Source organism: Catharus ustulatus, chromosome Z (assembly GCF_009819885.2).
Source record: "Catharus ustulatus isolate bCatUst1 chromosome Z, bCatUst1.pri.v2, whole genome shotgun sequence".
Classification (NCBI taxonomy): Eukaryota; Metazoa; Chordata; class Aves; order Passeriformes; family Turdidae; genus Catharus; species Catharus ustulatus.
The window spans coordinates 54,069,655-54,213,833 of record NC_046262.2 but is presented as its reverse complement, the minus strand read 5'-3'; the positions used below and the strand labels follow the sequence as shown (position 1 = coordinate 54,213,833).

General features: G+C 39.2%; 1 protein-coding gene across 4 annotated transcripts; it reads left to right on the top strand.

Annotated features, from left to right (window-relative positions):
- The first annotated feature begins 54,421 nt into the window (after nucleotides 1–54,421).
- ZNF608 (zinc finger protein 608) lies at nucleotides 54,422–136,908 on the top strand. Of its 4 annotated transcripts, none has more exons than XM_033084827.2 (10): nucleotides 54,422–54,800; nucleotides 57,879–58,925; nucleotides 91,278–91,533; nucleotides 127,265–127,352; nucleotides 127,819–130,270; nucleotides 131,980–132,397; nucleotides 132,941–133,113; nucleotides 134,024–134,177; nucleotides 135,416–135,497; nucleotides 136,471–136,908. In XM_033084827.2, exons 2-10 carry the CDS (start codon nucleotides 58,041–58,043, stop codon nucleotides 136,475–136,477), a joined length of 4,515 nt encoding a protein of 1,504 aa, XP_032940718.1. In that variant the 5' UTR covers nucleotides 54,422–54,800; nucleotides 57,879–58,040; the 3' UTR covers nucleotides 136,478–136,908. The 4 variants fall into 4 exon arrangements, with proteins under 4 accessions (XP_032940718.1, XP_032940719.1, XP_032940717.1 ...); XM_033084828.2 differs by lacking the exon at nucleotides 54,422–54,800 and adding an exon at nucleotides 55,168–55,352; XM_033084826.2 differs by lacking the exon at nucleotides 54,422–54,800 and adding an exon at nucleotides 56,195–56,924.
- Nucleotides 136,909–144,179: the final 7,271 nt, after the last annotated feature.

The window sequence follows — 144,179 nt, the reverse complement described above, 5'->3', positions numbered from 1 at the left end:
AGTGTTGGAAAAGGGGGATTTGGTATGTGATTTTCAGGGATGCAAAATCACTCTATTTGAGCTGTGTGGGTAAGTTACAGCTGAGAATTTGATTTTTGTTGTATGTTGGTGTTAAGGAAGGAAATCAGCTATGTCATCAGTCATGCATACCCTCAACGAGTCTTCCTATCAGAAAAACAAAACAAAACAAAAACCAAAATGAAACAACTTTCAAGTCTGCCATCCTTATTGAGGAAAAATACTTTAATCGTATACCAGTATTATCTTGTTCTGCTTAGTTATTCCAATACTTAACTGTAGGGAAAATGAAAAAGAATTGTGCTGGGTTTGGCTGGGAAGTAGCTAGTTTCCTTCACAGTGGCTGGTATGGGGCTGTGTTTTGGATTTGTGCTGAACACAGGGTTGATAATACAGAGATGTTTTTGTTATTGCTGAGCAGGGCTTGCACAGAGCCAAGGCCTTTGCTGCTGTTTGCACTTCCACACTGGTGACTAAGTTGGAGGTGAATGAGAGGTTGGGAAGAGACACAATCAGGGTAGGTAACTCCAACCTAAAAGGATATTCCAGACCTTAACACATCATGCTCAGAGCATAAAGCTGAGGGGAAGAAAGAGAAAAGGGAAAATATTTGGAGTAATGGTTTTTGTCTTCTCAAGTAGGCACTACACATGATGGAGCTCTGTTCTCCTGGAGCTGGCTGAACACCTGCCTGCCATGGAAAGTGGTGAATTAATTCCTTGTTTTATTTTGTTTGTGTGCATGGATTTTGTTTTCCCTATTAAGCCATCTCTATTTCAGCTCATGAGTTTTCTGGCTTTTACCCTTCCTATTCTCTCCCCTGCTGGTGGGGGATGAACAAGATGTTGACTAGGGCTTGGTGTTAGCTGGGGTTAAGCCATAACAGAAACCCAAACAAGTAGTTTTGAAATCCCTGCTTTCAAGGTGAGGTAGAAGAAACAATGTTGTGACTTTGGTCAAGCTGAAATGTTAAGCTGCTGTCAGGTGGAGCTGTAAAATGTAGTGTTCCCATTTACCTCTCAACTTCAGAGAAAGAAGCATGCTGTGACATAGTGAACATTTTGATCTCTGGGAACTTTCTTCAAATTTCAGAAAATAACCGTGACCTCTTTGGATCTTTAAACTACAGTCTGGATAAAATGAAATGAACATGGAGTTGAATTTAATTTCTGATCTTTGTCCAGCCAATCTCAACATTTTAACCTTATCTCTGTAGTTGAGACATCTGAAGAAAAGTGTCTAGGGAAAGCTCCCAGGTGGTGACTCTGTGCTAGCACTTTGTGTGCCCTTTCAGTCATTTAGGTCTCACAGCTCAGCTTATAGCAGAATATTATCTAGACTAGAGCTTCAATGCAGTTTTTTGCTTCCTCCATTTCCTTCATCAGAAACCCTGGCATGTATTTTGTATGAAGTGTCCTTTGCACTGTCTGCTCTGCTCTGCGGAAAAAAAAATTTTAAAAAGCATCATTACAATTAGTTTCCATTTTTCACAATATATTTATGTGGTCATTCCTCAGTACACTGCTTTTAGCAAACACTTCCCCAGTAGTAAGTGGCAGAGAAGATTATTTGTAGATTGTTCAGCATTAATTTCCTTCCCTGATTGCTTTCCTGACTTTTCTGGCCGTAACTAATCAATAATGAGAAATGCCAAAAATAGTTTGGATACTTGGCTTTTGACAAAGAAACTTCTTTGTCTGGGTGGAGGGAGACTCTTTAGTGTGAAGCCAGAAAAGAAAAAAAAAGTTAATTCATCCCCTACCTTTGCAGGGTAGCCCTTTGTTTGCTGTGAGCTCAAATGTGTTTCAAAACAGCATTCACTTAGACCCATCTTCTGCCAGCACAGTTTTTCCTTCCGACAGTGAGCTCCTCTTGTCATTCTGCTGTTGCCACCCCTCTTCTGACTTTGCCTGTCTTCCTATCAATGTCTTCTGCTAGAACATAAGAGTTACATTTGTATTTATAGCTTGCATTTGACTGAAAGTTTTGGATGTTTGCAAGGAGAAACTAAAAATTAAACAGCTGTGTCATGACAGCTTTGGAAATGCTGCTCATTGAGCTCCCTGAGCAGCTCAGAAAACATCCAGGCTGAAGAACAAAACATGGCTCATGTGGCTGTGTTACTGCAGTAGCAGGAAAGTTCTAATGCTATGAAAGCTCCATATTACTTTGCATAACTGGCATCACAACCTTTGTTTAATATTCAAGCAAGATTATACAGATAAAGAAGGAAGGCAAGAGGGAGGAAAACTTAAGCAAGCTATGGTTAAGACAGTCTAAAGGTCAAAATTGTAATATTAAATAAATCTTACATGCTTTTATAAACCTTAATTTATTGCCTACGTGCAACTGACATTTTAGCTTTGGGTTTAATACCAAGTACTTCAAAGTATTCTTGTAGAAGAATAGTCGATAACCCTCTTACACAGTATAATTGGAATTCTGCATGTTGGAACATTTGGTTTCTGAAAGATTTTTGTAAATGTTAATAGCTATCTTTTAAAATGGTGTAAGTGTGAAATGCTATGAAAAGCAAAGGTTTAAATGTCACCATGTCTATAATTTTCATATTGTAAAAACTAAATAAGCTTTTACAATATGAAAAACCTAAAGGCCTGCTGCAAGTTTGAAGATATAAGCTAGCTCATTATCAGTTTTTTGAAACTGATATAACAGACACATTTTTTAAGACTGTGCATTTTAGTCTAAAATGTAAAGTTTAACATTTAATTGTCTGGAAGTGTTACTACTGCCAAGTCTTCCTATTTAAAATCCATTATCTGAGTCTGGCAATAAAAAGGACTCACCTGGGAAGCTCCTAGCATGCTACCAGAAGTATTCTCCTCATATGGACCCACTGGAACTCAGACTGAAAATCTTCTCATACTTGTCTTGGTTGAATGTTATGATTTGTACCTACTAACAGGTTGCCCTGGCACATCAGTAGGATGCGAATGGAAAACACGGATGTTTTAAAGGTAAAGTGTGCAAGCTTTGTCATTCCCTTGGGTGAAGCATGGTGCCATGAATTTTGGAGTAGTAAAACTTGAAAATAAATGGTTTTCATAGCCTAACCCTCTGCATTTTTTGTTAATAAAGTCAATAATGCAGCAATGAACATGTTACCAAAAAAAACCGAGACAACTATTTATGACTTATTTATCTTGCTGTATTTCAATATATGTTAACAATAAAGAGGTGGCTCAAGACAGTCACAGCCTCATCACTTTTTGAGTGTTACCAAAGATATCAATTTATCTTGCCTAAATCAAAAGGACAATAGCATTTAGGAAAGAAAAAACCCAGCACACTATAAAGAGCAGATAACGTGAACAAAAATCACATGAAGAACACGTTGTCCTCTCATGTAGGATTTAGGAAGCCAAAACAGTTTTTTCCAGATGTACTGTAATAATAAGGATTTACTCTAAGCAAAACAAGATATGATAATCTTCGTGAGTTAAAAGAAAGAACCATTTAAAGTCTCAAAGCAAAATATGTGATTCCTAACTCCCTAAGCTTATTTCTTTAAGTAAACTTATTTAAAAGACTTTTATCAAAAGAATACATGATGAATTTCCACAGCTTTGGCCCTCACATCCAGGAATAAAAGATGAAATGGACACAGACCACATCCTACCACAAACAGCTACAGCGTAGGGGACAGGAGCACCTATCAGGAGAGACTGTCACAACTGGTAGTAGATTTATCATAGCAGAAAAATTTCTGTGACTTGAGTTACTGAAGGTTGTTAAGTACCTCCAGATCAGAAGAGGTATGTGATGTATTGCAATGGTTTTTATCATACTGTGTGTATCTCATATCTGAAAATTCTGGCAATGGAAGGGGAGGCAGGGAGAAATCTGGGAATGGGTAGCAGGGAAAAGAAGAAGAAGAGAGCATGTCAACCTTCACAGAGGTAAGTCACCATGAAGGGTTGGACAAAAAAGGATGTTCTACAAGTCTGGAATTAGTATAGCATCATAAGGTCTAAGTTTGGAAGAATAGGTTTTCTGATATTTCTTATTACTGACTGCCATGTTACTTCTACGGAACACAAGAGTCTGGATCTATTTTTGTGCTCTTCTCATTATTCTAAAAATTAGCAAAAAATAATCCAAGGAAAACAGGTTATAATTTTGCAAGGTATCTTGTGCCCAGCTGCTCTACAAAAGTGAAACCCTGTCAGACAGAGACTAAAGCGTTTAAGTTTTATTACAGAGGCTGACTAGAAAATAAGCAAAAATCTGAGAGTTTAATTTTTCCACCAAAGAATGTTTAGGGCACCAGAATTCTCAGCTATTACCTCTATATTTATAAATATATATATAAATATAGATAAATATATATATATATATATATATATATATAAATATATAAATATATAAATATATATTATTGTTTAAAGGGATTTATGGTATATTCATTTATAATTTGCAGAGTTTTAGTTCTCCTATTCTGTACTCATATTATCGTTCTAGGAATTTACAGCATTTGGAAAATATATTACACATCCTGACAACCACTGACCTTGTATAATGGCCCATTTTCTCCTGTAAGAAAATATTTTTAAAAATTATAGGGGCAACATAAAAGACAGCTGCTAGTGCCAAATTTCTTATTTACAGTAACACGGGAAATCTTCATCACAGGTAGAATCCAGTAGGCTGATATGAACATGCAGTAAATGTTAGCTAAAGTATATTATGTTAGAAAAGGACATTTGTTCTTTCACATCCTGAATGATGCATGATTTTATGATGCCATCTCTCAGTCTTTTCATTTTCCTTTTTTTGGTCCAACTTCCATCTTTTCAGTCAAAGGAAATCATCAAGTGACCTTGAAATCTGCACTGGTATTTTCCTGACAGAGAAAGAAGCTCACTTTTCTCATTTGCAAAAATGAATAACAATTTGATCATTCTTAAAACTTCTAAAAGGTTAATTATGCTCTCTCCATGAGCACTGAATAAAAACCTGCTTTATCTCTGCCCAAATGAAACCCACAGGGCTCTCATTCTCTCTAACTCTGCCTGGAGACGAAATCCTGCAAGCTGTCAATTAACTCCTATCAGCTCATAGATCTGTGCAAGCTGCAGATGATTTTTTCATCCAAAAAACTATGACAGTTCTCATTTGCCAGAGCTGTTGGGTGACTTTAAAAAATTCACAGCAGGAAAGTGTTATCTGGCTTTGGGCTTGCTGGAGAGAAAAAGAGTGAGAAAACGAGAGGCAGAAAGGTCCTGGGTTATGGAGAGTTCATTTGTAGCTGTAAGATTTCTGTCTGGTTGCAAAACCCCACTTGAACTTGAATTGCATGTTTTAAACAATAATAGAAACTGAATATGTACCATAGAGATGTTTCCTTGAGTGTTTGGGTTTGGTTTTAGATTTGGATTTTTTTTTTGTATTGCTGCAAAATAACAGGAGAGCCACAGAGGAGATGATAATGGCAAAGTACAGAATTAGTAGAACAAGCACCATAATGTGAAGTATTTAGTCTACTGAAATTATTTCCTGGTTGAAAAATGGCTTTTTAATTTGGAATCTGAAAGGGAAAGAGTGTGAGACCATAAGAGTATTGTTTCACTTACCAGGCAAGATGGATGATGCTTCCAAATTAATAGAAAAATTAAAAATTGCACTGAACAATCAGTCATCACTATATTCCTGCCCATCTACTTTATTTTTGTATTGTGGGATAAATTCTTGAAGAGTCAGCTACAATAACTTGCAACAAAGCCATAGGGACGGGGGCTGATGGCTCTGTTTGTATTAGAAGCTGGCGTTAAAGTAATTAATTTTAGATCTATTATAAAGTGATAGTGTTACAACACATGCATGGGACTTGGAAATCTGGGGTTTGCTCCTGGCCCTGCTTTGACATGTGGAAAGCTGTTCACTCTCCCACTGTGATATTACTGGGTTAGCCATAAGTATCAATGCCTACCCTTGTGGATGGACAAAATACCAGCCCAGGTGTACCTCAGCATTCACTGCTAGACACGTGGATCATTCAATTAGCTTCAACTAATCTTCAACTTCAAAGAGTAATGGAAATATAACAAATTTTTGCTGGAAAGAAAAATAATTGATCCATCTCTTTTGTTTCATCTCTGTAAATTACACTGGAAGGTCTTAGGGACAGACGCATTGAGACCTTCTTCTGGAAATTTTTATCCAAAAACTAAGAGAAGGTAGGAGTAAATTAATTACTCTTTATTTGTGGAAACAATTTGAGAGATAATTTTAAAAATAGAATTAGTCCTGATGTAGCTCCACCTTTATAAGACCTTCCTTTTCTGTTTCTGTCTTTCTCAAACTTTCCTGATATGATGAAGCTGTCACTGGGTAAATTGTTTTCAAGATTAGTTGGTTGACTGATCTCAGCACAGATCAGGAGGCATTTTCCACCAGAAGAATCTGAGTTGTAATAAAATTTTACTCTGAGTGTACTAGGAGAGTCCCACTGTTGTTAAATATACCAGAATTTCATATGAGTTCTAATAACATTAATGAATGAGAGATTCCTGGATAGTTCAACAAGCCTAAAATCAGCCTCAATAGATTAACACAGAGGTGGAACCAATAGTAAAACAAAATGAGCTAAAGGATAACTATATTGAGAATACCTTTTGAAGGAACGAATGTACCTACAGAGCTATCTGCTAATATGGTACCTTATTTTGGGGACAGTATGGGATTCTTCTACAGCCTTGTAGTTCATCTTAAAAAATTATTAGTATAAGTACTCTGGTGGTTTTGGCTGTAATATAATTAGCAATGTGGAATGAAGTGATGGATCTTTCATATTTGATAAATTTCTGAAACAGACTTCAATGTGATGTATTAAAACATCTCCATGAGGCTTTATCTTCTTCTCATAAGGCAGCAGAACAAACCAACGGTCACGGAATACATGTTGTTTGTAGGGCAATATTCTTCCACTTCTTTGAAAAGAACTAAGGAAGGCTGCAAATTCACAATGATTTAATTACATTTTAAATGCACTAAGAAGCTGTAATGAAAAGATTTAAGCATCTTAATTATGCTATCAGTATTACCTAATGTAGAGAGAAAAGGAAAACCTAGCAGGCAGTAAGTAACTTAAATGCCTGAATGTGAAATATTCAAGCATTATCTGATTTCACTTTCAGGTTCTAAAAAGTAACCATAGAAATTTTCACCTTAATATTCCCTATAGCAACACATATTTTAAATTTTCAGAAAAAGTCCTGGATAACACAGCTAAGAGCACACTATCATTTCACGATGTTACAGTGGTAGAATAAATATGAGAAATTGGCATCCAATGTGTAAAACCTCTGAACACCTAGTAAACTATTAGGTATTATTATTTTTTGACCTGTTAATCTGTGTATGAAGCAATACCTATTATTGGTTTTTGTCTGTTACTTTCCTGAAGGTGTTCCCTTCCTTTCTGTTTGTTTCTAGCACAGTTTCTCCAGTTGCAATGTACTTGTCCCTGGCTACTTTCTTTGAAGTAAGCATAGCTTAGTTTCTACCTAAAGTAATCAAAATTCAAGAAAGATCAGTAGTTTTTTTGGGGGTTTTTTTAGTTAATGAACTAAAAAGAAAGGTGACAGGAATAAAATAAAGTTGTATGGGAAAAACAACAAACACTTCAATGAGATAAGTGCTTAAAAGTTTCCTCTGCCAGAGGTACTTGTGGCTCATCACTATGGTTTATGCAGTGTTCATTAATGGTGTGATTTTAGGATCTATGAAGTAAACAAAATCACAGGTAGCATGATCAGGACAGTTCATTCAACTGAAATAGGTGTTTTTAACCAGTCTGGGAGCAAATGGACAGGCTGAGGGTTCAAACAGTTCATGGGAGACTCAATAGGACACTTCATGCCATAGCTGTGCCACCCAAGAGAGAGCCTGACCTCTGCCTGATGTTTTAAATGTCAAAAGGAAAGAATGTGTACAGGAAACAAGCGAGATGCTTTTGTGTGGAGACTAATACTCCTTTCTGTGTCACAAATCTAAAAATTCTCCTCATTACAGATGAACCAGTGCCAGTCTGGAATTCTCAGTGTGCTGTGTGTGGACAGAAGGACGTCAACAGCCCATGTGTGGGAATGCTAGCTCCCCTTCCTTTGTCACCAGTGTGCCACCTTTCTCCATTTAATCACTGGACTTGCAGGAAGGTTCAGCTGTCATTTCCAAGCACTCACAAGACATTTCTCCAATATTAAGTGTAGTTGGAGCTTTTAGGGAAAAAATTTTGAAAAGTTGTTGGGAGCCAAAAGTAGTGTCAACCTACTACATATCGTATGGAATTAGTATTTTCATGTGCTTTTATCTTGAAAGATGGGGCAGAATTTGGGAACAAGGGCTTATATTCAAAGTTTGCTGTAACAGGAGATGCAGTGCATCTGCAAAGCTCTGCACTTGTGTATGCCTGCCAGGTGCAAATATGGACTCATGTTAGAAGGTTTCAAATGTTTCCTATTATTTGCCACTTTAATGTTTTTAGCTATATACCAGTGTAAAACCACCTTTCATTCAGAGCTCAAAAATGCTAGTGCATATTCATGTGTTTATTATGAATTTGCATGCCATTTTTTTTAAATGCAAAGTAGGAACATATGTACCCCTAGAACATTTCTGCAAGTGCTTATAAACAGAACTAGTGATTACACTCAACTCTTCTGCCAATGACAAACTGGTTTTCCTAATTTTCTATTTTTCTTGTTCTTGTGGTTTTGGGTTTTTTTGGTTTTTTTTGTCTAAAGGCACTCTGAATTCCAGATAATGATTTATCCATATAATGATTTATGTAGTATTCCATGTTTCTAATAAATAGGTAGATTTGTACAATGTATTAAGGCTGTAATCATGTTGGTATTACATTTCTTTCCAGTTTCCATTATAATCAGGAAAAAATTCCCTCTGATTTCAAGGTCAGTTCTATCAGACCAGGAGCACTTAATTTTTTAAAGCAATGTTAAGTGCTGCTGTTGGATGACATTGTTTCCCAAACACCAGCGATTGTTCACTGACCCAGATGTGAACTTGGTTTTTTTTCTGCCTCTGTTTATAGACACCCTTTCTCTGTTGTGCTTATCTACCCTACTCAGAGACCTATTTGACTTGCTGGGATGTTGTGATGGACCAAATTAGAAAGCCTGTGAAAATTGTTTATAATCGAGTATGTGAAAATCAGTATTAAAAAAGGCAAAGAATTAATATTTACATAAATCAGGGACCTCTACTTTACATTCCTGCCATTATTCAGCTGTTGGAAAGAAGCATGGTGCTTGAAAGGGGGGAAAAAAGCAACCCACTTTGTAATGTCTAGACTCGGGAATGATGCCGTTCCCAGCAGCTCAGTACTTCAACCTGACAAGGCAAGGCACTAATTTTCAGGAAATTCATGGTATTTTCCAAATGCTTGTCCGTAATCGGGACCAAAGTTCCCTCTTGCAGGACACAGAGACCCTCCTGCCTAGCAAACAAATCCCCTTCCCCGCCTTTTTCTTTTTTTCTTTGTTTTGTTGGGGTTTTTGTTTGTCTGTTTGTTTTTTCAAGCTGACAAACCTGTGAAAGCTGGAAAGGAAACAGAAACAAAACAGAAAGAGAGGTATTCCTATCTACAGTCTTCTTCAGATGTAATGATTATGGTTATAATCAACATTGACTTTTCACAGTACAGTATTTTTTACCACAGTTGGGTTCTACATTAACTTGCTCTTATACACATAAACACTATTAATGTGTCACAGGAAAGCCGTGTGGTGTTTCAAACTTTCCATCCCAGATGTGTTTGCAACACAGTCCCAACACTAAAAAAGTTAGATATACAATGATACTGAAGACCTTTCTACTTCAGAGGAGTTATTTTCCCGTGTAAATGAGCACAGGTTTTTTCTTCTCTGTTATTCATTTAATGAATGTTCAGAATAACTACAGGCAAATAACACTCTCAGGAAATAATCAGTGCAGAAACTAAAGAAGTTCCCATTTCTTTAGTTCACACTGTAACTCTTTTTAAATGATCTCTTAGCTTTCTTACTAAGTGAACACTTCAGAAAATTCAGAGCTCACTACCAGATAAGTACTTCTCAGTCCAAACTCAGCATAAAAGGTACATTTTATCAGGAATGAGATAACAGACAAAAAATAAAGTATATGCTCCCTAGTGACAGATTATATGATATCACCTTTGAGGTCTGTCCTATTTTCAGAATACTATAAAACTTATTATCATTGTGGTCAAAGCTCAACAGTTGTCTTGAATTTTTGGGGGGTTATCTTCAATTATGAGTGTTCTCCTGTGACACAAGGGACACAGCCTGCAGGGAAGCATCTAAATCCTTCACTACTGCATGTGGGGTAACAGTGTAAATCAAATCAGTGAAGAGTTTAATGGTAAATGTACGGACAAACATTTAGGGTTTCTTTTTTCCCCTGTGAATCTTTAGCCCAGATCAGTGCACACCTGGTCCTGTATGTTCACCAAAATGTATTGAGGAACAGATCTGGTGACTGTGCCGTAAGGTGGTACTGTGAAATTACCACACTTGCCCAAAATATATTTACTGGGTGGATATATTTTAAAACATATTGAGCAAACAATTGAGTTGGTATATTTGAGTAATAATCTCCAGCAGGAGAAAGGAGCAGAGTAGAGGTGAACACTGAGATAAGACAGTCTCTTGAATTTGATCCTTACATCACTGCTATTTTTGCAAATAACAAATCACATCGGTACAGGTAACTGATGTATGTGACTGGCTTGGAAGTATAAAAACTACAAAATATAAAAATGAACCTGGTCATTGTCCTGGTGCTTTCACTGACATAGAAATCTGTGCATTTAGAAACTGCATGCTTGAAGGTACGTCACAGCTCGTGAACTTCATAGATTTATGTCCCACACTCACTCTGTTTTCTGTAGACTGGTATTTATAACTTCAAATATCAAGAAAAAATATTTCAAGAAAGGATTTGAGGGATAAATGTCTAAATCAATTGGAGAAATTTTAGTCCTGAAGTACTAAACTGAACTATTTTCAACTCAAATATCAGTAAATTCTTTGCTGAAGTGTTCAATGCCTGATCATTGGTTTCCTCTGTAGTTAGCTTACTGATAACAGCAGATTAATATTTAACTTGGTAATTAATTGATTATAGTTATTGCCTGCTTCTTCCATCTTTTTGAGATGGTTTCAGGCAGATCTGCCTGAAAAACACAGGCTCATACCACTGTCCAGACTGTGGGGATAGGGACAACTCAGAAAGCTATAGTACTCTATCTTCATGCTCAGTAAAGTCAGCTGCAGAGAGAACCCTTACTGTTTCATGCTATTACCATTAAAGCTGTAGTGGATGGCCCTTCTTTTTTCTGTGTGGCATAAAGCATTTGAATACCACAGGAGTTGCATCTCCCCAGTCTGTCTTGCACTCCAGCTAAGAATTCTGTTTCTCTCACTGGTCACAGAGAGTACCCTCCCCCTCTGCTGAGAAGTACAGAGATGATTTTATGGCACAGCATCCCCATTGCCCATCAGATATGTATTAACACACTTGTAGGTGGTCACTGCATGACATACAAGGTTTGATGTTATACAGAGCTATCTGGAAGGGGTTTTTATCCAGAAAAAAATGTTATAATGGATTTCCATAGCAACTTTCAAACACAGAGGCTATTCCATGTGTAAAAGTATTGTCTTTAAAGAATAAGAAGGCTTACATTATATTTAGTTTAGGACAAAGACAAATGCATCAGAAAGGCAGCATGGTCTCTTGGAAATTGTTTCTGTGCAGGCAAGAGGAGAATGTCATGCAATGTTGTGCAACTGGACATGGGCTGTGTTTTGTGCTGTGCAGAAAATTGATTGAAAGTCTTCTGAGTACATTTACAACAACATTTGCAGGTAAAATCATTGATCTGACTGTACTGACTATTGTGCAACATCTACCTCTTCAACATCTGTGAACCACACATATTATTAAATTACTGTGCTGTAAGAAACACTGTTAAAAGCAAATTTTAATGGTTATTTCTTAGTAGCTCTGAGGGAGCACTGGCAACCATATTGCTTCTTCACGGAGGCTAGATGGCTTGAATCACTCAGAGAGGCTTTGCAGCATTGGAAGATAGGTTACTGAATTTAAATGATCCAGTACAATCGTTAGAATTCCTGAAAATGTGTACAAGTCATTGCACACAGGTGTTTTCAGATTACCCCTTGAATACAGGAAGATTGGCAAAGAAAAAAAAGAGATGTATACGAAAAGACTGCTAGGCAGCCTTTCACTGTTGCAATAATAGACCCAGTTCTGAAGTTGCTAACTACTTTTTGCTGCTATTTAGCAGTTACAGCTTCAAGAGAAATAAACAGCACATACCAAGAAAAGCAAACCATTGTTGCATTCATGACCTTATACCAAACATCCTTCATACTGAGCTCGACTGACGGGCATGCAGATTTGTTTCATAAACAAAAACTAGTGTTTTCTCTCTAAACAATTCATTGTGAGCAATTTGTCATTGCAAACAGCTTCTGGCAGTTGACCAACTCCTTTCAGATAATCCTTCTTTAAACCAACTGGCCATTAAAATCTTGCCTCCCAACAATGGCACCAATTAGTTCCTAATGAATAATTTGTCTGGATTACTGCATTTGCTGGATGAGATGGAATGAAGCTTGTATGTCATAAGCAAAATTGTTACCACTAATTTATCATTTAATTGCCTTTCTCCTAATCTAAATAATCCTGGGTCATTTTTAATTCTCTCTTTTTTCACGGGCAGCAACTGAACCTGTAGCAGTTATAAGGCCAGAGGAATGTGCTTGATGAAAGCAATTGGTTAGGTCCTACATACACATACGTCAGATTTTAGGTCACTACTTTCCTTTTTTTTGTTTTATGGAAAAAACACAGTCTATAAAAATATGTTCACAGAAGCAGTAAATAATTATGATTTAAATTTAGTACAAAAATATGGAAAAAACATGCAAGCATCACAACAAATGTAACATAATGAATATTTGAAAGCAGGTATACATTATGAGTTTAATAAATTCTTATTTCTGGAATGTGGAAATACTAATTATAGCTTGACCAGAAGAATATGAATATTCACATTTACACTACATTCTTAAAAATCTTAAAATGTGGCTTATATTTCTTTCTTTTACCCTTTTTTCCCTCTCAATCAGCAGATTTTTATTTTTCTTTTAATGGCTGGTAGGTGTGTTGAGTGAAATCAATTTATATTAGCTCTATGTGTCAACTATCTCTGAAAAAAAGAATGCTAGAAAGAAGGGGTTGGATTGAAAAGTAGAACAACTGAAATTCAACTCATTGTCATGGTGATCAATTTTTGTTCAGCTTCCTGTGCTCTCTGAGATGTGAAAGAAGCCATGTCTGCAAGGTGTGACTCCATTTTCTCATCTGGAAAATGAAGACACTAATCTTTCTGATCTCCCAGGTGACGTCTGATGCTAACCTGATTGGTTTCTACGAAAGCCACAAGTAATTTGGAGATGAGAGCAACAGAAAGGTCTATAAATAAGACAAAATAAAATTCATGAAGGAAGCATTGATTTTAGTCAGTACTGATAATATTTCTTGTCAATACTGACATATTAGTTTCATTTTCCATTACTTCTAGATGTTTTAGTTAAACTAAAAAAGTATAGCCTCTCAAACAGAGTTTGAGAGGTCTTATTTATTGGACTATAACCAAGTTCCAGTGACTATGTAACTCTAGGGTATGTCACAAATGTTATAAATATACACAAGAGATGTCTTTTTCTGTTTCAGCCTTCTAGACTACAGAATCAAGAACACAAATATCATAACTAGTAGATGATGTGAACCAGAGACCTCCCATTGTAAAGAAACATTCACCTCTCATTGGTTTTCCATTCCCTTCTCTGTGCTCTATGACACTCCAGCTTTGTTACGTACTTTTAAAGAAACAAAAATTGCATGAAAGGTATATTGCCTGAGATAATTAAGGCTGTTGTATTTTCAGGCTTCTCTTGCATTGAAAGTTAACAAGTCAATAAGATTTTTGAAGGCTAAAGGACTGGAGATGAGGTCAAGCCCAATGGTAACATAATGTTTCCTTGTCCTTCTGGTCTCATAATTTGTTAATAATTCCTATGGAATGGATCAAAATAGCTGAAAAGAATTGCATTCTCACTGCCAAGTACTACAGCAGTGACAGGAAAAAAAAATAGAGTATGGAAATGGAAAATGTTGGTGTAACAATTTGTCTTTCATATTACAAGCTTGTTCCTTAATGCATTAGTGTGCCTGTACCACAAGGGTTATATTTTTATCCATATCCATAATCCTTTCTAGCAATTCCACAAGGTTTCTATAGTAGAACAGTCAATCAAAAAAAATCCAGAGAAAAACAGTGACTTAAAGTGCAAGACAGCCTTAATGCACTGTCAACAAGTGCTAATTCTCAGACCAAAAGGCAACCACAAATCTGCAGGAACTGGCAGCAGGGCTCACCAGGAAGCCAGCTGGCACAGCTAAAAATACTTTAGCCACAGTCTCATTGCTAGGTCCTGAGGAAAACAGGAGTTACAACTTCTTGGATTGAGTGGCACTAATGTATCTTCATGCATAAGTAGTCTTAAAATCTTTTTCACTAAAGCCAGTAAAATCTACTTTGTGACAAAACCAGTTGAGAGTATTTGATCCCAGAGGAATTGCACAGGATTCTCACCGGAATTAATATGTGCAAAGAAACATACAGTCTTGGTGCATTTGTTCTACTTTTCAATTTTCTTTTATATTCCTGAAATTAAAGGCCTTGTGATTAAGTAGAGGTAATGTGTGTGGGTATGGATGCACAAATGCATATATATTATATGTATGTATGTATACATATATTTATGCACATTAGCCCATGCATACCCATACACATATACATAATTTATGCTTCATTACATATGTGGCTTCTTTCTCTTCTCCAGATACCAATCTTGTATGCAACAAGACTGCCAGAAAGATACTACAAGAATAATTCTCTAAGAAAAAATATCTGAAAGGCATATCCAGGACTAATTTCTTTCCTTTTTTTCTGGAGAGTGGGATTCCTATGATTTTGTAAATAATGTAGAGAGTTTTCCCTTATTTACCTATGTAGTTTAGGCTTATTCAAGGATAAAAAGGTATGTACTTTTATTCATATTTATGCAACATCATTGAAGATGATGGTTCACTCAAATGTTAAGGACAATTGAAAGCTTTTTATGAGCACAATCCCTTTTAAAATAGAATGCATTTATAATTATAACTTTTATATCCAAACACAGCCAACTGACAATTCAGAAGCAATTAGTAATAAAAGCTGATTATCATATGGTTTGCAGCATGTCTCTGTGTGTTTTAAATCTCCTACTTCCTTCAGTGAGATCAGTCTTTGGGGCTAATCTCTCCCACGTGAGTAATGCTATAAAATTGCCTTCACTGCAGAGCAAAAGAGAAATTGTTTAAGTAAAGGTAGAGACTGTGTAAATCATAAACCACTCTCTCAGATAAAGGCCATTAGGTAGCCCGTGTACAAATTTGACACTTTGTTTCCCTGCCTTTGACAGCCATTTAGAAAGGCTTAAATATACAAGATCTGACTAAAGCTTTCAAAAATTCATCACGGAATATTTGTAAACCTTGTTCTCCATGATAGCTGTAGAACAAAGATAATACTCTTCAAATGGAGATAAATTACAGTCTTTCAAAAGATTATCACCAGTCTTAATCGAGTTTACTCCTACAGCTGAACGGTCAGTGACCTTGTTACTAGCACAATAAACATACCTGCTGCTTTACGCTCACAGGGAGCGGGTGTATCCCAACCAGAACAGCTCCACAGGTTTGCTGTGGTCCTACCTCCTGCAGATAAGTCAGGAAAATCAGATGGCTGAAGGACAATCGTTCAATTACGTAAGCACCGCAATGGGTGAGACCCAGTTAAATTTCTAATGGAGGTTGTGTACACAGACCGACTGCTCTGAAGACATGCAGATGTGATCAGCATGGCCCTGGAGATTTCCACACCACACCTACTCCCACTTCAGCTGAGAGCCTGCCCAGGTAGCCAGCTGCCCTATCCTCCAGCAACAAAGGAGCTCTGAACAGACAGTGAGGGATTTTTAATGTAGCTATGTGCCTTTCAGCACCCATTTTTCATATTATAACACATTGGCTTGACAGGGCTGCACTGCAGGGAGCTGGCACTTGAGCCAGTTATGCCCCAGCTCTCTTTCTTTGCAGGGATGTTGGGGTGGAGATTAGATTTTCATTATCTCCTAATGGCATTAGACCCAGTACGGTATCAGTTTGGGACTGTCCATACCAGCCCATATTCAGCAGAATCAAATTGAACATCACAGATTTAATATGCAGTTTTTTGCAGAGAGAGCACTTTTCTTTCCCCCCTATTAGCAACGTGACCTTTATAGGAATCAGCACCTCTTGATGTTGCACAATGGCACAGCGTGGTAAAGGATGAAGTTGGGGTGAAGGAACAGCTCTGTCTTCCCTGAAGCAGCCTCTGCACTAGCAGGCAGAGCTGTCTGAGCACAGTTCAGTCAGTCCTGACATGAAAGTTAAGCCAAGGCCACCGTAAGATAAAGCGTTTGGCATTACAGCCACTACATATATTGGAGCTGTGAGACTCTCTGCTTTCTTCTCTTCTTTTTAGTTTAATAGCTATTGGGTTTACTGAGTATTTTTTTCATGCTTTTAGGGGGGAAAAAAGGCCCATTGTGAATGCTGCTGAGTGCTTCGATGTCTAAGTGACAGTGGAGGTCACCCAGCACCACACAGAATCAGGCCATTAACAACGACATCCTGAAGAACTGACGAAAAACTTTAAAATCCCACCACCCCAAAAAATTTTAGAAAAAAAAAATTTACATTTTTTCAAATTGCAACCAAGGAAATAATAATACTTTGCTCTCACCCTAGAATTTCAACGTTATTTCAAGGACAATAAAAACAATAGTAAAAATTAAAATTTACTATTGCCACATAGCCTGATGATGAACCTGCATAAAAAACTGAAATAATGTTTTTGCTGTTTGACATTCTTCTGCCCTCTTTCATACTAATTGGTCTCCCTTTTCTCATGCTTCTGTGATTATTAAACCATCCCCACAACTTTTCCCTATACACTTCTGCAGAAGGCTTTGGATAAAAGAAATAAGAAATTCTTTGAGGCCTTTCACTCATTTACTCATCCTGCTGCTTCATGAGTTGATTATCCCAAGAAATGGTTAATAGTGCTAAGTGTTATTATACACTACAGCAAACTCCAGTATTTGACTGTTGCTTTTGTAAGTGAGCTCATGTGATTTTATTTTTTTAGGGGAGAGGAAAGAGTCTGTTTTAATCATACAGCTATGAACTGAGCTTCATTTTCTAAGAAAACAGCACATGAGACTTCCTTCACAAAAACAACAGCAAAACCTTAGATCCACAGGGTGGGTTTTTTTGTGGGTCTGACACAAAATTATTTTGCATAACCTCAAAATTATGCTTACAAGGCATAAATAAGACAAAGCTAAGCAGATTCCAGTATTTATCTTTTTTTAGTTGTGCCTTTGGGTCAGCTAGGTTCTGCTTTATGAAGCACCCTCCTTGCCTTTCTTGCTCTGTGAAACAGCCTAGGGCCTTGGTAGGACTGCTGTACTTACAGAGGTCACCATTACTTGACTTGTTTTGGTTTGTAATTACCAGCAAATCCCAGTAAGCTCTCTGGGTCTGAGGATTAGACTGGATTGCATGGCACCCATGCAGGTACAATAACTTCATGCCATCAGGGTACATGGAGCCATGGCACCAGCCAGTGAAAATCACTCACCTGCAGCACTCTGGTTTGGGCGCTGCAGTGGAGTCGAGCAGTCCATCCACAGCCAGCCTTTGCTGACCCTTCCAGGCCAGTGGCAAATCTCTGATGTGCTACTTGAGGACTACAAAGCTGTCTTAACACAGGGCTTCTGAGGGCATCTTGGTTGTAGATTTTGGCTGGCAGATTTAGCCTGGTGAGGCACGTTAACACTCACATTAATCTGTGGAAACTGGAACTTGCAGACCCTAGCTAGGCTTGCTACTCCAATTCTGCAGGTATCTGGAGGCACACAGAGTATGCATCCAAATCAGTTATGCTTACTGCTCTTTCATATTTACTACAAAATTCTTGTGAAATTAGATCATATAATCTCACAGAGTAAAGTTTTTTTCAGAAGTTTCTTCCGCTGGAGAAGAAAGCTTTGTTTTCTTTGCAGGCATAATCTGAGGACTTCATCAGAGTACATCCAGCCACTGTGATGGCACACTAACAGAGGGAGCCCAAAGAAATTGTGAAATCTTGTGTAGTGGTGAGGCTTTTATTACACTGCACGTCTATTGCTTGTGACACCTGAGTTTCTGCAGGTCTCCAACCAATACGTTCTCTTAATTAGTAACCATAATAGTGCTACATGTTTGCACTCCCATATAAGAAATTGAAATGGAGACTAGAATTGTCTTTGATCTTGACTCTTTTCCAGTAATTTATTCCCCCATTGTTATTCTGCATAAAAGGCTGCTACCTTGCTACAGCAAAGTATCTTGGGGCAGGTCATACAAGTGAAGGGTAGGACTCAGTGCTTTTGTGTCACCTGTAATCCCAAAGGAGCGGGTGATGGCCCAGCCTTCAAGTTCCTGCCACTTTCTGGACAAGAACTTCCATCATAAAACACAGGCTGAGCACTCTGATTTTTCTAAAGAATGAGAAATAAATTGCACATCTAAGCACATATGTTTCTAAAAAAAGACTAAGCATGTTAATTTGATATTTGCAGGTGGGGAGTTACCTAATTGTCAGGAGGAAACTGCATGCAGCAAGACTGACCCACTCTCAGCTATGGCAACTCAAAACAGGTTAGACAAACTACCACACACAAGGCTTTTCTGCATGATTGCACATTTGACCTTTCAAATTCTAGCCTGAAATGTCAGTGATAAATATTTTTGTTTGTTATACAACTCTAGCAGTGTTTTTAGTACTATTCTTTGTTTTTATTATTATATGTGGTTAACCCCAGGATTCTAGAGGAAATTTTGCTTGTTGTATTACACATGTTAATTTTGCTTGTTGTGCACATTTTTCCCTTTGCATGACTCAAAAATAAGGCACAGTGAATCTGTGGCAAGTAGCCACAGTTAAGAGTCTGTGGTTTCACAGAGTTGTTTGTTCAAAGGATAGCCAGGACAACATTGGTTTGCAGAGTCTTTTCTTTGACAAGAAAGCATTCTTTTACAGAAGCATTCTTGAAACCTGGACTTCAATGTGTCTTATGGAGAATGCTTTTTTGCTTGCTTGTTTGTTTGTTAGTTTTACTTCCTCCTTTGCTGCTACCTACATCTCTTTCCTTACTGTGTCTTCTGCTGAGGGAGAAAGCCTCAGGAAGCAGAAGGGTTTCCTTTCTGAGAAGGGAGAAAACCTCATTTTCTTCACTATCTTTTCATACCAGGACATCTGGACCACACTAGTTTTTGTGTAGCAGTCAAGTGGTTAAATTAAAAATGAGCTGGAACTTGAGAGAAGTTATGTAGAAATGCTACAGATTGCCCCTAGAACTTGGATAATATTGATTACAATTGTTTACTATCAAAAATTATTTTACACCTTTCCCAGTCCTTCCAAAAGTCTGCAAAGCAAAATAAAATTATCTTGCTGTATTTGTGGCAAAATTTTACTATTATTCACGAGTTTCTTCTTGAAGAGTACCAAAAAAATAAAATGACCACATTGTGATCCTCAAGGACCAGTCCTTATCTGCAATGAACATATCTAGCTAGACACAATTTTACATAAAGACACATCTTCAACATTCCGTGAATCCTTGCAAATGCAGATGATAAATCGTTTACCGAATTAACCAATAAAATTGGAATCCTCAATCAGAAACCTCAATTTATATCTGTAACACAAGAATTCCTGTATGATTTTTAGGCATGGACTATTTACAGCAAATGCATAAATTGCATTTCGGATAGCCTCATTGGTCATGTTATATAAAACCTCCATATACTCACACAGTGATTTAATCAATAAGCTTTTCCTGGGAAAATATTAACATTAGTGCTTCCTTTCTTTCACCAGCATCAGTGGTGTTCACCCCGCCTGTATTTGCTCATATGCAACTATGCTAAATGTTGCAGAAAAAAACACAGTTCTATGCCAAAGAGATATTGTCTCCTACTTCAGCGCTACTGCAGTATCATATTAACACACTTCCTAAGTGAAATATGCATTTTCATAACTATGACTACCACTCCAAGATCAACAGGTCAAGTATTTCATCAACAAACTGACAATGGAATATCAGTAGAATCTAATTCCCCACAGTGGCAGAGGTTAAGGGCAGTATTCATTATATATTGTGCTGTACTTCTACCAAAAGTGCCTAAACTGGAATGTTGGATTTCAGTGGGCATAGTCAGCCTGTTTAAGTAGCTGCTTTGTCAGGCAGATCATAGTTTTCTGTGTTAGTTTGGTAAGGAATGCAGAGAAAATAGCTTTCCAAAACTATGCTGTCATCCAGGTATTTTCCCAAAAATTTTATCATGACACTTCTTCCCAGATTACTTAGGGTCAGATTTGCCTAGCAGCTCTAGCCACAGCAGACTGCTTTAAATTGCCCAGGGTAGTAGAGAAAGATCCTTGAGGGAGCTGCATGCTGTGCTTTTGGAGAGCTTGGGGGAAGCTAGGCACATCCCAAAAAGATGCAGCACAGCCAGCACACAGAGCACTGGGGTTACCATCCTAGCCAGACAGTTGGTGCAGCGTGCTTCTTCTGAATCTCCAGACTGGAACACCCTCCTGTGGAAGGTTATCTGAAATCTTTCCTTTGAGGATCATTTCTCTCTCCACTAATAGGAAGTGTAAAACTTGCACAGAAAGTAATCTCATCACATGTCTCTCCAGTCAGAGGGAAATTAAACCATCACCTCTGTCTTCTTTTTCACCACACAAATCACCAAATGATAGGGCATGTATGGCACTTGTAAGCCTGTTTTGCTGCAGCTATTTTATTTAAAAGAAAATAATATAAGATTACCAGAACCACAAAGTGGGAACCGATTGCCTAGAATTTTTTCTGATTCTTTCTTCTATGTGCTGTGCATATAGGCATGGAAAGGGTCGAAGATAGACACAACACATCTTATTAAAAAGACAATTTTGTTATATTAGTCCACAAAGGCAGAGTTAGAAGACTGCATGGGACTACATAAATACATAAAACACTCATGTTAAAAAGGAAAAATATAAACAGGCAAACCTAATTGCAAACTGATGAGAATACCAGGGAGTATCAGAAGATATTTAATCAGAAAGAAATGAGGATAAAGAAATAGTAGAAAACCGAAAAAATATAGACAAGCAAAGTTATAAAGGCCACAAACTGTAAACAGCAAGAAAGGTGCTAAAGAGAATAGGAGGGCAATTAAAACATTTACGAAAATTTATCTGGCCATTAGTGATTTCACTGTTAAAAGAAGGATTGGCTTTGTCTGATAAAATGAGGCTTACCTCCACTTGTTAAACAAAAGAGCAAATGTGGATCATAATGAAAATTACAACGCCTACTCTTGGATAGATAATGATGCCATTTTTTCAAAGGTTACAAGAAAATTGTTGAAGGAAATTTAAGAAATACCTTTTCACTCCGTGATTTTTAAAACTCACCTGAAAAAATTACCCTGAGTTTCTTTTCTTGTCTTTCTGTTTCTTATATACTGAAGAAGGAGGAAAATTACCATTCCAGGTCCTTAGACTGAATAGCATCCATTGTAGACAAGTGTGTCTATGATGCCATTGGATCCAGGAGGTGAGGAAATCATGCTATAAGATTGAATTTTTAAATGAGCAGACCAAGCTCCATTGCACATTGTTTGGTATATTTTCAATTCTACTTTTCCTCATGAGCAAAGCATAGAAAATCTGAAGATGGTAGATACACTCAGACATTAATTGCTGTTTCAATTGCTTCTTGTTCAAGATGTTTCAATAATAGTCTTGTAAACAGCAGTGCAGAACACAAATTCAATTCTGTACATTTTATTGGGGGAAAAATGGAGTAAATCAACATAATAAACTCTACTGCAGTATTTTCAGTCTCAAGAAATGCTTTAAAGAACCACTGAGACTTTCTTCAGACAGTGTCTCCAGCATAGATTTGTTTTCCAAAAAGAAAAATCCCCCAAATTATTTTAACTGGTTTAATTATTGTTAATTATTTACATTTATATTAAGCAAACTAATAATGAAAATACTTAACAAATAAATTAAATACAGTTATATCAAAATGCGATGTACAAATAAACAGCAAAATAAAATTTATTCATATTTATATCAATTTTATCTTTGTGTTATTCATTCATTGGCTTGGGGATTAGCTGAATGTCCATTGAGTCTGAGAAAACCTCCCCCTCACATTCTGGAAAGCTCAGGATTCAATGCCCAGCAGGATACTCTTGCCTGACATCCAAGTCACACTTTTGAGGAGCCATGCTGAGAGGCACCTCTGGCCTTTGCACATAAAAAGTGAATTATATTATTCCTGGATTTTATAAAGTCTTCAGAGGGATTTCATTTGGGACTAAAGAATGCTGACTGAGAGAAACCAGGGCAAAGAAGAAGCTGCAGAAGTTTCAGCAACCATATAAGGAGTCACTGAAAAGACTTCAGCATCCTTGTTCACCCCCTCTGCAGCTTTTGTATGCCTATATTTATTAGGGAAAAAGAAAATAGTGTCTGTTCTCATGCATATATGGTGTTCATCAGGACACTACTCTTTCTTAGCTTTTTCATTTTCCCCAAGACTTTGCTAATTTACTGCTTTTATTTCTAATAAATTAAAATCTTTTGTCCTGACAGATATTTAAGGTAACTGCACTTTATGGTATAAGAACAGGGCAGTCACTTATTTCTTCCTAGTGGACTTCCTAATATCCATAATAGCTCCTGCAGAAATCATAACAATCTTTTATTCTATAATTTGAAGAAAATAACAGTATATGGAAATCTATTTTTGAAAAGTCATAATTGTCTATTAAGCTGGGCAACACAACCAGAGAAAATTAATCAAAATTTTCCCTGATACGTCACTTGTGAATTAATTTATTTAAAATGCATATTGCTTCTTATCAAGCAGCCTTTAATTAATAGAAATCTTACAAAGTATGCTGGGGTGCAATGTGCAGTTTTTCCCAGCATATGTTTTCCTCTAGATTTTCATGACACTTTTCCTCAGTAGTTCTCCAGGTTCTTCATCACAAAGGTAACCACTGCTTCTTTTACAGCAATAAATCTGAAGGTAATTATTCATCTAAATATTGGAGATGGTCTCTAAACAGTAATGCCCAGTTGCTTCTGTTTGTTTATTAGTTTGTTTTTGGTTTGGTTTGGTTTGGTTTTGGCTTGGTTACTATTGTTATTATGATATAATTTCTTGCTTGTGTGAAAGTTAAGCAAGGACCTAAGGACAGATGGAGGGAAGAATATCTCAGTTTGTTTCACCATCAAACATGCAATGCAATTACAAGCTCTAGTACATGCAGGTTACCCTGTCTGTTAACTTCAGCGAGGCAAACATGAGAAGACGAAGTTGTGACTTGAGCACTGAAATAAATGTTGTGATAGCAGAAGCTGGCCCATTTTCTGTTTTAGTCCGTAAGGTAAAGGTGGCACTTTGCCTGCTGAAAATATGCAGGTGAAATGGCAGAGAATGATAGGTGTGAGCATATGCTGTTTATTATAGTGCTTCCAGATGTGGGCTCTTAGAAACTGCATTTCCTTCCCTGTGATCAGAGGTCAGGAATCCCCTGGAACGACAGTAGTGGGAACCAGCGCTGGCAACCGGCATTGTTAGAGCAAGTCTTGATGGAATTTATGGAGATTGAGATGCTGTTGGAAAGACATCACTGGAGATTTAGGGATTGCCCACACTGAGATGCTTTGGAGTCATCCTCAAGGAGAATTTCACATCCTAGTTTTCTACGAGTTGTCAAGCCAGGTAACAATGAGTTTGAAAGGAAGTAAGCTCAGTTTCAATAACACCTTCTGACAATAAAAGACTTGACTTTGCAGAAGTTTAGCCTACTAGTTTCTTCCACATCCCACTACATTCATTGCTCTTTGGGGCAGCCACAAAGTCCTTCTTATCTTTTGTAGGTATTTAGCAAGTCTGCAAGTTTGTAAGAGAACAAGCTGAAGATTGTAGGAGACTGTTGATTTTTTATGATGTGCTACTGCCAGACCTCCTTCAGGAGACTGTGAGAATCTGTTAACAGGAAAATTCATAATAGGCAATTTAATGAATAAGAGGTTTTACTGGGAAATGCTACATTTTCTGATTGAGTATTAAATTTTAGAGGATTCCAAGAAGTCTGGATAGTTACCAGGAAATAAAACAAAATGGAATTAAATAAATAATTCCAATTAGTAAGAGATGAAGGTACAAAATGAGGTCGAGTTTGGATTGAAATGTTTAACATTTTTTAAAGAGCTCTATCACTAACTCTTCCCTTGACAGGCTTATTCCTACAGCAAATATTTTTAAAAATATTTCTTTCCATGTGGCATTGCCATATGTTTTATATTGCTTAGTTTTCCATAAACAGAGCACATATGCACATTTTAAAGACTATTGATCTTTTTCCTGTTCTGAACAATGTCGATGAGAGCTTTTTTCCTGACTTTTATGAGAAAGTTTTTGGGTTTTTTTTTTTTTTAATTTTTTTTTTGTTTGTTGTTTTTGGGGGGGTTTTTAAGGATTGAACTATATCATGTGGTGTTGGGGAGGTTGGTACTTTTCTAAGCTATTCTTTAGAGTGACTAAATGGAGTCTAACAGACTTGCTCGTTAGGATGAAGTTCTGTCAGTCAGCTATCCCAAATTTTCATTTAAGTAAATGAGGTCTACCTGGAGCTCTGCTACAGTCACTGAGGTCAGGTGGGACACCTCACCTTTCTGTGGCTAGTCCACATCAAGGCCTTGCTCTCCATCTCATCGTGCACTGCGACCACCAGTCTGAATGCTTCCACTTTTTCCAAGTAGGATGTCCTTCTCTGAAAATACATCTCGTAAGGTATGTAATTAAGAAAGGTGAATCACAGCCATGATCAGTATTTCTGAGCAGTGCTAATGCTGTTGCTGTTGCCAGATACACTCAGCCAATTAACTGCTGGATTTTGTTTGCTGTAATGTCAGCTTCTCTTAAACAGAGAAGAGTTGAGGAAGAGATCACAGAAATATGTCACAAGGTTAAAACTATGCTATGAGGTCCATATGCCACTCCTGCTGCTGCAGAGGTCTCTGCCCTCTTAGCTGCTGGCTGATCCTCTCCAGACTGGTGTCACCTTGCAGCCAGAGCCACCACAAGTGCTTATGGGCTTGTGTTGTGAGCTGGGATCAGGAAACTGATACAGCTCAGAGACAGGCCATGTCTGTCTCCATGAGTTTCAGATGGATCAGTTCCCTTATCTACTTTTAGTCTCTGCCTCACAAGTGCTGCTTCTGGCAGGCTACTGGTCAGCACAGGGAACGGGTAGTGTGAGCTGTGCATGGGAATGGCTGTGATTTTGGCAGTGCTGCCAGCTTACAGTGCCTGATCCTGCAGTCCAAGATTGTCAATAAATGATGAGGCTTCATGACACAAGGGTTCAGTGGATTCTTTTCTCTTATAAATTAGACATGACTGAAAAATTCTGTACACTACTGGTACAGAACTTATAAATAAACTAGGAATGGAAACAAACAGGCAATGCAGACTTAGCAATAATTTATCAGAGCTGCATTTTTCTCCTTTCTGTCTCTGTTCACAGCATTAAGTTATTCAGTTAAGCACCCTCTTTATTAAAGCAATCTCTTCTTAGTTGTACAGGCCATTTCTTATGACGTGTTTTAATTACAGAAACAGTAAAGATCATATAGGATGCAGGATCTCCTTTGTTGAGATTGTCCCAGGTAATGCAGAGATGAGCAATCATTATATCTGTTCAAGAGAAGATTTTCATCATGTAAATTTCTACTAATTCACAAAAAGTCATCATGGTAGGGAAACATCTTCAGAAAGAGAAAACATGCATCTTGCCATATTCTGAAAGGATTGTGTGCAATTAGTAGAACAGTAATGAGAAAGTTAACATTTATATTCCTGTATCTTTCTCCGCACAGACTATCTAGCTGATTATAATTGGAGGATTGTTACCAGTGGAACATTTTTACAAATGCCTTATTTCCCACGACCTGTCCAGGAAAGACCAGTAAAGTTCGTTTGTATTTAAGGGAAGGGAAAAGAACAGAATTTTCCATTACAATACCATCCCAAACCTTCCTTTTAAGGCCATGTCTTTCACTGTAATACACCACGATGGTACACATTACAGAACTCCCACTTCATAATTATTCTTCTAGCAAATGGTAGCCACTGGAAAACCGACAAACCAACCCAACCAACCAACCAGAGAACACCACCACTCACAGTTGCAAAAGCTTATGTGAACCATTTGAATAGCATTTGTCTCTAGCAGATATCAATGCAATGAAAGAAAAAATTGTGCCAATTCATACAACTAATTTTAACCACTGTTCCCAATGGGTCAAATGTTGACATGGCCAGGGAGATCTCAGAGCTGGAAGGGCTAGAGCAGTGCAGTCCACTGGGGTGTGAACAGCTTCCACCATCTAAACAAATCCCTATTTCATGTTGATTCAGCTGCTCTTGAATCCTCAGTTTGTTTTGCCTTGGTAGGGTCTAAGTTTTAGGACCTTGCCTAGAGCAAAGCTCTGTTTACCTGCGATTTTTAAGTGTTGGCTACAAATTGTATTGTACTTGAAGAGACCTGAACTCAAAAGATCTTGAACAAAATTTTTATCTCTCTTTTCATCTTACCATGCAACAGTAACACCACAAAAAAAAAAAAAAAAAAAAAAAAAAAGTCCTGTTGCTTGTCATGGTTGATAAAATAAATATGTTTTTCAATCCGTTAGTGATATAGTGCTTTCAACAGAAGAGTGAATAATACCAGGTGTTCTGTGGGATAGAGACATTGTACTCACATTTCGTTTCATAGGAAACCATGGAATAAAGCCATGTTTGCACTCTATAGCTGGAAACAAAGAAGTGTATACTCTTGAAGTGGCTGCCTTCAGTGTGAAATGTGGAATGAGAGAGGCTTTGTTTACTGTGAGGAATGTCACTACCAAGTTTCTTAATCCTTTGTCAACACCGAGCTAATTCAGCTTTCATAAAGACAGGGTAGGGCAATGAGTAAATGGATCAGCTACATTCTTCTACTATCACACTACACCAACATCAGAGTTTACAGGTTGCTCTGCTGAAAGGGCTAAAATTTATGTTTCACAGAGCTGATTTTTTTTTGCTAAATCTTTGGCAGACTATGCTTTAGGAATACAGCAACAAGCGAGATAAAGATGTCTGTGAAACAAACATGATGATTTTGCAATTATTTCAGCTATGCAGTAATAGCAATTAAAAGCTAAAATACCTCAATGGTCACTACAATTAATGCCATTAAAGTAATTAGGCCCAGCAGCTGTAGGGTCAAATAAAGACAGCTCTGTAAATGACAATATGGTAAATGAAAATTACTGACATTTTCATCTAAATTATATTCCCTCAATTATCATCTTAACACCAAATAAATAAAGCTATGATAATTCAAAGACAGATGGAAACTAGCGTAACTGCTTGCTCCAGAGTTGGTTAGTGTTAAAATTTAGATGTAATTAATAGCTTTTACTCACTCTATCTGGTTATGCACGGTGTTTCTCATTTACATTACTTTGCAAGATGCTGACAGCACTAAACATCTGAGAAGAAAGATCTCATCCACTGGAGGAAAATGGTTTTTCACGTTATAGTGCTTATAATGGACATGGTTGCTGCACTGTTCCAATAATAATGACCAGGAAAAGGAATGTGGGAGAGGGAGGTTCTACGCTGTTTTCTTTTCAGTTTTGTGTTCCAAGCCTTTCCTGGAGTCAACGTGAAATGTAATTGCTCTTTTGACCTCTATCTTCTCTCTCCCCAGGTCTGAGGAAGAGCTACACTGGTTGATTATTGCAGGAATGAAAGGCACTCTGACCTTGCCGACCGAACGCCTTGCTGCTTTCAATGTTGCCCATTATGCTGAAGGCAGGCAACTCCTGGAGAGAGGCTGAAATCTACAGGAGCGCTGCTCGCCGGGCAGGCTGCCAGCCGGGGCTCCAGCACACTCGGGAAGCCAGCTGGGGGAGGGAGAGGGGGGGCTATATCAAAACATTGTTAGCACAGCCTATAAAGAGCTCTCGGATGCTGATCGCAGATTGCCGCTTCATTAATGAGACTTTACATCACCCACCTGAAACGAAAAGGAGCAGAGGGGAAGAAGAGTACGGCGATAATGTTTTCGCAGTGGAAAGTGGCAGTCATTACATTAAAAAAATAAAAAAAAATTAAAAAGCCAACAAACCAAACAAAAAAAACCTGAGCCCAAATCCACAATTTTCACAAGAGTAGACAGATTGTTGCTGTATAAGGATCCATTGAAAATACTCCTCCAAGGAAAACTGGTCAAATATTCAGTTGCTATAACTATGCTAAATTGGAAAACGTTCACCATAAAATCTTCAAAATCTTCCACAGGATATTTCTGGAGCTGTAAAAGACTGGAAAACGTACCAAATGCTATGTTTGACAGATTCCCTCTCTTTTCATGTGTGCGTGTTTTTATATTTACACATATTTCAGAAAACCAAAACCTCAGAATTTACTGAAGTAATAAGATATCATTTGAAGTTATTTCTTATTACTCTGACTGCAACTTTCATTGCCCTAAGCCAGCCACAATGACTGGCTGAACGAGGTTTGTAATTTGACCTGATAATATGATAATATGGAGGCTCAGGTGGAGCTCTTGTAAGGCACTGATAGTTTGAAGACAGCCCATTTTAAATGAAGCTGTCCAAAAAGATGTTCAAATAACATGGGTATATCATTTAGAAGCTGAGTTTATCCCAGCAGGTCACTAGTATTTCAATGTCATCATGACTTGAAAACTGCCTAGTGCCTCATACAAAATGAATTGCCGCTCTTTTATTTGGTGGTTTTTACTTTCTTTTTTCTCAGTCATTTACCCCTATCACAGAAAAATTCCACTGAAATGAAGGCAAGAAATAGGTGTGCTGTTTCCCCAGGTTGATGCAGGGACTGGGTGGTCGCTGGACCGCTCTCACAGAAGCTAAATCTGCTCACCTTAGGGTGGGAGAGCCATTGCCTTAGGACGACAAGCACAGCACACACCATGGATCCAGCAGCCAGGGCCCACATTCCCCAGCCCTGCCAGGCCCCCCCGTGTGCTGCCAGGCTGTGGACAGCAGCCCTGGCTGCTCCTTCTGGCACCAGGACCAGAATGTGCTGGCAATCAATCCCTGCAAATGCCCTTGCCATTCCCCATCTCTGTTCTAGAAAGGAAGGCTCGTGCTATGTCTTCACAGGCACCTTGAGAAAGGGGTTTCACTGGGTCATGCTGCTCAGAAAGAGAAGCCCTGCACCGCACTGATGCTGTGCTACTGATCAAGAAGCCCAGAGGAAGAAAGCCAAATAAACTAGTCACAGGTGATGATCAGAACTGGGAATATATTCTTCTCATTGCTTGGGCCAGAGTATCTGGACCAGCGAGGCAGAATTTATCAACAGTCTTTGCACATGGTAAAAACAGTTTAATTTTTAGAATCAATGCTGCTCATCAAGATATCACTGAGGTGATCTGGGTTTATCTAAGTTTATCACCGGTACATTCCAGGCAGTTATATCTCTAATGGAGCTCCATATCATCATACTTCTGATTCCTTATAGGAATTTGTGACTATCATCAATGTTCTTATTCAACTTCTCTGTGACCAGTAAACTGACTACACGCCCCAAAAATTTCACAATGAGGCTTGTTCTCCAGTCTTTCAAGTTCTCTTCTAATTCTTTCTGCATTTTCTCTGGAATATCAACAGCTTACTTGAGCACAGTGCTCCTATACAAACTATCCTACTAAAAATATCTTGAACATTATTTGAGAATCACCCAGCCTTGTTATTCAGTTGACTATTCCCCATAGGCCTCCACTCATTTTCAGAGCTGCTGAAGTCTTCTACCCTGAAATACTGGCTTCTATTATTTCTTCCAAGCCGAATTGCTGTATGGTATGTCTGGTTCTTTTCTCCTTCCTTTTGTTGGAAAAAGAAAAGCCATAGTCTTGTGTCTTGAAATTGAAATAAGCCGTGTTTTAAAATACTGTGCGTAAAGAACTTGAGTGAGCAAATACCGGGGATCCTTTCATGCAGTTACCATGTCTTTGACAGTTTTTCCATTGAATAAATACAGATTATATTCTGTATTTATGCTGCTATATCAGCACTTCACCTTATAGAAAAGGGCATTCATATTGAATACTATTTTTGCTATTATTTTTATTAATGCCCTTTACATTTCAAGAAGCAGCTGCCAGGATTAGTGAGGGAAATGGGAGCATATTGTACAGGTAGAATTGACGTAGCAACAACAACGAAGCCAGGTGAGCAGGACTCTAACACACAAATGAGAGTAAACATATTTTCTTCAACAGACTAAGGAGCTAAGTGACATTTTTTCCCCTTTCTTTACAGAGTTCAAATCCCTGGCAAAAAGCTTGCTGCAGCTCAAGTTATTTTGTTTGGAAAAATCTAAAAAGGTTAAGCCAACTAACACCATGAAACAAATGGATCAGAGGTATTTGAGCTCTCAAAAGTCAAAGTATTAAATAAATTGTAAGTTCATACTGTGCCAGTTCTTAGTTTTCATTGCTTTAATTTGAAGGATGAAGTAAAACACAGCTATGTTAGATAAAAACATAACAAAATAAAAAGGTATGAGTAACATGACATGACATATATAAAATAGTAAATAATTGTTTTCATTCAGTCAGTTTACATAGAACCTCAGCAAATCAGCTTATTTTTCCTGAAAGCAGTTCAAAGATCACAAGCTGCCATTTGTACCCTGTGATTTTTGCATCTTCCATCTTGCTACCTAAATGCTTTATATTGTAGATATAAAATAGGATTTTGACTGTGAACCTGACAACATATTCAGTGGTTTTTGGCTGTCTCAGTGGGTGCAGCTCTCCATAACACTAGTGTCTGCTTAACACAAATGACTTATGAATGTAAAGCATGTACTTTCAAAACTACAGTAATTTCACAAATACAAGCCGCACCAATTTGACTAAGATTTTGCTCCTAAACCGGAAATGCGGCTAATACTCAGGAGCGGCTAATATGTGAATAATTTTCTGATGTTTACAACCTCAGAAGTGCCAGCCAGAGTGCCGACCCGAGCAGCTGCAAAGTCGGCATTTTGCGATTGTTACAAATCGCTACTCTGTTGCACCGCGGGCGGAGCCTGGCCACCTGCAGGCAGCACGGGGGGCGGGGAGAGAGGAGGGAGAGGTCTTTCCTTCCCTCCTCTGCCGCAGCCCGGGGGAGAGACGGGGGGGGCCTGCGCCGCCATTGCCGCGGCCCGGGGAGGCTGCGGGAGGCTCCGTCCCTGCCTGCCACCACAGGGCAGCGCCAGGCCGTGGTGACCGAGCCCAGTGGCAGTGGCGGCTGGCCCCCAGTGGCCCTGCGGAGCGGCAGCGCCGGGCTGGGCTACCTGGCCCCATCAGCAGCCCCTAGCGGGCCGAGCCTGCACAGCCCGAGCCGAGCCAGTAAACCCCACCCTGCCGCCGTTCTGTTACTATTTGGCAACTTTGTTGCACGCGGGTCCTCGCTGTGAACAACAGAGCGGCTTATACTCGGGTGCGGCTTATTTATGGACAAAAAACAAAATATTTGCCAACACCCAGAGATGCGGCTTATACTCAGTGCGGCTTGTATTCGTGAATTTACTGTAAATATTCCTGAATATTGAGTGTGCTTTGCACACATTGGCTTGAGGCACAGATGCTTGTTTTGCCTGCAAATAAGGCCTAGAAGGTATTTAGCCTAGAAGTGCATACATGCCACATCACATGTTCTCCTGCCCACCTCATCCTTCACTCTATGAAAAAAATAATAGTAGGTGCCATTTTTCTAAAATATGCTGGTATGTTCACCATGAAATTAATTTACCTAGTATAGCTCTAAAAATGACTTAAGGAAGATTTTGTCTTGCTCTAAAAAAAAAAAAAAAGCAAACAGTTAATCATAATAACATTGAAAAGATTAAAGCAGTTTTCCAGTGTGTGTGCATTTTGGTGTATAGTCTATTTGGAATTACCTTTAAATTTTGGGGAGGTTTTTCCTCTTTGTTTTGCTTCCAATTTTTCTCCTACATGCAACACTTTCTTGCTTAAAGCTCAAGAGAAGGGGTGTTAGTGAACTTCATAAAGATGACCAGAGTGAAATCCCTGAAAAATACATTAAAATGTTGGTTCTTGTCCTATCTGTCAAGACGGCAGAGTTTTACTGTTGTCATTGATCTGATCAGGGTAGATTACAAACCCCTCTGGAAAAATCATGCATCACTGAGGCCCAAGTGTGTCTATGGGTTCAACAACTGGGTTTGATGCAAATGTGCAATGTAATTCCTGCTCTTTGCTTCATTTTAAAGGTTGGAATGTGGCATTTCAAAAAACATAATGTCAGATAAGTAATAAGTGTGAATATTAAGGGTTTACTGAATATAAGATTTCATCCAAGGAGATGAGAAATACATAATTTTTGCAATATTTGCTAGATTATGGCTTTTATTTTCATAGGAAGGGCGGCTGGCAGCTCCTTGTCAGCAGATGGGTAGGAGTACAAGAAGCTTCCTTGTGTTCAGTATCAGCAACTCCTGTTTAATTTGCATTTGAGGGAGTTTTTTCCATAGTGTATTCATTTGCCAGTGAGTTAATATGTCCCTGCATAATCAGATAAGAATGGAATAGAATTACTAATGATAAGAGGAGGTGGAATAAGGGCATGCCAGTAGAGCAGCCTTTCCTTCACCCACTTAATATGAGCAGATTGTAATTTCAACTATCTCAAATTTAGGTTGGTCTTTTCTTTTCCCAATGTAGGAAGGTTTGTTGTTTGATGTTTATTTTTATGCTTTTTTTTCCCTCTCAAAGATGAGTTTAGAGAATTAAATGCTGTGGATTGGCTATGGTAGCGACTACTTCCTTCTGCGAAGCTGGAGAATACAGAACTTCTGCTCACAGCTAGAAAAAGACATTATTTACCTCCTAAACCAAATACAGGAGCAAACTAATTAAAGCAGAGTAAAAATATTCTCTGTGAAGCATGAAGTGAAAACCAAAAAAACCCAGAAAAACACTGGTCCCAGCGCAACATATTCTTAATCCATGCAACCCAATAGCCATGCTTGCATTAAATGCAAATGCCATAAGCCTTCAGGGTTGCAATGTGCCATTCATGGGGCAGCCTGCAGAGCGGAGGAAGGAGCACTTGCAAACAGCTTTGTCAGCTGCTGCTGTGGCTCTGCTGTGAGCAGCAGTGAGCAGCAGTGCGTGAGCTGCCCTGCCAGCCCGGTGATGCTCCGGAGGTGCTGCCGTGACCTCAGCCCGGGTCACGGCTGCACTGCGAGGCTGGGTGCTGCAGCCAAGGACAATCCTGCATCCAGGCTGCTCAGCAGTGCACTGCTGGGCCCTCCCGCAGCCTTTGGGAAGGGGCACAGTGGCCAGCACAGGGCTGCAACGCGAGGCTGCGGCGTGTTAAAACACCCTGCACAGCCCCGGGAATGCATCACCAGTCAATTCATCCCTGCTTGCGTTCTTGGACAAAGCACCAGCACAAACACCCCGGAGTTTCATGTTGCGTTATTACTCCTAAGCTTCTGTAACTCCACATAGATTATCCCTTCCAGCTGAAATACTTTGTAATGTAGATGAAGTTACTTTTGAATCAAAGAGACAGGTGTTAATGGCCAAGATGCAGGAGGCCCAATTTTAAACTCGTGCATGATGTAATTTCGTTTGGATTAACTCAACTGCTAATTTGGTTTTGTCTGTGCAAATTCTCAGTAAACTCAGTGAGCTACACCATTAAACACAATAGCTAACGCAGAAAGCGGATATATCGTATATTCACTAATTCTGCTTTACAAATTTCATTGTGATTTTTTAATATACTGTAAGTATATAAGCCATGATATATTAAAAGTGTTACGAATATCCGTAGAAGTATATAAACAGTTTGAAAGAAAAGGAGGGGGGAAAAAGGGGGAGAAAAAGAAAGTGAAAAAAATAAAAGGGAGAAGAGAAATGTAAGGGTAACGGAGGGAATGGAAGGGAAGCCAAAACAAGGCAAAGGAAACACTCTCTAAACATGTATTATGCACCAAACCTTAAACAGTTTCTTCAGTCTAAAGCATTCCTGTGGATTTTGCTTGGGCCCCTTAAAATTCTTAGACATTTCCTATTTGAATATCATCTGTTCAGCGGGACAGATATGCCAACTATAAACTATTCTGCCTAAGTGACATAAACTACATGACCTTGCACTGGCCTTTGCAAATGATTTGGACCAATGATGTGTTTAATTGGGAATTTAATGAGGGAAATAGATGTTCCTGTGCTCTTCCAATTCACAATTATGTTCTTCTGCTTTTACTTCCAGATAACTCTACTGACTTTGAAGAAGTTACAGTTAGAACACAATTGAAAAAAAAAAAAAAAAAAGGCAGAGCAACAGGCCCATGAGGACTTTGCTGCTGAAAAAAAGCAGGATTTACACCACCATAAAGCAAGCAAATCCAGATGTAAAACAAGGCAAGTAACTGTGGTGTCTGCTGAAACAGCCTCCCCAAAAGGAGCACCAGATCACTGCAAGATCTTTCAGCCACTCACAGTAAAATTAAACTTTGAGATTGCAAAGCCCCTTGAGCATTGAAGAATGACTGGTCCTGTCATTGAAATTACAAGCATCTCCCTCAACCAATACATCCCAAGAATCACCTTAAAATTACAACACTATAATCCTTTCTGAAGAAAGTCTACACTTGATACTACCAAGTTCAGCATTTCTAGTTACTTTTCTTATAAACTCTTTTTTTCAGTAGCTTAATTGAGAAAAAATTATAGCTAAATGGGTTTTCTATACTTTGTCCATCACTCTAGTGCTTGAGCATTTAGCACTGTCTTGAGAAATACAGTATGCAGATTTACGGGGTTGCTCATTCTTATAAAAATATACTTCAAAAAACACCAAGAATTCAGATGATTTTTTAAAAATCTAGCTTTGATTACCTTCAAAGTCACCTTATCATTAGCAAACCACAGAGAAGACACAATATGCAAGACAGGTGAAGGTCTGACATCCAACATAGAATACAGAGCAAGAGGGCTCATCTCAGACATTATTTAATGCAGAAGTGCCAAGCCATGGACATTTAGCATCTAAGGCAGACACTCATACAGGATGAACAAAGTCATTATCCAAGATATGGACAATGAGTTCAGATCACAGGGCCATCAGAAGGAAAAGGTTCTGGTTCAAGTACAGTGTCCTGTGAATAGATTTTACTTTTCCACTGGCTTCTACTGGTGCCACTGAATCTCATTAAAAAAAAAAGGCATGTGCTGGCAGTGCCCACACTAGTATGACAATGACTAATTGCTAATTCTTCATTCCCTCATGGAGTTTATTTATGGTAGGCAACTGATAAAGTGACAAGAACTATATGCCTCTGATTTTTAAATATCATTTTGTTCCCTTTGTACTGAAGATTCTTTTCAAGCACAACACATCATTTAGTGAATCACTAAACTTGTAAGAACCTCGGGTCCACACAAAATTTTCCAAAAATAGGTGCAACTAGCTTTCATACTTCAACCTTCCCTCAATCCCCTAAGGAACTGGTGTTGCCCTTCAGGTACTCAGACAATGTCTGGGAATGTCTGTGATCTTTAGAATATAAAATTCCAGCTCCACCGTATTTGTATGAAAGGCAATTCTGCATTTTTCCCTAAGCCATAGAAAATGTCAAAAGCCGTAAGGTATAATGACAGAGTTAGAGTCCCTGCTGCATTATTTATACACATTAAGATATGTCACAGCAATTGTCCTACATAAAGAAGCCCAAGTAGTTTGTATTTTTAAAGGTCTTCAAGTGGATATTTACATGACAATTCCTGTGAAGACCCAGTAGGTATGTTCTGCTAGGAAAAGCTCTATAAGTCACTTGTTTCTGCAACTGGCAAAAGCTTGTTACAAAGCGCCTGCCGTAGGAATGCCTACAAAGTTGTTATCAGGTAGCCAGAAAAAAAAAAACATTAAAAATCTGCATTTTAAGAAGGATTTATTCATTTGCATAACTAGTCTTTAAAGCTGCAAGTGGTTGTATGCTTCCATTGGTCCCAAAGCTGCTGCATGTACATAATGAACTGGCCCCTTACAGCTTTTAGTGCTGGTCGGACCCGTCTAGTTTTTACTGCAAAGCAGAACAATTAATTTTGTTTACACAAACCACTAAGCTTACACAAACCACTAATGTTCCAAGTTCATGTGAGCACAGATCTCTGTTTAGCATCTATATTATCAAGTCTGTTCCCTAGACTCCATCAACAACATAAAGGCAGTGAGACACAGAGTCTGCAGGAAAGTTATGCCAAAGCCTCTGAGCCACAAGGATTTTGATTCAGCAAGGAAGATGAACATCCATTCCTGCCTTTCATACACCATCCGGAAGGTTTCTAAAAGAGTGAACTTGCTTGGAGAAAAGCCACAGACTAACAAACTGGATCCTCTGTGGAAACAGGACCATCTCAAATAATTGAGCTATGTTTCTGGGACTGCACAATGAGGTGGAAGGATCAGACTTCCAGGAGGTGGGCAATCCTCTATTGCTTTGTATCTGAGTGTTGCTGCCCAGGCAGCTTCAGGGACCTGCACGGCTGCTGAGCAGCTTTGCAGAGGTTGTACAATAGGTCCAGCTTTCCTGGGGCTGAGCTTCATGCACTGTCTATTGGAGATCTGCAACTCCACACTCTCAGGTGATTGTGCACAGGAGCAGTAAAGAATAAGGAGCACTCAGAAACAAGATTCATAACCCTTTTGTTTTGGTGAATTCTTACTGAGTTGCGAAAAACAGACAAAGTGATCACCTTTAAGCTTTTGAAATGTATGTGGTGATGAAAGACATACATAAATCCTGCCAACAAAGTTAATTTCCCTTTTTCTGCTTTAGTGTGTCATGGTGACCTATGAAAACATCCAATGAGCAACAAGGAAAACACTGCAAAGAAGAGGAGATGTTGTTAGCAATCAGGTGTTCAAATATTTGGGGTTTTTTTCATCCTGGTTTTTGTCCAACAACTGCAACTCAGAATTAAAGTATTTGATTGCAAAGTCTGGTGTATCATTCTGTGTTACTGGTCCTATTGTATTCCTTCAGCAGGGCACAACAGACATCAGTTACTATTTGCAGGTTTGGAGATATATATATTTATTACATCTTTCCTGAAAGGCTTGAAAATAAAAGCATTTTCATTTAGCTTATTAACATTATGCAAATGACAACATAACTAGTCTTGATTTGCAGCCACTACCTTGGAAATATTTAAATATTATTATTACTGAGCTCAAGCTTTCAGTTTTATCTCGGAAATTTATGCTTTTAGGCTCAATTTATGCTTGTCAACAAATAATGATCATAGATGTGAGCTGGTTCATAATCCAGAGGTACTAGGTTACAATGTGTTGCCATGGAAACTGTGTTTTATTGCATTTTCTCTACTTGATTTAAGACATTTGACAATCATAGCAACTGTTTGCCTGTCTTCCCATATCATAAAATATTCAAAAACACAAACAACCTATAGGAGACATTCACACATTTCTTAGACCTCACCATAAAAAAAAATAGAAAAAATAGAAATTACAACCTTATATTTAATAGGGACCTTTTCTGAATAGTTTATCTCACAGAATGTCAAAGATTGTTGGAAAATTCAATCAGAGGTTAGTCATCGAATGGACCTGTCTTGCCTGTGGTTCATTTTGTTTATTGCATCATATATCTTTTATGATCACTGGGGCTTTAGCCTGAAACAGCATTTTCTTTAACAAGAGCCATGTTTCCTCTAACGTTGTTTATTGCATCTGAAACATTACTCTTTGAAACCACAGTACATTTTCAATTGAGCAAAGGTCTGTAACAGAATACAGCATGTCTGTGTTTATTCAGGATCGTGAGTAAAAAATATCCCAGTTCATGTAACATTAATCACTTTGCCAGTGTTCAGCTGAGGTCATTGCCACATTCCTAGCAGTATTAAGCCAAGTCAAGATTAATCACGTACATTAAACCCTGCAAGGAAAGCATGTGCAGCGGATCTGAAATTAGACATTTGGTGAAGGACTAAGAGAGCACTGTAACAAAATATGTTAGCAGTGTTGTAGCAAGCATTCAGAACAATTTGAGATTTTTACCTCCTATGTTCTTGTCAGCTCTTCTATATTTAAGGCTTTGTTGCTGTCTCCTTCATGTAGTCCATTTTTAAGAAGTTCTAAATAAAACCACTAAAATCCTTTCTAGATTGTAGGAATGTTTCACCCCCTTTTTTACTCATTCATGTATTTTAAAAATGCATCATTGTATTCTTATGTGACTGTAATTTGGCTTCTGAGATTTTTAATAAACAGATAGTAAAATGCTGAGATATGTTCAGAAAGAAAAGTAAATAATAAATAGTATCTCGTATCAATTGTCCTTTCACACTTTCACTGCTTTTTCCAAAAAGCTTCATATTTTGTGCTGGTGTTGCTGGAAGTGTAAAAGATGCATTTTACACTATGCCTTTATGTTCCACGTGGTAGACAGTAAGAATTCCTTTGTCCATTCTTGGAAACTTCCATTAAAAATTCGTTTGTTTTTTAATGTCACACAATCATAAAAGGATAACTGAAGGACAAATAATTTCCACACAAAATCTCAAGGAGAAAACCCTGTTGTGACATGAAGTTTACATTCAGTTATTTCTGTCTTGAGAATATATTAACATGTCAAAAAGACTAGATTCATGTTTAAAAAAAAATTAGGAAACTTGACAATTCAGCAACATAAATGGGAACTAAACTGCTGAACTATAAAATTAAAGGAAGCAAATTAAAAGTATTTTCCCATTCTGCAATCGCTTAGCAATGGCCTTCAATACCAAATGCTTTTTTTTTTCCAAGGATAACAGAAAATGTTTTCATACAGCAAACATCCAAAATCTGGGCTTGCCATAACTGTAACTATGTATGGTTGTGCCCTTATACAGCAGTACAGGGTCACAGAAGCATATAAAACATAATCTCACACCACCAACTCATCCAAACACACAAAATGTTCCCAGCTGGGGATGGATGGACTGCATATTGAAGGCAATCCTCTGTTTGGAAAGTTCTCTACTGCCTGCCTGACTTCTGTGATCAGCAGGAGCAACACCTGCACCTCAGGGTCCTCAAGAGAAAGGCTGTATTCTACAGGAAATGTAAGTGGCATCTCATCTTGTCAAAATCTCTCTGGAAAAGGATGCCTAGCACCAGTTTCTGCAAGGGTTCAGACACTATAGCATTTTTTTATCTCCTTCTTTATGAACCTTCACTCAGCAAGAGTGGGCTTTTTGTAGTAGACCAGCACAGAAAGCAGCGAGAAAGTTTAATGCTTCCCTGCACTTATAGAACAACATTCCCCTTGTGGATCATCAGAGGCAATGGTCACAGCTGAAGGCAGGAGATGCTTCTAGTAGCAATGACATTTATGAGACATCTGTGTCATGTGTGTTTGCCACAACTTTATGCTAAACTGATGTCTGGAAACAATCCCTATTCAGATTTAATTGGTATATATTCTTGATGTTCTTCCATAGAATTAATCTTTTTCCAGTGTCTGTGTGTGAGGTTCCTCTCTGCTACAGAGGCTAACAACGTAGGATAAAAAATCTGCTGCCCCCCTTAGAAATACTATAGAAAATACTATAGGAAATACTCTTTTCAAGTTTTTATATAGGTGTCCTATTTGCTGCAGGACTTGGGAATGAATTCTGTGGCCTTTGACATTTCAGTAGTGTGAAGAATATATATTCTGTGAACCTCCTAAAATACTTATTGCAAGGTTTTCTGCAATGGTAGATATTTGGATTTCTTGCATGGTTTCCTCTCCAAACTCATACTCCAGGGATTCACTGATTTTGACTTTTGCCATAGATGTCATGCATGACATTAGATCTTGTTCTTCTCCATACTACTTCTCTCTATCTAGCAGTTTGTCTACTAGGTGTCTGTAATATTTTGGCTTCTGTTTCTATTCTAAAAAGAGTATTTATGAGAAATAAACACATCTTATCATTTTTTAACTTTTGTAGAAAATAAAAGTTCAGAAAGCTTACCCCAACAAATCTGAAAAGCAACATAAAAAAGAAGTGATGGACTCTCCTTTTTTTTTGTCTTTTGCTCCCAAAAACTTTATTATTGCATGTTAACTGAAAGTTAACTGAAAGGATCTTGCATGCTTGCAGTTTATCTAACTGCATATGTTTACCCTGGAAATCAGTTTACCACTGGCTTCATTCAACATCAAATTCTTAGACTCACAGAATATGCTGAGTTGGAAGGAAGCCATGAGGATCGTTGCATTTAGTTTCTGGTCCTATGCAGGACACCCCAAGAGTCATACCATGAGTCTGACATCATTGTTCAGACACTTCTTGATCTCTGTCAGACTGGTGCTGTGACCACTGCCCTGGAGAACCTGTTCAGTGACCAACCAACCTCTGGGTGAAATCCCCCCTGACACAGCTTCAGGCCATTCCCCCATGTCCTGTCACTGCTCACCACAGAGCAGGGATCAGTGCCTGCCCCTCCTGTTCCCCTCACAAGGAAGTTGTGACTGCACTGAGGTCTCCCCTCAGTCTCCTCCAGGCTGAGCAGACCAAGTGCCCTCAGCCACTCTTCACATGGCTTCCCCTCCAAACCCTTCACCATCCTCATGGCCCTGCTTTGGGCACTCTCTAACAGCTCAATGTCTTTTTTGTGTTGTGGCACCCAGACCTGCCCCCAGCACTGGAGGTGAGGCTGCCCCAGCTCAGAGCTGAGCAGGACAATCCCCTCCCTTGCCTGGCTGTGATGCTGTGCCTGATGCCCCCAGGACACTCTTGGCCCTCCTGGCTGCCAGGGCACTGCTGGCTTATATTCAACTTGCCATCCACCAAGACATCCATTTGTACCAGAATCTGTGCCAATGGCTTTGGGTGATGTCATAATACTGTGTTAGGGTAAAAGTATTAACACAGTTAAAGTTTCATCACCATAACAACCTGACAATATTTTCTGAGTCTTTTTTTGTTTATTTTGTTTCTTTTTTTGTTGGTTGTTTTGTTTTGGTTTGTTTTTTGTTGTTGGTTTTGTTTGGTTTGTTTTGGGTTTTTTTGTTGCTATTTTGTGGGAGGAAGTTGCTTGGTTTTTTGTTGTTGGTTTTGGCTTGTTTTTGTTGCTGCTGCTACTGTTGTGGGTTTTTTGTGGGTTGGTTGGTTGGTTTTGTTTGTTGATTGATTGATTGATTGCCAGATTTAATTAATTATTGATACCCTATTACTGATTTCGAAAGTATAGCAAATACATGCCAGTACTAAGAGTAGGGATGCCTCTTAGAGATAATTATCCATGCTCAACTTTAGAGCTAAAGAGACAAAATTAATGTGTCCACAATGCCACTAAACAGTCCTAAGCTAGTTAGTTCATCACAGAAAAAAATATTAAACTGTGGTTTCATGTGTGTGCAATGAATGCTTCCCAGACTGATGCAATAAATGCCAAGAGAGATTCCATACAAAATATTCTTTATGGGCAAGTCTGATTAACAGCTAAATAGCCTGCCTGAAAGATCTGGAAAAAGCTAGTGGGTATAACATAGCAAGAAATGAGGTCACTTTGCATTGAGGCCATGTATCTGAAAGAAGTCACACGAGATTTACTTTGGATTTCTAAGATTTCTCACAAATTTGGAAGATTATTTTGTAGTCAATAGCCTGAGTATTCTCTCTGACTTTTCCAAATAATTTGTCTTCCAAACCATTTACTGCTTTCAGCTCAGTCCATCATCTACTGCATATGTTGATCTCACAGCCAAATCTCCTTAGTCTGCTATGAAAACAGTCTTATTTCTTCCCTTCATTTTTTTTAGGCTTTTCCATGTGTCTCCACGAGTTCCACCTTGATTTCTTTGATATATTCTTTTCACTGAGAAAGTTACTGCAAAATATGCTGTTGCGAATTTATAACACAGTCGTTCTTCTGCACTAAATCATTCACAATGTTGATGCTCTACGGACAGAGGCAGATCATTTCTTTTTACTGCAGCTGTGCCAGAGGAAAGGATTTCTATCCCTAGGTACCAAAGCTTTTTAGCTGTTCCTCTGAATTAGGTGCTTTTATAAGTATGTCTTAGCCTGCTCTAGGAAAAATGAATGGGAGTGGGTTATGTCTAAAATGTAGCTGTCTTGGGCCTTTTTTTTTTTTGCAATTGAACCCACAGATCTTCTGATGGTAGGTCTCTGTCCTTATGATACAGACATATTAAATGGTATAACCCAATTTCATGGGTTACTGCAATTAAAAAGGGTCATCTTGTGCTGCTCAGGCCTCAGTTGCCTTACCCTCACTCCCATCCAAACTGTATGGTACCACTGACGCCCTTAAGAGGTGACACATCTGGTCCTCGCACTACGGAGTGCACTCATTCAGTTCACTGAGCCAGCAGCAAACTAACCCCACAAAACAGTCAACAGTTTTTGTTGGCTTAACAAACTCCACCGACTCACTTAGGGGTCAAATGACTGCCAGATCTGTGCAATGGAGAGGATGAGACCACACAACTTGAAGGACTGGAGAAAAAGTGAGAAAACGGGGCCTTAGAGAAAGGGACTTCCTCTTTTGGCAGCAGCAAGCTGTTAGAGCAGCTGAAGTGTCTGTCTGAACTGCACCCTCACCGTGCACAAAGGATGCCCACACGAGAAAGAGTGCAGCAGTGTGCTGTAAAGTCACACCCCTGCATACTTTGCAGTAACTTCACTTGAGCCATAACTCTTTTGTTCTGTGTTTGTTCTCCAAATTCCCTCCCTGCAGGCAGGTAAGGGAAGTAGCTTCAGCTAATCCCCTTAGCATACCCATTGTCTGTCTAAAGTACAGTCATTATGTTCAACAAGCCTCCATTGTAAGAGTCGGGGAGAGAGAAGACACAATCCACGTGAGTTGGATACCCATTTGCCAGGGCATTCAGAAACACAGAAAACCTGTATTTCTCACCACACCAATCAGAAACCCTAAATCTTACCCGTTCACCCCATAGCTGCGTTATGTCAGAGTTCAAATTACAAGACATTGATTAGGTGGGAGAAAGCTTTGCCAGAAAACTTTTCTGGCTGAATGCACATACATTGCACAGCAGAACATGTCGGGCCCCTTATCTAATTAATTCTGTAATTAACAGACATTGCCCTGTTTTGGAGAGATCAGCCTTTTTGTGTGCGTAAGTAATGCCAGTGACTGGGATGGAAAATGTAAGTTTGAATTAAATTTTCAGCGACCAATTTTGACCTATTCCCTTCAGTAATTAGCAAGAATATTCCACTAGAATCAATGGCTTAACAACAATAGAGGCAGCTCCAGGATATGACTACTGGGCTGTAAACAACCACTGCAGATGAAATAGAGTTATTTTCTAAGTCTATTGTGACTTGTTTACCACTGCACTCCCATGTCTCTTCCCAGAAGTAACTAAATATCATCTCTTCCAGGAAGAGCCCCCTCTAAATCACTTCTGCCGAAATGGGTTCGGCTACTTAAGCAGTGGGGAAAATAGTTTTGCTAATTTGCCTCATTTTAGTTGAAATGATCTAGAGAGTGCTCAGGTGGAGGGAATATGATGTACTGTCCCCAGGCAGATGATGAGCTGTACCTCTTCACTGGCACAGCTATTTGCTGAGTACATTGTTTATCTCTACTGCTGCAGTCTCCCAGGGAGACAGCCAGGGATATCTTCAGAGTAAAAAAGTTTTAAGGTGAAATTAGATATATATCGGATAAGCCATGAAAACCTCATTTTCATTTTAATGATTTGTATCTGCAAGAGGACATAAATTAGTAATGGCTTGTCAAACTTTAAAGTTATTTTAAAAGACTTCTGAACAGTAGGTGTTTTAAAATATATATATATATATACATATAGTCTCACTCTTATATTAATACAGAAAGAGCTAAAATCAACTATTTTTTTGTCTCTCACAAAAAAAATGGTTCACACATATTGTACAGCTTGAAAGTTTTCAAGAGAGATGATTGCCAGCAATTATTTTATGTTTCATTATGCATTCTTTCACTCTATATTTGGCTTTATTCATATGGAGCTCTCAGTGCAATACAAAGGTTTTATAGGTTTGGAACTCCTAGATTTCTTCTCAAAGCTTGCTGCTATTAACAGAGATGGCTGAAAAAACCCCAAACTTTTCCACAGCTGCTGCTTGCTCCTGAAATGTATGAGATGATTTCATGGAAAAGAGACCCAATCTGTAAAGAGAAAAAAAAATGAGAGGACACTAATTTTCCTCATTCTGAGTAGGAGGTATAATGTCTTTATAAGGTAATAATTAAAAACTGGTGCCTTATCTGGACCTTCCAGCTGTACTTCCCCCTTTTGCATTAGCAGTGTGTGTTCTAAGGTTATGAAAAACCATGAAAATTGCATCTTGAGAGGAGTTTTATTCTTTTTCCCAGGATTTGATTGAAACAGACAGCTACATTTTGTGTATATATAATTAGGCAGTAAAATAGGCTTTGAAGGCAGATTTCTGTTTAGTATGTGAGTCACACACACAACAGTCTTTCATTCAGCAACGAAAGACTGATCTTTTTAATGCCTCAACTCGCTCAACATGTTTTCTGAATGCTACATCTTGCAGGAAAGAAAAAAAAAAGGAGAGAAGGGAAGGGAAAAAAAAAAAAAAAAGAAAAAGACAACCCAAGCAGCTTTAAAGCCATATTTCTCTCTTTCTGCTTTTTTTCCCTGTTTCTCCAAATGAAAAACAATCTGAAAAGCCAATCTAGCTAGTCTGTAATGATTTAACCTTATGACAAACTGATTTTTATCGTCTTTCTTTCCAGATTGTTGTCGAGGGCAGCACTGAATACTGCACCAGCTCTAGGCGTATCTAATCCCTCTCATAAAAGGCCATTGTGGTAGTAAAACTGAGACCAATGGCTTTTTCATTCTCCACATCTCAGCCCTCCAAAGTTATGGCAATGGGGTCTCCTCTTCATGTTTTTCTTTTCAGATGCGTAATTTCTCCTTTTAATAAGGCTAAAATAGAGAGAAATAAAAGGAACACAATCACATTTTCCTCAAAGCTCTTTCTATAAATACCTTCTGGATAACTGAACTTAGGAACAATTATCTGTATTCTGAGTTGTGACACTGTGTGAATATAGCATACTATCCATGGAAGTTTCTGATCATTATGAAGTATGTGAACATATTCTAATTTTGGGCACTATGACTTAGGGCTTCATATTTTCTGCTTAAGGTCATACTGCCATTCTTCTTCATCCTAAAGCCTAAGGATGCAATAAAGGCAATGCTCAACACCAGGACACTTCTTGTATTTATTTCTTGCAAAGTAATTATGTAAAAGCAATTACCCACTTATTTTGTGCATTTGCAATGCATTCCTCTAAACAATATTTTCCCCAAATCAGAATCCATATATTTTTTACAAAGAACAACTAAGAAGGCTAGACAGCAAATATTATCTGGAAAAAGAGTACATTTTCCTTTTTTTTCCCCTCCTCCCAAAAGCCTTGACCTCAGTGCTAAATGTTTTAATTAACAATATGTTAACGGATTATATTTCAGAACTAGTTCACCATTTGGAACAGCAGTATGAGAGAGTTGGTCTGCATTTGATTACAAATTTTTATTTGACCTCAGAGGAATGCTTTTAATCAGCAAAATACAAAGTGCTAGATAAAAAGATTTAGAGCCATAAACAGTTCACATAAACTCATTTTTCCAAATAAAACACAACTGCATTTTCATACCTGATTTAATATTGGTATACTTGCAGATATCTTTTCATATTACCATTAAAATTAAAACCCAACAAATCTGTTTAAATAACATAAAACTTTGACTCAGGCAAAATATTAATACTATGTTTTTTTTTAAATTCTGAAAGCATTGCATTTGTGGCCTTAAAATTGCAGAAGTGCAAAATGAAAAAGAAAAATTTTATTATAAGAAATATATAATTTATTCCTAAATTTTGAATCTGGAGACAAAAGGAAGGAGAGGTATTTAGTTTGCAAAATAATATTCCATGGGCCACAGCATGGAACAATTTGTAAGCATCCTTGTCTTTTAAATACAAGAACTCTTCTGAGCATTCTTGATGAAAATGAGCTAGAATAGATTGTAGAAGCAGTGACCATCACAGAATTTCTTCCAGGTTCTTTTGGGAAGATGGTTGAAACAGAACTTCTGGCTCCAGGACACCACAGACAACCTTAGGCTCCAGAGCAACTCCTAAACATTTCCTAGGGACTCAAGACTTCTTTCACGAGAATTACAAAATGTACCAGGTTTTTCTTTTTTCCACATCCCCTGGCAGCTCAGAGAACAAACCAAAAGTCTGCCTCTATCCCACCTTAAAGGATTCGAAAGCACAGAGCATCTTTGCATAAAGCAGATAAAACCGAGACCTCTGTGTGACTCTTGGGACTCGCCATTCTTTTCTGTGTCCCAAAGAAGACAGCAGTTGCAGTCACGGGAAGGTCTGCTTTAATAGCAGCTATTTGCAATACAGGTCTAAATCTAATGCAGATGTTCTTAATCACATTACACTTGATCTCAATATGCTTAACAAACACAGTCCTCAGGGCACCCTGAAAGGTAAGTAATGACTGTTACAAGAAATTACAAGTGAGGAAGCAGAAGCTTTGCAATGAGAAGACCTGCAGGTTTAGAAGTGCAGACATTGCAGAGGCTCACCAGCTAAACAGACCACCTCTGCCTTCCTGCCTGACACAAACAGTGCTACGTTTGACCACACAACACTGCTTTAAAACAGACAGATGTGAGGTGTTCAGTTTAGCTAAAATCACGACTTATTCCATTAATAAGAAGCATGACCAAGCAGATATGATTATGTTATTTTCTTGTACCCCTGCTGAGGTACAACTCCTCGAAGTTGTATATAAAAATATTGGGGTGTTATATACTTACCACATATTAACAGAGTAATAACTCACTGAAATAATTTTGCATGTTGTATAATATATTCTCGATCCCCAGGTGTTTTATTTTAGTAGGAAATCCCACTGCAAGGTTTCTTGTTTGGGTTTTGGGGGTTTTTTTTGTTTTTTTTTCTTGATATTCCTTACTTCTATCTTGGTGCATTCCCTGGAGTTTTTTTGGTTTTGGTTTGTCGTTGCTTTGTTCTTTGGAGTTTTTTCAGTCTTGGGGATTTGGTTTTGTTTTGCTTTATTTTGTGGTTTGTTGTTGCTGTTGTTTGTTGTTATTGTTGGGATTTTTTGTTTTGTTTTTTCATTTTCTCTTTTATTTACCAGGCTTCTTTTAAAATTGAACTTTTGCAATCATACCTCTGAAGAAAATATCTAAAAGCAGGATTGGTCTTCTCCTCAAATGTCAACAGTGCAGTTCTGCGATGTTCCAGGTAGCTCTGTGGAGAATGTAAACCCTGAAATGAGTAACATCGCACCCAATTGTGTTTCATCACCCACTTAAAAACATAGCATGTTACTTTTGGCTAAAGGAATCAGATTCACTTTTTGCTTTAGTTACTATTTCAAGGCAAGATGGCCAAATTACAGAAGTTGTCACATAATGATTGTGAAACAGTTGAGAACAGAGTGCCCCAATTCCCCATCTTCTGTACTAAGTTTCCTTTTTTGTATTTACATTGTCTGTCGTCTTTACTGTCTCCTTCTCTTGGTCTCATCAGCCCCTCTCCTTCTCTCCTGCTGTCTTGCTCCCTGTTTCCTCATGCTGCTTTTAGAGCAGGTCCCTTCTTGTGCTGCTGAGGGTACAAAGCTTTCTTTGTGTTTCTCTCCAGCCCCAATGCAGCTAATGAAACAACAAAAGAGCAACAAGGACAGTCAGGAAAGCAAGAGGGCACAGTTGCTTGCTCTGGTACACATGGAGAAGTTCTTAGGGTTATATTCTCTTCACTTGCAGCTCCAGTAGATAACATACTTAGATTGTTTAAACACTTCTCATCCTGATTATCAAAATCTTCGACATTTGTCTTGCCCCAGAACAGAGGTTTTCTCCTTCCACACCTCTGCAGTTTTTAAACCTACTGGGTTTAAACCTACACCCAAACAGACTCTGATTCTTCTCGGGTGGATTTTCAAGGGTCATTTGTCTTCGAGCTCCTTTCTGTCAAAAACATAGCAGCATGTTTTCCTCACTCTTCCCCCGAGGATGATTTACCTAACCTCATTCCTCACTTTACCAGACAGTACGCGTTCTGACTGTTAGTCACCTTTATCTTACTCCTGGTATAGGCTATCTGATCTTATATCTGGCCTATTCCTTCTGCTTATTCAACATCATGCTTCTTGCTTTCCTTTCACATTGGGAAAGTCCCTCTCAAACCCGCTTCTGCTGCAGACTCCTTATGCTTAACTGGCTACTCCTCTGCAAATTCCATTTTAAGACTCATCTTCCCTCTCCCTGGCCCATGACTCCTAGCCTTTCCTCTAATAAAGCAATACAATCCTATTCACTAAGCCTCAGTTTCATTTCCCCATGCACATTTGTTTTCTCTGAAAACGTGAAGTATGGTACCCAGCCTTTTGTACATTTTTCACCTTAGCAAGACTACAACACGGACACGCTGTCCTACTAAAATACTGAAACTGCATCTATCATTTCTATTACAAATTATAATCGACTGTGAAACATTAAGCTGAGGCTATGACAAGACTGTAACAGATTTCAACATTTATTGCTTATTTCCCAGAACACACTCTCCATCATGAAAGAAATAAATGTGTTTAACGTTATCTGAATGTTTACACAAAGCACTACATAAATAAATATGCTGTTTAAATTACTTTAAAAATTGACTATCTATACAACGAACTAAAGGTTATACTCGTGTCTAGGTAAAAGGTTTGTAATTCAAATTGTACAGCAGAACTTCAGAGAGCTGTTAATTTACAAAAAGAAAAGACTTACAGGGTCATTCAGTCCACTCTAATGCCAAAATGGAGTAATCACCCATATTATTTATTTTCAGTGCTTTTTCCAGCCTAATTTTCCTATGCAATGGGACTTACGAATTTCCCCCTCATTTATTCCTTCTGTATTTATTTCAATGATTATACACATTTCACTGTAGGGATTTTTACTTATTTATTTTCAACTGTTGCTTTTCTCACTTCCTCTTTGCTTTTATTCTTTTATTTTCCTTTTTTTTCCTCCATTTTCTTTTCCCATTTTCTCTTGTTTTATTTAATTTTTATTGTAATTTTCTTTTTTTCCTCTGTGCACTCAGAAGGATAGTTTTTATATTGTTTTCCTTTTAACTCTCTCTGTACCCCCAAATAAATACACATACGCACACAGAGGCTCTTTCATAAATCATTCAATCTAGTTGTCAGGTCATCTTTGTTGCTCTTCAATAAACAACGTAGCAGCACTTTGTTTCCATATAGAAGCTATATTTGTACGCCGAAACATCAGAGACACTGACCTCTAGATTAGGTATCAAACTGAGATTCCTTGTGAATATGCAGATAAAGGTAAAAGAGTCTAGGGACTGTTCTAAGGAAGATGGAAACATCGTCAGCATTGCCTCTGGAAAAAAAAAAACAAAAAGGAAAAAAAAAAAAAAGTGGTATCTAATAGAAGTATCTGCCAAGTGTATAATGACTCCTCTGTACTTTGTTTCATCAGTTCCCACACCCTGGTCTATGGATCACTGGCAGTCAGCAGCGCTGTAATAAATTGCCCACAACTAATCTGCAGAGCCAATAGTTTGTGCACACCAATTGAAAGTTTGTCCATAATACTGTGGGATATTCCGAGGATTCTAAGGATGTGCTAACCCAAGATTTTCGGATCAATACAATTTCCAGTGCGCTGCTTTCAAATCTCGCTATGAGAAAACTTTTTATGTGCAAAACATTGTATAGGAGAGAAACGCCACTCATTGTTTACATAACTAGTCTGACAAATAAGTCCTGATGAGAAATGGATTTTTGCCCTCTCTTTGATGTAAAGTTGCAGAGGAAGAGAACGATGTGTTGTTAATCTAATCTAGTCTAAAAAGCCGAGATTGGAGGCCCGGACGCGTACCCATGCTCCTGCAACACAGAACACGGGAACAAAGGGAGAAGCGGAGAGAGGCTGATGAGGGGAGGCAATTAAGGCTCTGCAGCAAGTGGCGGTAGGCCTGGGCGGCATTGCTGCGGCTCAGTCCGGCAGGTTCAACCCCGGCAGGTTTAACCCCGGCGGTGTCAGCGGCGGCAGGCCCGGCCGCAGGGCCCGCACCGCTCCCCTCACGCGCGGTGCCGCCGCTCCCCCGGCCGCTCCCCCAGGGCCCGCGAGCAGGGGCACGGCAGGCGTGCGGCCGCCGCCCCGCCCCGCCCCACGCGTTGCCGGCCAATGGCGGGCCGCGAAAGCGATTTCTGCCGCGCTGATTGGGCGGCGGGCGCTCAGCGCCCGGGGGAGCGGGCAGCGCGCGGGGCCCGCGGCCGCGGGAGGGGCGGGAAGGACGGTCCCCTCACGGAACACGCGGGCTGCCGCCGGCCCGCGGGCAGGGACGCCGGCCTGGCGGGCCCTCCGCCGAACAAAGAGACCGTGAGCTCTCCTAGCGTGCCCGGTGCATGTGGCTGGCAAGGTTAAAACAAAAAAAACCACCCAAAACCGACAAAAACCAAACAACCCTCCCAGCAAAACACACACACACACATAAAACCCGGACAGGGACCTGGGTGGGCAAATGGTGATATCTTGGTATTATTAGCGGTTTGCAGCTGAATCAATTAAACGCGGATTTCCTGTTTTAGACAAACATTACTAGTTTATTGGCCTTTTGTCTGTCTTGTAAAATGCGCAGAAATACAAAGTTGCAATTTAATTTGATGAGCAGGTAGAAATTACGGCGGAAAAGCCACTAAATCACGCAGCGGGCCGCTTTTTGAAATACTGACATTCTCCGCCTGACAAGACAATGTGAGTTAAGTGATCCTTTTGCAGCCACTCATGGGAATCGGCTACTGCAGATGCACCCACGGGCCGGTGAGCAGCCTTGCTGTAATTTCTGCCACAGAAATGGATAAATAAAACCCTGCTTCGGTAACCATGCGGTACGCTGGACAGGCTCCTTCCCTGTAGACTCCTGCACAAAAGCCAGGGGCGAGAGGGAAGGCTCCTCTCTGAAATTTGTGACCTAAGGAGGTTTTTAAGGATACTTTAGCCATCAGATGGTCTCTGTGGTTGGAGAAATGGCTCTTCCACTGACCGTAGCTTTCAGAAATTAAAATGATGGTGTAAGGCAGATAAAGCAGAGGCATTTTTGCAATCTCTCCTAGTGACTGTTCCTTGGCTAGTTAACAGACCATCTATTCAGAAGCAATTTTCTTTGGGCTGAAATTATGTGCTGACCGTAGCAGATCACTTCCCATAATACCCCTTCCCCCACCCAACGCTAAATACAAACCGTCTCCTACTCACTGTATAATAATGTGAAAATGACTGTAATTTTGCAGACGAGAAGCAGCCCGAAGTGAAACATGTCTAAACAGAGGTCGATACTGAAAAAATCAGGGCCATTACCTAAATCTGAAAAATACATACTGTAAGGAAACAGGAGTAGTGATCCACGGCTAAGTAGATCAAAAGCTTGGTGTTGCTGATGTTAAAATTTTGCTAACCAGTGAGTGACATCAGGCCGGGGAAACTGTGATTTTCAGTACCTTGTGACATTATGCATGCCCACTCCCCCACAAATTGCAGATGCTGGGCGCAAGTGTCCCGTCCCTGGGGGTGGGTGGCGGTGTCTCCAGCCGTCTCCTCTGGGAAGTGGCCGCTCCCAGGCCCTCCTTGCGATTACCCCTGCCTTGTCCCAGCGCCTGGGCGGGAGGGCAGGGATGTGTTCACTGTCCACAGCTCAGCATTTCTTGTTTGTGCTACACACGTCAGGACTTTTTTTTAAATTTTTTTAAGCTTCCTTCCCCTCCCCCCCCCGCCTTTGTAATGGCTTAAACATTTATTGTGATCAAGGGCCTCCTTGACAATGAACATATCCGTGCTAATAAACCCTTCATTATCAGCCCCTGAAGGGGAAGTATTTTTACACAGGAGAAACGGAGCAGCCTCAGACCGGGCAGCCTCAAGGCCTCCCAAGGCAGGGAATATTGGTGACCCCAATGCCCGCGGCGTGAGGGGCTCACAGGACCTGCCGGGAGCCTTTTCTCCGGGACTCCTGGTCACGGTGCCCCGGTGGCCATAGCGCTGTCGGGTGCCACGCCACGGGCGGTTTTTACCCCCGCTAGTCTTGTTTCACCTTCCGCAAAGCCCCCGCAGCAAAGCCGGGTCTGAGGGGGGTTTGGTCCTCTGGTGCCTCTCCACTAATCGCTCCTTTGATGGGAAGCCTGCAACGTGGGTACGCTGACGCGCGTGATTTGCTCAGCTGGACGGAATCCAAAGAGGTATTTTGTCACCCTGTCATGGGTGTGCAGGACATCGTAAATGCCACGCTTTGACTTCTTGCCGGAAATTTTGACTTGGGCGATGCGTACGTTTGGCAAGAAAAACATCCCGTATCGATTTTCACAGGGAGATCAGTCCCAGCGAGATCAAGGGGAAAAGGAAGGGGGAGGGGGAGGAACTCAAAGAGAGGGAAGAAAATAAAAAAAAAGAAAAAAGAAAAAAAAATGAAAAAAAAAAGGAGATCGTGCTTAAAGGTATTAAAAGAAACAGGGTGTCTGCGGGGCCAGTGCCCCCCAGTCTCCGACCCCCCCATGGCCGTGGGCAGCGGCCCTCGCCCCCACCCCGCCGTCCGCGAAGGGTTAAACGCAATTTAACGCAGTAGTGTAGCATAATGGCTCCCAACGTAAACAAAAGGAATGATTAAGGGGGATATTTTCGAGCTACACAAAGCCCGATAGGGAAGATTTGTGTTACTAATTCCTGTGAAAGGATGTTCACGTGGTAGTTATAGGGTCGCTGGCATTCACACTTCAGTGCGTGCGGCAGTAAATCAGCAGTCTGGAAACAAAAGGGTTATTTTCTGCTCCCCTTCCTTCCGAAAAAGAGGAAAAAAAAAAAAAAAAGGAAGAAAGGAAGAAAGAATAAAAGTCGACCTGTCTAACTTAAGCCATATTGTAAAAATGAACATGTAATAAAATACACAAGGAGTTGAAAAAGTGAATACAAGGAGAGTTGATCCGAGAGCGGAGCAGAGCCTTGGTGACCCCCAAGCAGAGGTGGGGGTGCTGCCCTACCCTGAACCTCCCCCCTGCCCCTTCCTCCAGACACTGTTTGCTTTTCTCCTCCACTAAGCACGAAAATAATCGCACATGTGTATCAGCAACCCTCTCTCGCTGGCTTCAAGCTGTTATAATTTTGAATGAGGGGGCATTTAAAAATTATGACTAAGATTCTAAATTGCCTCTTTGAAACCGGCACAGAAAAATCATTCATCATGGCTTCGAAAACTGCCCTGAAATTAAATTAAAACGAAATGAGGGAGTCTTCCTCCCGACGTGTGAGTCTTGGCAAAGCTACACTCCACCTTGGTTTTCTATTTTTTTCCCCTCCTCCCCCTCTCTCTTCTTCTTTTTTTTTTCCCCCTCTCATTTCTTTTCCTCTCCCTAAGCCTTAAATGTTATGTAGGATAATTGAAATGGGAAACACGATTGGTATCTGGCTGCAGCAAGGAGGCTCGGTGTAGACTGCGGGCTGCAGAGCGAGGGGCTCCGTGCGTGTGCGCAGTATGAGCGTACAATTTCTGTGTGGGGGCTGGGGTCTGTGAGGGTGCAGGGCGTGCGTGCGGGGTGCCGTGTGTGTGTGCGAGAGTGCCGTGTGTGCTTTTGGGAGTGCAGCCTGTTTCCGGGGGTGCAGAAGGCGCCGCTGGTGTGTGCGGGGTACAAGGCGCGAGTGCGAGCGGGCGCCGGGGGTGCGAGCGGGTGCGTGTTTGTGTCTCTCGCCCTCGCCGGCAGGCAGGAGGAGCGAGGGCCAATCGCAGGGCCCGGTTTCATAAAAGCTGGACGCTGATTGGCCGGCAGGGAAAGGGCATCGCGAACAAAGAAAAGTCCCTCTCAGGTACCGCGCGGAGCGAGGCTCCCACTCCCCCGCCTCGGCTGCTGCCGTGGGGGCAGCGCCCCTGTCCCCTGTGCCTGTGTGTCAGCCTGTGAGGGGACAGACACACATGCCGGGTTTGCCTCCTCTGCCCCGTTTTTGTTTTTATTTTATTTTGGTTTCCTTTTTTTTTTTTTTTTAATTTTTTTTTCGGTCGTTGTTTTAATTTTGTTTCTAGAAAGAAAGGAAAGGAAGGTTCATGATATCTGGTGCTCTCTTCCTCCAAACACAATAAATCTGTTGAAGACATTAGAATTTTTTTTCCTAAAATAAAAAGCGGCTGCAACAAAAACACACTCAATGCAGTTAGAAGGAAAAGGTCAACTCGATCCAATACAGACCGTAAGTACGGTTGCGTGGTGTGTCTGTAGCACTTAGAGGGGATTTTTTTTTTTTTTTCTCTGCAAACGGGAGTGTTAAAGAGTTTTGGGAGTTGAGATAACTAGGGTTCTTGGGGATTTTTAAAGGAGGAAAAGAAACCCAAAACAATCCCACAAACAGGGTGAGTTATTTGAGGGAAGTAAGAGGGTGAAAGCACTGTGGCCACACAAATCATACTTGACGGTGCACTTGGGGGGCGTTAAAGCACAGTGCCTTTTTTGGGTTTTAACTAACCTAGGGCGGGGGGGTGGGGGGAAATAAAAGTGACACCATTGCAGCCAAATCTGCATTGCTTCCCCGCCCCCCCGGCCCCGAGAGCACGGCCCTCGTTAGCAGGAACCATGGGGCACCGACAGACCGGGAGGCACCTCGCTTGTCACACCGAGACACCAGAAACGCGAGGCTGCACCGGCGGGTGGGGGTGGGAAAGTCCGTCGGCGGCTGATGCCTCGGCCGTTTCCACCGCCGTCTCCTTCTGCCGGCCCTGAGGCGCAGGGGAGGGAAAGCCCTGAGGTAAATGCGCCCCCCGGGGAGGCGGCGGGGTCTCGGCGAGGCGTTGCTGGGGGGCACGGCGGGGCTGCAGCCGCGGCGGCGGGGCCGGCGGCGCGGCGCGGGGCGGGGCCGGGGCAGGGCGCGGCCCGCCCCGCCGGGTGTGTGAGGGGCGGCCCCGACCGCGCTCCGGCCCCGCGCCGCGCCGGCCAATGGAGCCCGCCGGCGTCACGTGACGCGGGCGGCGGGAGCCGCCGCACCTCCCCCTCCCCCCGCCCTCCCGCCGCCGGCAATTCATTACGGCTTTTAGCTTCCCATCGCCGGCTAATTAAAAATACTAAGCTAAAGCTCCGAGACCGTCTGACTTGGGGAGGGAGGCATAGGGAAGGGGAAGGGGGAGGGGGTGATAACGGTAGACTGGCGAGGTTTGCTGAGACAATAAGGTGGGAGCGATCTGTCCTGACAAAAAGGTCGTCTGCTTTATCTCCTCGGACTCTAATTACTGAATTACTTACCGCATGACTGACTAGCCCAAGCTCACGGGTTTTAAGTTGTTATTATTTTTTTTTCCCCCCGAGACAGCAATTCGAAACTGATACGTGCCTCTGCTGATTTTTTTTTTTTTTAATTCCTATTTTTAAAAAGCGCTGATCTAAAGTTGGTGGGGGAGGGACGGACGGGGACAGGCACCCCCTCCCCAAAATCTCACCCCTGGGAAAATTTAGTTCGTTCGAGAGCACGCAGTCCTTCCTCCACTCCCACAAAATGTTTTGATAACCGGTTTATCAGATCAGTGGTTCCCCCCTCCCGCTCCTCCTCCTCTTCCTCGCCCCCCCCCTCCCCCTCCCCCCCGCCTCCCCCGCCCGTTTCCCCTCAAGTTACTTCAAGAAATCAGATCTGTCAGGACGGGCGAAAAAAATGCCACTTCCCAACTAACAGGCGGAATCCAGCCCAGATTTTCAGTCCTTTCTTCTTTTTTTCCTTCCTCCCTTTCACTAATTTATCCCGATGTTAGCACATTCTGTCTTGTAACACCCGGGCGCCTGTAGGTTTGTTTCGTGGGATCATTACTTACTGACCGGGATGGCTCCCAGGTCCGGGGCTGAAGACGGAGTGTGAAGTTGGGGAAACATTTTTTTCTTTCTTTCTTTCCTTTTTTTTTTTAAATATATTTTTCTTCTTTTTTTAATTTTTTTTTTTTAATATTACTGTGATGATTCTTACCTCTTGGTGCTTATTCAGGAAAAGCAAACAAACAAAAATCTGGTCCTTGATGCTTCACTTCTGAATGTGAAATATTACCTCCCAGCTTGTAAAGTTGTGAGGCACAGCATTTTTTTTTCTTTTTTCTTTTATTTTTTCTTTAAGCAAGGACGAAAAAAAACCTAAACAAAAAAACAAAAAAGGACTTCTGATCCGTGTGCCAAAGTAGGGGGAGATATGTTATTGACCGATTTATACTGGCTGAGATGATACTTGCTTTCTACTTCTTGATCACTTGCTCTTTAAGTAAAATGAGGCACAGAGTTGTTGCTGAGACGAGTGGGAACAGCATTTTGATTTGCTGGTTTAATTAAAAATGATAAAGGATTAAAGGTAAGCATTATGCATATATATATATATGAATATTTCGGCAGTCGACTGTAAAAGGGAGAGATCCCTTTAAAAATCGTTTTAACTAAGCTTTGTCAAACACACACTCATTTGCGGTCACTGAGGCCACCTTGGTGCAGATCACTTAAAGTGTATGTCTTAATCAGTTTCCTGTACAGTCAGTAATACTATATTTAACAGACCTAACAATTGTGTGACCTAGGAATACATTAGAGCTGCTTTTAGAACTGTTATCTTAAGGATTTTATTTTTTAAGAAAAGAGAATTTTTATTTCTTCTCACTTAAAAAAAAAAATTGACCTACGGACTTTTAATATTTTCCAGTAAACATTTGAGTTTGTAGGTTGTTGTTTTTAACAGAAGGTGTATTGTGGTAGGGAAAATGAGCTTTCCCACTTCCCTTAGCACTCTCCTCCCCCACCTCCCCAAGAGATTAAGTGGAAGGGGGAGTAAAAGATAATACAGGAGAGTCCCAAAACTTCAAGGATCTGGTTTAAAGCCACAAAATCCATGGAATGCAGTGAAGAGTGAATCCGTGTCCTTCCTTTTCTCCTTTTCGTGCCTAGGTGGTGGTCCAAGGGCTTAGATTACAACATGTGCTCCAACAGCTAGGCACCACTTCTATGACTGTATTTCCTGAACTTTGTGGATTTAAATAATGTAGATAATTTTTTTTCTTCAATTTTTTTCTTCTTTTTTTTTTTTTCTTGCCTTTTCTTCTTTTTTATGGACGTGGCTTTGTGGATGTTGCTATACAACTAGATTAAAAATGCTCATTACAAAAACACCACAGCCACTGCCTCTGGCTTAACAAATTCAAGAACGTGGCAATGGTGAATGGTTTTGCTCCCCCTTACCTTGCCCCCTCTTTATTGAGTGACGTTGTATTGTGGTAACACCCAGACAAGAAATACTTGACTATTTCCCTCCTCACAGGACAACGTGGATGTGGACTGCAGGTTGTGAGCCTAGACACACCTAGGGGAGGAAGACAAGAAGAGTTGAACTTAAGAGAGAGCCCAACGGAGATAAACGAATGTCCCCACATCTCCAAAGGAAAGTTCATCGGATTTTTACTCTAGAGATCTTATCTTCAGGATGTCATTGAACACTTCCACTGCAGGAAAAGGTGTGGATCCAAATGCAGTTGACACTTATGACAGTGGCGATGATTGGGAAATCGGTGTTGGGAATTTAATAATCGATTTGGACGCCGATTTAGAGAAGGACAGACAGAAATTTGAGATGAATAATTCTAATACCACCAGCAGCAGCAACACCAGCTCCAAGGATTGCGGGGGTCTGGCTTCCAGTGGGGCTAATGCTACCTCAGCCTTAGCTGATGGCCTAAAATTCGCTTCTGTTCAGCCCTCTGCTCCCCAGGGGAATTCCTCTCACAAAGAGACTAGCAAATCAAAAGTGAAAAGGAGTAAAACTTCTAAGGATGCTAATAAATCTCTGCCTTCTGCTGCCTTGTATGGGATTCCTGAGATCAGCAGTGCTGGCAAAAGGCAGGAAGTCCAAGGGCGCCCTGGAGAGGCAACTGGCATGAATTCAGCACTGGGTCAAAGTGTGAGCAGTAACCCAAACGGCAATAATAACAACACCAGCACCACCACCACCGTTGCCTCTTGTGGGAAAAACAAAGAGGAGAAACCAGGTAAAGCCCCGGGCAGCAGAGGCTCCAAACGGGATAAGGATGCAGGAAAATCCAGGAAGGACAAGCAGCATGACCTGCAGCAGGGCCACCCCAATGGCAGTGGGGGTGGCAATAGCCAAATTCCCTCTGGGCACCTTTATGGCTTCGGGGCCAAGGGAAGCAGTGGTGGAAGCAGCAGCCCTTTCCACTGCACATCCTCTGCTGTGGGGGAGGTGAGCAAAACCACCCCGGATTCAGGGTTAATGGGGAACTCTGTTTTGGTAAAGAAGGAAGAGGAGGAGGAGGAGAGCCACAGGCGAATCAAGAAATTGAAAACAGAAAAGGTAGGACAAAGCTCCTCTCCACCTCTTCTGTATTTCCCCATGTCTGAAAGTGTCCCACGAGTGTCCCATGACTGTATGTCTGGCTCCTTGTCCTCTTTGCTGTGTATTTGTGACATGCGTATGTCCTTCCTCCTTCCCTTACCAAAAAAAAAAGACCCAGAGACCTCTTCCCTATACGGAAGATACCATGTTTCCAGTGTGCTGCTCTTCCTTGTGATTTCCTCTCCCTGGAAAACGTTTTTGTTTTGTGTGCTCGTTTTAATGCACTCGCCCAGAAGGGAGAAACGCAGAGATGGCCCTGACGGAGCTGTGCCCAGTTTTAGGAGAGGGTAGCAGTACCAGTGGGGATGGCATGTGTTCGCAGGCTGGGGGTGCATAGCTCAGGCTCCAGGCACAGCAGGTCTTGTATGTGCTGATTTCTTCCAGAGCATCAGCAGGCATTCCTCTCCCAAAGTCTAAAGGTGCCCCTCTCCCTTCTCTGACCCACTGCCCAGAGCTGAGGTTGTGCTTGGGGGAAGAAAGATGCTATGGGCAGAGAGCGGGGCTCCGCCGTCGCGCTTCGTGGAGACGCAGGATGCTCATTGTGCTGGGGGCTCCCATGGCACTGCAGCCCAGAGGGCCCAGAAGCTGGGGCAGCGACTGGGAGGAAGGAGCCAGCAAACAGGCAGTGCTGTTGTCTTCCTGGAAGGAGGATGCTGGGAGGAGGGAAATGTACCTTGTGCTGGGAATCGTGTGTGCAAAACAGCTTTCGGAACAGAGTGGAGCAATTTGTCTCCTGTCTGGGGGAGTTTTCCTCTCTGAGCCACCCTGGCTCTTGGATTTGAACTGTTTGTTTGTTTGTTGAGCGGTTGAAATGTGTGAAAGAAATCAGATGGGAGTGTGTGGTTTTACTCCTTTCTATTATAAGGATGTTTTCTGTATGAATAGATGACCGCTACTCTGTTCTTCGGGAAAGGTGGAGGGAAACCTTGTTGTCTTTTGTCAGCCGCTGGTTCAAGGATGTTCTGGTGTTGGTGGGAGTTCTGTCCCTAGGACAGAAGCCATCATCTGGGGGTCCAGAGGGCGAGTGTTGGCCCAGGATTACAAGCGTGGCAAATTCTACAGGTTGTTAAACAAAGAGAACCTGCTCTGCCTGAAAAATAAAGCAAACCAACACCCTCCAAATGAACAGTCTCAGGGTGTTAGATTGTGATTGTATTGTCAGCTGCTGGTCCTAAATTACCTGCTTTTATAACTTCCCCGAGTGAATGTTCAGCAAGGGGGAAACTTTCGGGTTGGTCGGTGTTAACTGCATGGTCTGCAAAGCGTCTGAGAGGGCTGGAGGTCTCCGGGAAGGGGGAGTTATGTCTTCTTATGACTGGCTTCCAGCGTTTTGTATTTCAGTCATGAAGTTTTTGTAATACTAAGTCGACTGGATTAGATTTGGGTGTTTGTGATACCAGATATTTGTTACTACTGGAAGATAATTCCAAGGGATTCTGTTCAAAGCAAATTAAATTCCATATTGTATGCATATTATTACTTTTAAGATAGCATATCTACGGATGAATTTGAATGAGCCTTATGACCTTGTCTAAATGCAGATGAGAAAACCAGATTGCTGTGTAATTCATGTGTATATGTTTGCATTTTGATTTATGAAAAGTGCTGTTCACAGCAGAAAGGTGTCCAAAAATCTCATGGTCTCTTTATTAACTTAGCACAGTAGGCATTTACTTCTGTTGCCAATAGTCTTCAAATTGCAGTTCTCTAATCTGTTTTAACTATCTAGATAAATTGCCCTAATCCGGTCTTCACAATGGCTGTGGTTAAAGAGTCAGAGCCATTTGATTGGATTCAGTGGCTGCCTGGAATGTGGGAGGTACTGCCCTTTTGCAACCCCCTTAGCCTTTTAATCTCTCAGCCAAATGTTCACATTCAACAATTTTGTTTAGCTGGCAATCTGAACATTTCAGTATCTCAAAGGCTGCTGCCATGGCAACAGAGATTAGAGGGTGGTGTGGTTTCTCCCGTTGTTGTGTTCTTTCAACTCTCTAGTCACACAGGAAATTGTATGAAGAATCTATATACGTACGAGCAATCTTATGTGCAATGTAAATGGGACGGCATGCAAATGCAGAGCAAACACGTATGGAGGAGTTCAGCGCCAGTGGCATACTCTGTGTGTTGTAGATGTCGCTCCAGGAGGAGGTCTGGAGCTTGCATTTCCAGCAGCAGCCGCTGCTGCTGGCACACAGCGACTTTAACAGGCTCTGCACATCACACTCGTGCAGCCTTGGCCATTGTCTGCCACAATGGTGGGCTTGCTTGCTATCTCAAGTAACGTCCCTTAGCGTTTTTCTTAGCCAAGAATGTTCCTACTAATAACAATACTAATGCTAATACTACTACTAATAATAATAATAATGTAGCTTGTTGCTGATAATGGTTGATACTTTAATCCCAGCCATTGGAAATATTAGCAACATTCGAGTGTTTTATGTTTGTTTTTCTGCTTTTTTCCCACCCTCCCTAAATGATTAGTCGCCATTGGAAAAAAATTCTTTACAGGTTTTAGATTGCTGAAGTGTTATTGCTTTGACTGTTTATGTGCTAGAAACATGTATGCCATACTTGCATAAAGCAACTTGTATCTGTAGATAAATACATAATTTTCAGCCTGAATACGTTGAAATCAATGTTCAGTTATCTTACTGTTGTGCAAGACATGCCACATGAATTTGGAAGTTTCCTTTTAGAATCAAATGAGTTCATGACTGCTGATTCAAAATCTACATGTTTTTATATGTAGTGTGGAATATAATACTGCATTTGTTTACTATTTGTGAAAAGCTTGGAGCAGATTCCCAGGAGTTGTAGTCACTGTTTAGCTTTCACGGCATGCTTCAATTCTATTTTTAGTCCATTTATTACGTTTCCTTGCTGCAGAGAGTCATGTAAAACATGATAAATTGGATCTTATGAAGCCTAATTAAATCAATGACTGTGTTCTGCTGGCTCTTTTATGCAGAAACCGCAAGTATGTTGTAAAAGTCGCCACTCCCCTAATATGTGGATAAAGTCAAAGTGTGCTGAAATTTTAAGATGTTTGAGCTATATTTGTGCAGTCCATTTTGTGGCTAAGCCACCAGTGACATGTCTGAATAAGTAGTTTTGACAGGTAGGCTAACCACTCCTAAGATTTTTGGTGTTAAAACCTGTCTCCATTTTCCATTTCTCATCCATACTGTTTTTAGCACAGTTACTGACTGTTTGTCAGCATGAAGTCTTCATCTGTTCCAGCTAAGTTTTTTTTTTTTTTTTGCATTTTTAACAGCTGTTACATTGAAAAGTTTTCAGAATCGCTACAAAATTTGCTTTGTGTGCATTGTGAGGAGATTTTGGAATTCATTCAGTCATAATTTACTCTGAGATATGGGAAAACTTTATTTGGTACGTGAAAATCAGTATGTTTACATGAAAATAATGCAGAAGACACAAAGCTGTAATCAGAAGAGTTTCATTACAGTTCTAAATGTATCATTCTAGTGACACACCAGGATGGATTTTTTTCTCTTTTTTTTTTTTTTAGCTTAGTGCTTCTCATTAAGACTGCATTTCACATTTGAAGGTTGTCTTTAGCAAATTAACGTGTTGCTAGTGTTATTTATTTTATCTTCACTTTGTTTGTTGTGTTTTAGCATTAGGATTTTCAAGAGTTTTGTACACCATCAGGAATCTCTGGGTGAATTTTACCTATTGATGTAAATCATTTAAGTACATGCTTTGATTAACGATGTTATGGAGATATGCTACTTCATGTACTTTTCTTGCCGGCCTTGTGTGTAGTTTATTCACTGTGAAATAAAAGGGCAGGGAGGTCACTTGCTGTAATTAAAGAACAAAGTCTATTGTTGTTTGACAGCAAACTGTTTTGAAAGCTACATAAGGGATTTAGCTGTTAAAAACATTGATAAGTATGGGTGTCTAACAATAAGCACAGCTCAGGGTTCTTAAAGTTCTGTAGTGCTGTCTAGTAGTGTGACGATGCTTTTTGAGCTGGGTGAAGAGGTGTTGCCCTTTGGCCGAGGAAAGCTTTCCGTGTGAACCTGCTGACCTCTGCCAATATGTATGACCAGATCTTCTATTGAATTCCTGTGCAAAGCAAGAGTTAGTGTAGCACAATGGAGGCTGGTCTAGAACAACTAACATCTATCAAACAAAGTAGGGAAGCTGATAACCATATTCAGAACTACTGGAAAAATATTTCACATTGGGCATTAGTAATTTTACAATTTTAATAACTTCATAAATACCCAGTAAAGAGGAAAGGATTGATTGTCCAGATGTCATGAGGTTAACCGTGCTCTCCATGTTAGAGGGCTTTCCTGAAAGACTGTTTTAATTATAGCTATATAAAGACTTGTTTTTCCAAAGTAGCATTTTATAGTCCAATAAATGAAATGTATGTTAAAAGTGCTAAGCAAAATCTCCCGTAACCATAGAGGTGTTCAATAACCAGATTCAACTAACATGGAAAGTACCATCTGTTTCTAGTTTTCAGCATAAGCCCAGGAATTGAAAAGCTGAGATTTGCTCGTATTTTTCTGACTCTCTTTCTTTTTTTAATTATTATTATCATTATTTTAAAAAGTTCACCTGGCACTTTATAGAAGTTTTCTGAAATGCAATAATACAGGAGAGACTGTGAAAACACGTGTTCGTACATACAGTTAGCCAGTTCCACTTTCATTTAAAGAGATTTCCAGAAGCTCAGTCATTGAAGAATTTATAATAGTGAATCACCTCCTGCAGACAAACACAATAAGGATCAGTTCTTCAAAGATCTTACTATTGAGGTAGGACCTGATTTACTCAGTCTTTCCTTAAGAAGTAAAACCTAGGGGGAAAAACCCCCACAGTCCCCCTCCCACAACAACAACAACCAAAAAAACCCACCGTAGCATCTCAAAGGATAACTTTAGCAAACTCTTATCAGACACCTAATTGCATATGATAAAACCATTGACTAAATTTTTCCATGCAGACTTTACTGCTGTTCAGAGAAGTGTTCTAGAATTGTTGATAGGGAGAAAATCACTCTTTTAAAGATAAGTTGTTCTAAACTGTTAGGCAATGAGATTCTTGGCTGCAGCCTATGAGCCCTGGATAAAACGCCATCCGGCCTTTGTTTGAGGTCTTTTACTGAAGCTAATGACTGGTCTTGTGCCGCCCTGAGATAAATGACATTATCTCTGAGTGGTCTGACAGGAAACAGACATGTTAATGGTGGAGCTGCGGGGAGGATCTGCTGTAGTTCTGACAAAAGAGTAAAGCTTGGACCCCTGGTTGTGATCATTAACACAGAATGCATTCCTTCATAATTGGAAAGCTATTTTATCGACAACAGTGTAAATCACAAATCTGAAATCTGCAAGGCTTTTTTTGCGTGCTAAGCCCTGTGCCTTTTTTTTCTCCACTGTGTAAGAAATGGGTTATCTCCATAGTACTGACATTAGTGGGAGAGCCTGGGGTCTGCTTTCTGTTAACTGGACACATCCTTTGCGCGTTGAATGCAGGTTCCCCTTTATGTGCCCTGTGTTATCCATGCGATTTGCATTTCTAAAAGAATAAAAAAAACCCCTGTGTTTCTTCACATCTTACACTCTAATTGATACCAGTGATATTGAGCCTATTTTACAAGCATCATCGGGTGTATCATTGCAGAAGTACTAACATTTCAGCTATCCTTCACCTTTACTTCCATTTTTGGATAAGGACATACATATATTTTGGATTTCTGTCACCCACTCTTGAAAAAGGTTAAATTTCTTCTGCACCACTTTAGGCAGTTTTGTGTTATTACCACATGGTCTGTATTTCTCAAATACAGAATTCACTTTTTGAGTGACATGTTCCAGATTTGTTCCATGGTATACCGTTGGAATTGCTGAATGTAACCAAGTTTCGCAGTCTACTGTGGCCTGACCTGAGATACTTTGTACAAATGATCCAACAACCAGGTTATTATTTTTATAGTATTCTTAACCTACCAGCTTTATATTGTACCTATATGATGTTCTAATGCACGTGGTGATATATTGCGATGTTCCCTGAATTGGCTGGAGATTCTCTGACTTCTTAACTATGCTTCATTTTTTACACCAGAAATACGTCTTGATGGAGTCCTCAGATAGGCTTTGTGGATTGGCTTCAGCTGAAGAGCTGGCCATATTTTTTACTAAAAACTAGCAGTTTTTAAAATGTGTTGCATATCAAGGAGTTTTTTTTTTTTTATTTCTTAACAATTACAGAATACATATGTATATTAAAGAAAAAGTGGTCCAGTACATAACATTTCCTGTTAGGTGAAAGACAGCAAAACAGTCTTTCATGAAAATTTCTGATGATGTCGTAATTGCAAAAAGTAAATACCTTTCTAAAAAACAGAAAAGTTCATAGATATATCTGTATATTTTCTGTTTCGTAAACCTTTGTCTTTTTCTCTCATTGTACCATTATTTCTGGCCGGGGCAGCTCTTTTTCAGTGCAGCCTTTCACCAAAGTGAGCAGTAACACAATATATAATTTTTAGATTTGCTTAAAAATGTGTTTGAAATGTGATCATTTTAATAAATATAATTGCCAGTTGTGATAGGGGGATTTGAGGGGTTTTCTTAAATGAGATTTTAAATCATGATTTAAATTATTGTTATGTTCTTCATTTAATGCCGCAATTTACTAAAGGCAGTGAGTAGCCATTTGGGGAAAGAGGAAGGTCAGAGAATGACTTTTGGTTGTGCTGTAGGATTTCAGTAAGCACTCTGTTGTACTTTCTCCTTTAACTCTTACAAAATGTTCTTGGCAATTGGAACAAAGCCTTTACATTTGAATGAAAGGTTGTAAAACTATTCAGAGCGACTTGACTGACAGGCGGGTCCTTTGTAATTTATTTTTTTCTTTTCTGAAAAAGCTGAGAGGAACGTCAAGGAAGCGGAATAGGTAACTTGCTCTGACACCCCATGTACATGTATGCTTTCATAATATATATGCTTATATATGTATAACACTGGTTGATTAAACAGTTCAAGTGAGCGTTCAGGGCAAGTTTCATGCAATGAATTAGGAGTCATGTCTGTATAGATAGGTTTTCCAGCTCTAGGGTCACTATGGCATTGATTAAACTTTCAGAAATCTTACGCCAACACTGCAAATAAGAAAGTTGCATTTAGTTACAGAGATCTAAAATATGTCTGCTTTCACAGTAAGATGACAAATTCTGCTAAATCTCGAGGTGAAAGAATCAACTTCTCTAGGTTCTACCTGCAATGCCTATTAGGAGTTCAATGTGAAGCTCTTTGTTTCTCTAATTCTGAAGTGAAAATGTGCTACATTCAGTTGTATGTCCTTTATGGTAAATTGTCAACCAATCTTCAGAAAAAAAATACTAAACATTTGGTTCCCTTATCTTCTCACAGCTTCTTATGCTTCCTAGCCTAAATCTTACTTATGTTCACAAATGCAGCTTGGCTGAGGTTTTTGTTTCCAGAGAAACTCCACCAAATAACACTGGAAGGAAAATGACCTCATGAGGATGTTTGAAGCATATGCCAATAGTGGCATGTGAATGCAGTTTTTGCAGTCAAAAGAGCAAACTAAAATCTATTGATTGTGGTTACTTGGTGTTTTCAAAACACTAGCATTCTAGTTGTTGAGTTGTCATGTTAACCAAGAAGCAGATGGCATAACACCACAGAAGTGTATTTTTACTTAAAGAAACTTTAGAGGTTTTGATATGTTTTCTTTTCCTCTTATTTCCCCGATGGCTTCTTTTTATTGAAGAGTAACATGAGGAGACCTGGTAGCAATTTTATTGCTTTCCCATAACAGTTTGAAATAATAGGTTGGTCTTTGATTGCCAGTCAAATTTCTACCAGTCAGCTCGATTCTGTTTTTTATCATGTGGCAGTGGAATATAAAAAGTGTATGTTTGTAGTTTGCCCTCAGAAACTGGCTTTTTTTTTTTCCATGGTTCAATTAGCAACAGAAGACTAAGCTCCAATTGGTCACACTTTCGTAAACTCTGAGAGCTTGCTTTCTTCATTCTGATGAAAGAAAGAGCCAAGTTTAGGCCGTGTTTCCCAGGAAATTTGGAGGCACATCTGGCCTCTTTAACTGTGTTCACTAGACAGTTTGATTTTGCACACATTTTGTCATTTGCATTACCCATTGAATTAATTCAGGAGTTTTGTTAAGCCCATCCCCCCTGCAACACAAGTTCATGCTATTCAAATGCCACTTTTATTGATGAATTTCAGTGATGCTGTGCTGAACTCTGGTAGAAACAGGTCTGTGGGTACCATAGCTACTTGTTACGTAAGCATAGCTTTCATAGTTTTCACCACTTCCCTCAACCAGTAAGAAGAGTGAAAAGCAAACTGTAATCTACTTTCTCATAGTGCACAGGGCCAAACCAAATTATTTTTGGATTTCCTGTCACCTCCTTGGCTGATTTCTGTGGATGGCTTATGTTAAAAGCAACAATAATGTTTGAATTGGAAGGGTTTGGTCTTTGGGTTTTCATTCTTCATGGAGAACTGTTTATTTGAGTGTGGTTCGCCACACTACACGGATAGTACTATCAAATCTGTGCTTTATTATAGGCTTGTAGCAGTGAAGTAATGGCAGTATTTGCATGTTTCAGGGTTTCATGTTCTTGCCAATTCTTTCTTTCTGAAGGAGGGAAATGAAATTAGATCTGTATCTCTTCAAAAAAAGGTAATAGTTAGAAGCAAATACAATTAGAAATGGACCACGTTACTTCAACTTTGTTTTGTTGGTAGGAGTTTTATATCTGATTTAGTAAATGTTGAGATATTTGTTTAATTAGCTTGCACTGGCTACAAAGATATAATATTCCAGGAGTATTTATGGATACAATGACCATATTTGACATAAAGTTTGATGGTTAATTTTTGCTCTGGGTTTAATGTTGGGCACTATATATTGTATTGCACTGGAGTTCTGGAGTTTGAAGGAGAAACACTGCTGCATTTTGAGAGCAATGAAGGTTGTTGCTCCACACCCAGTTTTACTGAGAACGTAAATTGATGTTCTTGTCCACTTCAGCCAACAATAAGGTGCAATATTATGTAATAGTGTTACTGGTTGCTGTTTTAGGAGAGGGTTATGCAAACATGTGTGTGTACATATATCAGTATAAATATTCACATATATGCTGGAGGTGTGTGCGTGTATATATATATATGCATATATACACAGAGACACACATTTACGTACATACACAAGAAAAAAGAGCTGCTACTGTTTTACAAATACAGCAACTGAGTTTTGGCTAATAGTTTTATTTACATTTCATGTCCAGGTCTTTTAACAGTCTTTCCTGTGATACTGCAATGGATGCCAAGCACTGAAGGAGAAAGCTAGCAGCTGTTCCCATTACATTACAGCATTGGTACATTAGCCTCTGCACTTTATTTTCATTTTATGATCTCCAACCTTTCCTAATCACCCCCTAAAAAGGCTTTTCCCCTTCTGCCTCTGATTTATCTGTCTGCAGGGTTCTGTGTTTTTCTTAGCTTTAAAAATGTAAAATCTGTGTGGGTTTTTTTTTCCTAAGAACTTAATGCTTTGACTCTTACTCACACTGGGCAAGGGCTTACTGTCCTATTTCAACTCAAGTAAGTAGTTCCTTGTGTTATGTCTCTGTAATCCCTTACTTGAGATGAGTCCAGGTTGCAGAACAGGACCTACTTTGACCAATTTTATTATTCTTGTGACAACTTGAGCCACTGTATGATTTACAGGTTTTTTGCACACCACCTGAATGGTGTTTTGTTCGTTCTTACTCTTTCCTTCGCCATCTCTCTGAAAAGAATTGTTTCATGGCTGTATGCTCTTATTGCTGAGATATGACTGAAAACTGCATGCAGTACAGTGAAGCACATTCATTTTCATCTAGTACCCGTTTATTGCCTTGAGCACTGTAAATCTGTCAGCTCTTCACGATGCTTTCACCTCTTTCTTCATTTGCTCCAGCTTCTAGTTTGACAATGTTCCCCTGAGGCAGAATTCTAATCTGCTTCCAATTAGTTGCAAAATGTGACTCAAATTTCCACATTATGGCTGCTGTTTTACTTGCACGCACACATCTAGAAACAAATTAATGCTCTTGAATATTTATTTTTGAGCCTTCAGATTTACTCTAGGTGGAAAAGTTGCCAACTAAATTCAAACTACATCCAAGATTTATATTTTTTCTCAAACTGAAATACTTCTTAAAGGTTTCAAATCTCTCTTACTATAAATTGACACAAACCCTTTTGGCTGATAATTATTGAGGGTACATTGTATTGCGATAAATTAAACAAGTTAACAATACACGTAATTAACATGTAAATATGGATATGATTGCTATGTCAGTTCAGGATAAGAGGCATTTTTTTTCTGCAGAGTTAGCACGATTTTTTTTGGAACCTATAAGTAGTTTTTCAGGATGAGCATACATACCTGACACCTGTCTGACTACCACCTATTATTTGCAACTTCAGAAGTTGTCATTTGTCTGGGGGGAGGAAGGGACACTCATTTGATCTCTGGGGAGTCTTAATAGATACATCTAATTAAAATTTTATTGTCTGTCCTTTTGTATGGACATGTGCTTGTGTATGCATCCGTATACATGAGTGCATGGGTGTACATTTAAAATATGATACCTTAAATTAAGAGGGTTTTCCTGTGTGTTCATTCTCTATGAGTAGCTACAGTAGGAATATGTGGTATTCAGTAGGGAAGAAGTGAGATTTTTAGTGGAAAGAGTGGAAATCAGGACTACAACCCTGAGGAGAGGACTAGAATCTGATGGGAGTCAGAACTTCATTCCTTATTCAGGCAAAACTAGCATTAGCTGCTCCGTGACAATTCTGCTCGATTGCCCATCCACTTCTAATGTCTTATGTCTGTAGTTGCCTATACAGGGAAACACAGAGTATTTAATTCAAATATAACAGTAGCTAAATTTGTAGGTGAAAATCTTCAGTGGAGATTAGCACTCTTAATACCTGGCAGATTGATGTCAGCAGCTGTAATAGACTTTAAATAGGCTTGCAGAATTTCATTGGAAATATATTACTGAAATTGAAATGGCTAAGCACCTGTCATTCCTAAATGAGATTTACACCTGTAAATTTATCTATCCACTTACAATACTTTACTCATTTAAAGTATTAAGCATTGAGAATATACAGACATATTTTTAAAAAAAATACTTAATTGTCTTTACTGTCTCGCATTGAGGTGGTAGCTGTGTTGTATGTAGAAAATTCTCCGTGAAGGCAAATATGTATATGTTATGTTCTGGATTTAACCCCTGAGAATTTATTTTCTAGAAAGAACAAAAGCTTAAAAATAGAGATAAAGTAAAATTTATCTCGATGTTATTTTCTCTTGAGTCATCAGTGACTTTTAATTGCAGAGATGAAAACACTAATGTTATTTATTTCTCTGAAGGTTTCACTTACTCTAGTAGACTCCTGTGATTCACAACATCATTCTATAAAGAAACAATATTTGCAAACATTGTGAAATGCTGCAGTAACATGGCTTTTTTTTCTCATACAACATCAAAGTATTTGAGGTTCAGCCTCGTAGCCATGGTGAATCACAGTTCCTGTGATTGTCAGTTGTTGATAAAAAAGTACACAGTCAATTAAAATTCATTATTTGTAGCTTACAATAACTGGCTTTTTAAAAACATGCAGAGTGAGCAACCAGGCCAGTACACAGAAAAACCACCCCCACACATCATCCACATGTATGTGTACAGGCACATAAACATGCAACCACACATTATTAATTTTTCAGGCAAAAATCACAGTGCTTTAGAGAAGCATTAAATGCTTTTGTTGATAGCTTATAGTTTTATAAACTCTAAATGAGCTTATTGCCTTTTAACCAGCACTAAATAATAGAAGAACCTATGAGCCTCCACACTGGACAGCAGCCAACCAGCCAAAGAAAGAGAGGGAGGAAAAAAAAAAAAAAAGAAATGAATAGCTTAATTGTAGAGCAAATCATTTGTTTACAGATTAAGACCTATTTGGTAGCTAAATCCTATGGACAAGGAGGTGAAAGAATGAGGCACTAAGGTACAGGAAATGAGCTTTATATTTTGTGCCTAAGTCGTGCTATTTTTGCCTCCTCCTAAAGCGGAGGAGGCAAGTAAAAAAATGAATTGTTTAACAGCAAAGGCTGCTGAACAAACCGCACATATTAAGTAGGAACAAAAGAGTGGGAGAAGGGAAGTGTTGGTGCACTTACGTGCTGACAGGAACCTGACAACTGGAGCTGCTTCCAGCTAAGGGGCACCAGTCTGTGGCAAGAAGAGCTGCCCTGTTTTGTTTTCCTTTTGAATGGGGTGGGGGAGAAATACTTCTGTTAATTTGCGCAAACATAATACATTTTCTTGAACCTCTCTCCCCAATATGCTGTTTGGTTTGCTCACTAGAACTGCCTACCCCCCTTTTTTTCTCTCTCGCCTTTTCTCCTCTTTTTTAAGAGCAAGCTTTTTTAATAGGCCTTTGTTTCAGTATCATAATTAATTAGTTGACAGTTCAAATGGTTAAGAAGTGCTCGTGATTCGTGCTTTATTGTTGTACAACATTTTTTTAAAGACCCACTTACTGGTGGCCTGTAAATTTGAAGATATCATTTTCATGAGTCATTGGTTTAAAGATCAAAGCTAAGAAAGCATTATAGCAGAAATGGAGTAACCTCTGCAGTAAATGTTGTTTAAGCTCCTTCAGTTAAAACTCACTTTTTCAACAATTTAAAGCCTTTCAAAATACTTACCTTCTGAGTTGAATTTTCTATGACTTCTTCTCTTCATCACTGCTGTGAATTTACAAAGTCTGAATAGAGAAATAGGTCCACAGGTCGTGGAAAATAAAACATTTTATTTTACAGAACATCCCTGCTGTTGATATCTTGGTCGGCAAAGCCTTCTGAGAAAACAAGTCATGATTATTTTGATTTGATGAGATTATAAACTGTCTGAAGAATATGTTTGGCTATGTAAAACAACTATTCCATTTTCTGTCTTCAGTGGCTGTAGTAATTTACATGGGAAAAAGGGTAGATATAGCTGAGTTTTATAAATTGCGTCTCTAATAATAAAATACATTTTTTGTTTGATCTCCTTAACTTACAATAAAATGGACATTTTTTTTCCCCTTTGGCTAGTGGCAAGTTTGTGTAAAGAAAAACCAAAAGATTTGTTAAAGAAAAACAAAACAAAAACTTGTGAGTTGTTCTTATTTGAAATCCAGTATAAGAGCAGGAAAGTTTTTAGTGTGTAATTATACTCTGTAATTTTCGTAAGGAGACAACAAAAAAGTTAATAAGCTTCAGGTGTGATCTTTTAAGTGCTTGGCAATGCTGTGTCTTGTTTCTTTACATGTTGCTTGATTGAAATTTACTGATATGATATAAAATGTTGCTCTCTGCTTATGTATAAACAAATGCAGAATGTGTTGCCAGTAGGTTGTGCTATTAAGAATGTATCTCCCTCAAACTAGAGTCTACTAAGTAGCTACCTCGAGAAAAGTATTCTTAATAGCATTTCTTGCTTCAGATTTAGTTTGTGCTGCATTTCCTGATGACAAGAATGAGAGAGAGTGACCGGAGAAGTGCTCCTAGCTCATTCCTTAGTATAGGCAACTTCACCCATCCCATTGAGGCACAGAAGCCAATTGCTTCAAAATGAGCAGCAGCATGAGCACTGGCATCTGCAAGAAGAAAGCTGAAGTGGAAGTTATGTAAGAATTGTGTCTTTTATGTGCAGACTAATTATAAACATGTTTGTGTATGTTTACGTCCCTTTGTATTCTCCCTAGGCTCTGAAATGAGTGTCTGTAGGAACATTAAACCAGGCTCTTATCTGATATCTGTTTGGTAAAATGAGCATTGACATATTTGAAGTGACTGAAAGCAGTGTTCTTTGTGACTAGTAAAGAACTTTACATTATGTGCATGGTATTGTGATTTTGTTCACACTGCGCTTTAAAACTTGTATAGTGTAACTGGTAGAACTATAAAATCAGTTTTTAATAAGAAATTTTCAGTAGGAAAATGTAAAGCAAAATGGTTGTAATTTTTTCATTTATGTGCTAGTAGATCCACAGTTGGTCTTCAGACTGCAAAAATTAGACCATTGAACCAACAACTGAAGTTTCTTAAATTTTCAAACAAAATTACTTTTTTTGTAATGTACATTTTTGTGTAAACTACTTTTTTTTGTGTATGTATGTGAGGCTTAACTGCCAGTAAACAAATACACTCCAGTTAAGTCTTTCATTTTAGATCAATGCAGTGAAGTAGGACCATATTTTTCTTTTTCAGTGGTACCTCACCAAGTGCTTGATGGGCTAATAAATTTGTTTGTATCCTTTGCAGAGTAAAAACCAGTGATTAAGCAATGTCGCCCTGAATGGGGTCTCAGTAAAGTCAAAAGGAAATTTGCATTCTAAATCAACAATTAGACAAAGAGAAATTTGATAGAAATTCATTTTACTTTTTTGTTATTTTTGTTCTTGTACTGATAGACAAGGGGCTGGTAAAAAGGAGTTGCTGACACTTCAGCTCATTAGGATAACAATAGCTCTGGATAATATTTATGGTGTCACAAGGGTTTATCTTTCTTATAATTATGTTTATCAACTTTTAATTCTTTCCAGAAGAGCCATGCTAATACAATATTTATTTCAAAATTGCATGGGAAGTGAGTGGTGTAACTTGCACTAATGGATTTCAGTATTTTGTAGGAAGCAAGCCTTTGATAAGTTTAAGCATAGATGTCAGAGCACAATTTTCTCTGTCCTGTTTTCTTGCCATTGTTGCACAGTAAGTCACTGTGTTTGCTTTTGTGAATAAAAATCACCTCCACAGATGAGGAGTATGACTGTTATGTCCATTCCTGTAGTTTCAGTATTTTCAGTATTTCAGAATTGATCTGGAAGCCTCAAAGGTCTGTCAAGTAATTAGGCTAATTTATTTCAGTTGTTACTAAATTTGTAAAGCTTTTGCTGACAGACCAGGCTATGAGCAGAGAGGAAATATTACTTAGAGGTTAAATGAATCTCCTTTTAAATTGTGGCTTTACTTAAAATCAAACTTGTAAGCCTCAAACTTAAGAGTTGGATTACTGTATTGGGGCGAGAACAAATCATCATTACATGTCTTTAGAGTAGGACAACGTATTTCCTTTGGTTTGGTTTAAGTTAGGATGCACTTAGAGGAACCAGTGCAAGTTCTGTATCCAAGACTAACTCCTGTTACAGCACTACAGAAGTTCTTCAATCTGGCTTTTCTGCTGTGGAAGTAGGCTATGGTAAATCTTGTTTTCTTCAGTTCTGGACACAAAAAGTCATGTTTTTGGTCAGCTGGGATCAGTTTTCCCACAAAAGGTTTTGCCCAATGCTCATGCAAGAGTATCTGCACAGGTCTTAGTTGTACCTTAGTCTTTGCGTCTGGAAAAGCAGTGAAGCTGTATCTGTGATGTGTGAAGGAATGGAGTAGTGCCAGGACAAGACTGGAAGCTGATCACCAGTGCATGCCTCAGTCTGCAGGTATCGGTGGAAAAGTTTTGTTAGGTTTCTAGAAATGAAATTTTGCTGTAATCCCTTGTGGGGTTCTTAAGGCATCTACCTTAAATACTATCAATACATATCACTGAGGAGTTTTTCTACAAGATGGGACATTCCCTAGCCTGCTTCAAAGAAAGGTTCAGGTGGTTCACAATAGTGTGCTTATTCTAACCTAATGTCCAAGCTGATTGGGGTGAAAGGGGAGGGTACGCAGACAATGTGAAGGGAAAACAGTGATCTCCAGAATAGGTGTGGTGGGGCTGGTGATGAGTACCTAGCTTTGATACCCTCATTTCTATTTATCTCAACTGTAAAAGGATATGTGACTGCAACCTAAATCTGTTCAGTTTATTTGGGCATTTAGACTGAGGTTTGGCATCTCCCGGATAAACAGAGCAATTTATTTTAAAAAGTAAGCATTACATTGCATGCTTTCTTCATGAAGACCATCACTACTTTATGTATAATTATTTCTCTTTCCCATGAGATGAATGATTATTCAAACTTATTCTTGAATTCATGAGATACTTTTGTTCCTTGCACGCTGTAATGCCTTTTAATGTTTTTCCCACCTTATTCCACATTCAGTGTTAGTTGAAGAGGTGGAATATAAGAAGGAAAGTTTCCTCAGGACTCCCCTGTTCATTTGACAGGTTGTATATAAAGTCAAGTCTCTTGTTCCGTGGTGTGTGCTCTGTGTCTGTCTCCCCTGTTGTTTCTGTGAACTTATCAGCTGGTTACTGAGAAAAGTATTTCCAAATTAATAGGAAAATGTGTTGTGAAACCGCAAAAATGCACAGAAGCCTTGAGGGTAAGCTGTGTATCTGGAACACTTTGTCAGGGCTTTCCTTTTTTAAAAGCTTTCATTAACCTACGGGGACAGTGCTTGTGGAAACCTAACTGCTTAAATCCCTGTCTCTGCTGTTTGGAACTCTCCATCTCTTTAGCAACATTTGAAATTCTTATCTGACTGTCTGATGGTTAGGTGTTCAGGATATAACTTGGAAGAATATCACAGATGGCGAGAAGGACAGATTTTTTGGGCATAATGGTTGGGATTGGAACTGAGTCACTTGATATAAATGAAACTGACTTAGATGAAAATTCACGTTTAAGTTCTTCAGGGGAAGCTTTTTTTTTTTTGAGTGAGGTTGGGGCAGGAGTGGAGATGGAACAACATCTGCTATTTGGTCATAAGGAGTTTGGTTTGGTTTTTTATTTTGTTTTTCTGGTTGTTCTTTGTTTGTTGTTGTTTGGTGTTTTGTTATGGTAGTTTGGCTTTTGGTTTTGTTGTTGTTTTGTTTTTGTTTTCTGGCCACTGTTTTCATACCACCAGACTCTGGAAATCATTTACTGTAGCTGGCTTGAGATAAGAACAGCCATGTCTTTATTTTAACAGTCTTTTGCTCCTTCATTGGTCTGTCGATTGTCTTGTGTACCCAATGAATTAATTTATGATAACCTGTGGAAATAGGTGAGCATACAATTCCTAATGCAAGTGATGCAATTTGACAGATTCTGTGTTTAAGTGCAAATCTCTGTTGTTAAGGGAGCCAGGTGTGGCATTCTTTTCCTCTGCATTTAATACACATTAGGTACCTTTCCACAAGATATTCAATGATGAAAAAATTAAAAATCACCTGTGTGTAAAGAAATAGGAAGCAAGTGAGTGTAAGCCTTTGTCAAGGGAAAGACAGTCTTTCCACTGACTGTGTTGCCCATATTGTAGCACAAAAGTGACTCTTGGCTTCTTTCTCTCTGTGGCCTGGGCCAGATACTATTGATGGTGCTGTGTTTAATGCTGAAATGTAGCTTCTCAGTAACCATTATAAATCAACAAACATTTCTAAGTTCCTTCCTCTTAGATGCACTGTTTTCACAGTGCAGAAAAGGCTATGGCACTAATTGCTGAAGAGATGTTTTTTTTCTTCAGTGTGCCAGCATTTCCATATAGATGCTTATGTGTGCAGTTGCTTGGATTTCCAGCTACTTTCATCAAGAGAAGCCTAAGAAACACAAGAGATGTATATGGACTGAGGGCTGAAATCAAAACAGTCTTTCTTTGCTGGTTACAGTTAACCTCTGGTTGAACTCTTAACTGCTCAAACTGGCTCCAGCCCCGTTTCTTCCAGAGCTTCCTCATCCAAATTTGTACACACAGATATGTGGGAGTTACTAGGATGACGACAGATGCCATTTACAGGGCAGTGGAGGGCTAGCTTGATTGACCTGATCTGAGAAACGCACTTTAAGTGTTGTAGAGACAAAGGTATTTAGCGTGTGAGACAAACAAGCCTAGTAATGACAGTAGCTTCCAGACTGTTCTCCTTTGTCTGGCCTAATTAAAGATCCAGAGAGTTGTTTTGTAAGCTGTGTATTGTGCAAAACTAAGCTTAAAGAAGTGTGCATAATAGGAGGAAAGATTTTGGTGGGATGGGTGTGGCTGCAGATTTTGAGCATAGAGGAAGGGAGCCTGGCTGTTGTGGTTTGCCCGCAAAATCTGTGGCTAATCTAGGGGAAAATAATACAGCCTTTGATTATAAGTTTCAAAGTACAGTGACACACTGTTTGTTCCCAAGCTGTTAAGTTTCTGAAAAGTCACTGTATCTCAGTTAATTAATGATGTTTATAGGATCAGCATGTTGTTCAATAAGCAAATCCTTCACATTAATTAAAATGTGAGTGTTATAATCTTAGAATGCAGTTATCTGACCTTTTAAAAGAACGGCTTGTGTGCTGCTCTGTGGCACTGTTATATTGAAATAGAAATAAAAATCTAATAACGAGTATGTGTTCTCTAGTGAAACTAAATGTGAATCTCTTTTCCCTATGTGTCACTACTGTTACAGCCAAGGGTGTTGTCAGTATTGAAATTTAAATACCACCTCTTCCTCCTCAGTGTGATGACCTACCTTTAAGGGGAAGGTGGGTCATCACCGCTGAAGAAAGTTGTTTTTGATTGTAACTTTACAGATTAGCAGTTCTGAGTTCCCATACTGCTTTCCAAAGCACAGGGGTAGCCTAAAATGGCTGCAGATTATGATGTATGACTGCTCTTGTGAAGCTGCAGCTGTGAATCTCAAAGAGGATGTAACCATGCAGAATCGCTCTTTTAGATGGTCATTAGCGCTGCATAAGTACAAACCTCTTTTTCAGACAGCATTTATTCTTCACGGTTCTTCTACTAGTATGTGATGGCAATGTCATTTGCCAAGCATTGAATAACAATGAATGTTTTATTGAAGTACAGTATTCTGAACCAGTGCTTTTTTAAAGCTGTTTAAGTGCTTAATTTTCGTTTGACTGCTCCTTTTCATGCAAATGTGAGTGTAGCAGAAAAATCCAATGCATCCTCCTCCCTTGTGCTTGTGTGATGTATTGGACTAAGCTGAAGACTTGTGTGTGGCTGAAGAAAACACAGCATAATTTATCAGTTATCTACTGGCATCCTATCCTATTCCAGTTTTAGCCGTGTTTTCTTCATTTTGTTTAGAACAAACACGTGCCAAAAACCAAACCAAACAAAAAACATTTTTCTGTGTGATACTAAGGAAAAAAACAAGTCAAGAAACAGTCTCTTCCTTGCCCCTAAAATTGCCCTCAGATGAAAAATTAAGCACAAGTTCATTTTTTGTGAATGAAAAGTGGAATTTGTTCTAAATATTTCAATGCTTGGTTATTTCACTCATCTTCCAAGGCCCAAATGCACTTGGAAGCATTATGACTTCGTTTATGAAGGGAGGTTTTTAATGTGGTTAACACCTACAACTTTGGCGAGATTTTTTTTAACAGGCTAGCACCTCCTTTTGCCATTATGAGGATCAGAGAGAAAGCTCATGCGCCCAATGTGCTTTGTCCTTTTGAACATCTGGCCTCTTGTTTTGATTTGTGAGCTATCTTAAAAATCTGGCATCAGTTCTGGGGTTTAAGTTCTAATTAAATAAAGTACACCGTCTGGCCATAAGCTTTGCAATACACTGAGGAAAGGAAAGGGAGGTTGAAAGCTATCTTCATTTTATGGTCAGTGAAACTGAGATGTCAAGACCATGGAGTTATTGAAAATGGTCAATATATTTTGATACTGCAAATTTCCTTCAAAAGTGACTTTTAGTGCTTATATATAGACCAAATGTGTTGGTGATCTTAGAATTCCTAGGTTTTAAGAACACAAAGCAAGTTCTGACATTAAGGCATGAAAATTAGCCGGGCCATGCCATAGTGCAGTACGTGATTGTATCAGTTCCTGTATTATCATCAGACTCTTTACCATGATTTGGGAATACAAAATAATTTTCAGTTATTTTGGGGGCAGAACAACAGATACCGTGTTTGTTCTATGGAGCAGTAAACAAAAAACTCATCAGAATTCAAGTGCTGTGACACTAATTTTAATCAAACACATGATCATTCTCTTCTAATTAGAAACAATGTCAAAAACAAGTGGTCAGTCTTCAGGAGATACTCAAATTAATCCAGTCTAGGTAGTTTAAATATGTGTTTCTTTGCTATGTAAGAGAGGAGACCTTTCTATATCATGCCTATTGAGATCAGAGAAGGCGGTATTTATCCAATTCTTTTTGCCAATTTTTCCTCTATAGAAAAGTTAGGTTGAAATGTAAGAATGTGTATGAAGTTCTTTGCTTGCATTCAAAGATCCACTAATTCTACCTCTGTATCATGGGTATATGATTTTTCCAATGTCTGTGTGTGTATTCCTTCTTTCTCTATGCTCAAACAAGCAATGCACCTTCAGATCTTTGATCCAGTCTTTTCTGGTTGGCCATTAGTCATATTGATTCTCCAATGGTAAAGGAAGCTTTGTTCTCAATGCAGTTTTGACAGTTCAGTGTCAAGGTCTGTCACATAAACACTATCCTCATCAGAGAATCTGCAAAAACATATAATTTTGCAAAACACAAACTCTGTTATATTTTTCCTTTTGTATTTGAGATAAGAAAAAGAAAACTGAGCAGGTTGGTTTTAATGTCCAAGAGGAGGGAAATTCCAGAAGCAAATAAAAACGAAGCAGCTCCCTCAAAACTGAAAAAAAAAAAAAAAAAGTCCTCAATTTCAGTATCTGAGAGTAGTATTTGAACTACTTTGTTCTTAGGTAGGCTTTGAACCAAAATACTGTTTACATACATACTGAGAACTGTTGTCAGCTGGTACACTTTTTATATTCCTGCTTTAATCCATTTAATCCATCCAAGAACCAGTGCAATGAGAAGGAAAGGAAAGGCAACCAGAGGTGTAATAAACACTGATTTAATTTTTACAGCACAGTACATTATAGAACTATAAAATTGTGTGATTAGCCAACTCATTAACACTGTCTTAAAGCAAATAAGTGTTTAGAGCTTGACACACTTAATGCTGAAAACCTTTCTAATAGTAAATTTGAAAAGTAACCAGTGTTGCTTGGAATAAAGATTGTGCTGCTGTGCATCATCAGGAGCTCTGTATTAGGGCTGTCATCTAATTATTCCATTCTAATGCATTCCCTGTTTTACAGCACTCCTGTCTATACTGTTTTGACACTTCCTTGAGAGTGGAGCTGTGTAGAACCTGCAGAGCACTTTCTACAGGACTGCCACAAAAATAACTTAATTGATTTAAGTACTGGCCTTCACTTTATAAAGGAGTTTCTTTTCACTTACTCTTTTGTCCCGCGTTCATTAGTAGTGACTTAGGAGCCATAGTAAGAGCCAATATAAGAGTCATTGCAGTCACCTAAAATATTTTCTGGTAGAATCCTATTGATCCAGATGCTGTGTTAGCTGTTTATGCTTTTAACATTTTCAGTGATGATTTAAGAGATCTAATAATCTGTTATGAGACATCTGAAAATTGCCATATTTTTGTACAAAGACTGCTCATGGAGTGCTTTCTTCATTATGTATTTGAGCTGGAATTTAGGAAGTCTTCACTCCTTTTGTAAGAGTCTAAAAATAGATAAATTGTGTCTTTTTAATTTGCTACATACTGAAAGGCCGCTTCTGTCAAACTAAAGTCATGTCACTTTGTGCATTTACTTCAGCATCTGGTATTAGTTTGTATTGATTTATTCAAATTTGAAAACAGTATTAGAGAACTCCTGGAAAACAAATTTACTGTCTCAGCCAGCTTAACAAAAACATAACCTCTTTATAAATTTAACTTATTTGAATCAGACTTTTTTTTTTTTTTTTGGTCATTATCAGTTATACAATGATTGAATCTCTTTCTTGTTTTAATTCTATGCTTATAAACTTACTGCTTTGGAAGAGGTCTGCCTGATAGTGTTTCCTGAGGTTAGCTTTTAAGCTATTGAATTGCAAGATCCCATTATGGAATGACAGAAAGAGGGAATACATGGAAATTAAAGTCTCAAGATGCTTTAGGGTGAGGCTCAAAGCAGTTTTGAGTACATTTTAGAGATAACTTTTTAAAACAGATTTATTCCAAAAACACATTTAGGACAAGATAAAATATATTTCTAAAATTGTGTCAGCCATTAAGCTACAAGTGATCTGTCTTTATGGACCTGTTGTGTTTGAAACATTGCTTTTGCTCTGGGAAAATAAAAATTCACCTGAGTGAGCAAGGGGACTCTTACACACAGCATTAAGCTTTGTGATAAAGTTCATTGACGCTTAATCAACTGAGTAGGATGTTATATTTCTGTAGCAACAGTTGTCATCTGCATGTGCTGACAGAATGATTGTGGGAGTGAGTTCTGTCTCCTTTGGTGCAAGACTCACATGCAGGCTGTGGTTCCACCTCTGCAGAAACTGATTTCACACTGGGCTGTCACTGCCACACTTTATCATGGACCTTGTACAATGAACTGACACGTCAAGCTGAATACCACCAAAAGTATGAGATGAATTGTGGGATTTAGGTCAGATCCTGCAAGATGTACCCTCAGTTAAAATTGTCACTACAGGTGTCCCTAGAGCAGTAAAGCTGTGGAAGGTAGCATTGCTGTGGCTACCTGAACAAACAGTACAGCTGTTTGCTGAAGGAGGAGTTTCACAGTGTCAGTCTGTTGCTTGACATTCTTGGTGCCTTTATGTGCTTCCTCAAGTAATTAAGGCCCTCTTAGCTGTGTCAATTTGACTAGCAGTACGCCATCCTGAAGTAGAATACGAGATGTGTGGTACTCCAGGTAAGAAACGTGAAGGGAATGATTGTCTGGAAGACCACAACAAAGTGGAAACCTTTAAAACTGGTTCATGTCAGAACAGAATATGTATTCTGGAGCTGTGCCTAAAGCTACTGGCTCTGAGACAGTGAAGAGTCGAAAAGGTTCCTGCTTCTTGCTTCCTCTTTGCTCAGAGGTTAATTACTGGCAGTAACTGAGATAGCTTTTATAAAGGTAGCTCTGGAAAATCCCCATAAATAAATTCTCTCTTCCCTTAAATACACAGTATTGGTAGGATTGGATTCAGGTTGTTTGCAGGCATCCTGTGAAGCCTCTCTATTTTTAGAGCCTTGCGTAGAGTCCAGAGAGGGAGGACAGTGATGGGACTAAACCATCCAGCTGCTTTTAAAATGTCAGCAACAAGTTGTTTGAGGTTCATCTTTATAGGCATGTTTACTTTTGTACAGAGGAATAACTGTTCCCTTTGGACTTACATTCTTGGCTTGTTTCCATTCATTTATACGGAAGAAGAGTAAACCTCTAGTCAACCACACTCCATAGAAGTCAATAAGACAGGCATAATTGTGGATTTTTCCCCACCCCCCCAACACTTTTGAAGACACACATAAACCTGAAAATGAGTTGGTGGTATTTCTTCTTCAGCTTTTCAAAATCATTAGCAGTACAGAGTAAATGCATGCCTTGAAGTCTGGCTAATTTGTATGTAATGGTAAACAGATCTGGTTTAGAGGATAATAAAAGTCATCAAACACTTCTGTGTAAGGATGTTCATTTCCAAATATCTGAATAATAGTTGCAGGATTGATGCATTCAGGAAAGGAACATAGAACTTGTCGCCTTTGTCCACCAAATAGAGCTTTTCCAGCCTTTCACAACTTCACATATGTTAATGAAAAACATTTTCTGAGAAATTGGCAGCTTCATGCTTTGTAGCTAATGCCAGCTTTTTTCATGGACCAGTTCAAGGCAGAGCAAAGGGAAAAATGCCTTGTTTTAGTGCGTGAATTACTCTGACAAGCTTTCACATTGCCCCTCCTCTTATTAATATTCTTTTTGATGTGAGCTTGTAAAACAGAGGATTGGCTGTTAATCTCTGGGATCTCAAGGGCTTTTGGCAGTGGCCCATAATTGATGTGTTCACATGGCTGTTGTCTGACTACTAATGATTAGACAGCAGTGTTATCTCCCAGCTAAATCAGTGTTGCTTATAAATCACACTTGATAAAGTGCAGTTTCATTTCTTCAAAGGGTCTGTACATGTTTATATAGTTCGATATGACTGCCAGAGCCATTTCATGATTTTGTGACACCTTAGATTAGGTTTATTTTTATGAGCAAGATATTTGAATTCCTAACAAGCATTCAAAAATGTTTCTTTCTGATTGTCTTTGTTTTAAGCTTACTATGCAGTGGGTAGAATAAAGACATTTGTACAGTTAGGGCAGATCATTCTAGAAGGCACAAGTAACTGGAGAAAATAACACATGAACAGTGAAATGCTTGGTCTGTCAATTTCTTTTGCTTTATTTGAACAGAAAGGGAACTTCCTTTGTTGTATGTGTTGATCACGCTGTTGCAGGACAGGACTCAAAAATCCGTGCTAAAACTCTTCAAATACAAACTTCTGTCTGTATTTGGGTTCCTCGAAAGCATGCTAACGAGGATCTTAAGGCAAAATTAACAGGTAAAAATGTTGTTGAGATAGGGACATGAGAACAGAGATCTCAAGATAATCTGAACTCTGAGCCACTGAAAGGACAAAATTTGTCTGTCTGTTAGGTAACCTGTAATCAGATAACTTGGGTGCTGACAGTGTAGATGTTGTCATGAAAAATAACTAAGAGAACCTTAAATTTGGGCTTCTCCTCTCTCCTCAAACTGAATGGCCTCAGAGTTGAGGCAAGTAGGTAAGCACATTTTGAAAGGTCTTTCTTGCTGACTCTGGTTCTTGTATTTGCGTTTACACTGTAAAATTAATCCTTCAGCCTCATTGTTAAGAGTTATTGGACACTTTGTGCCAGAAACTGGCACCATAATTGACAGAATTATTTGGAGGGAACGGATATTACTGGCTTCCTCCCCTCAAGGATTATTTTTCTTTAAAATATCTTTACTGTACATATATTATTTTCGGAATTTTTTTAGAGCTCTCTTATTTGAAGTGCTATCTACTTTTATCTCTGCTAAAACAACCACTACAGTCCAGGTGCTGCCCACAGTTATGCTTCAGTGGACGTACTCTGGATTTATACCAATGAAAGTGTACACCAGTTGGGAGAAAAGAAACAAACAAACACTTGTCATAAATTGTCTTTCCTGAAGACACTGTAAATAGAACAAACTGCATTTAGGAATAAAGATTTTAACTAAATATCCAGCAGTGGGTAATTTCAAGGAGAGCTAAACAATAATGCTTCAGCTCTTTTTTCAGTTGAACTGTCACAGTAAAAAGGAAAGCTGAAAGGTGATTTTAGAAGTTTTTCCTTTAGTGACTAGCTAAATAATCCTGAATGTGCATGTCCCATTCCTGAAAGTAATAATATTGTCTTCTCCTTTAAATAAAATTAGGATACAATATCCTATACTTGGTAGTGTTTGTAGTTAACACCGTGCATATTTAAGGTCTAAGGAACAGAGAAAAAAACTACCTGATATGGCTCCTATATCCTATCAAAGAACACAAGAAGGAGACCTCTAAGGCAATAATACAGAAATATATTAGTCAAGGACCTACATATCTTAGCTAAAAAGCCTAAGGGCTTTTTAAATTAAAAATTCTAGGGCCTGTAGACACCAATAAATATGGGGTCATTAAGTCAAATGCTCAATTTTCAGAACATGCTAAGAATGTCATCCGTAAGAATGTAGTCAGACCCATAAAGGCTTTTGGTGCACATAAGCCATCAAGGAACTTCAGTTCTACTTCCTGAGGATTACAGAAAGTCCTTCACAAGCTTTTGGAAGAGAAAATATTAATTTAGACAACTTTTCTTAACAACAATTTATTGACTTCAGGAAGCAATGGCATCAGTCATATGTGGGCAACTTTGCACTCGCAAAGTGAGTGGTCAGCAAATGGGTAAAAGGCAACAGTGGGCTGTTGACATGCAAGTGGACAAAAAAGTGCAAAGAAGCCATTTGTCTTCTGAGTTTTGTTGCTACTTTGTTATATATATATTGTACTGGAGCCCTGGAAAAAGTCGCTAACACAAATAAAAAATGTTTTATTGCATGTCTTCTGGACTCCAGAATGGCTGAAATGGCAGCACTTCCACCAGACTGTGGTTGCATCATCAAGTAACTGAAAACATCTTTTGGAACCGGAGAAGTTCTGCTTTGGAGTCATAGGGTCATTATTTGTATGGACATTAAGAACTAAAATTTGCAGTGGAGGAGTTAAATGATGATGCAATCAAATTAAACATTATCTTCCTATATACAATCGAGAATGAGAAAATTTTCCATGGTCACTTGGAGTCTTTATGTGTCATAGAGCAACCATACTCCTTTCTCAGGTTGAGGTCTCATATGTATTAGAAATAAACATAGGAAAACTGAGGGTAATAAGTATTCATAATACTGTGAGACTTATGTAAGCAAATACCATATCTATTTTCAGCTTCAGAAAGGTTGAGTGTAGCAGAAACTTCAGAATAAAAAGAAGTGATTGCCATTGTTTAAATGAAAAACTTCTAAAGGCTCATATAAGTTCATAAAGCAGTATGTAACCCTCACTAGCAAGTGCACGTGCCTTTTTTTTTTTTTACCATATTCAGTTGCATGATACTCACAGATGCTGGACATCACTATGCAGTCTATCTAGCCCCAGACAGAAATACACAGAAATTTCTTCCTTTACTGTTCAAAATAATTCCTTTCTTGATTGTGGAATTGTGTGTGTCTCTACACAGGATAGGTACCTTGAGTGAATTTTTAGTACTTGTTCATTTTGTATTAAAGCTTAGCAAAGCTTACTGGCTGACTGAAGAAAAGTTTGGAAGTGCAGATTGACCAGGAGAAATCAAGATTCAATGCATTCTAGAGACAATTATCTCAACGAATGTGATTTACGTAGGCTGAATGAGAAGAAATGTCTCTACAAGAAATTTGCAGGTGGTGATCTGGGCATCCTCCCAGAACTCTGCCAAGCATTAGAGTTGACATACAATTTTTCACAGATGCAGCCTTGGCACAAGGATATCACTGGCAGCTGTCAAATGCTAATTTTTCTCACAGTAAAATGGGTGAATGACTTGGGAAATCCCACTCATGTAGAATAGGAGAGCCAAGAAAGGACAAGGAAGGAAGTTTCCTTGCCTGTTGTTCATCACTGTTGTGCTGTATTGGACTCTGCTCTGAACTTTGACTCTTCATCATAGTCTTTATTAATACTGTTCTAAAAATAAAATTGTTGTGTCTGTGGAGGTGCTGTAGATCTATCATGTCACATAGTCACATAAGGTCTGTGGAGGTCTGGAGGTCACCATATAAAACTTTGTCAAAAGATGAATTTGCAGAACTCTGTGTGCTGGTTAATATGGCTGATGTGAGTGGCAAAGAATCTTTGATACAAGGGGGACTTTTTTCCCTTGTTTTCTGCATTGAAAACTTAGCAGCAGAGTAAGATTTTTAAGTGATTTTTTTTTCCTTAATAGCAACTGTTCAGAATATTCAAATCATTTCAGATGTGAGTGATTTGAGGCTTTACTAGGGAAAAATGTGACAGTCCTGTTAATGCCTTTTGCTGTCTCCAGCTACTCAGTTGATTGAAGTGGAGAAGATAATGTTAAGAGTAGGAAATACTTGGAAACTGCAAGTAGATGATACCTGTGTTATCAATTCAACACAATTACACATCAGGTTTCTTGTTCATGGTACAATATTTGTAAAGCACAAACACTTTTTAAGCAAAATATTATTCTCAAAGAAAGGTTTCAAAGTGTGGAATTTCAATGACATTTAGGCAGTTTGAATAATCTTTGTCATTCCTGTACATTTAAGTTCTTGTGGTTCTCAGCTAAGTTCAACAAGATAAGTAATTTTCTTAGTACCTCTGACCTTCCTGAGCTTTGAATGTAAAGTATGTAATAGATATGTCTGTCCTATGGTAGAAATTCCTTTCTGCATCCATGTCTTACAGTATTTATTTTTTTGTATGCTGTCCTTTATGGCACTGACCTTTTTTCCCTCCAATGATTTGATGCAGAAAATTTGAAGAAAAAAAAAATCAGTTTGGTGTAGCATTATGCCACAATGCTTCTGGGTTTGCCTCTGATATGATTTATAGGTAAGAAATACTGAACTGAGATTAAAATGAGATCTTTCAGACAAAATGGAGATTCTTCATAGTGGTAATTCCTGTTACATGGTAGAATATGAAGGAATAGCTTTAGGTTTTGAATATGTAAATTCTCTGTGGCGCAAGGTTTGTAGAAAGAGGAGAGTTAAAGATTGGTGAGTTGTCTGGTAGTGCAGACAAGCTTCTGAGCACACAGACATTTTTCTCATGTCACATTTCCCCATATTTCTTCTCTTCCAAAGCAGTTGGATTAATTTCATTAAAATTGATTCTGATTTATGATGCTGTGCATGAGATTACAATGAAGTCTTCTGGGGTCACTGTTGCTTTAGAAAATTAAGATAGTGGCAAGTATGCTTTATGTATAAACAAGCTAGTCTCCTTTTCATCATAAAAGCTAAAGAAACCAGGAATGTAGGATTTTTGGGTGGGATTCAAAACTTCCAGATAGGGATGAATTCCTTTATTTCCTGTTTTCCTTTTCCAGCACAGTGATTTTGCGAAGTATTAATTCATAACTCCAAAGAACTTGTCAATGTAATTTTCAAGGTTGGAAGTTTCTTAGTCTTTTCTGTCTTTATGTTGCTGTCTTTTAGAGGGAGGATTTAGGTTTGCAAAGGGCCAGGCTTGGTTTTTTAGTTAGATCCTATAATAGGATTCAGATCTTCTTTTCACATTCTTTCTATTAGGGCAGACATTCCCACTGGGAATGCTTACAGTAGATTTTTCTTTTTTTCTCCAATTTAAAAGTGGTGCTTTCTGGAAAGAGCCTGTGCTTAGCCTGAAAGCTGCTCCTCTGCCTTTCTCCCAACTGTGTTGGTAGATGGATTAAATGGCTTTTGGCATGTACATTTCAAAATCACCTGGTGGATGACACTGCAGTAGTGTATGACCCACTTTGGTCTTAGATAGGTAGACTGCGTTATCATTGAGATATATCTTCAAAGACACATCTTCATTAAGTCAGGAAGGTGAGTTTTGCTACACAAAACTTGATTCCAGCATGTAAAGTGCCTCAGTAACTGAATTTCTGTTTTAGAAAGTCTTGCCTGTTTCTTGTTGGTATTTCCTTTTTCTTCCATGCGTGTTTCTTCCTATTGATGAATGTTATGCAGGCACCAAATCAGACCTGTTTTTTAATTAATTTTCTTTTTGGTAAATGTTCAGATAAAGGATTGCTCCAAGAAGCAGTGACTACGTTGCTTGGCAGGCGGTCTTCATTTTCTGTGAGCTTTCTGCTACTAAGCATCATAGCTCCCTGATATGATCAAACACTTGGCAGTGGAAAACTGCCATGAATAACACTGCAGCTTTGTAGCCTTTGTCACCAATCAGCTCTCAAAAGCTCTTGGAATTAGGTGAAGAAAATATTGCTTGAATATTTCTGTCTTTTTGTGCTCCTTTGATTGTGTGTCTAAAGAGAGCATCTATGTAAATAACCTTCTTCAGATTCAGATTTTCAATCTCATATTGGAACCTCTTGTGTGATAAACAGCAAGGCTACTGCTCAGTATGTGCCAACACCTGGGAATAATAATGAAAAAATAACAGTGAGAAACTGCAGAGCATCTGTTCTTGACATTAACTTTCCTCAGTTTGACAGATTGCCACCACCAGATGTTAGTCTTATGTGCCTTTTTTTCCACTGGAGATGGCGGCCTTCCTGCTTCTCTTTGCCTCTAATAGCTTACATCAGTGCTCTTTGGAGAATTCATGAAAACAATTGTGTCACCACAATGATCTCTAGGAACCACCACTTTGCAGTGCTGTTATGATTATCAAACAGGATGGGATAATTTTAAAACATGGAAATCTGGAGCAAGGTTTAAGCTTAGTATATTTTTTTCTCGTGATCGAGGTCATGCTTGTGCAATGGATATGTACCTCAGTGACAGTAAGCATCCACTTATTTCTCAGCCAAAGGTTTAGTGTTTTAATTCACAGAGAAACAGTCCCATTTAGTGCAAGCGCCCCTATTTGGTCTTGTCCTGAGTGAATGTTTCTAGTGGAAAACATGAACATCCATTAGCAGGTCTAAATAAACCAGAGTTGAGCACAAATATTTGTAGCAAAGAACTTAATAGGATGCACTGTCAGATCCATGCTTTCGTTAGCTCCCCCTCACTGTTTATAACAGTTAAAAACAGAAAACACATTTGTCAATTTAGCCTGTGTTCATTTAAAACATTGGCTAGTTCAGCATGACCACAGAAAACACTTTGGATTTTTCTTCCTCTGGTCCTGTGATGAATCTCTTTTATGGAAGAAGGATGTTGCATACATAGTAGTAGGTTTTGCACGGCTTTACAGAGCACCGTGTAAACTGTCAAGCAGGCTGTTTGTTCATCAGCATTTTTGTGGTTTATAATGGGATGTGGCTTCGCATTTCCTAAGTGCTGAGGTCCATTTACCTGCCAGTTCTCTTCTGGTTGGAAGTGAGGTGTGTTGAATTATGGCTGGGCAGACAGAGCAGCATCACCCAGCCAAGCGCCTGGGAGAGGGGCTCTGCGCCATGTAGCCGTGTGCCTCCACTTGGGGCTGCAGGGAGGAGAATCGGTGTCTCCCTACGCTCAGCACACGCAGTTATGGTTCTGTGGGATGTGTGCTGTCAGATACTGCAATAACAGCTGCTGCTGGGGGGCAGCTGGGGCTTGGCTTGCCTGTGTGCCATCAGGTCTGCTCTGCAAAGCTTTCCGCCTGTGCATTAACTCCGCAACTTGGCTGGCATGAAGAGAACAATAAAGACATCATTGCTTGAGTGCACTGCTCTATGCCATGGGAACTCTGCTTTAATCAGTAGAATTTTGATGGTATTAGTAGGTTTTTACTCCTGAGGGATGCTTTCAGTTATTTATGTTTTTTGCTTTGGTTTTGGAGTTGTGGTTTTTTGTGGTTGTTTGTTTGTGGTTTTTGTTTGGTTGTTTTTGTTTTGTTTGTTCTGTTTTTGTTTGGTTTATTGGGTTTGTTTGTTTATCTCTAACCTCAAGATTTAATTCTCAATAAAAAGAATCCCCTCCAAATGAGGAATACCTTGGAGAAGACTGGGGTTATACGTCCTTCCCCTCTTCTGCTTAGTTCTGATGTAACTGAGATTAGAATCCAGACTGGTCACACAAAGATCGAGCAAAACATTTTTACAAAGTTATTGAGAATTATTTAGCACACATAAGGCTAGCACACATGATTAAAAGGCTGTCAGTTTACATCTATGAACAATGCTAAAAGTGGCAGAATTATTATGAAGGCCAATGGTAACAATTGCTACCATTTAAAAAAAGTTCTTCCTAATTTGTCATTTTATTTTCTATTTACGAAAAGTGTCCATTTGATGAAGTTAGCTGATCTATGATACATATATAATACCATTTAGTCTGTCCTTTCCTTTGTATCCCCATTTTGCTTTACAAGAAGGTAAAATTAACTTTGATACTTTATTTATTTGATACCTAAAGATACATTTGAGCAAAATGTTGTGAGGTCCAAAAATTAAAAACAGCATAGTCTTGAAGACATTTGATCATCTATTTCAATGCAGCTAAAAACCAACTATTTTAAAAAAATCGTTAGGTTGAAGAGTGATTTCTTTGTATGCATATATTTCTTTATTGTGATATCTGTGATCCAATGGGCCAAATGAACATGAGTTTCAGGTGGTTTAGCTAGTTGACTGGGCATGCTCATATCCTTATCCAGCTGTCTTTTATGGGGCAAGGGACCTTAGAGCCAGAGTGAAATACCATATGGATATTAGAATTGTTCCAACTACTAATGTCTCTGTGATACACATGAAAGAATAGCATTTGTGTCGTTGTACCTGTCTTTATAAATGTCTTTCTTTAAAGAGAAAATGAAGCGCCCTGTTCAAAAAATTAATTTCCATCCACAAATCAGTCTCTGTCAGTGCCAAGAAAAAAGTAAACTTACTCCACGTTTTTTTAAACTTATTATTATTTCATACTAACAGTCTATTACAACAGGGAATAGTCTAGTAGAAACTTAGCAAGTTGCCTTGTCTAGCATGTATGATGGGTATTTTTGTACTGAATTTTTCCTGTACAGCGTTTGGGCTAATGCCAAAAAAATTGAACTCATAAGACTGAAATTACCCGTGATACACCAAATCCATACATAAAGAAATGTAATCTTGGGAAACTGGGCTATTACTTTTTTAAAATTTATTTGTGGTTTTTGTTTGTTTTTTTAAATTATTGTTTTAATTTTTTTAACTCTCACAGCACCATTATAGTAAGTTTGTCTGTTGTTTTCAGGTTGATCCCCTGTTTACAGTGCCTGCACCTCCACCTCCGATTTCCAGCAGTATCACACCTCAGATTCTGCCCTCCTACTTTTCCCCATCTTCATCCAATATTGCAGCACCAGTCGAGCAGCTTTTGGTGCGGACACGTTCAGTGGGTGTAAATACTTGCGAGGTTGGAGTAGTAACAGAACCTGAATGCCTTGGACCCTGTGAGCCTGGGACCAGCGTGAACTTGGAAGGAATTGTGTGGCATGAAACCGAAGAAGGTAAATTGTTTTTTCCATTAGGTTTTTCTCTGAGATGTATCGTCAATATATGCTGAATCTGCCTGGGTGCTAGCTGAAGCCTTGCTAATCTGTTGGGACACCATTATATACTGTGACAGTCACAGCTTTACAGTTCAGCTAGTGAGCTTTTATTTTAAAAACAAGTGGCAGGTCTTTCCATTATTTAAAGCAACTGTGTTTTCCAAATGACCTACCATGTAACCCCAGTTAATAATAGGATTGTTTCTTCTTGCTATATTAAGAAAAACGTATGAAGGACTTGCTAATAGAATAGCATAGATGTGCTATTTAAATGTACATCATGAGGGGGTGTTTGTGTGAATAGTTTAGATGAAAACTTAGAAAGCTGAATATTTCAGCTGATAAGAAATGCCACCATTACATAACAACAGAGGCCCCAGAGACCCCGTGAAAATTCAGTTTGATGTGATTATTTTTGCATTTTGGTTACATAAAATATGCTTTAAGAGGAAAGCTTTCAACCTTGAAGAAAAGTGTTCCATGTGGTGAAGAAGTGCTATCAAAACCATATTGATGTCTTTAATATCCTTTGAAAACATTTGTCCAAGTAGGAGTGTTGGAGAGCTTTGGGGAACACTAAACATTGATTTGCTATGATTTAGGACAAAGTAAGTAGGAAGAGGATTATGCTGTGATATGCAGATTTTTCCATTTTGGATTTCAAAAACTCATTATTAAAATATCAGCTTTTTCCTGCTAAGAATACTGCATGTGTACACTAAACTTCTGCAATTTTTTATTTAATAATAGCAGATGTTTTCAGTTAAAGCTGTGTGAAAATCTCCCTGTGATAGTTCTTACATTTCCTTTGAGGGTTATTTAATTTTTAGTGATCTACCTTCCTCAACAGTGAAAACAAGATTATTTACAAAAAGATATAATGACAGAATGCAGCAGTGCATCGCTTCATGATAAATCCTGACATGCTTCAGACCCATATGCACAATGGCATTTCGTCCTTTGCAGTGATATATAAGACCTCACCAAAGTGCTCTATGCTGTCCTCTCAAAAATCAATAGAGAGAGTCAGATTTACTTGCTTTTATATGCTTTCATCCATCCATCTTTCTCTCTGTGTATGTCTACAGCAGATTCGTAAGGTAGATTGATCCTTTTAGATTGTTTTTAAAGCACAGTATAAATTCTGTTTTAAAATATCCCTGCAGAGATGACTGCCCTTAGCAACTCCAATCTTTTTTGACTGGCCTGTATTAACCAGAGTTGGAATGTGTGGGTGTTAACTGTGTTGACATGAAAGAGCAGTAGCTGTTAATAGTGTTATTCTTGCTGAATAAACTAAACCTCTGACCCCCACTGAATTTAAGAGGTCTTCCTTGCAAAAGGCTTGGCACCAGAAATGAAGTATTAAAAAAAGTGCATTCTGGTCAGGGTGACATTCCATTTACCAGTATCTCAGCACTCTAATGGTTTAAAAACTCTTGTTAGTTAATGGAAATTAACGCCCTTAGCCTTTTCCTAGTTTGTCTAAAACAATTTTCTGAAACAACTCAATTCATTGAGTTGGCATGTTTGCGCAAAACTGTTAGGAGTATGCCTGCTTTCATAGCTTTACAAACACTCTTTGGGAGCACTATAGCTATGAGTGACTACAAATATAGATAAAACTGGATTCTAAAATACTCCAGAAATATAGCTAGAGTTTAGATTAATAGACTGAAGATAGTTGATGTGATATCATATTATGTGGTTTGTACCATGCTCTTCACGTTTGAATGTTTCAGACCCTGGTGACAGAAGAAAATAATACGAATTCGAATGTTTTATCCTAGAGTTCCCAATCAACACTGTATTAAGAAAAATTATTTTCTAATGATGATTTTTTGCATTTTAATTAAGTTTGGAAGTTTGGAGCACACATATATATTTGCGTGTTTTAAAATTTGCTGACATGTTCATGAAAGCAGCTATATAGAAGCTTGTGTGGAGCTATTTTTCTGCAAAATTCTAAGAAACAGTGTACAGATGGGTTTTCTTTTTACCTGTAATAGGAAAAAAATTATCAGATACTAATTTTCTCAAGTTAGAACACAACCTTTCCTAAACTGGTGTAAATTCAGCTTACTCTAACCAAAGTCTTTGTAACTAGGCACATCTAAAACCATTTTGATGTAAATAATGACATACAAATTTCTTTTGTAATTTTCATGTGTTTTTTAGTTTTCATTCCCTTTGCTGCTTTCCAAAACTTAATAAAAACACACATGCAAACTGACATTTCTCTGGCTGTCTGTATATCTCATAGCTTCTTAACATAAAACAATTCAAAGAAGCTAAGGAAGGTACGAAAAATTCTAATCCTGGCTTGTGTTTTGAGATCTTTGAATTGTTTTCTATCTAGTTTAGCCACTCTGTAAAATGAGTTGTGAGGTGATAAAGATAGGCTTGTAGGCTGGCTGAATACTCATAGGAACCAAATGTGCTGCTGAGCAGCCTTGGTGTGCTGCAGCAACTAGTTGTGGGAATGCAAATACAGAAAGGATGTGGTGAATCATAGTTATTACAACAAGAATGGCAGCCTGAGTGGAGAAAGATAAAAATCAAATAGTTTATGCAGAACTCATTATTAGCACAAATGTAATACATGCTTTATAAAATAGAAGGTATATACTGAGAATTCCTGTTATGATGGTATCTGAAATAACCAGTTTTCTTTTATGTATGTTGATCAAGTTGTCAAATTCTGTTGCATTTGTTCTTTGAGATCAGAAAAAGGAAGATGTTGAGGCTTATGAGTCATATTTTTAAGATAATCAGTCCAAGGGTGAGGGGCAAGGGAAGAAAGCAACACCAAATTTCAGACAAAATTCCGAAAGATCAAAAAGGGCATTGTTACAACTCTTTTCATTACTTCCACACCACTCTATTTAGTTGACTTGATTTAATAAATCAGACCATTTTTCCCAGTGTGTTTTAATCTTTAGAGGTGTAGAGGGAATCTGGCATCTGAACTCGGTGATATTTAATTACAAGGGGTGGTAACTAACCGTAGGTGGTTACTCCTTCAGTTGACTGAGACTGCTGCTGGTTATCACATGGTTATCACATTTCTCAGTTGCTCCACTAAGCTGTGTAGTGTTTAATTGCTACCTATATATGCCATAGGGATTGTCATCTGCACAACAATCTTGTTTGGATATAACCTGATGGTGTGTCCAAAGTGGTATTAGTGGTTGTGAAATAGAGCGCTGTAGGGACTATATGGGGCTAGCCTGTGGGAGGGGAAAGAGAAATGATTATGTGGGCAAGTCAGCCTGAAACTGGCAGCTGATGTGGATATTGGACACCAGAAGCTATCTGTAGGAAAAATCCTTCACAGAAAGTAGCTTGGTAGTGTTAACTGGAGTGCATATTTTGGTTTGGTTTGTTATTCTGTCATTCTGGGAAACAACTGCTGAAAGTCTCTATTGCTACAATGAGAAAAAAGTTTATCTTGAATCAGGTACTTGCTAAATTGTATGATTATCTTCTGGGTAAACAATTTCTAAGCAAGCAGTAATTTCTTCTTGCTACCTGGAGGAAACAAAAATGACCCAGAAAAAAGGGAAACCGCCAACCAACTTTCTAAATTGCTTAAAGCTCGCATTTTTGTTCAGCTTCTCACACGCAGTTGCCCTGGGTCATGCCCTGGTTTTGGTTCTGCATCTATTAGTAGAGTCTGCCTTTAGGTGGGAACCAGCAGTACGGATGATGCCTTCTTTTCCTGAAAACTGCGTAGGAGACAGCCCTTGCTGCCTCTGTGTGCAGAATGAGCTGTCTACATGTGGTGACATTCTTCCTCTTTGTGCTGATCAGGTGCAACCTGCTGTTGCTCAGTAACAAATAATGGGGAAATGAGTTGTGGTTTTTAATCAGGGTTAGGGTATTGGTCTTTGTACCTTGAGACTGGTTGCCAAATGGAAGGAACAGGAATCTGCTGTATCTCAGAAACTTAGGGTATTCCAAATTTATCATAGTGTCAGTTCTGATACGATTGTGCAGAATTTTTAGAGAAGGTTAGTAGAAAGAAGAAGGTTTAGATGACAAAAAGGCATGCTGGTATTTGTTGTGTATAGGGTTTTCCACTGCCACTTTTGCAACTAATATGCATAGTTTGTTTTGAAAATGTTATCTGTTGCACAGAGCCAATGTGGATTCCTCTCTGCCTTACTATGTGGTCTTAGTTTTGCAAAGACTATTTTGAAAGAACAGTCTGTTTAAAATATCTTTGGTTAGTTATGTGTTAGTACATGTGTGTGTAAGCAAGGGTGTGTATGTGTCAACAGAAATAGAATTAGAAGAATGAGTAGTCTGTCTGCCTGTTATTCCTGTTAGCAATTTTTGTGGTTTAACAACCGCATTTTGTTACTTTGACAAATACAAAGGCATGATGAAACCATGAAACTTCTAATGGTGAAAGCCATGTCAAATATTTAAGGAAACAAATGTAGAAATTAGAGACTTTTATCAAAGAACATTAAAACAATTTGCAGAAATTTATAGAAACATGTTAAATCACACTGTTGTCTTGAGCTCAAGCAAGGTCCATTGAGAGTGGCAACATGCTTTATAAAACCAAGTGATCCAGTTGTAAAAAACAGCTCACTTTTAGACCAGGTGCATTTATATTTCTGTATGATGTGGACCATTTACCTGCTAAGTACAGGGGTTAGGTATTGTTAACCACCATATTTAATTCAGAATTGTGGGTTTATAAGCATAAAGATAACTACCGCTCAGAAATCAGGGTTTCTTATGTCTGCATTACAGAGAAGTGGTTTGTGTAGGTAAGTAGGGTTTTTGGCTAGCTACACTAACAGAACACCTAAAATCCAGCCGTTTCCTCCTACTGCATGAGTCATCTCTGACCCAGTATGAACATCACCCACTATCAAAATACCATCTGTCAAGAAAAAGCCTTTACGTGTATTTATATTTTACATGTTGTGTTTAATTTTTGCTTTTTCTACTGTATGTAATGCCAGACCTAGTAAATCAGTGGATTTAAGGAAGCCTTAAATATGTGATTTTGTTATAGACTTTGGCTGTCTCATTGTATTACCTCAGGCATTGGAGTCTGACACGTATTACATGTTACATGGAAACTCGTAGCAGAAGAGATATGCTCTGCATCTCACAATGGAAAGCCACAGTCTTGCATAAAAAGATGTTTGTGGTTTGTGGGAGCGCTACCTACTTCACAGAAGGAATCTGGCATGTACACAGACTGAAACAAGTTTTAAGAGTTGTAGAATTCATACCACAAGATGGATTTAGCTGTAGTTAAACCAAGGTTGTGTCTGAAGGGGCCATTTTGATCATCTCTGCTGTTTGGGTGACCTTATCAGATCATGCACTTGTTTAGGGACATAAATTCTGGCATTGTCCTCTGACTGGCTTCTGCACTGTTTCTTGTGAACTTCCTTGAAACATAGAGTGCTGGCCAGTGTTAGAGCCAAGGAGTGCCTGTAGCCTGCTTTATACCGTCTTCATCAAAAATAAATGAAGCAAACAATAATTTTAGATGATCCACAGACTCCCCTCAATTGGTTTAAACCACTGGGATTGACTCTATGAACCAGGTGCACATGGTTGTGCTGTAGCTTCAGTGAGTTGCCCTGGATCAGCTGGGTCACAATAACCAAACCTTTGCAGGCTCTTTGTTCTCAGTAAACTGTACATAAATCATGTCAGTATCAACATCAATGAAACAGAAATTCAAAATACCTTATGGCTGGTCCCTACTGGCAGAGGAGGCAAGATGAGAGATACTTTCTTGAGTTTTAATTTTGATTCTGTTGCAAACAGCTTCTTTTCTCAAAACTTTTGATTAGTCGTTCATATAAATATAAATTTGAGTTTTAAGCTATTTGTCTAGGTAATGTAAAGCACCACAGAGTAGTGAAGATCTGTAAAAGAAAAAAAAAAATCAGGTGAAAACAGAACCACTGGTAATTTCCAGACAGCAGAGAAGTTAAACTAACTCACCTGCCTTTCCATTTCTTAGCAATATCATTGCTTCAGATTTTTGAAGACTGCAGACCAACACTGGAAGAAAGACACTTAGGAAATTTGTGCTGTTAAATATTAAATTTGGTATTTAAATGTTAAAAGTATTTGGCATTCCTCCTTGAACATAAACACCCCACAGGGTCTAGCCAGTGCTAGTCCTACAGATTTGTTTAGAAGCTGTATGCCTCTGTTGCATGGAGGAACGTGTGACTGCTTTACTGCCTAGTGCTTCTCTTGTTGGTTCACTCTTACTACACTGATGTAATGCTAGGCCAAGTGTAGCTACAATACAGTCACAATAACTGACCAAAAACATCAGAACTTACTTACCCTGGTTACTCACAGGCAGCTTATCTAAAGGGAGACTTGGCAAATGCTGCATTTTCCAACTGAGTTAGAATCTGGGTGTAATTCTCTTGGTATAACCCAAAGCAGAGAATGAAAAAACTTAACAAATTCCAGACAGTGCTTGCATAAAACTCTGCATATTGCCAGACTCCTACAGAGGAGGACTCCCTGTGCTGCTTGTACATACATAGAAAATTATCCCTTTTACAAACAAGCATATGGGGGCAGGGAGGGTGCCTAGAAAAAGGAAGGAGGATAATTGAGATTGGAAACATTTGCTTGGAGCTATTTGAATGTGAAACTGAGCTTGCTCAAGCAGTGAGGTTATGAACACTGAAGGAGTTGCTTCAAGAAAAGCAACAGTTTTGAACATTTATTGCTGAAAAGCAAAATCTCAGTAGCAGCAGATTGCTTAGAAGTGAGACTGTTCCAGTACGAAATACTTGGAACATGTGATGTTTGGATTTGTAGATAGCAGGGGGAGAGATGACTGCTAATGAAGTGTGTGCGCATCCAAGTGTTTCCTTACTAAATAAATACCATTGGAGTAGGGAATGAAAGCACAACTTAAATGGCATCTTTAGGTGGTGTACTTCAGGGATTAATCCACTTATTTAAAGATGTTCTCTTGGTCACTATTAATTTTGTACGTAGTTTAAATAGTTAGGACAAGCTCTTGTTTTGCTACACTCCAGTGCCAATCTTGTGTAGTGGTGAATGAGAGTTGGAAAGACTGTACGTTTTTACTAATACAGATTAATATAAATTTTAAAAATAATCCTTTTTTTTCACTGTTTGAGGCTACATCATGAGCTGCTTTTGGCATTGGGACTAACTTTCCAGTGTAAGATCAGTGGCTGGCCTAACAAGCAGCTTTTCATTTTTAAAAGAAATAGTAGAGACTTATATTTTGGTATCCTGAGGCATATTTGTAATTCTTTCTAGTTGCTACTGATGTAGTAGTAACTGGCTACTAATCTGGAATTTGTGGTGGTAAGTAGTAATCTAAAAAGCAGAAGGAAAAACTCAAAAATTTTGAACAGTGAAAAGCCCTTTGAGATTCAGGGTTCATAAAAGATTCCTACTTATGTTTTTTTTCTAAAAGAGACAGGGAACACAGTGGTTGAAAATGTAGAGGCTGAGGGAGAAGAAAAAGAATATATATAAAAAAGAAAAGCTCAAGGGAAATAGTTTTTTGATTTAGTCTGAAAAAGTAGGTCTGGATTTACAAAAGCTAGTATTGCAATGGAAAGCACAATTGAAGTTCATCAATTTTATATCCCCAAGTGCCATGAAATTTAGGGTAATAAAACCCCCTAGAAACATCTGGGATGAAGAACAAAAGGCTAGTATTAGAGCACTTTGCTTTAATTTGGGTTTTCTAGGGTTTTTTGGGAGGGTTTTTTTGGGGTTTTTTTGGTTGGGTGGGTTTTTTTTTGGTGTGTGTTTTTTCTTTCTTTCTTTTGTTGGGTCTTAGTTTTTTTTAAGGAGTATCAACTAAAGCAAAACACTTACACATCCATCAAAATTAGCACTGGTTTGTGTTTACTGGCTGTAAATTTAAAGCTCAATAGAATTTAAAGAGGATATAACTACGGAAATAAAAGGCTGTAGAATTAATTTTTAAGGGCAGATATTTTACCATCCTTGTTAAAGATTTAACCAGAATAAAGAAGAATACTTAAGAAATGCCTTACATACCTTCTTTTCCCCTTTTTTTTCTTTTCCCCCTGTCTTAAGGTATCAGTTAAATGTATTTACTAAGCCTCTTCTTGTGTCAGTATATTTAAGGGATTTTGTTTCTTTTGAGTTTTGTTGTTGTTTCTGTTCGAGTGTTAGAGGCAGATCAGGCTATTAGCTATTTCGGTAGTAATTTAGCTGATAATATAACGATTAATAAAATGGAAGTGGACATTAGTTATCAGGAGATGGCAATTCTGTAGCCAGTCCCTAACACTGAGGGTAAGTGTTGAAGAAAATCAGTTCCAAGTAAGGGTAGTTCCAAATGTATTTTCAATTAATCTAGAGGTGGGTTTTTCCCCCCATCACATAAAACTTCTTCATTTAAGTAGGCTGAAGCAAGTAATTATGTTTTACTGCCTGTTTACTTTCCCCTGCAGTGACTGAACCTGTACTTCTTAACCTTGCATTCATATTGAGCTGGCTTTTGTGGATCTTTGAAAGCCCTGAGGCTATGTGACCTGCTCTAGATGGGATTTAGAAACAGTAAGATGAGTCTCAGGTTTCACTAAAGGAACTGTTTTCCTTAGGGAAGAGAGACACTGATGGCAATTTTTAGCAGAGTATGACTTCTAGTGTGTTACAGATTTTAAAAAGAAGCTTGCTTTATAGGTTATTCTCTACAATTTTCTGAAAGTCCTGAAAGTTAAGAGTGTAGGTTCTGTGGAGAAAGTTTTGCAGTAAATTAATATTTCTTGAGAGATTTTGTTCAAATGTCACTGTCACCTTTGACAGTGAAGCCACTACAAGTCTGTCTGCATCCAGGCCAGTTTCATCCAGAAGAATCATTAGGTGTTGGTAGATTTCATGTAGCTTCAGGCTAGTAAGAATCACTGGTTACAGGACTGAGCAATTAGAAAATGTTAAAAAAAAAAAAAAGTGACTCCTGGGTTCCAGCAATTTCCAGCCAGACACCTTTATTTAGATGCGATACAACCAGAAGGCCAACAGATGCTATTCTTTATTACTTTAATGAAGATCAGATTAATTTTGCTGAATGCTGAAGAGACAATGACATCTCCACATAGTTGCCCACATTTGAAAAAGTCTGTCATTTTTCTGTCATTGTGTGAAAGAAAAGATTCTCCTTGATAGTCTTATAAAAATTTTTAATTCAGCATTTTTAAGCACATGTGACTCCTAAGTGGAAAAAATTTAGTCCTTTGACAGTTTCCAATTTCTGAGGTTTTTCACCTTCATCAGTTTTTTGCAAACCCCATCTGTGCCCCACTTCTTTTAGGGTGTGGGCTACTTAAGATGGGAGTGAAAGATCTGGGGTCTGAAACACAATTACATAGAAGTTTATTTTTTATTAAACTGCATAGTCAGGGTTGATTAAAAACAGATTTATCTGGGAAAATGTCCAAACACACTTCACGGGTAGGAGAAAAGGCGGCAGTAGTGTTGGTGGTGGAAGTGTTGCTGGAGGGATATCCACAGCACTCGGGAGGTGCACACTTTCTCTGGCCAGTGTGCATATCCTATTCGAAAGCAGTCTACTAGATTTTTTTTTTTTTTTTGAGGAGGGATGTGTGTATCGCAAAAGCTGGACAGACTGGTTTCCTTGAACTTTCCTTATTCCATCACCTAAACTCCTGTGGACCTCAGCCACAGTGCTGTTGTGTCAAAATGCTGCCACTTGCAGAACAGGGAAGCTGTAGGTGCCTTGAGCTGACTTGGGATGGTTGTGAATGACTGCAAACACCTTCCTGTTGACAGTGAGGGTGGAGTTGTATAGCAGTTTAGTATTTTGTTTCATGATACTTACTGAAGGTTCTTCTGCAAGAACTGACAGTTTTTCCTTCAGATAAAGATTAAAAGTAGCACAGAAGTCCAGATTTATTGACTGATGCATTTTCATGTGAAATATGAATGGACAGGCTAATGCCATTTCTTTTTACTTTGGTTCTGCCCACACAAGTGGCACATGCAATTAGTATAAATGAGGGGGAAGAGGGACTCTTGAGGGGCAGGAGTAAATCTGTGCTTGGTTTTGCTTCAAGGCAGTAGTTGGTGATTACATTAAAAATGATTCTGTTGGTCTAGACAAGCAAGTGACAGAAAATAACTTAGAGAAAATATTTTTGTATCCCCAAAGCGTTATCTTTGAGAAGCACAGTTAATAATGCTGTTGTGAAAAGAAACCTCCATTTGGACAGACAGCTTGATGCGGGCAAAGCTGCTAATTTGTTTTCAGCTTCAAGGAGATTTAGAGCCTTTGCATCTCTGGCAGTAACACACAACATAATTGTCTCCTCACCCCTTAATCTTTAGTCTAGATGCATTGGTTTAATGTGGCTAGGAGAGGGCTGGAATATTGACTGAATTAGCTGCAACAGATAGCTTACCCTAACAGGTGAGGAGAAGTTATTCCAGCACTCTTGACTTTGTAGTATGAGAGGAGAACACTGACTGTTCTTTTCATCATTGCGTCTAGTGGCAGCAACACTTTCAAGCAGAATGGAAAATAAATTGTGGGGTATGAAAAGGAGGTGACAGAACTAATGTTCTTGCACTGGCAACATTACTCAGCTATTAGGAGCTCTCTGTAAATAACAGCTTTGCTTTCATCTATTTTCGGCCTCTTCTTTCACACAAGTAATTTTGTAACACTACAATTTTTAAGTACTGCAAAAAAAAGCTAGCTGTGTACCAGGAGATTTGTTTGCATTCCTATTATTCAGTTTGGCATTGTTGGTGGGCAGCAGCTGCTTACACTTTTGGAATATGTGCCATTAATTTACCACTGGTTTAAAACTAGCTCAATTCACCAAAATGACAATCTTCAGTAAAGGGATATAGCACATCATTGAGCAATTAAATTATTTAGTCAATCCAGTGGTTAATCTAGGGTCAGCTTTGAAGGGTAAATTTCTTTGCTGGGATGCTGGGATACATTCTTGGCTATGAATGAATGCATGAATAATCTGTCTTTGAACCTTAAGATGCACAATAGACACAATAACTCTTGAGTTGAACTCTTGAGAGTGGGCTGATTTATGGGCAGCTGTTGAAAGTACTCCTAGTCAAATTATTTTTAAATCTGTGAAGCAGAAACCTGTAGTATATTAATTACTGTATACCATTCCAGTGGTAGACAGAAAAAAGCTGTGCAAGTTTTTATGACGGGTTTTTAATTTATAAATTAAAGATTAAAAGGAAAAAGTAATGATTTTGACATGGTACATTGCAATAAAATGAGAATCACTTGTCAGGGCTCCAGCAGACAAATAGCTGAAGGCACTGTTGACCCCAGCTGCTCAACCAGTTGATCTGTGCGGGTTGCCTCCCATTTAGCAGCGGGGATTGCGCATGGTCCCAGCGCCAGCGAGTCCCCAGACCTGCGCAAAAACAGCGCTGGTTTCACTGACATCAGTGCTGTGACTGCAGTGACCAAGGGTCTCACACACATTTATTTCTACCCTCCCTCTTTCAAGGGCCGCAACCTCAAGCAGAGGGCAGGAGCTGATGATGGGTGTAGCAGTCACTGCACCGAGATTTGGCCATGCTGGTCTGCTGGAGGGCACCGTGTGCTGGAAGGGTCAAGAGGTCACTTTTGTGATCAGCAGTGGTGGCTTGGTATGCACCTTTTCAGTGCTGGGGAAGAGGGAACTCTTCTTGTCTCAGTACCCCTTTCTGAGCTATTGTGTCTACATTACACAGTGCTAACAAGGTTTACTGATTGTTGTAAGCATTCTGAGTTATTAAAACTGTGTCATGCAAGTTGGGTTTTTTTTGGGAGTTCTGAGAATTAGTTACAGAAGGAGCAATTTGATTTTATTTTCTTTCAGCTAACAGGCCAAACAGATGGGGAAGCAGACCTGGAGTAGTTTTGCTGGCTGGCTGCCACGATTCTGTAAATTTTGATTTGTATGGATATGTAACAGTTTTATTTTTCCCTTTTTGGAAATGTATGCCTGTAAGTCTTTGGGAAATTAATCACTGGCTTCCTGTGAAACGTGCACTTGTAAAACAAATGTTGTAGCAGTGTGCCATACAGACCCCGTGTTGTGTCAATTAGGAAATGTGACATCAGCAAACTCCATAGACTGTCAAAGGCTAAAGCACTTTTCAAAGCATCATTCAATCACAGCTCTCCAGAGAAAGAATTTAAAAATGGCAGAAATTTGAACTGAAGTTGGAGTACAATTTTATTGTTTTTCTTTGCCATTCAAAAGGCACAGGGCTTATAATTGTGTCCAAATGAGATTTTTAATGCCATTTGACCTTGCATTATTTTGTACTTGAAATTAACAAGACATTCATATATTCAAAATCTGTAGGAATAACCAAGTGTGATCAAAACTTGGAAATCCTAAATTTAAAGTTCCAAGGGAGAAAGAAGAAAAAAACAACCCAAAAATACAACCTTTGGTCTGTCTCCCACCTCTTCATGCTACTCTCTCCACCTCCACACCAAAACAACCTGCAAGCAAAAGTTACTAAAGCTTTTATTAACTGTGGTATTGATGATGATGTAGCCACTGATTGCACAGCAAGAGGGCTACATTTAACAGTGAAAAATACTAGAAATCTAAGCACATGACTGACAGCCTGGGTCATAGCCCTTTTTTTTTGGTAGCTTTTTCCCTGGAAGTTTTAAGAACTGAGTTTCTTACTGCTCACTCAGCATTTGGATCTTCAAGATCAAAAGGCCTTTCCTTCAAAGAGTTTCATGTTGTTATTTAAATGGTAATTGGATCTATCCTCAGTTCAACTGTGAACATTTTCACTTCAGTAGACTTGGGATTTTCATTATTTTCATTGTTGTGCTTCTAATGGAGGAGGTGATTTGGGCAATGACAAAGATTAATTGCAAATTTGGAAGCTAGTTACTAGTGACAAGAGTTTAGGAAGTCACATAGGTTGTCTGAGCAACATGTTCTCCATAATGAATGATTTTGCTGCTCTAATAATTTGTCCTTTCTTTGCTGGTGACTTTTGCATATGGAGTAGTTCCTTACTGACACATTCATATTTATGTACAGTGTGGACTGTTGAAGTATACCTAAATTATGAGATTTGTTAAACTATTTGCCTGCAAACTTTTGGTTTAATACAGTACGCTCTCAAGAAAATGTCATGGCTATGAAATGCTGACCTTCAGAGAAGCAGTGCTTGAAGACCAGTAAGCTTTGGTGTATACTTTCTACTGTAATCTTCAATACTTTGTGGTGAGGAAAAAGTTATTTTTGCATCATGTATTTGGAAGACAGAGCCAACATTTTGCTTTAATTCCTACTGTTCGCTGAACTGGACTTCAGTTCTCTCTTGTGAAGTCTTACCACCTTCAGCTGTCAATGTGATGAAGCAGCATGAAAATTGCTATCATTGTTATGCAGGAAAGACACTTTCCCAAGGAAACATATTGCTATATGGTATCACTACCATTGCAGTAAATAAAGTACTGCTGAAGAACAGATGATGAGACACAACTGTATTTCCTGTGCTTGGTGACTTGGTTTTCATTTTTTCTCTCTCCCAAAACACCCTCAGGTATAAATACTGTTAAACTGTATTCAGGATTAAAATTTCCTTGTGCTAAACATTACACAAGAACCTGCAGACCCGAGTCAGAGAAACAGATAGGCGAACGTGACAGTTTTCAAAACAGCAGTACGACTTCCATGTGTGAAGGAAAGAGGCATCTGCAGAGTGAGCAGCGAGGTCTTTGTATTGGTGGCATAGCACCAAGGACTGTGTTAAAAACCTCTGGTGTTTTCTAATAATATTAGATGTACCTTCCCATTGACAAGCTCATTTACTTTAAACCACCCAACATCACATCTAACCTGCAGCCTTTTTTCCCCAGCAGTCTCCTTCCTACCCTCCTCCAAATGTATGATGCATGTGTATTCATGTTTTTGCTTTCTGTTCACGGAGATACCCAGCTGGGAAAATACAGTGTGTACAATATTTTCTGCCTTCAACTGACATTTCTCATAAATTGCAACAGAAACACTGCTATCAGCAGCTAAATAGCAGGTAAAATACAGCTCTACATAGCAAGTCTCAGCAGGACACAGAAACTATGGTTACCAAATTTCCAAAGAGAAAGGGTTGGGAGGGGGAGTTTTTATATAAGAATAACTGGGGAAAGGGAATGAGAAACATTTAAAATGGATTCATTGAAAACCGCCTTTTTGTAAAAAAAAAAAAAGGCTTATAGGGGCTGACTCAGTGGCTTCACATTCACTTTTTGCTGAATTGTTGTTTTAGAAGACCTCACAAGAGGTTTCTATTATAAGCAATGCAAAACAGTCTTTCCTAGTTGGTCCTTGAAAACACCCCTACCCTCCACACACATTCCTTGAAATACTTTTTTGGAAAATATGTAATACTTAACTACTGCTGCAGTATAAAGTGTTTACGACAGAATGCCTGGGTCAGCCACAGTGCATTTATGGTTTGGTGGAAATAGACTAGTAAATATCATTATGTTCCTAATCACAGGATTTAATAAGTTTCATTTTGCCTTCAGCTCTATTCAAACTCAAATCTTGACTGGAAAAGGCTAGAAAACAACTTCACAGCATATGTTAGAAAAGGTATTTATTGGCATAAGGTTTTTTAGGTTTTTTCATGTTTCTTTAGTTGGTTTGGAGAGGATATTAAGTCAGATGAGACCTCTTTTAAGACAGGTTGTTCTGTTCCTTGTGACCATGGTAGAAAGGAAACCATGATCTTAAGCTGTGGCCAGAGAGATTCAAGTGAGATATTAGAAATTTTTTTTAATTAAAAAAAATTATTTCTAACAGCAAGGATAATGAGGCTGCGGAGTAGGTTGTCTAGCAGCTTGTGGAGTCTTCCATTAGAGAAAAATCGTATGAACATTTTTCAGGATAGATGCCAATACTGCTTCAGAAGTAGGAGGGGGATTGACTGGGCAACTCCTGCAATCCTCTTCAATCTGTAGTACAGTTCTGAAAGCAGGATAGTTGATAATTGGGTCTAGTTTTCATTTTGGGCTTTTGTCTTATTGTATTGGTTTGGTTTGGGGTTTTATTTGCCTCTCACATGGAGAATTCCTAGGAAATTAGAACATGGTGTGTCACCTTCTTCCTTTTTTTTCCCTTAGATTAAAAATTAGTTGAACACCATTAGTGAAATATTTTTAAAAGGCCAAAAAAAGGAAATTGTTCTGCCTAAGAAAGGACTATATATAAATTATAGCGGACAGGTTTAATCAAGGGCTCATGGGAACCAAATATGGAGCAGAGAACAGCTCTCTTATGGACAATCTAGCAATGAAGACCCACTGCAGAAGCCAAACAGCTGAAGGAAGAATAAGGAGAGAGTGCAGGTACTCTTTACTGGGAAGTTACCCCTGTGCTTGGCTTCAGCTTTAATTTTTCCTAACAGATAGTACATACCTCATCATTTTGAAGGATTTTTTTTGTGGTAACCTTTGCGTTTGTGCAACATAGTCTTTTAAAACTGTCTTATGAGGAATGAGGGAAGGCAGTGCTGCAAACATAGCACAGCACATTGAGATCCAAGAATGCCATCAAGTCTGAGGGAGGCATGTAAATAACACTAATCTTACTCCTGTGAGGACAGCTATTGGTTTCAGTTTGGAGAGTAATGAGGATACACTGCTCTTCTTCAGTTTATCAAACTATTTTCAATGGAATGTTTTTCTAGCAGTAAGTCTTCATTAGCATTTTTGTTTGTTTCTTCAAGTGGTTTTGGTTCTATGCCGAGTTTTGCTTGTAGAGAACTAAAAAATCCCAACTCTCCAAGGTCTCAAAGATACGGCTATTTTATTTATGCCATCCATAAGACATTTGGCAGACAGCCTTCAAGAGACAGTATCACTCTTAGTCTTCCCACTTTTCTCATTCTTCCTGCCATCTAATGGTAATAGTATTTAAGGTTTTCCTAGTTTTGAGTTGTTTTCCCTGTGACAGAGAAAGAGTAATGGTGATCTTTATCACTAATGTTCTCTTGATTCATCCTTCGTTTGGGTTCTTTCCACAGTCTTCCCTTGCACTCCTGAAGTTTTGTGAAGTCTAAATATCTCATTTGAATTTCTCAGTTGGTCAGCCATATAGTTTTGCCAAAGAGCAGTCATTATCCATTTCTTTATCTAGCCACGAATCTCCTTGGCCGTGAGTGATTAGCTTACAAATGCATTACATTTCTCTCTGTTTCTCTATAAGAAAGAGGATGTTGTCTCATGACATCAAGAGAAAGCACCATACTTCTCTAATCATGTAGGTAGATAGTTTACTAATCTCCCATTGGGAAGACCTCTAAGAGAAACATTTTTAACTAATAAACACATAACTTTTGATTATGCCTGCTACATTCTCTATGTAGGACAGGTGAAATGTAGAGTCAGAAAAGTAAGTTTAAAGCCGTTTAGCAGCTAGACACAAATTCAACCTTTATGTCTACACTATCATTGTGAATCTCTGAAATCTGGAAAAATTTGAAAGGTTCTTAGGAAATGCCTTTGCTTTCAAAAGCAAAGACCAAAATTGGCTTAAATCTTATTAGAAGCATTCCTCCTTTACTGTCATGTGATGGTTAAATATTGGAGATAATAAATTATCTGTCTACCCTCTGAATGTTTCTGACAGCCTTCTGTAGACTACAGCCTCCTATCCTTGGAGGTCTATGGGCTCATTTTCAGCAATCCCAAATATACTGTGAGTGGGTATATCACACCCCTAAAGAAAGACATATCAGAGAAAAAATAGGTCTTAGTTTTTCTAAAACACTGGCTGTTGTGTTGTGAAATTTAAAAGGACGTGAAATATCAGAGAATGTAGCTTTGCATGGAATTATTTCTGAACTACCTTAGTCTAGCTACTGAAATAATCACTTTGCAGTCTTTTTGTTTAAAGATGTTTTACTTCCAGTTGCTAGCTTTTCAAGTTTACCAGATTTCCTTTTGCCTTTTTTTGTCTGAAGTTGAGTCAAGTGTTTGGACTAGCCTATAGGTGATTAAAAATAATTTAAAAATTCAGAAAAAGAACATGAAACTTTTTGAAAGGCATAGTTGTTAAATTCACATTTAACCATTACAGATTGTTTCATGACTGTGCTTTTATCTTCAGGATCCTACCAGTGTAAACAACATCGGTATAGTGCTTATTAATTCTGTGGTCACGTTTGCATTTCTAATGGAACAAATGCAGATTTTGATACTCTTAAAATAGTTCTTATTCACTCTGCAGTTTTATCAAGGGAAAAAAAGGCCTTTTCAGAGGACAGAAAGTAAAATTGCAAATCTTACAGGAAAGTTAGAATCCATCTGTTGGGCAATCTTTGCCCTAGAGGTTTTTCAACAGAATCCTCCTGTTTTCGAAACATTCAAATGAAGGGTAAAGGTAGAAACTTTCTACCAGTCTACCAATCCTCTGAGCTGGAAAGAGATCACAAAAACTTGATGTGGATTTCTTTTGGTGTAGCTCTTGTGTGTCCTCCAGCCTTCTTCCTTGGAACCTGATTTAGTTCACCAAGCAGTCTTTTTATCTGTCTATCCCCAACATATTTTCTACCAAAAAACCAAATGTTTCTGATTGTGCATGGGCCTATGCAAAATTAAATAAGGCTTCTCAAAAGTAAGATGCTAAGTGGATTTGGGCTGTCTCTAGTATGGTGAAGGGGATAAGACAAACCCTCTATTAATGTATTTCATGAACACATTAAAATGCCAGTTTACTTCCCTTTTTCTTCTTTTGAGTAGTCTGGTAGTAGTTTCAGATCTTTGTTAACAAGAATGTATCAGTTCCTGCTATTAGATCTCCAGTCTTCAAATCTTCACTGATGTTCCTTGTTTCAAAGGCAAGATTCTTCCTTCCATAGGTTTTTTATAGATAATTGTAATTTTCTTTCACAAAATGACGTTTATAGAAGATTTTCAACCAGAACTGGAATGGTCTTTCAGGAGGAAATATCCCCTTATCAGTGGATGCCAGTTCTAATTTTGTTCAGTTCCCAAAAGAGGCAAAAAGACATATATATTCTTGTGTCCCTGAACAGTTGAAACAGATGTGTAACTTTCCCTTGATCTCTAGTACTCTGTCTCTGTCATAGGAGAAAGACTATGAGATGAAATGCAGCCTCTGTAATCTAAGCAATTATTTTAATAAAATACTCCAAGATTGTTGAGAGGCCCTCTGAACACAGGGAAACTGCGAGGAAAAGGTGCCACAGCCTTGGCTGCCTTCTGGGTGAGGAGGGAGACTTCTGCCAGCGATTTGAAAAAGGCAGCCAACTGTCATTCCTTTCACACCTTGCTGAAGTGTTACAAACTTCTTGTTGTAGCATCTGTTGTTACTGCATTTGGTTGTCTACTGCTCAGAGATGCAGTTCATCAACAGGAGACCATGGGTGGAGACATATGGAGGTCTGACTTTTTTCCTCCATCACCACCCTTCCTTTGTCACTGCTTTTTTTACCTGATGAAATGCTCTGAATCTGAGAGATTCTACTTTATCCTTCCTTTTAAGTGGCCTTAATCTGCTGGTTAATATTGCACAGGAAGCATAAGAGAACAAAAACCAAGTACAGCATCTCTTTTTGCCGATTACTTTTGTGGTTTCAGATGGTCATCTTCATAAAATCATAGAATATGCTGAGTTGGAAGGGACCCACAAGGATCATCAAGTCCAACTCCTGGTCTTATTCAGGACACTCCAAGAGTCACACCATGAGCCCAAGAGCATTGTCCAAACACTTCTTGAGCTCTGTCAGGCTGGTGCTGTGCCCCAGCTCAGAGCAGAGAAGGACAATCCCCTCCTTTGGCCACCTGTGATGCTGTGCCTGATGTCCCACAGGACAGGGGTGACACTCCTGGCTGCCAAGGCACTGCTGGCTCGTGTTCATGATACATCACACTGGCAATTAATGGAAGGGGAGGTCCATTTCAGATATGGAGATTATTCCATGTAGTAAATGATGGCATCATTTCCCTTGCTTCCATCCTGACAGAAACCATTAGCTGTAGTGGATTAGCTGCTGTCTGAGTGGAGGTCGTTCTGACAAAGATGATCATGTAAGGAGTGAGCTGTAGTTTTATATTAGGAGAGAGATCAGAAAACTAATGCATCAGAGGATTTGAACAGAAAGAATAAAACACTCCCAGAAGCCTTGCTTTTGTGGTCAGAAGCAGCTTTCTTCATGTGGCCAGAAAGAACATAAATGACAATAAAACATGGAGTGAGGAGTTGTACTTAGTCTGACTAAATGCTGTGTGTAAAGTCTTTATCAATCTTTTCTTCTCCTGCCATTACAGGCATATATTTTCAGGCATTCAGTTAATTTCCCCCTCCTTCTTGCTCGTAGGCAGGGGTTGCAAAAATTCAAATTTGTTGATATTTTCAGTATCACAAATAGAGAGTGAAACATAATACTAGTATGACCCTAGTTCAGATATTACATTTCTTTCCTTTTTCCTCCCCTCATCATTTATACTTCATTATTAAGCACAATTTGCAGTGTAGTGGTGATCAAGTTTGCAAGCACTGTCATCGCAAAGGTGGGAAATGAAAATGTTTCTTGCCAAAATTTATGGGGAAGTAGCAGGTGAGGCATGGAAATCAGAATTAGGCCCTTGGGGCCTTTGGTCAGTGTATGGTGTGCTCTCCAGCACAAATCTGCATAACAGAATGAAGGGAAGGATTTTCCTCATTAATTCATGTGACAAGGAAGTGAAACAAGCCACACAGCTTGTACTACAAAGTTTTTATTGCTTCATAAATTTTATTGAGATAGAAATTACCCAGTTTCCTCAGTGTTTTAAACAGAATTAGTTTGTGTTTATTGACACAGGGGAAGCTCATCTGTGTTTGAGAATGGATCTGTTTTCTGTTAGAAAAGGCTGCATTTCAGATAATTTTTTAATGGTATAATGTATAAACTTGACACACCACGGTTAAGAATCTGTGGTTTGGGATTTTTTAATTTAACAGCAACCGTTTTTTCTACCTGATTGGTTTTATGATAAGCAGTGAAGAAAGAGGTGCCAAATTATAAGAATACCACTCTGAGCTGGAACAGATGTGCCAAAGTCAAAAAAATATTTATCTGCATTTCCAAAAATTTTTCAGCACTGCATCCACATTAGGTCTGCTGCCATGTTTATTGAAGCATTTGAACTATGTTTTCCTGCTCATTTAGGGAGGACTGTTTAGTCAGGGGCATCTTGTGTTATGGCAAACATATTCAGGATTGTCTTTCATTTAAGCTGTATTATTCATTAAGAGTTTTAATCTACCCTAATACATGCAGAACTTACACAGCTTTATTTGGGTGCTTCAATACAGACATGTCCATATTTGAAATGGAAGCTTAATGATCTGTGACTATCTGAAAAATGAAAACGTATAGGCAGAGCCCTTGAAACGTCACCCATCTTTTTTTCTCTTATTTTTACAATAATGATTGTACAAGATGGGATTTGCATCTCTGAGCAATGAGTTAAATACTTCCAAATCTCCTTGAAATCAATCTTGTGTGTTCATGCATGCAGATTGAAAACCATGACTTTGAGATTTGCGTTCGGTGAATAAAATTTACGTTCCCTGAAAAGCAAAGAAGGCTGTCATTTCATGCTTCCTAACCTTCATTGTCTATTTTATTTCAGCAGAAGCCCCGTGCGCCTGCGCACAGTCTTGAAGAACAGCTTTCTGCTCTGTCGATTTTTGTTTTATAAAAGCCCTGTTTTCTTTATTGCATTTACCTATTACATCTGTAAAATTTATTTAAGCTATGGCAAATTTCTCTTTTGGGCCAGAGTCCGAAGGAACAACAGCCATCAGGCTGTTGGTAAAAGATTTGTTGGCTGTGATTGTTCATTAAATGGTAAGGATCTGTGGGTGAGGCTAGCTGTCTAAAGCTGATCTGAGTAGGCAGGTTATGGGCTGTACTTAGTGAATATACATCATCAGGGAGATAAATGTGCTTCAGCAGCCTTTTGTTTTGTTCAGCTAAAATGGGTGTTGATTTCGGAAAACTCAGCAAAATCACTGTCATTTTTCTAAATTAGATATCATTCAGAGTACCCGTGAAAAACAGCATTTAGGTTAAATATAGCAGCATTACTTGTCGGCTTTGTAAGTTGACAAGAATAGCATTACATTTATTTCCCTTAAAAAAAAACCGCTCACGCTGAGCACAGTGCCTGGGAGTGAGAGCTAATTGACAGCACTGTAAACAGGAATCCTTGCACACTACAAGTCCTGTGTAGTCCCAGGTGCTGCAGTACTTACCTTTGCACACTGCTTGACTGGTTTTTTTTGGTCACCTTTTATGTCCCTGTAGGAACAAGAAATTTAAAGTTGGTACTAGTAAAATAAAGGAAATAAAAAAACATTCATAAAGATAAAAACCTGAGTTACTAATACTGTGACTGCTTGATCTACAGTGTCTACATAAATAAATTGAAAGGCCCACTGTATTTTTACTTTTGATTATGCTATTCCAGCACCACCAGTGCATACTGCTCTATTTATTCAGGCGTCCACCAAAATAACTGTGAAACTTCATCTTCACCACAATCTGAAAGCAAGCTAGTTGATGGACTATGAATTATGAGTTCTTCTCATTCTTCAAGGCATAAATATGCTTTCAGTTGAAAGCCAGGGAGGGTGGGGGATACATTTGAAGCAAGCTTTTAGTCTGCACTTGATCTCCTCTGGTTTTGTATGAAAAGCTGCATTGGACTGAATGACAGCTGAAAAGGCAAGCTGCTGTGTCAGAGGATTTAGCAGAAGGAAACTGCTGTTCTTTCAGCATCACCTTCCCAGAAAGCTCTCTAGGTCTTATATCAGTTCAGTGCACTTGTGAAGTTGGAGCATTAAAAATATGTGGATGCAACAGTTTAATCTGCTATACAGGTTTAACAAAGTAAATAAGACTTCACTTGTGGCAATTTCTTGTCTGTAATTTAAAATGAGATGATCCTTTCCTAAAAGCTGAATATACAATGGCAGAATCATCTCAGGCTACAGCTAAATTAATTTAAAAATATCCACCACTACCTCCCCTCAAAAAAAATTCAACCCCCCCCCCCAAAAAAAAGCCCAAAAAGAGAAGGAAGACTTGGCTAACTGGAAATCTAGTCATGTTACACAATTGTTGAAATTCTTACACAAAAAAGGTTTTTGTGTATGTGGCAACAGCACCTGTTGGTGGTATTAAGATTTATGCATGCAGCTGAAATCATACAGAGTTGTTTCAAATTCATAGTAATAATGAAGGGCAAATGTCTTCTAAGACAAATCAGTGTTCTTCCATGTCACACATGCAGAAGTCCCACTTAAATGATCGTTAGACTTCAGAACAGCACTAGGAAAATATAATGACATCATGATTAGTTCTGAAAGCGTTTTTCCATTTTGAGCCCAATGTGATATTGATCTTGAAATACTATAGGGTGACTAAATTAGAAAATACCCATTTGTCCACAGTTAGCATGGCACATCTCCACTATGGATATTTTTAATTACAGTAATTTCACGAATACAAGCCGCACCAATTTGACCAAAATTTTGGTGGAAACCCGGAAGTGCGGCCAATATTCCGGGGCGGCTAATATATGAACAATATTCTAAAAGCTGCCAACATGGAAGTGAGAGCCCGCGGCAGCCCCAAGCCAAGCTGGATCCTGGCCGGCCCCGGCAGAGGTGGGAAAGCCTGGCAGAGGCGGGGCCAGCAGTGTGGGGGGCGGGCGGCTGAGCCTGAGCCAGCAGGGCGGGGCAGGGGGGGCGGCAGAGCCCGGGCCAGCAGGGCGGGGGAGCCCGGGAGAACTGGGGCTCGCAGTGCAGGGGAGCATGGCAGAAGCAGGAAGCCCGGCGGGTGGGGCTGCCTGGCAGCGGGGGAAGCCCAGCAGAATCGGGGCCAGCAGCGTAGGGGAGCCTGGCGGTGCGGGGGCCTGCAGTGCCGGCCAGGGAGAGCAAACGCGGCGCGGGGCGGCCGGTGAGCCCGGCGGTGGCGGCGGCGGCTGGCCTGCTGGCCAGGCGAGCAAACGTGGCAGCGAGGCGGTGCTGACGGGAGAGGGGGGACAGCGAGCCTGGCGGCGGCGGCAGCACCACCCGGCCAGCCCCGCCGAGCCGTAGCACCAAGCTGGGCCACCCGACCCCGTCGGCAACCATGAGCGGGCCGAGCCTGCCTGGCCCCACCCCGTGCCAGTAAACCCCTCTATGCCGCGATCCTGTTACTTATTGGCCAATTTGTGAAAGCTGCGCACGGATTCTCGCTATGAACGAAAGTGCAGCTAATATTCGGGGTGCGGCTTATTTATTGACAAAGACAGCAACATTGTCAACGCACCGGAAGTGCGGCTTATACTCCGTGCGGCTTGTATTCGTGAAACTACTGTAAATCTGTTATGGTCACTGGTTTTCTAATACACAAGCTATATTATAGTACATGGTAACATATGTATAACAGTTCTGTGTGACTGAAAGCTTATCCTTCTTGGTGTGCATAAAATTATCTTCCAAAATCTTTCTTATTATGTAAAGATTACAATTCTGTCTGTTTCAGTGTTACACCTCTCTTTCACATAAGTCAGAGTCTAAGGATTGATCTTTGTTACCTATGATTATTAGCAATTAGGAATGTGTTGCTTTCAAGGAAAAGGCTTTGGGGCCATTGTTGTATGGCTCAGAGTCAATAAAATCTGAGCTGCTCATAATAGCCTTTCTTTCTCATTGAAGCCTTGGACTTGCTCTAACTTCATCAGAGCAGAGGAAGAAAAGAATAATGTGAACAATAGGAGCCCTGAAGTTTGACTTAGGCCTAATGTGAGGAGGCTGTAAAAGCTGTCAGGGAGCTTGATTGATTGGCTCTTGCGCTGCAGTCCTCAGTGCAAAGCAATAATGTTCCTGCCTCTTGTGAGAGGGCTGGATGTGTCACCTGGGGTCAGAGCTTATCAGCCTCAGGGGCCAACATTTCAGATGAGGCCAAAGTGCAGTCAATAATTTATACAGAAATTTGTGTGTAGATTCTGGAGTAAAGCAAGCTTTATCGTGAAACTGTTTGTCTGACCAAAGAAATAATTAAGTAATGTCTGAAAGTCCAGTCCTTTTTTTTTTTTTCCCCTTAGTGATGTGGGAAAACAGTCTCCCAGGATAGAAATATGTGTTTCTGTCATTATGCTGGTTGTACTTTTGATGAGGGAGCGCATGCCTATGATAATCCTTTTAGGGATGTTACACTGCCAAAAGAAACATAGAGATTTTTAGCTGATTATATTAGGTTTCCTAGCATCCTGAGTTTTTGCCTACATTTTATGCAACACTGACTTGTCTTCAGTGTCTAAATAGTTTTGTTTCTAAACCTATGAGGGTCAAAGGTTGATCACGTCCAGTGCATGAAAAGCCAAGAGAAGCTGTAGCAGAGGCATAGATCATAGCAAGCCTGAGTAAACTAGCCAGACTGCTATTAATAAGTGGAGAAATTGGGACAGCATGCACAAAGCATGCTCACAGGAAAATTGTCCAACCAGTTGCTGGTAAGAGAAGGAAAGTCTCACAGAGAGTACTCTAATTACTAGTGGGTACTCATTTTGGTGGTAGCTTGCCTTTGCATTGTGTCAGTATTGTGGAGCACCTGAAGTAAACCAGCTGGTTAACTAGATGTTTTAATAGTTTACCCACTTGGAAGATAATTTAAAAGATAGAAAAGAAAATTATGGTGAACTTCTCTGCAGAATTTTGACACCGTTGAAGTAGGTTAGCTGACAAGTAGCTCACTTTTGTTCTGTCCCAGCAAAATGTGACTACTTCACTTCAGTAGATGCTAACAAAAGCCCTTTTACCTTACTTCTGCTCAAGGAGAACACTATTAGTCACAGTTCATTAGGCTTGTTTACAAAACTGAACTGGTATCTTAAGTGGGTAACTGAAACACTTTTGACTGCTAGGGGCATCTTTCCACCACAAAACTACAAGAATTTTATAATGGGAAGGATAGCACTGCCTACCATTTTTCAAAGAAAATAACTAGTTTGTGGTGTAAGAACTGCAAAAATTATGCAACATATAGCTTTGGTAATGTATAATATTTGTTTCATGGTTTTCAAATCTAGAAGTTTCAAGCATAGTTTGGTTTATAATCTGTCAGCTATAGTAACAAAAGACCTTGAAATTAGGCTACACAAAATCCTAAACCAAAGCAATTATGTAGGAAGAAGAACCCCAGATTTTTAAGGTTCTTGATCTGCTTTTCTTAGACAGAAGAAAAATGGGAGTGCTGGGTCTGGCCACACTAAACTGATTCCTTTTTGGTGCATGAGTGGGAAAGAATTAGAGAATTCATCATTCACACTTGGAGTTTTCATAGGATTCCAAGTGCTTGACAATATACCACATCTTTATGTACTTTGCCATGAGGTTTCTTGATGGCATATTACTGTATTAAGATCTTAAATAGCGTTTATACCCCCAAATATAAAGGATGTGTCCCTGTGATCCCCACAAACTCAAAGAAAGAGGAGCATTTTGTCTCCTGTTAGCTGTTGCAAGAAAAACCTGAGGGAGTTCTGCAGAATAAATCCTAAATGTTTTTATTTCCCTCCCTTTTGTCTTGGATGTGTCTGTCTTAGGTGTTTACTTACCCTTTTCCCAGGCTGAAGACAATGAAGTCTTCATGAAATCAGTGAAGCTTAATGCAAAGAGAGAGAGAGAAAGATGTAAAATGCAGTTCAGTAGATTTCAATGTTTTCAGCCATTGCTTTAAATTGCTATTTTAAATTCTAGTGAGTGGAATAATAGAGAAGTTATCATGTCTACTAACTGCAGTTGGCCTTTGTAAAGAATGACTTGTTAGGAAGCTTTATGACTTACTGAGGCCCACAGCTGGCTGCCAGCAGAGCTACAGGAGTGTGTTCTCTCTTGGGCCTGGAAGCTAGAGATGAAAAGGATCCAAAGCTGGCACAAAAGCAAATAAAAGCTTTGACTTTAAATAAAGCATCATAATTTATAAGGGGCTCTGCTTCTCAGTCCCAATGAGGTACATGGATCAGCAGCAGCTCTTTGAGGTTGAGCAGAATTGTCTGTCTGGCTCAACTGCAATTCTGCTATCTGCAGTCTACAGATTTGGAAGAATTTTCATGGTTTGGGATTGGAATTGTTTCTTTATTCATGCTGTTTCTTTTCCATAAATTGTCTCTCTTCTGTCTTCCATGTCTTTATGTTTCATTAGCTACTCTACTGCTTGATAAATAATTGTACCAGTGTTTGCACCTGGTAGCTCTTTTTCGTGATGTACAGAGCTGGGAAACAAATCACCAAAGATACCTGAAGGTTTATAGGTGCATTTTGTCATCTGTTACTTGCTCATCAAATTCTTACAGTAGCAGAGTTCAGAGCTGGGAGACAAACTTCTATTGAGATGCCCTAATACATGTCTTAGGAAGAAAAAAAAAAATAAATAAGGGATCTTTAATAGGTTTTGGGGGTTTTGTCAGTTTTTTTTTAAACAGATACACACACACATGCGACATGCGTACACACATAAATTTGTACCAGCTTCCCCATTTCTGCAGCTGTTTCTCAACAGTCTGCTGATGAAAACAGTATTTTTGTGGTCTGGTGTCTGAGAAGAAGAACAGAAATGAGGCAGATAATTCTTAAAAGGAACTCCTGAATGCTTGTCTGGGTGAGAAAAAATTGTTTTGGTTTTCCCTTTTTTTGGCCCTACTTCTTGTGTTGAAACAATAGCTCTTTTCCCCCATCCTCCAGACTTGTTTTACTTTGCTATTTACTTGCTTTTAAGGGAGAAAGAGTTTGGGAAAGAAGTAAGTACTGAAGAGTTCCTGTAATTAATATAAAGTGCAGGAAGCAAGTGTGACAGATTAGTTGAAAAGCCCTGTGTTCTGTTGCTTATCTCAAGTGACATATGGTCCTGGAGTGCAAGCAGAGGCGGTGGATTGTGGGGCTTCTTTTCCTTTTGCTCTACAAGAAGTCAGAAGAGTGTCCATGTGTTCAACAGGCCAGCAACACAGGAGCTGAAATAACACTTTTTGAGAAGTGAGTGGGAAACTCAGGGGATTACAGAACAGCATTTCCTTCTTCTAAAATTGAGACTGTGACACTTTTCAGTGCCAGGCTATGCGAATCACAGTTATGATTACTGAAGTAAAAAAGAAAAAAAAATCTGCTAGAAACAGAGTACTTTATTTCTGAAACAGATATGGTTTTCTTTAGAACACACAGATGTTAAACGATTTTCAACTTGCATTTTTAGTATCAGCTGAAATAAAGTAAGACTGCAGTTTTATTCTCAAGCTGTTGTGAAACAGTGAAATTGTTCAGTTACTCTGGCCGAAGAAAAGGTAATGGCTGCACAAAAACTAACTCTTTAGTTGTACTCCAGAGGTCAGAAGCCTATGGTTAGTTTATAATAACATTAATTGCACATTTTCTTGTAAACACTGCAATCATGTGGTCTGACATTCGAGAGGTGTAACAGCAGTTTATCCAAAAGTTTTCCTAATCCTGCCAATTCTAATCACTTTGATATAAATCTGGCAGGAGAAAATTATGTGGGTTGCTGTGGCTTCATAGTTTTCAAAATCACCACTCTAAGTAGCTCATATTTTAGTAGAACTATTTCATTGTGGATAAATCAACAAACCATTTGGGATCCAATCTGATGTAATTTCTGGGGTATTACCCAGTTTTCATTGAGTCTTTTATTGGTCTTTTAATGAGTGTGAAATTTAGCCTTATGTTTGATTAGGACCATTCATATTTCTTTCAGCTCTCCATTTGCATTTAGATCTCGCTCACTGGTTACTTGTTAGGCAGACCAGTTTTAGAAAAAATATATGCACTGAGAAAAATAATAACAGTTATCATTATAACTAATAAGGGACATGAGCTCTTTGATTAGATGCTGTACTATCTTCCAGAACCAATCTGCCCCCAGCATTTCAGTCATAGCTTTGTCCAAAGGAGCTGTAATTTCAGCTAACTTCAGCTACATGTATTCCTAACATGCTGGGGTTTTTTGTGCTAAAGCTGGAAAAGAGCATGTTGCTAGGGAGGCAGGAAAAAGAAATGAAACCAGAGCTTCTTTTAGCTGACCGTTCAACTGAATATTGACCAGCTGTCTTCATGAAAAAGAAATAGATGGTGGTGGATAAGCTAGAGTCTAGTTTTCCAAGAAGTTCAATGATTTTCCCAAATCAATACAGCCCATCAGGCTTCAGAACAAAGGATGCAGGAGACATGACAGTGATGGAAGTAGCTTGTGTTCTTTTGTGTATTAAGCACATGGGCTCATGGGGAAACAGGATTTCTTCAGTTATTGCGGTGTTTATTCTTTTATATGCACTGGGATAAACTTCTAGATTAAGAAAATCTATTATAGTAATTATTAGATAGGGTTAAAAAGTTTTCTGCTTGATGGCCCAGCTCCATGTTTCCAAGAGCTACTCCTCACTGTATAATTGCTGCTTCTCTTTTGGATGCAAATGGGATTATGTAATGCAAGTCCAGGGAATAGGTTCTATAAAACAGATATTTCTAAACTAAGGTGGTAGTTCCTACGTGCAATATAACCTTTATTTTACCAATGACTTCATAATGAAAAGACAAGAAAGGGTATGACATTCAAATAAAGTACCCATGAAATTTAGGTTGTCATTACCCAGAACTTACTGGAAATCACACAGATGTGATCTTACTCTTTTAGGCTGCTGCAGAAGCTACTGCAATTTGTACCCAAGCGTTAGCCATGAGCAGGGTGACATTAACTAAAATAGCAGGGTTTTGCTGCTCAACCCTATAACCTTTGAACTTGCTATGCTTTCATAAAGTACAGAATACAGAATTAATGCCACAGCTAAGCGCCTCAGTGGTTTATGACTACACCAGCAGTATTTCATTATGCTTCTTTTCCTTGATGCTATCCAATCTTCTCATCTTCATTGCCGTACAGTATTTGTTCAGATAAAGTCCAGTGCCCAGGATGACTAATTGCAGATCTGTGCTCCAGATGGTCTGATTACAGGATGTGGTTAAAGCGACTTTTCAAACATTCTCTGCTGCAATAGGGCTCTTGGAAAAAAAAAAAAAAAAAAAAAAAAAAAAGCCCACCAGCAAAACAAAACAAAAAAGCCAACTCACCAGTCTTGCATTTTCAGGCCACCTGACAATCATTACATTCTCAGGCTGGCTGATGTTGATTCCTGTTACATGTGCACCTGCTGTAGATGTAGTTAAGTTCTTGTGCCATGCTAGACAGAGAGTGTGATTAAAGTAGTAAATAAAGTGTACATCTCCCAGATCAGCGTTCTCTCTATAAGATGTGGCTTCATACATAGAGTGTTTACTGTTAATTTTAGATTACATTCTGGATGGAAGCAATCAGGGAGAAATAAGGCATTTGCATTGCAAGTCTAATATAAAAACTGTTCTGTGTTTTTTATGCCTGGATGAATTGCAGGTGTATATGTGGATGTGGGATTGATGATGATGTGGCGGATATGGTGGTTGTGAGGCAAATGAGTTGTACTGCTTTTACTAAACCAGTGTCAACAAAAACGCTTGAGATAGTCCTAAGAATATAGATTTTCATCTTGCAGCTTTCTGCATTTCGTGTATTTTAGCTATTGTTAGAAAGTAGTGTCAAATAGATACGTGTGGGACCAAAAAAATTTCAGTGCCAGATGTGGAATAAAACATGTTTAATCAATAGTGTTGGTGTACTCACTGATGACAGATGTGCCATGGTTTGGCTATCCCAGGCACATCTGTATTATTTGTACTTGGCATGGCAGGGACAAAAGGCAAATCAAATTTGGCTTGCAAACAGATTTGTGGATTCACTAATCATAAAGATACAAGGAATTGATTATGCTGTAGTGTTACATCAAGTCATTATGTGATGCCTCTCTATACCAAGGATTGTATCTCAGCCTTGAAGAACTACTATGCCACAGAAATTTTTGCTACAATAATTGATCATATTAATCTTTTAAAGAAGTAATCTTACTAAAAAAATTCTGCAAAATTCTGTACACTTTAGAGGTCTTCCTCTGATATCAGCAAAAGTTGTTTTAAAGTTATATCCAGGGTAGTGAAGTAAGTTAGTTAGGCATCACTGTTAATTTTGGACATTTGACCACAGAGGAATGCACTTATGTTTAAGCATAAATGACTTGTGTAACTTCTAAAATATACCTGACTTTTTAAACGTACATGACTTTTGATGACTGACAAGTAGACAAATTGTTCCTAGTTTTGAAAGATCATTTAAATATCCTTCAACAGTTCAGTTGTAGAAGTGTTCAGAAAGACTTTGTGCAGATCTGGTTTCTCCAGAATTTTACAGATACTTTTGGCCAGATTCTCTACTAAGAGTAGAGGGAGCAGCTCCTTTTACAAAAATGAAGGCTTACCCATTCAGATAACTGGTCTGCTGAGTTCCCTGGTAAAATAATCAGTTTGCACTAAACCAGGATTTTGTAACATTTGATGTGATCTGAACACAAAAGCAGCCTATGCTGTAAAAATTGAGTCAGGCTTTCCTGTCTGATTAATTGAGTAGCATCTACTTGTATTGGAATTTGAACATGTTTGTTTTCTAAAGCCAGTATTTTTAAAAGCTAGGGCCCACATTTAAGGTAGTGATGTGGTAATTTGATTCCTCACCACATGATCTCATTTTCAAAGTTTTCAATACAGACATAAAATTCTTGGCTTATGTTCGTTGCAGAAAACAGAGTCAAGATAACAGAGAGATTCATATCTGTTTTAGACTAGGCACTTCAGGGGTTTTTTGTCTTTAAATGGAGGAACATCTGCAAGAGTATAGATGTGTCTGCTAAACGTGCAGGGCCAGAGTAGTCCATATGAACAACACCCTTGCTTGATACTGAAAATGCCTTTGATTGTGATGTCTTTATGTCAAAATAGCACATCTGCATTTCTTAGCAACAAGTTTAGTTGCTCCATTTCCAATTTGTGATGGCATATTTCATTCTATGAGATATAGTTAATAGTAAAGAGCAGATTTTGGTTCTGGTCTTTACTATGAAGTGCTGAAAAGGAGGAAGAAGGGACAAGGGAAGAAGAGGTACATCATATCACAGAATTCATAAAAAGTGAGGTTTTTTTCCTGTAGGTTTTTGAAATTATTTTCTTACATATCACTTTTGTGACATGTGACCTCTCATTCCATATTAAAATTCAGGTACAAATTGTCACAGTTGTTTTGTATATGTTACATACCAGAAGTGCTTATGTAAAATGGTTTTTGTGCTCCTATTGGCATGCGTTAGTTTTTCCTGCCTGAAAATGTTTTACCATTAACATTGTGGTTATGATTGTGATGAGTAAAGAAAAAGAACTCATAATGGTACACGTAACGTGAGGAAAAAGAATAAAATACAAAATCTTGTCTTGTTCCTAAAAGGCTGAAAACATTCAGTGTTAAAGGAGGAGCTTCTCTTGACAGTGGTGGGCACCAGATGACATCCTGGGCATACCGCTGTCATACATTAATGCTTTTGGGTATGATTCTGCCTTGGCTAATAACGGATTTCAGCAGGAAAAACTACAGTAGGTGAACTGTAAATCTTCTGGGTAACATGACTGCATTTCCTTACATTGTAACACGATTTTGTAATTCCCACACATAAAACATTCTTTACTTACTTTGTCTACTCTTGAATGATGAAGAGTAGCATGGGTAGTAACTTCAGAACTTGCAATTTTCATATTCTTGTTTGCTTTAATGTAGGACACACAACGCTGAAGACTGCAGAAAGTATTGCTAATTTCGGGTCTGCTGTAACTGTGAATAGTTACATAGTTTGCAAATAGAATGATCAACCAAATTAAACCAAGACGTTTATATCTGTACTTTGGGAATATGAGGTTTTTCTCTATTACATCTAATTCTTGTGAACTGTGCTCTGGTAATTGGTCAAACTCTTTGAGATGACACCCTTAGTTGCTCAAAGAAGCATTTGTGTGTAGTATATATTCACTGTTCTTTGATCCAACCTCACAAGAACAGAGTTAGATATTTGGCTAAGTTTCCTCCTGAAACTTCAAGCATCTTAGAGAGTCCAAATACCTTCGGGCACATTTCATTACAAGCACCTGAATTTTTTCCCATTCTTCAGTAATGGGTATTTTAAAAAGCTTAGGCTCTTGGGCTTTTAAGGTGAAAATGCATCTCTGTGTTCAGATAGTATGAAACCTGTAGGTTTCTCAGGCTGTCTTTGCATTTTCTCTCTTGTTCAGACAATGTTAAATAAATTATTGCTACATGATATACAGTCTAATTACAGTCATTACAGGAACTTTTTATGATTTGGCACAGCCCCCGAGAGGGTTGGTCCTGTGTGTAGTGTGCTCCTTCACAAGATGGAGTGGGTCTGTGGGCACACAGAGAGGAGCTGGGATGACCCCGAGAAGGGTTAGCGCATCCCTGAGTGCGTGGCCAGTGTACTCAGAGTGATACTGGGGGGTGAGCTGACACTGCTGTAGCATTGCCTCTGGGGCTGAGCAGGCTCAGCAGAGGTTCTTGAGTTGAGCTTAAATGCTGTGCCAGGACAAACAGTACACCCTGATTTAGAAGAATAATCTTTTCTCTTCAGCACTACATCAAGTGCTTTGTGTGGATTACCAACTCAGTCATCTCCATTTTCACCTTCTGGTGAAAGACATAAGCTCCACCAGTTGCATGTTTCCTTAGATCAGTCCTACCTCCCGTGTTGCTTATATTCTCCTCATCCTTTCCCGAGATAATCTTGGAAGAGTGAATGAGTTACCTTCCTGCTGGTTCTGTGGAATCCTACATGTGGCTGGGCAATGTGATGTCCATTAGGGTAAGGAAATGTATTCCTTGCCATAGCTACTCTAACACAGAGTGGAGATTAATGTTCTCTCCTGCTTGCACGGGACAAATTTAATGAGATGCTATATGTAGCAGACATTAAGGGAGGAACTTACTTGTGTTTGCTTTTGAAATACTGACTTTCTTACAATGGAACACCATTTAAATATCTTCTTAGAATTATTGAAATGTATTGATTTCAAGGGCTTTTATTCTTTTCAGTATTCTGTGCCTTCTACCTTGCCCTCTTTTCTGTCAATAGGTAATGAACTATCCCTAGGTCTTCTATATAAATAAATGAATGAAGTGCACGTAGAGACAGGCAAGATTACAAATATCAAGGAAGATGGATGCATAGGTCAGAATAAACCTTAAATAATTAACACAACCCCCCAAAATAAACAAAAAAAAAAAACCAAACCCAAAATAAAACAGACCAAACAAGCAAACAAACCAACCAACCAACCAACCCAACCGCCCCCAAAAAAGACCGAACATCCCCACAAAAATAACAATTGCTTTTTAAAAGGAGAGTAAAGGGGAACTAGCTGGTGGAGAAAAAATGACAAAGATAGTTCTTCAGTAACACTCCATGGGATGTCAGAGAGCTCTCTTTGCTTGTTACTTCTTGGATACTGGACAAACACTGGTATGTGGGCTGGAGGGATCAAATGTGCTGCTTGCAGATAGATGGGCTGCATGCTGTAATACAATTTACCAGTGAAAAATACTCATGATTTTCACTTGGAGGCTTACAGAGTCACAGATCACAAGCGCTTATAGTGGAAGAAAGGCATCAAAGCTGCCAGAGAAGCACCTTTGCAATCTCCTTTCTCTAGGGTGTGAGTGGCAAGTGGGAACATAACTTGGAGTTTGGCATTGTAAGAAACTCCATTTCCACCAACAGATATTTACTCTTGGATGTGCTGGGTTGTTTTCCTCTTCCTCCTCCTCCTCCCTGAACCCCAGCACACCCTGGCTGCCTCCATGCCTAAGCAAGGGGCACCATAAAGCAGCCTTGGTGTCTTTGCAGGCTGCCTAGTTTGCACAGGTCATAAAAATACAGCGTGACATTTTAACACTGGTCACAGAGTCAGTTCGGTTGTCTGAGATCATCGAGTCCAACCTGTGACCCAACACCACCCTGTCAAGTAGACCATGGGACTAAGTGCCACATCAAGTCTCTCCCTAAACACCTTCACCATGGTCCTTCTAGGTACTGAAAGCCTGACTCAGACACTGGCTAGAAGTGCAGTTTGTCTTTCATGCTTCCCCCCAGTGTACAGAATTCCAGTTGCCTAATCACAATGAAAAACCATATAGGGGATAAATTTCAAATCTGTTACAGAGAGTTTTCAAGGAAATCCCTTTTTCCCTGGTACCTCTGCTAACAACATTTAAAATACTTCCCTGCTGCTAAAAGATCCCTGAGGAAATAAGCTGCTGCTTGCATGTTAACTTCACCTCAGTGCAGCAGAGAGGGATGGTTTTAGTGCAAAATTAGAAATTGCACTGGTAACACAAAGCAAAAAGATGAGCTGGAAGCATTCTGGCACAATGCCATAATTGTATCTGTTACAGAGAGCTGCAGATAGAATAAGGGAAGTGTAGAGGAAAAACAAGGCTGTCAGCTGCGAGTTGGTGTCTTCACGCCTCTCATAAATTGGGAACATTTTGTATTGTGCCTTTCTTTGTTAGATAAAATGTATTTCTTATTTCAGTGTGTGTTCTAATGAGAAGAGATGTCTGGTTCAATAACACTACCTTCTGTTTATCTGTGGCAGTTAATGAATTAAAGGGGTCATTATGCTGGCTAGTCCATAAACATGATGATAAATTATGTGAAGAAGCATTTAAGAGCAACCTGAAAACATTTGAATGACATCCCCCACATTTATTTTCTTGTTACTTACAATAACCTACCTCATCATTCACAAATTTTACAGGGATAATTCTAATAAAACAAAATGAGAATTCTGCTTTAGGCAGGCAAATTTGCATTTAATAAAAGTCATAAATGGAAAAGCAATTAAGTTACAGTAGGTTTTCTGAAATATCTCTCTTCCTCTATAAATATATATTATAATTACTCCTACCTTCACTGCTGTATGGTTGAAGTTTCATGTCTAGTCTCTCGCTTTCCACAGAAACAAAAACAAGGCAAATAATACATTTTTTCCAGCTATGTCTGCTGAACAAAACTTGTGGTGCATACATGTGTATGTTGGTGTGTTTGGATATGAGTAATTTCAAGTAAATAGAAGCATCATTATCATATTGTTCAAAGCAAAGCAGATTATTCCTCTCAGTCACCTTCAGATTTAAACACTGTAACTGGTGCTTAGTTTATACTGGCTGGCTGCCAAGTGAAAGCAATTATGGGCAATAATAGCAAAATTAAGAGGTGAGTGTTGCTGTTTTACAGCAGGACATGGCAAAACCCATTTCCTTCTGTCAGCTGTATCTTGATTACACACACACGGTCACACAGGCAAGCTGTCTTACACGCACACACATGCATGCACACATTCTTGTTCTTTGTCATTTGCAGTCTTTCCTGTGGGTTTTAACTTGAGGTCACCGAAACCAAAAAAGAGGAAGAATATAGACCAGAGTGTTTGAAAGCAAATGAGAGTAAATGTCTCACTCTATGGGGGAAAAACAGAAAAAAGAGAAAAAAAAAAGAAGAAAAAATAAGAGGGCAAAACAAAAAGCCTAAAAAGCCTATCCCAGTTACTGTTCTAACTGTAATGATACTTTATTTTTCACTCACTGACAGGTGTCCTGGTGGTAAACGTTACATGGAGGAACAAGACTTACGTGGGAACACTGTTGGACTGCACAAAGCATGACTGGGCCCCTCCTAGGTAGGCAAGCATTCTGGGTCTGTTTTTTCTCCACTGTATTTTAACCCCTAATCTCAGGCAAGAGACCATACAGGGATTAATAAAGCACAACTAGTTATAATTGAAAACATGCACCAGTGAAACAAGTAATTCTCTCTTCCAGAGTGAAAAGTGGAGTGGAAGCTCTTCTTTATTTTACTTTTCTGTTTTTGAGAGGGAAGAGGAAATTCATGGGATTCGGTCAGAGAGCAGTTAATTTCAAAATGCACTTCTGCAAGTTAGTAAAATTTTTTGCTCCATTGTTCTAACCAGGTGGATATGTCCTTACCATTTTTGTCCTTTTTTAATGACTTTGACACTGTTCTCATTTGTCAGAAGGACATCTTTCCTTTAGTATTGTGTGAAGACTCTCTTACGGGACGTGGTGGTGGTGGTTTTTGTTTTTTTAGTTCATGGCTCCTGCTGATGAAATCTATTGTTTGTGCAGGTTTTGTGAATCGCCAACCAGTGACCTGGAAATGCGCGGAGGACGGGGCAGGGGGAAGCGGGCAAGGTCCGCTGCAGCTGCTGCTGTACCTGGGAATGATGCGAGTTTTGCAGAGTCCAGAGGACTTCAGAATAAAAATCGAGGCGGTGCCAATGGCAAGGGGAGGAGGGGTAGCCTTAACTCAAGTGGGCGCAGAACACCCCCAAACTGTGCCATGGATGAAGTCAAAGCCAGCCCCTCGTCCACAAACAAGAGGAAAACTAAGCCTCCTATGGAGCTGGATTTGAACTCCAGTTCAGAGGACAATAAGTCTGGAAAACGCATTCGTACTAACTCTAGAAGCACTCCCACCACCCCACAGGGGAAACCCGAGACTACTTTTTTGGACCAAGGCTGCTCTTCCCCAGTGCTGATTGACTGTCCTCACCCCAACTGCAACAAGAAGTACAAGCACATTAATGGATTACGTTACCATCAGGCTCATGCACACTTAGACCCAGAAAACAAACTGGAGTTTGAGCCTGACAGTGAAGACAAAATTTCAGACTGCGAGGAAGCACTGAGTAACGTCGCACTTGAATGCAGTGAGCAAAGCACAAATTTGCCAGGCTTTGATCCACTAAAAGCACCGACATCTCCTTCCTCCATTGCTACCCCAGGGACCCCCAAGGGAAAGAGGGAACTGACCAGCAATGGCTCTGGTTCAGTTATCAGTTCCAAAACTGGCAAGAATTCTGGCAAAAAGAAGGGTCTGAACAGTGAATTGAGCAGCCTTCCAGTAATTTCTAACATGGCAGCCACATTAGATAATTGCTCAGTAGCAGATGGCAGTTTGCAAACTGAAATGCCAAAATTGGAGGCTGAAGGGTTAATTGAGAAGAAGAGTTTGGGTGATAAAGGCAAGAAATCAAACAATTGCAAAGTGGATAAGAACCTTTCCAAGATGAAAACAGCCAGGCCCATTGCCCCAGCGCCAGCACCAACTCCTCCCCAGTTAATAGCTATACCTACTACAGCCTTTACAACCACCACTACAGGGACAATTCCGGGTCTGCCCTCTCTAACAACTACTATTGTTCAGGCTACACCAAAGAGCCCTCCACTGAAACCCATTCAACCAAAGCCCACAATTATGGGAGAGCCAAGCACTGTAAACCCAGCTCTCACATCACTCAAAGACAAAAAGAAAAAGGAGAAGCGAAAGCTGAAGGACAAAGAAAGCAAAGAGACGGGCAGCCCCAAGATGGATTCTAAGCTGGGGAAGCTGGAGGATTCAAAAGGGTCTGGAAAAGATTTATCTGGACATTTTTTAAAGGACCATCTCAACAAAAATGAAGTGCTAGCTAATGGATTGTCAGAGTCTCAAGAGAGCAGGATGGCAAGTATTAAGGCTGAAGCTGATAAAGTTTACACATTCACAGACAATGCGCCCAGCCCTTCCATAGGGAGTGCCTCCAGGATGGAATGCAGCACTTTGGTGAATGGACAATCTGCCATGGCCCCACTGCACGTGTTGACACAGAATGGCGCAGACAGCACGGCTGCTAAAACCAACAGCCCCGCTTACTCAGATATTTCTGATGCAGCTGATGATGGTGGCTCTGACAGCAGGTCAGAGGGCATGAGGTCAAAGGCCAGCTCTCCATCAGATATTATTTCTAATAAAGATGGTGTTGTAAAAGGACATTCTTCAACCACAGCACAATCAGCTCAAGCAAAAGAGTCTCATTCTCCCTATTACCATGGCTACGATCCTTACTATTCCCCAAGTTACTTGCACTCTGGACAGGTCAGTGCCCCAGCAACTGGGAACAGCAGTACCCCACAGGGGCTGAAAATTAAAAAAGAGGCTGAGGAAGAGGCTGAAAAGAAAGAGAAGGCAGAATCGTCAGATGCCAAGAAAAGCGAAAGCACTTCCTCTAATTTGCAGCCGCAACATCAGTCTGTAATAACTCAAAGACACCCTGCACTTGCTCAGTCACTTTATTATGGACAGTATGCCTATGGGCTCTATATGGACCAAAAGTCCTTAATGGCCTCCAACCCTGCTTACAGGCAGCAGTATGAAAAATATTATGAGGACCAGAGACTAGCAGAACAAAAAATGGCACAAAGTGGCAGGGACTGTGAAAGGAAGAATGACCCCCCCTTGAAGGAGATTGGGAAGGATGACAACAAGCAGAAGAATATTCCATCTGCCACTATTTCAAAGGCCCCTTCAACTCCTGAGTCCAGCAAAAATAACACTAAAATAGGGTCATCAGTTCCTAACAAAGGTGAGGAGACAAGCAAATCACAGATCCTTTCCAATCACCAGCAGCAGCTTCAGTCTGACACTTTCAAAGCCAAACAAATGGAAAACCACCAGCTTATAAAGGAGGCTGTGGAGATGAAATCTGTTATGGACTCAATGAAGCAAACAGGAGTAGATCCAACCACAAGATTTAAACAGGTGAGATCACCAGAAATGGAACAAGAGTGTCTTGGTTAATCTTTTAGGTTGTGAGATTTTCTTTCTGATTCTACTACGTTCTTCTACCTCTGCAGCCAAACAAGCTCCACCATCCTTTTTTCATGCTGCATGGCATTGTAGTCTGTGAATAGACCAATAAACCTTCCAGATGAGCTGTTTGAAAAGAACAAAAAAAAAAATAAAAAGTCTAGTAAGGTGGTGATAGAGCACAGGCTTAAGACCTGAACTGACTATTTTAAACTACATTCATGAATAAAATAGAATTAGATTTCTCTTTTAGATGTAAATTCTATGTAGTTTGCTTAGTTCAGAAATGAGAAATTTCAAGCAAAATAAGCAGCTTTCATTGTGAGAGGACTTAAAGTAGATTTGAAACATGGTTTGAAGTGTTTCTTTTTTTTGTTAAATGACGGTTGGCATTTACTAAAGATGGGTGAACTGGTTCTTTGAAGAGTTGGCTTAAAGCACAGCTCTTTATCTTAACCCAAGGTGACCTTTCTGAAGCAGTTAAGTTCCCCTTCTCTCCTCAACCAACCCCAAGCCCCTACAGACCTACACAATGGATGAAATCCTCTCCCCATTGAAGTCAGAGATAGTTTTGCCATTGACTTCAGTGGAACTAGAATTTTATCCAGTGGCTTCATGCTGACCCTCGTAGATGTCACGTTGCCTTCATTTGAGGCAACGCAACTGTCTCCGTGCTCTGAACTGGAGCCTCAATGCTTGATGCTTTCATGTTCTGGTGTATGGTATGTCCCAGACTTCACCCTCACAGGCTGCCTTTCAAGGCACAGTGGGATCAGGGGAGTGGGAGTAGAGAGCTCTAAAGGAAGTGGGATGGTACAGCCCTAAGTAGGAGAAGATTTCTGCTGATTCAAGTGAGTATTTGAACCAGACTGTCCAAGCGTTTGGTTGTGTGCTTATATTTCTGTGGCCTGTGCCATAAGTGTCTGTCAGTTGAGGAAAATCTTGACAGTTAGTTCTTGCATATCCTGTATTAGAAAAAGAAGTCTTCCTATTGCTTCTCCATGCTGATTTAGTGTGGCATTGCAAAGAACTCCCTTCTCTAGTTGTGAAACATTTATAAACTGCTCTGTGTAACATATTATGTAAAAAATTATTTGCAGTACCTACCCCTCTGTAACTTTACAAACTTAAAACAGGATTGTCAGCTGAAAGTCTGCTTTAATGTTTGATTTCCACTGATTCCTGGATGTTAGTAATACCAGAGGCAGCATAAGAATCTTGCCTGCTAGATCAGCTGTTCATGTGCATTGTTCCAGGTATTCTAAGTGCTCTGGCATATCATTAGCCAGCTCTAATTTTGTGGTTCAAAGATATTTTTTGCTCTCTAGTGGGAAAAATCTCTCTGTGGGCTTTAATTAAAATGTTTTATGAATAACATGGTCTCAGAACTTCATTACATTGCACATGTATTTCATGATTAAACTAGTTAAAGGCATGAAGAAGGATATAAGATGAAGCAATTGAATTAAATTTTGATAATAGACTCTTGCTCCTTCATGGGAATATTGGTTTGACTTTAAGCTCGAGGCACTCTGTGGCAAGCAAACCTCTCCTCTATTAAAACAGCTATTAAAAATACATTAACTGAAATGTGGGAAATATCAATAACAAACTTGGTTCTACATCTAAATTCAGAACAATTTTTTTCTCCTCTGTATTAGGATCCAGATTCACGAACATGGCATCATTATGTCTACCAACCCAAATACCTAGATCAGCAAAAATCAGAAGAACTTGATCGTGAGAAAAAGTTAAAAGAAGACAGCCCTAGAAAAACACCTAACAAGGAAAGTTCCCTGCCTAACCTTCCTGTCTCATTAGCAAGCATTAAAGAGGAGCCTAAAGAGGTCAAGCGTTCTGATTCTCAATCAGTGGATGAGAGCAAGATAAAAAACGATGATCAAAAGACTCCTGTAAATTGGAAGGACTCTCGGGGTGCTAGAGTAGCAGTTTCCTCGCCAATGAGTCAACATCAGTCATACATCCAGTACTTGCATGCTTATCCGTATCCACAGATGTACGATCCCAACCATCCAGCCTATCGTGCAGTCTCTCCTGTCCTAATGCACAGCTATCCTGGTACGTATTCCGAAACCTGCGTGGCGTGCTAGTTAAGATTTGCATCCTAAGGTTCACTAAAGCCTGTGTTTTTAATATTTCTGTTAGGGGCTGGGCTAAATTGGAAGCTTCGTGGGTGACGTTGTATTGCTTGTGCTTCCACTGGGGAAAGTTCTGTAGATGAAACTGATTTAATACAAGATGTTCCTTTTATGAACTCTCAAGTTTCTCAACACTTGACAGTCTGCTGTTGCTGTTAGACTGACAGATAGTTTATTGCCTATAAAAATATTCTAAGCACTTACTGTCAGAACCATTATAGTTACTATTCCTTTTACTTAAAGAGGACCCATAAATGTCTGAAATGGCTATCAACTCAATCCTCTTTATAACCTCCATTCATCAGGGTAAATTAGGTGGTGAAATTGAAGAGCAGTGTGCCATTTGGTAGTCATGTGATCTACTTTTGATGTAATTCTCAGTTCTGACGTTGTCTCCTCCTACCTTGAAATAATCAAAATGTAGAACCAGTAACTTGATGTGGTATTTATTGTTTACCTGCAGGGGCCTATCTCTCTCCAGGATTTCATTATCCAGTTTATGGGAAGATGTCAGGGAGGGAAGAGGCAGAGAAGGTCAATACCAGCCCAAGCATCAATGCAAAATCAACCACTGAGTCCAAAGCACTGGATTTGCTCCAGCAGCATGCCAACCAGTACCGCAGCAAGTCACCTGTTGTAAGGCATCATTTGTTCTTACTGGAGAGTGTCATATACAGGAAGGGGTAGAGGAGGAACATAATGGTGGGAAGCACACAATCTGGCATCAGGCTAAGAGTGATGATTCTTCTTTATAGTACTGCTTACCATAAAAGCAGTTTATAGTCAGAATGCTTCTGTGGCATAAACTGGATGTAACACATCTAACATAGTTCTGTACTGAGGTTTCCTGTCTTGAATAGACTCATACAGAAATGCAGATTCAGAGATACCTCCTGGTGCACATATTTTTGCAGTTAAACAGGAACCTCCTATTTGGAAACATAATGAGAAGTTGGGCTGTGGGATTTGATAATATTCCCTGCTTGTATTTGCCAAGAATCCACATCTTCCAAGCGGCTGATTACCAGCCCCCATTTAGATTTACAAATATGATTCACGAAGTTGGAGCAAATACTTTCAGGTTTCACTTCAGATAAGTTGATGCTGGTTTTAATCATGAGCAAGTCACTGACTCTCATTCTATTTTCTAAAAGGTTTTTCTGCTATTCAGTCAAACTTGATCCCCAGAGAATTTTAGAAGGTTGAGGATTAATTAACACCCATTTTCAGCAGCTTACCTAGTTTGTTTAGGCATTGGCAAGCCAGCCGTGCTTCAGGGAGCACAAAGCTAGAAGTCACCATGGTGTCTTCCAGATGCAGTGTGTTGCCTCACAATCTTTGTGCTTTGGGAAATCTATCATTAACCAGAAGGATTAGCTTTAGATTAGAATCAAATGCAAATATTCCAGTAGAGATACTTCTTCAGAAAAATTAGCTTCATCATTTGTACTCAAAAGCTTTTTGACAGGTAGTAGCACATGGTTTTGTTGTGATTTCATCCCTTTTAAAATTCTCACAACAGTTTTCTTTCACTTTCTGTCACCAGCCTGTGGAAAAATCACCAGCTGAGCGTGAGCGGGAAGCAGAGAGAGAACGAGACCGCCATTCTCCTTTCAGCCAGCGGCATCTCCACACACACCACCACACACACGTTGGAATGGGCTACCCCCTTATACCAGGACAGTATGACCCATTTCAAGGTGAGCCAAAAATTGTCAGTGGATTCCTCATGGAATTGTTGCCTTGACACTGGATTTGTGCCAACATCAAGCATTTTGAATGGAGGTCCTGTTGTTAGAACAGAAGTGCTTTACATTTAGAAAGAAGGCTTGATGATTCATAGCATATACTAGCAACAAATTAATAGCTACATGCCTGAGAAATACCAAGTTTTGTTTCCAAAACTGGGTGTCAGAGCATTATTAAAGATGTACCAGTTAGGCTGTCATCCATATGAATGTTTTGATTCCTCCTGCAAACTGACATTAACTGGCTGAAAGGCAGTAAAATATCCAAACCAAACAACCCCCTTTTTGTATAATTAGGGTTGTGCAAGCAATGGAGGAAGTGTAGCAAAGACAAAAGCTTTTTATACTGAACATATTTTATGTACAAGGCATTGCAGTCACAAGCGTTTGTGCTTGCTATAATTTCACTGTTTGAAAGAGGACTTTTTGTATTTTGGCAAGTGCCATGCGCAAAGTTGCAGTCAGGAAAAAAAGCAGCACCAGTGAGATACAATTATTCTCCCTAGGTTTTATACTGGTCTTTGAATGTTTCTTCTCTGACTGTGGGCTCTAGCTGAATTAAAAGGAGGTTTCCTCCCATGCAGCAAAGTACGTGCTACCACAGCTGGTGGCCAAATGACATTTCTCCTTTACGTTGACTTGGTGCCTCAGCACTTATTTTGCCTGTGTAAAAGTCTTGACATTTCTTAGTGTGATTCAGTGATTCCTTATGCCTTTTGGGATGCATTATGCTTGTTCAGTAGTAAAACCATAAAAATGGTAAGTTATTATGAAAGTATTGTATCCTGAGCAACTGGCATGTAGTTTCTGTAATTCACTGTGACTTTTGATTCTTGTTGTTTCCTGATACCTATTATTTTTACTGAGCTTCCTATTCATGAGCTCTTCATACAAACCATTTAGCATCACACAGTGCAGTATTTGGAAAGGAATGCAGTAAGTAGAAATGCTGCAATTTCTTGCAGAATATCTATCAAAGACAATTCAGTTTATGACAGAAAGGTGTATTGATAATACTGGGCAGACTGTCTTAACAATGTTGCCTACAATATTTGTCATTTATGTAATATTAACCCTCCCCATGTTTTTTAGTTGTTTTCCTTGGAGATTCTGCCTACCATTTCTCTGATCACAAAAATCCATTAAAACTAGAAGTACATCAACATTCCTTTTTTTCTTCTTTCCCTCAGGATTGACCTCTGCTGCCCTTGTTGCCACTCAGCAGGTGGCTGCACAGGCATCTGCATCTGGTATGTTTCCTGCACAAAGAAGGTAAATAGTCAATAAATTATATCTTGTAACATAGAGAGGAAAAAGCAAATCAGAGATTTTTTTTTAGCCTGATGGTGTGCATTTCCTTGTACATCACAGTTTTTAAAGTTGAAGAAAACTTGGTACTTTGGGTTAATTGCAATTTTGTTCTCCTTAGAATAACATTTTGTCTTTAGTTGTGTTTCTTAATTATAACATAGATCATTAAAAAAGAACACGTAATCTGTCTTCTGAGATTTTCTTCTGACACGTAGTCTGTCTTCTGAGTGTGTTTTAAGAATTAAGATAAAACAAGAGGTTATGAAATATAATTTAAGATCCAAATTTTTAATAAAATGAGTTTAAAATTAATGTTTGGTTGGCTCTATGCATGACCAGAAAAACTTAGGATTTCATCTATTCTGCAAGTCTGCCTGGCTTGCTGATCTTGCTTTTGGAGAGGTTTGTTTGGGAGCCCATTAGAGATGGCTTTGTATTTAAGTTGCACACCCGTGTCATACATTTACATGCCTGAAATTTTCTCAGGTATTTACTGGGTTGTCAAGAGGAAAACTTCTGTATTATGATCATCCCATATCAAGTCAAAATTCCAAAGCATCTTTTAACATTAGGGTTTTGTTCATTGCTGCCATGTTATAACTCAGAATTTAATGTATTAAATAGAACTGTGAAGTTCCATGTTACAGGTGTCTGTCTGAAAGCAATCATTAGCTAGAATTATTTGAGTAAGAAAGGTTTGTAGCCCTGGAAGAGCTGATGGATGACAGGGTATCAGAACCCAGAAGAAAAATCCTGGCACAGGTTACTTCTTAGGATGTTGCTCCTGACAGGGGAGGGTTTTTTCTTCTGCTGTTTTTTCTTCTTGAGTTTGAGAATGCTTGTTCAGATTTCATTTCATGATGTGTTCAAGGTGCAGGGAAAAAGTGTGAGGAAAGGATGCTGCCTACTAAAACCTTCTTCTTTCTCTTTTCAGAGAATGATGAATTTGGGGATGAACATTGTCATGTGACTGGATCACATGAGGAAGCGCTTTATTACAGACATCAGTTCCATGGTGTTAATTTGAAATGCCTTAATGGCAGGCAAAAACCAGTCATTTCATTTTTGTAAATTGCAGATTTTATCACAGAGTAACAAATGTTGCTGTAATTAGACTTCTGTTTTTATATATATATATATGCGTATATATATATATACATATATATATAAAAATATATATATATTCTTTACTTTTTTTGTATCAGTACCAAGGCTCGCACACAGGGTCTGCTGCTACGTTGCGAACCACACACTAAATGGAGATATGTATTTGTCATGTTTAGAAGGCGTTAACTGCAAAAGGCTGTTTGTTTCTTTTCTCCTTCTTCTTCTTCTTCTTCTTCTCCTTCTCCTTCTCCTTCTCCTTTTTCTTCTTCTTCTTCTTCTTCTTCTTCTTCTTATTCTTCTACTTCTTCTTCTTCTTCTTCTTCTTCCTCCTTTCCTTTTTCTTCTCTCTTTTTTCCTTTCCAGTTGTAAATAAATAATGTTATGTATCAGTGTGCCTGAACCTTGCATACCCTTCTGGTATTTCCCACAAGCTCTCAGAGAGGCTAACTGTGATGACACTTTGGTACAATGTAGATGTCTATTTGGTGGTTCCTATTAAGATGCATCAGTGTAAAATGTTACTGTATTCACTGTTTCATTGTAATTGTGTATTGTGAAAAATATACCTTTGGAAGGCATGGGGATTCTAGTACCACAAAAACTGTGTTGTATATAATGTATAGATTTTAAATGGAGATAATGAGCATCTGTGAATAATGAAATGTCTTTTTTGATAATCTTGAATGGCAGATAACCTAATAGCCTGCATATGAGAAGACATCTGTGATTGTTCTATTACTTGAATAGTCCTGCAGTCTTTTTTTTAATGTTTACAATTACCCAGATTTAGAGGAGAGACTTTAATGCCATTACCTGTTTACTTGTTTTATGCTGTAACCTAGTTTATTTTATGTAAAAACTATATCAAATGCTTTCATTTTTTTACTTGCCTTAAATAATTTGGCAATCAGAATAATGAAAAAACTTTGATTTTTTTTTCTTCTTAATTTTTTTTTAATTTTTCTTTTTATTTCTGGGTGTTCTTGAGCCACTTTGAAAGATGTGTCATAGCTGTAGATAGCAGAGGGTGCAGCAATGGCACAGCTCCTAGTTGTGCTCCTGTTGGGCCTGTGCCATTGTCCTCTCCCAGTGGGCAATGCAGGGTCCAAGCCAGATGGCAGATGGACCTCTTTTTGTTGACCCTGATAGGCTTAAAAAAGGCCCATGGTAACACTTTAGATGGTATTAGTGGAACTGAAGTCTCTAATACCTGTTTTAGAGCAGCTCTGTATGCTATAAATTATAGGCAAATTTTTCCTATTATATGTGTATTTCCCTTCCCCCCAAAATGAATAGATGCCTAAAACCAGAGGACCTGTCAATTTAAAAAATAAAATTCTTTTGCTGTGTCTAACCTGCATTACCAGAAGATAAATATCTTATGTGGTTATACCACCAGTTTTGTTATAATGCAGTTAACAGAGTACACAGTAACATGAAATTTCTAATTATGATGTGAAAAAAAGATTAACTGGTCAGGTTTTTGAGGCTTTAACTTTTTTCCTTTTCTGCATATCCTGGTAACACTGATTGTCAAAATTGATTTTTAAAGTTTTACTGGTTTTTTGTTTTGTGTTTGTTGGGGTTTTTTTTGACAGGGTGAATTACTGCAAGTTAAAGGTTGTTCTTGAAGTTGGTTCCATTTCTTCTACCTTGTGAATACTCAATACAGAAGGATGAATTAAAGATTCCCAACAGACAAGCACACTTGGACTTTTATATTACTATGATGAATCTGCCATTAATATTGCTATAATTGTTTTATTTTTATAGGCATAAAATCGGTTCCCTTAGTGAATAGTTATAAGGTTTATTGATTTTTACTACACATCATTCATCTGTGGCTTACTATTGTCTTGTTCTGAACACATTCAGAAGTCTCACAGTGGTGACATACTACAAGTTAGCCTCATAAAAAAAAATGGGAAGGAAGGGGTGTTTTCTTTGAAAAAGGGGATATTGTGAATGCAGGGCTCTTGAAATAATAAATGCCTTATTACTTCTATAGTAAAGGCTCAGATGGCTTTTGTGTTGAAACGTGCCGTTGACTTTTGGTTTTTTCTGCCTAAACCGTTGCTACCAATGCTACCACAGCAAAATAGATCTTACAAACTCACATGTTGGTGATTTTGATTTAGTGTGGTTTGAGTGTCATAAATAGCTGGAACAAATTACTCTGATTGCTACAGGGTAAGCAACAGTTGAAAGTACAATTAGTGTTGTAGTTTTATTGTATCCTTGAAGTCCATAAGAGTGACTAACATCTATTGCCATTTATTGTCTTCCTCCACTTAAGATTATTATGTATTCCATCTGGCTTCATAGCCTTCTTTTTGATTTAACACTCTCCTTACTGCCCTCTCTAAAGGCTGTGCCACAGTCAGTGCCACTCTGGTTCAGGACTCCCCAAAGCCAAAGGGTATCCGCCCACATGTCTGAGCACTGATGGGCAGCTGCCAGGGTCATCTCACCACTGTGTGAGCATCCAAAGGAAGAGCAAAATGAAGCATTAATACAAGATGACAATAATATAAATACACCTGGGAGCTAAGAACTGCAGAGGCTGGTCGCTGAAAAGGGGCACCAGAAGCATCATGATACAGATACATTTGCACTCTGTTTTCCAAGAGATGGAAAACATTTTGCTACCTCTAGCTGACATGTACCACCCTGCCCTTCCAGCAGCAGCTAACAGTGACCTTGCTTCTGTCTTACATCCAGATGTTGCTGGATGTCTTGCAAAGGTGAAGCAGGGCTTATGCAGTCAGTACACTCCTTTGGGTTTCTAAGTCTATCCATGTACGTGCAGCTAGAGAAATGAAAGGTCTGTCAGTGCAAGCTCATCACAAAGGCTCAAAAAACCTAGCCAGGGAGATACTACCTGTGATGCTTCCAGTGGGAAAAAATGGCTGTGAACAGCAAAGGAGTTGGGGTGCTTTTTGAAGCTGGCTGGCTACCAGGACCAGGGCCTAGAGCTGGTCAAAATGGGGCCTAAGAGAAATATAACTTCAGTTTTGTAATTTTAGAATTCTCTGGTGGCCTTGGGGAGTACCCAAGTCACAGAGATAATTCTGTGCCGCACATCTCCTCCTTGATTCTGGTTGGTGTATGGGTCTTGAGTCACACTTGTCACTCTCCTGTCAGAACAAGGACCCACAAAGGACATGAATTTAAAGAATCCTTGAATCCATCCTAAAACACACACGAGGGATTGTTGATAGCATAAAAATTGGCATAAACAAAGACACTATAGTGCCCTTCTACAGCTCTCCACCCTGGCTCTTTTCAGAGAACCAGTGAGAGTCAGGCAGGGAGTCTAATTCATACTTTGTTCCTGGCATCAGAGTCTTGTCACTGTCACAACTGACAAAAGTACTGTCCTCATGTTTCTGTCTCAGAATCTCACTCTTATTTGCTTGCCACACTCTCTCCTCTTTTTCCCTCTCTCCTCTCTGTGCCACTTAATGCCAGCTTAATGGGCCCTCTTACATCCATCTGATACCATCAAAACTCTATTTGCACATCTAAAAGATTTCTGCATACATTTGTGAGCTTGACCCTTGATTAGTTCTCTCTCATCACAATTCTTCTGTTGACCTGCACCTTTTTCTTTATCTTAGACTGTGTTAATGTATCCTGCCTCTCTTCAGCCTATAGTGTTTGGGACAGAGAACATGTTTCACTTCAAATTCATATAGCACAGTTCATATTTACAGCTACCTCTTAATAATAGCTACAGCCCCTTGCAGGTGATGGCACAAGATGCCATGTTAGGACAGACCACTGTTAAGGAGCTTAAGGTAACTGAAAAAAACATTACAGTTTTCAAAGGTGTTTTGAAACCATGCAATGACTAAATTATGAATGATACGATGCCCACATAGGAAGTCTGAGCCTTTATCTCCCTGCATCAGAGGGAACTGGAGACATACAGTCATTACTTAATGTGCCAGCTTTGTTCTGCTTTAGAAAGACAGCTCTGATTCCACTTTTAGCACTTTATGTAGCTCTCTGCACTAAACACCCTGTAATATTACTGTGAACTACAGCTCTCCCTCGGGAAGTTTTGTTTTTTCTTGGTCAGTATTTCCTAAGTTCTCATAGCTTCAGCCTTTTTTCCAAGGTTGGCTTTTTTTCTTTCCTCTTTTTTTTTCTCTTCTTTTTTTTTTCTTTCATTCTTTCTTTTTTTTTTTTTTTTTTTTTTTTTTTTTTTTTTTTTTTTTTTTTTGGAGGGAGGGGATCGACTCTTGCAAGAAATGCAAAAGGTTTTAATCAAGGAGAGGAGACATCAGCTGAAGTTGTGCATATTCCAGTGGTGGGGAGCCATTAAAATTCTTACACTGTGTCCTGGTTTAGAGGACAGCATTGCCAGGAAAAAAAAAGGCAAAAGCTTTTTTCCAAAATGGAGAGTGAAAATCTCCTCCCTCCCAGTTTACTATAATTTGGAAATTAAGGAACTCTCAGGCAAAGGTATGGGTTTAGGAATAACAGTTCTTTACTGATAAATCTACAAGACAAACAAGAACAACATCAGCTATGAAAAAATCAGTGACAAAACAGAACAAAACTCAGTCTCAGTCCCCTTTTCCAGTCACAGACGCCCTCCTCCTCCGCACGGTCCCGGTGGAACTGGGTGGTTTCTCTCAGTCGCAGCAGCAGCCGGAGCAGGCAGGCGAGGCGGCAGCGGCAGGGGGGGTCCCAGGTGGGGGAAGGGTGAAGGAAAAGAAGCCTCCGCTCACTGTTTGCTTCCCGGTTCTCAGCACTGTTCTCAGAAGCAGGAAGCTGTAGCAGTGCAGGGCAGAGTGCAGGGCAGGTCCCACCGCGGAGAAAAAGAACCTCTCTCCTCCGCGTTTGGGTCGGGGAGAGCGAGTGGCCCCTTGCCAGGAGAAAGCAACTCACTGCTGTCCATCCCCCACCCCTCTCTTTTGTCTTGAGCAATCAGAAGCCAAGGGAGTTGCCCAGCCAGGTTTCTTCAACATGATAATGGGAAAAATTTCTCCACCGAGGGAAAGAGTAAAAACTCCCCCAACCCCCAACACACTGTTGGTAATTTCTGTGCAATATATGCTAAATAGGGCTTTCAATTTCAGTTGCAACTCTGAAATTTCTCATCTGAACTGATAAATTAGCAAACTTAAAGGTTTAGCAAAGGTAATTATTACTTGCAGGCTAGAAATATTTGTCATCAAGAAAACTTAATTTCCACCTTAAAACGATAGAAAAATGTTCTAGGGCAATAAAAGTAGGGTTTGTTATAAACAAATGAACTCCTGCAGACCCAGCTGATACCTGTAGTTCAGTTTCAGTAGCCTCACAGATGTTTGAGCAGCATTCTGTAGTCATTTTGGGTGGTATAGTGGTGTATGTTAATTAATTATATGATATCTATCATTTGAGTTCACTGACAGTAGGATACCACTTGCTTACTGTTTTGGGCAGTGCAGCAATGACTGATAAAAAGTAGAATTAAATCAGTAGGCAAAGGCCTAGTCTGAAAGCCTATTTAAACCCCTAATACAGGAGTCTAATTTTAAGGCATCCATCTTGACAAGTAAATTACTTCTGTTCTTTTAATTGTTTCCAAGGCCCTGAGGGTATTACCAAGGCTTATTCTCCCTGCCGAACCTCCCACGGAGCTTCCTTTCCCCACCCCTTCTCAGTGGCCCAGGACTCCGTGTCAGTCCATTGCTGGACTCAGGGATACGGATGCCTTGGGCTGCAGCTGTACCCTAGTTATCTTGCCCCTTTTCTGCGATCAGTGGGGTGCGACCTGCCAGCCTCCAGGAGCCCCCAGCCCTGGCTGCATCTTTAGAATGACTAAGAATGTGCAATTTCTGCTCTTAAGGGATTTGTGTTTAGGTTGTTTCTTACAGAATGTTACACAGGGAAAGGACTTCAGTAAGACCCCTGCTATTATTTTCTTAAGTAGAAAAATAGAAGGTTAAAGAGGAATTTTGTCTTTATTGTGTTTCAAATCAAACAGTGGAAATGAAGTGTGGAATAAAAAGCCCCAGACTGAAGAGCCCCCTGTGTAGTTAACAGCCACCATGAAAAAACAGGTCTTTTTTTTTCCTTATTTTTTTGATCCTTTCCTCCACAGTATAAACTTGTATTTGAGAGTCCAAGTGACGCTAGAAATAACTTGAGGATACAGGAGCATTTTTTTCGTCTCTCCTTCCAGTGAGAGTTACTGAAAGGGACAATTAGCTGAAAAGGGAGCTGGCTCTTAATACATGTACTCAAACTAGGCACCTTCTGTGTACAGAACATGTTTCTCATTAATGAGCTCCCTATTTAGCAGTGGTCAGCTCTGCTGCCTGCTTCAGCAGGCTGACTGCCTTCTTCCTTTGGGGCTCTCTGTTCCCCAGAAGAGAGTGGGGAGGACCACACCAAGGGCTACATGGACTGCAAAAACAGTTGAAATTTCTGCTCCTCCTTGGCTTATAAAAGCCAGTGGAAGACTTGCTTTTTATAATTTCCTTTTGTTCATACCTTTCCCCACTCTGTCACTAAGTCAGCTTAAGTATTTGCAGTGATGAGCCTCATCAAGCCACTGATTTTCAAGTAGAGCTCCAGACAGAGAAGGTCGCTAAAATGTCAATGACAACAACTTCCATGCCGTGCATTGGAACACAACAATTTAATACCAAGCTATGCCACAAGTATCTGCAGTCCTAATTAATGATCTTCCTGATTGAAAAGAAGCTGATTTCCTTGAACAGAGAAATCACCAAATCCTCAGACTCTAAATGACTTGCAGTTTTCCTGAAACCAGTTGACCATTTTCCCTTCGATCTGTTAGGGGTCTGTCCCCATGTTTGGATTTATTTCCCCAAAGAATGTATAGAGAAAGAAAACACTAAAAAAAGCAAGACAGAGCCCAGTTCTTCATGCTAGAACTCCTCTCATTAGGCTTAGGCAGGTTCTTCTGCAACTCCCATAAGGATTGGTCCCTTGAGGCAGAGAAAATAATTGCTATTTGGTATAGCTCCTTCCTTCTTCCTTGAGTACATGCACATGCACTCTCTCAGATGTTCAGGTACTTACTCTCCCCTTTGTTACAGGGTCACATATAAATGCTATATGCATGATTTGATGCCAATTTGCTTAGGGGTTTATTTTGTAGCCCACTGGCAAAAAATAGCTCTCCAGTAGCAATGACTGTTCAGATTTGGAGTTTTGTATCTGTACTTCACACTAGGTCACAAGCTTTTAAAAGCTGTCCTATTTCTAAAAGGGTTAGTGAACATACACTAAAATGCATACTAAAAGTTGTATTAAAGGAGAGCAGGATGTGTACATCAGTGCACTGGCCAGGAAAATCATTCAATGCGCACCCAGAAAGGGGAGGGATGATTAAATCTGGCCCTAATATGTAGGGAGGATAGGAGGCATTGGCATACAAGCGACTTGGCAGAAAACTTCTGAGTCTGCTCTAAAGACTTGGATGCTGTGCTCTGTGGTGGAATATAGGGCTTCGGAGAGCTGTGGGTGCAGCAAGGTCACCCAAGCAGCACAAGGAGCAGTGGTGTCACA

What these genes read in the sequence shown, in the direction of transcription:
- ZNF608 (XM_033084827.2), top strand. Translation starts at nt 58,041, where the DNA reads ATGTCATTGAACACTTCCACTGCAGGAAAAGGTGTGGATCCAAATGCA. An exon ending in CAACCACAAGATTTAAACAG is followed by an intron (nt 130,271 to 131,979) that starts GTGAGATCACCA and finishes CCTCTGTATTAG; the next exon opens with GATCCAGATTCACGAACATG. An exon ending in CCTAATGCACAGCTATCCTG is followed by an intron (nt 132,398 to 132,940) that starts GTACGTATTCCG and finishes GTTTACCTGCAG; the next exon opens with GGGCCTATCTCTCTCCAGGA.